We start from the raw sequence: 144,179 nt of genomic DNA on the forward strand, positions 1-144,179 counted from the left end.
TCGATTATCATTAATTACTGTATCTACAAATCCTTCTGTTTAATCATCTTCCCGCGGTTCATTTGCTTAGATTTTTTTTACACATGATCTCAATAAGGTGGTGAATGAGCTCAGTGAGCATTTTCTCGTGCCCCGCAGATTTAACATGATCAAAGATGCAAAAATTATAAATCATAATTTATATTCTCCTTTTCTTCATTACAATTTACTCAGCCACCATATTTCTGACACTGGAAATACATACCCCCAGGTCCCTAGATGTTCCTAGATACCAAGAACATGCACATTTACCTTGCAGAAGTGGAGCAATCTTCCATTTACTTAGGCATGTACCTTTAGGCGAAATACAGCCTACAGCTTAACAGGCAGATTCGGCTCAAACAAGGGACTAAAAACGTTTCGCAATTAAGCCACATCAATGTGGAACGCTCTACCCAAAGCTGTAAAGGAATGTGAATCACTACCCACTTTCAAAACCACTCTCAAAGAACACCTACGGGAGACTGCAATTCGAAACTGGCCCCTGTAAATGTCCCAACCCAACCCCCTCCAATGTACAGTAAATGACGAAGTATGGTTTTGTCAATATTCCAATGTACAGTTTTGCTTGTACAGTTGTAGTGTCCCCACCCCCCCCCACCCAACCACCTCCAATGTTCAGCGCACCACTGACCAGTTCTTGGACTTCAGTGCACCACTGACCAGTTCTTGGACTTCAGTGCACCACTGACCAGTTCTTGGACTTCAGTGCACCACTGACCAGTTCTTGGACTTCCATTCACCACTGGCCAGTTCTTGGACTTCAGCTCACTAGCTAGATGTCTTCAAAGCACAAATGCAGAGTTATGCCACTTTGCTGACGCAACTAAAAACTAGAAATGATAGATGTTGATTTTTACAGGTGTGGGCACTTGCACATTTTCATGGCATTTGTTTTTAATCTAAATCTGCAAACCAAAATCAATCTGAGAACTAACCTCACTGCGCTCAACAGAACAGAACACAGCAAAACAAAAACCATAGATCACTGATACCACCACCGCGCCCATATCCATCCCACCTGGCACTGGCAGTTCAGGATACTGCAAACCGTGAACATCAAGAGTAGGATGTACCGCCTCAGGTACAGCCCCACCATCCCTGGAACATGGCAGTACGACAGTCACAAAAACGTCTGGAACACCATCTAAAATGGCGTCACCCAAAATAACATTGTCCTGATCAAAAACAAAATGGCTGCCACTCAACAGACCAGGTCGCGAAGGCGGCTCCTGCTCCACAGGACACAGGTAACTAGGTTGACCATCACACCTAGTGCATGGCAGAGAATCAGTGTGGACATGTGGATCAATGTCAGAATCATCAACTGACATACTGAGACCATCCCCGCCCACAAGTGAAACATTAGGGACAATAGAGCTACTGTGGGAAGGCTGGCAGCCTAAGTCAGGCTTAGTAGCCTCTCCAACTAGAACGGTGTCACATGAAACAACAGCACCTCTCATAGCATCCTTCCCACACTCATCCTCCAATTCGTTCGTGGCCTCAGCCACCGTACAGGCTGGGAAGACCTTGAGACACTGCGCTGCCATATTATCCCCAGCCACATGCTTCTCCGGCACGCATGTCAACTCTGGTTTCACCACCGGGCCTACATGCACAGTGACACAGGAGTGATCAGGCTCCTGGTACATAACAGGAGCATTATATCCCCACGGCCGGTCCGCCAGTTTTCGCGCGCGCACGCCGCCTTGACGCCGCTAAACTGGCCATCGCTAAAGGGGAGTTTGACACAATGGAGCAGCTCGGCATTGTGCGGCGCTCCGACAGCCCGTGGGCCTCGCCTTTGCATATGGTTCCGAAAGCTGATGAGAAGTGGCGCCCGTGTGGAGATTTCCGGCGCCTCAATAGTGCCACGGATCATGACCGCTACCCTGTTCCGCACACCCAGGACTTTTCTGTTCACCTGGCCGGGACCACCATTTTCTCCAAGGTGGATTTGGTGCGGGGCTACCACCAGGTGCCAGTCCATCCCAGAGACGTGCCCAAGACCGCCGTTATTACCCCGTTTGGACTTTTCGAGTTTTTAAGGATGCCTTTCGGACTCAAGGGGGCAGCGCAGACCTTCCAGCGGTTAATGGACTCTGTGCTGCGAGGGTTGTCATTTTTGTTTGTGTATTTAGACGACATCCTGGTGGCCAGCACATCTGCTGAAGAGCATTGTTTGCACCTCCGACAGCTGTTTCAGCGGCTGAATGAACATGGGCTGATTGTGAACCCAGCCAAGTGTCAGTTCGGCCGGCCAGACATAGACTTCCTGGGCCATCACATCTCTTCACAGGGAGCTGTGCCTCTGCCCACCAAGGTGGAGGCGATCACTGCCTTCCCACGTCCTCGCACCATCAAGCCCCTACAGGAGTTCCTCGGTATGATACATTTTTATAACCGATTCATACCAGGAGCGGCTCTCTTGATGCACCCCCTGTATGAGGCACTAAGGGGCAAGAAGGACAATCAGGAGGTGGACTGGTCCCCTGAGAGGGTCCAGGCATTTGATAGTGCTAAGGCTGCTCTTGCTAACGCTACTATGCTGGCACACCCATACCCGGCCGCTCCAATAGCCCTCACGACCGATGCCTCGGACTATGCTGTGGGGGCGGTGTGTGATCAGTGGGTGGCTGGCGCCTGGCAGCCTCTGGCCTTTTTCAGCAGGACACTGCGGGACAACGAGAGGAAATACAGCACGTTTGACAGGGAGCTGCTGGCCCTTTTCCTCGCCACGCGTCATTTTAGGTTCCTGTTGGAGGGCCGGGAGTTCACCGCCTTCGTGGACCACAAGCCTCTGACCTTTGCCATGGCTAAGACCACGGAACCATGGTCGGCACGGCAGCAGCGCCAACTGTCCGCCATTTCGGAATTCACCACGGACCTGCAACATGTGGCGGGCAAGGACAACCTGGTGGCTGACTGCCTCTCCAGAGTGCGGGTCAACACTGTGCACCTGGGTGTGGACTACGCAGCCATGGCAGTTGACCAGTGCACGGACATGGACATCCAGGCATTCAGGACGGCCACGACAGGTCTGAGACTGGAGGATGTGGTGTTCCAGGACAGTAAGGCCACGCTCCTCTGCGATGTCTCCACAGGCCGACCTCGCCCGATGGTCCCCGCGGGCTGGCGCTGCCGCATTTACGATGCTATACATGCTTTGTCGCACCCGGGGGTGAAGGCATCAGTTAAGCTGGTGGGGGCTAGGTTCGTTTGGCCGGGCCTCAGGAAGGACGTCAAGGGGTGGGCTGCCTCTTGTGTAGCGTGCCAGCGCGCCAAGGTGCATCGGCACACTAAGGCCCCGCTGGGGCCATTTCTCATCCCGGAGAGACGTTTTGATCACGTTAACGTGGACCTGGTGGGCCCGCTGCCCCCCTCCCAGGGGTTCACTCACCTACTGACCATGGTGGACAGGACCACCAGGTGGCCGGAGGCTGTGCTCCTGTCATCCACTACATCGGCCGACGTTGCTCGGGCGTTCATCTCCACCTGGGTGGCCCGTTTCGGTACCCCTGCGGATCTAACTTCGGACAGAGGGCCCCAGTTCACGTCAGAGTTGTGGAGCGCCGTGGCGGAGAGTTTGGGGGTGAAACTCCACCGCACCATGGCATACAACCCGCAGGCAAATGGTCTCTGTGAGCGTTTCCACAGCACTATGAAGGCTGCTCTCCGGGCGGCTCTTACGGACAGTAATTGGGTCGACCGTTTGCCGTGGGTCATGCTAGGCCTGCGCTCGGCCCCAAAGGAGGATCTGCAGTCATCTTCGGCTGAGCTCGTGTTGGGTCAGCCGCTGAGAGTCCCTGGGGAGTTCCTCCCAGGTGCCACAGCCCCCTGGTCAGCTGCAACTCATCGCTTGGCCATCCGAGACGCCGCCAGCACTTTCGCTCCCGTGCCCGCACATCACTGTTTTCCCCTGTCCTACATCCCCAAGGACTTGATGTCAGCCCCGTATGTGTTCATCCGCCGTGATGCCCACCGATCTCCACTCCAGGCTCCGTACGATGGGCCCTTCCGGGTCCTGGAAGCGGGACCCAAGAGCTTTATGGTGGACAGAGGGGGGCTTCAGGAGCGGATATCGGTGGACCGTTTGAAGCCTGCACACGTGGCCCCGGACGGGCCGGTGGAGCTGGCTCAGCCCCGACGGCGCGGCTGTCCACCCAACCCCACTCCTGCCGCAAGTTTGCGGCCCGTGTCTGCCTCTACCCCGGCAGCAGCCCCGGACTCTCCCCCAGTCCAGCCTCACCACCGGCGCGGACGGCCGCCGGCTCGTGCCCTTCCCCCTTCCCCCCTGACTGTTAAGCGCAGTCGTTATGGTCGGGTAGTCAGGCCTCCTACGAGGGGCTGAGTACTTTGGTTTTTTTTTTGTATGGGTTGGGGTTGCAGGGTATGTCTACTCTGGGTGTTCGGGGGGGGGGCCTGTGTGGTGTCACATTAAGGGAGTCTCTCACGCCAGAGTTGAAGCGTCACAGGGGAGGAGATATAGGGGAGTGGTATGTGTGTGTACGGAGTTGATTCTGTGAATGAATAAAGTAGGAAGTCACTGAAGGACCTGTCACGCGCATTATTGTATCGCCTCTTCCTTCAACTTCCCACAGCGTCATCTTCTGAGTCCAGAAACGCAGTCATCTTAATGTGCTGCTTATGCAGTTATTAGCTGTTCAAGAAACGCAGTCATCTTAATATGCTGCTTATGCACCACATCAAAACATGTAAAATATTTAAACAACCATTAAGCAGTGTTGGGCGCGTCACTCAGGAAGTATAGGAGTTGTGGAAAGCAGGATGAGAGAGCGTAGATTTCAGTGTGTATTGTCATCTTCTGAGTCCAGAAACGCAGTCATCTTAATGTGCTGCTTATGCAGTTATCAGCTGTTCAAGAAACGCAGTCATCTTAATATGCTGCTTATGCACCACATCAAAACATGTAAAATATTTAAACAACCATTAAGCAGTGTTGAGCGCGTCACTCAGGAAGTATAGGAGTTGTGGAAAGCAGGATGAGAGAGCGTAGATTTCAGTGTGTATCATTTAATCATTTATCATTTAACATTTGAAAGGCATACATTGTTGTCATACAGAAGTACAGAATACTTTTATACAAAATGCTTCTTACTGTTACTGTTAGAGACTGTGCTAGACAAGATAAGTATGAAATAAAATAGTATAGCATGTAAAATAGAAGTAAAAATAGAGGTCACAGTGTTCAGTATATACATATGTACAATGTTCGATGCAGAATAGAAGTAACTGAGTTACCATACAATATACAATATACTATGCAATGTACTAATATACACACTGAAATCTATGCTCTCTCATCCTGCTTTCCACAACTCCTATACTTCCTGAGTGACGCGCCCAACACTGCTTAATGGTTGTTTAAATATTTTACATGTTTTGATGTGGTGCATAAGCAGCATATTAAGATGACTGCGTTTCTTGAACAGCTGATAACTGCATAAGCAGCACATTAAGATGACTGCGTTTCTGGACTCAGAAGATGACGCGACAATATTATTAAACAAGAGAGCTCTGTCATTGAAGTGGGAAAAGTGATTCTTGACTCAAGATGACTGCACAAGAGCACGCGATGTGAAAAGCGACAATATTCGCGATGTGGAAAGCGACAATATTATTAAACAGCAGCGAGCAAAGCGTGTCTCATCAGGAAGCGAGTGTCAAATTGAAAGCGGCAGTCAAGTCCATGCCGCGCACGCGTCAACACACAGGGCAGCGGCAGCAGCAGCGGTGGATAGGGGGGCGGGTCACGTGGGGGTCGCGGCCAATCAGAGGAACCCGGAAACTGAATTCCGTTGCGGAAAGTATACACGCTGTAGGGATGGCTTGGACAACTGACCCCGCCCGCCCGTTCATGTGCAATGCCCAATAACGTCGGAGACAGGATCGCTGTGGATAACTGGAAATGGCGCTCGAGGGCCCATTTCATGTATGCACGAGGAGACATAATAATGATAATCTAGCGTTGATTTCAGGAAGATTCGATAATCAGGTGAAAAATGACAACGTGATAAGCAATGTTCCCTCTAATTTTTTTTTGTGGTCTGAGCAAACACTCAAACCTCCTGAGCAGACATCAGCAACTACTGAGCAACATACATCACCTGCTGATTAACCGGTTTGTTGATAAGCGGCGGTGTAACTGAGGGGTTACAAAACCCGGACTGTATTAAAGATTGTTTAGATTAAACCACTACTAAATATTATTACTTGCCAGACAGTACAGTTAGTTAAATATGGCAGACACTCAATAGACGGCACGGGGACAAAGAGATCACGTTTACAGTATTTTAATAGCAATATCAATATACAACTGAATTAGTACGTTGCTCTTTTAATAGTGAATGATAGTAGAATGTCAGAGTATCAAAGTCAGGGGGAATGAATAATTCCTAGGTTAAGAATACTCGACCGGAGCTCTGCATGGAGTGAGAAGGCGATACAGGGCAAGCGAGGGGTATAGCTGGAGACAATGATTTCCCCCACGGAGTGGTAAGCTCCAGAGGAATTGAAGAATAGTCGGATACTCCTGCGGTCACTGAAGAAAAAGGGGTTCTCGTACGGATCCAGTCCTTGTAATCCAAGTGCCCGATGGCAGGGTAATAGCTCGTAATCCAAAGCCCGACGGCAGTGATGATAGCTAGCTAGCTTCGTTGGTCATAGAAGCTAGCCCGATGAAGGTCTTCAGGTGTAGTTAGATCCAAACGCCAATGGTCTTAACTATGCTCTTCTCCACGTTACTTCGCTTACACAAGTCACTATAATACACCAACAATGGTTCTACAATATTAGGGTCGTATCTAAGTAGCTACTAGCTATCCGTAACGATACACCGCGGGTAGGCTTCCACTGCTCACATGTCCACTCGTTCTGCTGTTAGGTTACTTCACACTTCACCTCGTGTTCTGATACTCGTTACGTTAAGTTCACACACAGCTGCACATTAGATTAGGTTCACACTACGGCTGCTGCGCCTTCTACAATATATATACTCAGAGTGATTTCTAGAGCGCAACCGAATTACTTGTCCGGAATCAATGCGCCGGCTAAGGGCATGTCTGAACTTGCCCGGACACGTCTTTGAACTTGTCTGGGGGGCGCGACTGCTGGCGCCGCCAATGTCAAGGGCGGTGTCCAATGAGGCGAGCGAATAATACTATGATTCAAACGGAAGCTTAAAAGTATATAGCTTATATATATAAATCAAGTAATAAGTCAACTTCTCCATACTGTGTTATGGGGAGTTGGAAACAATCTACATCTACATATCACTCTGCTCACACGGCCGGCCGGCCACGTAGCTCGGGGTAGTGACTGGTCTATTATCATTACGACGGTATTCACTTTCAGGTTGTCCCTGTCTTTTACCCACTTCTGACGGGCTTGAAGGGATGGTAGATAGTGTAGGAGGAAGCGGGTCCAAAACTGGTCGGCCAGTACTTGGCTGTGTCTCCACATTCTCCGGCCGTTCATCTCGTCTTGTCTGTACACCGCCTGAGGAAGGGCAGGGTCCAGCCGCCCCATCAAGATGTAGTTTGGGGTGACGGGGTCGATGTCCGCTACGTCGCTTGAAACGTAACCGAGGGGCTTAGAGTTCAAGACGCCCTCGATCTCTGTGAGGACCGTCATCAGGACTTCCTCAACCACGGTCTGGGCCCCAAGTACGGTGTACATAGCAGTCTTTATGGAACGGACCTCTCTCTCCCACGTTCCCCCGAAATGGGGGGCGTTCGGGGGGTTGAACTGGAATGTGATCTGAGCAGGAGCGAGGCGGATCTTGAGTTCTTCACCCATAGCCAGGAAGCTCTCTCTCAGTTCTGTGTCTCCTCCTCTGAAGTTTGTCCCTTGGTCGGACAACAGCACTGATGGGGTTCCTCTCCGGGCTTGGAATCTCCAGAAGGACATGAGGAATGAGTCCGTACTCATGGTCTGGAGGATTTCAATGTGAACAGCTCGGGTGGTCATGCACTTGTACACGATGCCCCACCTCTTCTCTGTCCCTCTTCCTTTCTTGATGTTGAATGGGCCGAAGCAGTCCACTCCCGTGGAGTGGAAGGCCCGCTCGCCGAGTCGGAGGCGGCAGGGAGGCAGGTCGGCCATCATCGGAATACTAGGCTGTGCCCTCCACTTGCGACAGGTTGGGCAAGTCCGTTGGAATCGACGTACAGCTTCTCTCCCTTGGAGTATCCAGAAGCGCCGTCGGATCTCAGCAAAGACTCTCTCGGCCCCCGCGTGGTGCACCACCTCGTCGTACTTCTGGATGATCAGCTCGGTTATCTTGTGTCGGCTGTTGAGGACGATGGGATGCTTAGCATCTTCGGTCACGTCCGGGGCCCGTCTCAATCGACCACCCACCCTGATGAGGTGCTGGGCGTCGAGCTCTGGGGCCAAGGTGAGGAGTCGACTGTCTGAGGGGACTGGCTTTTTCCCTGTCAGGCAATCTAGTTCTTCTGGGAATGAGTCTCTTTGGGCTCTCTTTAGCAGAATAAGTTCGGCTTCTTTGTAGTTTGATGCGTCGAGGTCTGTGGTGGGGGGAGTCTCCGGGTGGTGCCATAAGAATGTCCTTTTCTGAGCACTCTCAAGAGTTAAACAGTCGTCTAGGTTCGGGTCCGTTGGAGCCGGGGCTTGCGTCAGCCCGCAGAACATAGACTTCTTGATCTCTGACTCATCTTGGTTCGCCTCCCGTGGTGTGGGGGTAGGCCACTTCTCCTCCGGGAGCTTGAGGAACTCAGGACCGTCACTGTAAGGGTTAGGACGTGTGAGGTCGTTTAATGACATCCCCCGTGTGATGACATCCGCTGGGTTCTGCTTGGTGTCAACGTATCTCCAACATGCTGCTCCTACCAGGTCTTGGATCTCGGTGACTCGGACTCCGACGAAAACCTTGTACCGACAGGAGTCGGACTGGATCCAGGTGAGCACGGTCATAGAGTCTGACCATAGGGTGGTCTCACGCACCGGTATGGTGAGTTCACTTTGTATCATCGTTGTGAGTTGCGCGCCTACCAGAGCTGCGCAGAGCTCTAGTCGCGGGATCGACTGCTGCTTGCGGGGAGCTATTCTCGAGCGGGCCAGGACGAAGGCTACATGGACTTCTCCTCCCTCTTCTCGGGCTCTCAGGTAAGCCACCGATCCGTACGCCACTTCAGAGGCGTCGCTGAAGACGTGCATGTCTATCTGACACGTCTCCAGCCACACTGTAGGGGGGAGGTAACTCCGTTGGATGGTCACATCTCGGAGTGAGTCGAGTTCTTCCTCCCATTCTCTCCAGGTGGAAGCCAGGTGGAAGCCAGGGTGGAAGCCAGGTGGAAGCCAGGGTATGGGGTCGTCCCAGCCCTGCTCCTTGTCCCACAGTTCTCTCACCAGCATCTTCGCCTGAGTGGTGTAAGGTAGGATACATCCCATTGGGTCGTACTGGCTGGCGAGTGTTCAGTACACACTCCGCCGAGTGGTCGGTAGAGTCTTGGACCTTCCCTGATCCGTGGTCAGGGGTGTGTGTTTGTAATGAAGCAAGTCCGTTTTGAAACGCCAGACGAGGCCCAATGTCATTTCTTGCGCTTCACCTGGGGTGGTCGCCATCCAGGTCTCGCTGCTCGTGGCCTTGGTCTCTGGGGGGAGGCTTCGGAGGACTTGAGGGTCACTGCTGGCCCATTGCCTGAGGTCGAATCCACCTTTGGCCAGTGAGGCTCGTAGCTTCAGTAGGATGCTCTCGGCTTCTTCTGGCATAGGTACGCTCTGTAGGCAGTTGTCCACGTAGAAACTCCTTTCCACGCTGTGTCTGACCTCCTCGTCGGCTCCGGGGTCTTCGGCCACGTGCTTCTGTAACGCGAACGTGGCGCAGCACGGGCTGCAGGTGGTGCCGAATGGGAGTACCTCCCATTGGTATATCGAGGGTTGTTCGTCGTCGAGCCTCTCTCTCCACAGGAAACTCAGCAGAGGCTTGTCTTCCTCGATCAGTCGTACTTGTAGGAACATTCCCTTGATGTCGCCGCTGATGGCCACTTTGTCCTGCCGAAAACGTAGCAGTACGCCGAGGAGGGAGGGGCCGAGTGTCGGGCCGGGCAGGAGCAGGTTATTCAGAGTCTGTAGTCCAATCTGATAACTGCAATTGAACACGATGCGGTTCTTTCCGTTGTGGGTGACTTTGTGGTGGGGCACGTACCAGGACTCAGTCGTCTTGTCTGCCTCGTGGTCATCGATTTTCTTTATATGGCCAGCCGTGATCAGCTTTTCGATCTCGGCGTGATATATCGTTGCTTGGGGGGGGTCTTTGGCGAGACGCCGCTCAGTGTTCTGTAGATAGCGTTGTGTCACTTCCTTTTACGCGTGCAGAGTGGGCATCCCTTCCCGCCTCAAGAGTGGGGTCGCGTATCTTAGCACTCCGTCGACCTCGACCCTCGTAGTCTTCTGCTCGAGTAGAACTATGGCATACTTGTCCTCCTTTGACCTAACCATTTTGCGTTCGTTCTTGAATGGCAGTGAGTCTAGTGTCCATAGTCTCTCAACGTGCTGCAAGAGGGTAGTGTCTTGGTCGCTCACCTTGGTGTAAAGGCAGCATGTGGACATTGGTCGGTTGGAAGGCCCGGAGAGAGGGCCCTGGAGCGTCCAGCCCAGTCGGGTCTTAACCGCGGCTGGGCAGCCTCTGGGTCCGATGTGGACCGCGTCCGTTGGGACGACAAGGTCTGCGTGGTCGGAGCCTATGAGCAGGGTCGGTGTAGCGCCGTCGATGAGCGGTATGGGCAGTCGGCGTAGGTGTGCGTACTTCTCCCTCAGCTGTGGGATGGGGTAGTCATAGCGTGACAGACCTATGTCGTGGCTTGTGAACGCCTTGTTGATGCTGTACCGCTTCTCGGGCTGATCGATCGCTGCTATGGTGAACGAGACGTTTTCACCCTTTATTGTCTTTAAGTCTCGACGAATGGTACGGATTGTCATGGTCTCCTCTGGACCCCGCAGGCCCAACTGGGTCGCGGCGGAAGCGAGGAGGAGAGTCTTCTCCGACCCGTCGTCGAGGACAGCGTAGGTGTCGAGTACCTTGTCCCCGTAACTGAGGAGTACTCGTACCACCTTGAGGAGCACCCGGGAGCTCCCGCTCTTCGCAGGGTCTATGTAGAGTACTTCTGCTCTCGAGCTGCTTTGTGGGGCGGGTCTCCGTTTGTTGCTCTCATGCAGGGCTTCGAGGTGGGCGCCGTCACACTTGCCGCACTTTTTCTTAAGGCGGCACTCAGCTGCCATGTGGCTGCGTGCGCAGCGGAAGCAGCGGCGGTTTGCTTTAATCCACTGACTCACGTCTTCGGCGGTCAGTTTCTTAAATGCGTCGCACTGTGACAGCCAGTGTTCGTTGTCGCAATATTGGCATGCGATCTTCCATTTTCCCTTAGCGGGGGGGGGGGGTTATGACTCTTTTGTCGTGGCACCGACTCGGCCTGGTGCATCACGGTGATGGGCCTGCTTTGGTCTTTAAACCTTCTCGGTCCCTCTTTAATGTTCGAGCCACCTCACGCGAAGGTGTCGATCCTTAGGCTGCTGACCTCCCTGGCTAGGAAGTCAGCAAGGTCCAGGAGTGATTGTTCTGGGCCATTGGGGTCACGGTGATTCCTTTGCCGCCGAAAACATTCTTGGCGGGATGGGGGGAGCTTCTCTAATATACGCTCCACGTTGGAGTTGGCGTACAACTCATACATCCCCTTCTCTCGTTGTGACCCGAGCATCCCTACCAGGGATTGTACTTTGATGGATAGGTCGTCCAGGGCTCGATTGTCTTTAGCTGGGGGGAGACGTTCAATCTCACGTATCTCCTGAATGACATAGTCCCATGTACGTCCGTAACGTGCGTCGAGGGCCACCAGGGCATCAGAATAGGGAGTCTGTGAATTAGAGTATGCCAGCGCTATGTTGTGCGCTCTGGTTACCTTGAGGTGCTTAAGGAGGATGGCATATTTGTAGGACTCGTCCTGTACTCCGGACATAATTGTCTCTAGGCACATGCGCAGTTCGGTATACTGCGCTCTGTCTTCTCACGTGAAGTCCGGGAATGTGGGTGTCCCAATGTAGGATGCCATGGATGGCTGTGACACTGATGCGCGTAGGGGGAGAGGCCTCCTTGGCGAGTCTCCCCGTACGTGGGGTCGTGGGTTCGTGCTGGGTGGGAACCAGAGGCCGGGCCCCCAGGTACTGCTCCTCGGTGCTGTCTGTTGCTCAAACTCCCCCCTGGGACGGGTTGGGGGTTCGTAACGCAGCGTGTCGGGGCTGAGATCGGGGCTGCACTGTTCCTCCTGGTCTGAGATGGGTTTGTGCGTGTGGGCTTTCTGTCCTCCCTCGTCCTCCGCTAGGCTTTGTAGTCGCTTGGTTAGTTTCTCTGCAACGTAGGCAGGTTCTTCCCGTAGGCTGGGTCCCGTGTAGCTTGGTCGGGGAGGGGAAGGTGCCCTCGACCCTTGTCGTGATGATCTCCGGGAGCTCCGGGTGGAGGAGTGGGGAGTCACCCTCTGGAGCGCTTGCTCCATCATTTGTGCTTGTAGATGGTCTCGTTCCGCCTCGCGCTGTGCATTGGCTGCGTCACGCTGTGCATTGGCGCGGTCTCGCTCCATGGTTTCTTGAGCCAGGAGGCGCCTCTCTTCCAGTCTGAGATGTTCGCGCTCACTCTCTCGTTGCGCCTGGAGACGTCTCTCTTCCACTCTGGAGTGTTCACGTTCACTTTCTTGTTGCGCCTGGAGGCGGTCACGCTCACCCTGGAGGCGGTCTCTTTCGGTTGAAGCTGTCAGCGTGGCGATCAGGACTTGCGCTAGCCTCTGGTCGGCCTCGCTTGGGGATGACGCTGATGATGGTGATCTGGAGTTGGCAGGGCTTGGCGGTGACCTGGTCTCTTTACGCGCTCCGAGGTCCATCTCGGGGGCGCTGTACTTTATCTTCTCCCGCGCTCCGAGGTCCATCTCGGGGGCGCGGTGCTCTTTGGGCATAGTCAAGTCATGTCCCGATTGTCCCCCCCCGTGAGCTAAGTCAGTTTCACTTAAACCAGCTTGGGTCTCTACCGGTGGGGCTGACAGGTCGATAAGGTTGGGCATACTTAAGCTACTAATTTTATCCTTGCTTAACGTCTTTTTAGATAAGCTAGGAGGTAGATCTACAGCGTAGTTCTCCAAGTGTGGAGGGGGCTGACGCTGGCGCCTAAGGCGCTCTAGTGGGGGAGAGCCGATTGGAGAGTGTCCGCCGCTGGCCATATTATTATTAATATGATTATTATTACTGATACCCTCCGGCTCGAAGGACCAATTGTAACTGAGGGGTTACAAAACCCGGACTGTATTAAAGATTGTTTAGATTAAACCACTACTAAATATTATTACTTGCCAGACAGTACAGTTAGTTAAATATGGCAGACACTCAATAGATGGCACGGGGACAAAGAGATCACGTTTACAGTATTTTAATAGCAATATCAATATACAACTGAATTAGTACGTTGCTCTTTTAATAGTTAATGATAGTAGAATGTCAGAGTATCAAAGTCAGGGGGAATGAATAATTCCTAGGTTAAGAATACTTGACCGGAGCTCTGCATGGAGTGAGAAGGCGATACAGGGCAAGCGAGGGGTATAGCTGGAGACAATGATTTCCCCCACGGAGTGGTAAGCTCCAGAGGAATTGAAGAATAGTCGGATACTCCTGCGGTCACTGAAGAAAAAGGGGTTCTCGTACGGATCCAGTCCTTGTAATCCAAGTGCCCGATGGCAGGGTAATAGCTCGTAATCCAAAGCCCGACGGCAGTGATGATAGCTAGCTAGCTTCGTTGGTCATAGAAGCTAGCCCGATGAAGGTCTTCAGGTGTAGTTAGATCCAAACGCCAATGGTCTTAACTATGCTCTTCTCCACGTTACTTCGCTTACACAAGTCACTATAATACACCAACAATGGTTCTACAATATTAGGGTCGTATCTAAGTAGCTACTAGCTATTCGTAACGATACACCGCGGGTAGGCTTCCACTGCTCACATGTCCACTCGTTCTGCTGTTAGGTTACTTCACACTTCACCTCGTGTTCTGATACTCGTTACGTTAAGTTCACACACAGCTGCACATTAGATTAGGTTCACACTACGGCTGCTGCGCCTTCTACAATATATATACTCAGAGTGATTTCTAGAGCGCAACCGAATTACTTGTCCGGAATCAATGCGCCGGCTAAGGGCATGTCTGAACTTGCCCGGACACGTCTTTGAACTTGTCTGGGGGGCGCGACTGCTGGCGCCGCCAATGTCAAGGGCGGTGTCCAATGAGGCGAGCGAATAATACTATGATTCAAACGGAAGCTTAAAGGTATATAGCTTATATATATAAATAATATACAAGTTATACAAAATAATAAACTAGGATTCTCAGTGTTAATCTGGCCCTTCAGAACAGGCGGTTTGTAAAAAATATGAGAATCTTAATTTCCCTTAATGTCTAACATAAAAATATATACATTTTGCTGATACACAGAGAAATAATACAAAAAGGCATATTATATTCCTTAATCAAATATTTATTTGACCATTGATTGACGATACAGAGCAAAGTCCTTACTTTGGCGGCGGTGGTGTGAGTCGTGTCACTAACTTTTGTCTTTTTAGGAGGCTGACTCGTCATTATTTTATTAAGTGAATTATAATGCGACTTCAAAGGTGACCATATTGTGATTTTTTTTTTAAAGAGGACACTCTGCCTTCAGCCTCAAGATACTTAATGATACTCAAAGTTTACTCAAAGATGCCTTATCATTATAATATATTTAAAGTATGCCTCCTCTGTATGGATATAAAATTATTGTTTATATTATTTTATATAACAAAATAATATCTCTCTATAACCAAAGTTACTCAACATGCTGTATTATGCCTAAAGTAATCTATCTGACAAATCTCAAGAAAATAACTAAATCAACCTATGACAAAATAATATATATTTTCAAGTCTTACTGGACAAAATAAATAACTAGAAAAATATGAAGTAATGTTCTAAATAATACCTCTTCTGTATTAGAAAATCCAGCTTTAAAAAATATATCTTTGTATCTCTTTACAATGTAATGTAAATTATAAAACAGTAACCTCACAAAGATACTAATTTAAAAGTGTACTATGCAGTTTCAGATTTGTTGCAATTAGTGTACTAAACTAATGTATTACACACATAATCCTTAGAATGATTGTATCATAAGCATCTTATCAAACCAAAAGATCATTTTGAGGCATCAAAATAGTTTTCAATTATTTTCTTTCTCTCTCTGTATAGCTGCATTCTTCAATCAATTCGGTCAACTTTGCCATGAAACTCTCGCCTCGCACTGCTTTGTTTGTAATGTTTTTCTGTGTCCATGTGAGCTTTGAGATCACCGGGTCGATAAATTGGGAATCTTCTCTGCAGTTCATCTGTAATGTACATTTTTCGCGTTTGCATTGTGAGGAGCCAGCAATGCTGGTCGGATCTGAACACTTCCTCATCTGTTGTGTGTGTCTGTGTGAGCGCGCAGTAGCGACGCCCACAAAGCACTGAAAGCGGGGCTTCTCTTGGTAACGTCACACGCAACAGGTTACCGTAGTATTCGGTGCAACGCGCCTGTCAATTTAACTACATGCATATTTTACACAAACGTTTCTGTGCGCGACAGATTTCAGATGTGCGCGGGAGCGGTTTGCCATGTGCGCGTGCGCGGGCGCACCTTAGGGGGAACATTGGTGATAAGTGGATTCCACTAAAACGCTATTTTCGCGTATTTTTCCTGGAATTACTCAGAAGCACCCAAACTATATTCATATTCAAAAGGGTATAGAACGGAAATGTACTGATGAAAAATGTATCCGTTTTTTGCACTTTGACTGGAAGCAACTCACTCACAATCGACTGTGTTATTAGACCTATAGCTATAATATAAAATATAGGTTTAGCTCTACAAACAAGGTGAGCGTTTGCATGGGGTTAATGGGCGGCAAGGCCAGATGCACTTCCCGGAAGGGGCGTGGCACTCAATGTGTTAAGGTCCTGAATAGTTGAGTCCTGGTCAAAAAGCAGTAAATTATAATATTGAGTACATAGGAGTGAGTTGGTGTGGTGCTGGATTTGGGTCTCTGGTCACATGGTGTGAAAGTGCACACTTACCTAAGCAATTGTCCTAACAATAGAAGTGTATCCCAGAATTGGAGATGTTTTAAACCGTTATTTAAACTCGAAAGGCAACTGAGATTTCCCTATTACAGTCACTTCGAGTGTACATACAGAAATTTGCAGAAAAAAGCACATAAAATCACACAGCATATAGAATCATAACAATCAGAGAACAAGATGAGGCAAAAAGCAAGGATAATAAATCAATTAAAACACAAGTACAACTTTATTGACAAAGGTTGGAGATCAAGGTAATCTCCTTAATGATAATGAACGTGTGCCAGGTGAGCCAATATAATGCTGTGAGCAAGAGTAATAGAGTAATGAGCAGTGATTTAGGTTAGTCACTACAGCTGATTGCATTGTCACTGACCGCTGACCTGGTAATGTGTGTATTTGGGCGTTGACCACAAGAGGGAGTTCCCCAACAATGAGCAATATAGACCTTTATTTTTAAAGTATTTTCTTCTACAATACATGGTCGCAGTCTTATGATTATGAAAGTGCCCGATACCGACCTGTCAAAAATAGACTGCGAACCAAAATCAATCTGAGAACTAATCTCACTGCGCTCAACAGAACAGAACACAGAAAAACAAAAACCATAGATCACTGATACCACCACCGCGCCCATATCCATCCCACCTGGCACTGGCAGTTCAGGATACTGCAAACCGTGAACATCCAGAGTAGGACGTACCGCCTCAGGTACAGCCCCACCGTCCCTGGAACATGGCAGTACGTCAGTCCCAAAAACGTCTGGAACACCATCTAAAATGGCGTCACCCAAAATAACATTGTCCTGATCAAAATCAAAATGGCTGCCACTCAACAGACCAGGTTGCGAAGGCGGCTCCTGCTCCACAGGACACAGGTAACTAGGTTGACCATCACACCTAGTGCATGGCAGAGAATCAGTGTGGACATGTGGATCAATGTCAGAATCATCAACTGACATACTGGGACCATCCCTGCCCACAAGTGAAACATTAGGGACAATAGAGCTACTGTGGGAAGGCTGGCAGCCTAAGTCAGGCTTAGTAGCCTCTCCAACTAGAACGGTGTCACATGAATCAACCGCACCTCTCATAGCATCCTTCCCACACTCATCCTCCAATTCGTTCATGGCCTCAGCCATCGTACAGGCTGGGAAGACCTTGAGACACTGCGCTGCCATATCATCTCCTGCCACATGCTTCTCCGGCACGCATGTCAACTCTGGTTTCACCACCGGGCCTAACACAAAGGCACAATCAAGAGAATCATTATGCAGAGGTACATCCACAGCGTGCTTTCCAAAATTCTCAACAGGTACACTTTTCAATTCAACAAAGAATGTGTCACTAAGTGTAATGTCCCAAGTCGAAGTATCAACAACATCACTTTTGTCCTTTGACATTTCCTGTGTCACAGCACACACAGGGAACACTCCTGGATGTTTCTGTGCCAGCTCATTAGGGACCTCAGAAACCACAGGAATGGGAGTTACAACTGGAGTAGCCAACACTTTGTCACCAGCCAAATCATTCCCTAGAATGAAGGACACCCCCCTTATGGGAATGTGAGAACATACCCCCACAACAACATTGCCTGACACTAAGGGAGAATTGAGCGTGACCTCATGCAAAGGTGCATCCACAAATCCACCCCCAAAGCCCCGAACAACGACACCGGAATGCAAAGAAGAGTTTTCTGAAAACGGCAAAACCCCCTCCAGAATGAGGGACTGAAAAGCACCGGTATCTCTCCAAATTGTTATAGCCTGTTTGGACTCTAGTGCATTAGTCAGGGAAACAAATCCATCCATCATAAACCTTGAGGAACCCTCGAGCTCTTTGTCCACACATTTGATACTTCCCCCATCACCATCTAACGTTGGCATAGGCGTTCTGCATATGGTTTCTACCAGAGCCACGGTTCTGAAATTGTTCTGCTCAAGCACCGGGCACCCAGCAACGATATGACCAGGTTCTTTACAGTAGAAACAGATAACCCCTTCTGGGAATGCACCAGCAGAACCACCCCGCCTAGGAGGTGAAGTTAACTGACCAGCAGACACAGGTTTAGGGAAACGGCCCCCCTGAACAGGACGCCTATCCCTGGACTCAACACGGTAGTCCTCCAAAAACACGGACTTGTGTGTCAACACAAACTCATCAGCGAAGACAGCAGCGTCGCCTATCTTCGATACCTTACGCTTGTTTAGATGAGTGGAAACGGTATCAGGAACACATCTTTTAAATTCCTCTAGGAGAATCAACTGTTCTCTTGACTCTGCTTTCTGAGAAGTGCACCACCTGTCAAACAGGTTCTCCTTCTCTCTTCCAAATTCAACATAAGACTGTCCTTCCGACCTACGATAACCTCTAAAATGCTGACGGTAGGCCTCGGGGACCAACTCATAAGCCCTCAATATGGAAGCTTTAATAAGCTCATAATCAGTGCTTTGTTCAAGGGACAGAGCAGTATAGGCTTCTTGTGCCCTACCAACTAAAACACATTGCAGCAGCAGTGTCCAGGCGGTATCAGGCCACTTCAATGTGGTTGCCACCCGTTCAAAAAGGGGAAAATATCTTTCCACGTCTTTCTCAAAAAACGGAGGCACCATCCTAATATTCCTGCCTACATCAAAACCGGAACGTGACTCTGAATGCAGAGCACCCGCCTGTAAGGCAGCATGCTTAAACTCAAGCTCCTTCTGCGCACGCTCGTGCTCCAGCAACATTTGTCTCTCCTTAAGCACACGCTCCTCTCTTCTCTCTCTCTCCTTAAGCTCACGCTCCTCTCTCCTCTCCTGACGCTCGTGCTCTAGCTGCCTTTCCTTAAACTCCAACTCCCTAATCCTCCACTCACCCTCTGCACCAGGTAATAGCGGAGACGCGTCAGACAAAGGAAGCTCCTCCACCCTCTCCTCAAGCACCTGCTCTCTAATGAGTAACATCCTTAAAGCACTCAAGGCAGTCGGCTTCAAACGTTTCTCACTTGCAGTAAGCTCTACCCTGTAGTGCACAGCAAGTTCTAGAAGTTGTTCCTTGGAAAACTTCCCCAACATATCATGAGACGGGTGATCAACAAAGTCCTTGATGGAAGCCATCGTTACTGTACCAGTCACCACAAGCTACTCACTTTACTTTACAGTCACGAAGAACCACTAACGAACCGCGAAGAACCACTAAAGAACCACTGAAAAACCACTAAAGAACCACTGAAGAACCACGAAGAACCACTGAAGAACCATGAAGAACCACTGAAGAATGCTAATGCCAATAATAACAACCATAAAGGGACGCGGTGGAAATGTGTGCTCTACCGAGCGCACCTTTCTAATTTGCAAAAAAAAATAAAATAAAAAACAACCACCCTGAAATAAATAGACGTGTCATACACGCAGGGTGTTAGGTGCTAACAGGTATGCTAACCAAACACTCAAACCAAACAAAACAAATACAACAAACAATTTCAAACAGGTGGCCCTTCTAACCTGACTGATGACTACTTATGCTTCTACATCTAAACTGCAGTCACAACCGGCCCACCACATGTCTACCCTAAGAAACACTAAATCAGGCCCTACCACACTACCTGTGTTTTCTGGCCCCCTAATCTACCTACCCTTAAACTAATGCCCTGTAGACCTAACCATCTTCAACCACACCTGCTACCAGTCAAAGATCATACTTGACCATCCACCCGTCCAGTACATGATACGGTACCAGACAAGTAGATGGTGCTAATCCCTTCCCTGACTGCCCCAGGAGTATGTGGTGCACAGGAAGCTAACCAACAACCAGAAAATACTGTCCCTATCTACATGTGGTGCCCACTAAACTATATATATTTAACAGCATAAGTAGTCACATCAAATTACAAACAAATAAGGCATACTCACCTGTTTGATGAAACGGCTCAAGCCCCCACATTACACAATATGTAACGAACACCACCCAAACCATAACACCATGACACCCCGTGTAACACAAAAAAAAACCACCAAACAAATTTCTAGGGGTAAATATCCCGGACGAGCGCCCAACTGTTACGACCCTGGCTCAAAGGCACGCAACCTATGTGCAAACCAACACCAAAACCTGTGCTTAAACTCAAAAATGCTACTCTACAAGGAATTACTGGTATAACTAAAGTACAAGGATTGGAAGAATGTGACAACTCTCCCCCTAACCACAGACAGCCCTGCATGTGTGTCTGAAGGCCTGGTTTTAACCATGCCAGCAGGTAACCAATCAGCACCAATTAGCTAATTGGCAGCCCTCACCTGCATGCCCCGTGACACAGGAGTGATCAGGCCTGCATGCACAGTGACACAGGAGTGATCAGCTCCTGGTACATAACAGTTACACACCAAAGACGAGACGTGGTCTCCGCGATTATACATGCGCATAGGATGTAGTGAGATGTCGGCCTCCATTGATTATTTAAGGGGCGAGACATGGCAAATACAAACAGCTGCCAGGTGGAAAACTCGATCTGAGTTGGGCTTGTTGGTTTTTCTTGATAAAAAAAAAAAAAAAAAAAAATTGCCAATGCACTGTCAACTACCCGACTGCGACCCCATTTTGGGTCACAACCCATAGTTTGAGAACAGCTGGTGTAGACAGTGAAGGGGAAGGGGGAGAGGACTGTCCCCTGTGGGGCCTCAGTGTTGCTGACCAGACTGTCTGACTTACAGTCTTGTAGGCAGACAGTCGCTAACCTAATTGCTGTAGCAAACCTAATTGCTGAGTGATACAAAACATTAAGGCAATCAAGGACACTCTTGCTTGCATGCATGTAAATAACATCGCCATAGTCAAAAAATAGGAGAATGGACATTTGGACTAGGGAGCGTTTAGCAGAGTGAGTAGATGATTCCTGTACAAGAAGCCAAGTCTTGCTTTTATTTTTGATGTAGATGTAACGCATGCTGATAAAAAGAAAGATTATCTAACCAGACCTAGGTATTTATAACAGTGATAATGATGACCATCATGAATTTATTTAGTAACCCACGTCAGTCATCAGATGTCAGTACAGTGCTTTCCCCTTTCTCCTCGTAATCTATGTGACTCTTTTGAATGTATGTTTTCATTGCAATGAAAAAAGGACTGTCTTCGCTTTCTGCCCCCTAAACAATGTCCCACACTAGGGGCCACTGTGATCAAGATATAAAGCAATAGATGCAACGTGTCTTAATGTCACGACTGAGCGAGTGGAACCCAATATGCAAACACAGATGCAGACAGAACTAGGTATAACCCAAAAGACGGGTACTTTATTATAAGAATGTTCAGGTTGTTCAAGCAGCGGACGGTCATAAACCACTGGGATAGTCGTCCTGTCCAAGGGGTATGAGAAGGAGCGTCGCACAAGCAATGCGTCATACACGTGAACTAGATCCTCAAACGGTCGGGGGCGTGGGCACGGAGAATGGTCAGGCAGGCGGAGGTCATGCACAGGATCCAGGAGTAGAGACAGAACAGCATCCCCACGTCCATCAAATCTGCCCTGTCCATCGAGTCTTTTAAATCTAAACTCAAAACTATTTTTTTTGCTACGCCACCCACTGTGAAGCACTTTGGTTGACAAGTGTCATGTTTAAATGTGCAAATACATTTGATTGATTGATTGATTGATTGACAGAACGGGGAGCCAGATGAGGAATTGATGGAAAAGGAGAGACAAAACGGGTTAGGCACGAGATAAGGATACAGAATACTAATAACAGAGTCACCTGGGGAGCAACAATAATATGTTCATGACGACAAGGTCCTTCTTTAGCCTTTAATCGGCGTGGTTTCTTTCACATTGTATATGCACCATGAGACCTTCTCTCTGTGAGAGGCGACGGAGGAAGATGGGAAAGAGATCGAGGGGGAGGAACCAATCCCTTTATACCCTCTTACCTGACGTCAGCTACAATAGCTACGTCTCCTTGCGCCTATAGCGCCCTCTTTTGGAAACAGTTAAGCAGTTACATACTATCATAATTTATTAACACATAAACTCAACATGGGTAATACTAAGCTACGACCAGGCAGCATGATGACAAACAGGCAGGAATAGGGTGTGACACTTAATCAATTGACATTCTGGAATATGGGACCATAATGGCAGCCATCTTACCTGGGTCCAGTTCTAAACTTGATGTAATTGGAACCAATTGTAATTGGTATGTTGTCTTTATAATCCTTGTATTCTTCTTCCAGTACAGCAATACTGTTTTTTTATTCAACGTAATGAGTGTAAAACAACTTTGCCTGTCTAGAATGAACCAAAAGAAAACAACATCTGGTAGAATTCTGATTATAATAGCTCCAAGAAAACAAATCATGCATTCAATTATGAAGATAATCTCATATAACCTATAATCACCATAACCTTTATAATTGTGCAATTATATTGTACACAATGATTTAATTTGTGCAAGTGTGCCTGAACATAATATGTTAGACCTGTATTTGATATTCCAAATGACTAATATACTATATTAAGCAATATCTTTTTATGTAGAAATCCTAAATACATTCAGTATTATGGCCTATATCCTCTTATCCATCGGGCAAGTATCGGGTTAGTTTTGCATAAAACGCTTGTTGATTGCATATCCAAAGTCATTTAACCTTTTAAGCTTAAATCATCATAAATCGATAACTACAGACCGTATTAATCAATGTTGTGTTTCTTTTTCAAATGTAGCCAAGAGTAAATACCCAAACCCTATCAAAACAGCAGTCAAAGTGTATATTTTCAGCACTATGTTTGTTTATCGGAAAAAAGCGAGTACTCACGCGAGGAAATGACTAAATCCATATTTAACACTGCCATTCGAAAGGGGAGATTTGGCCCTATCCATAGATGTATGACGTGGCCATAATAATGTAATTTATAGGCCTGATATTATATATTCAAATGCATTACATTTCAAATAGCATGTGTCTGGATGGCAAAATTCAGTATACCTACAAAATCTACAAAAAATCATCTCCCCTTTATTCATTTGCTTATATCCTTTGTACACTTAATCCCAATAAGGTGCTAAATGATCTCAGTGAACGAAATCCCTCCAAGCTCAATGTTAGCATGGTAGCCTACGTGTTATTCACCGTCAAAGATGAAAAGAAAAATGATAATTTATATTCTCTTTTGCACAATATTTCCGACACTGGGAATACATTCCCTGTGGTCCATAGATGTTCCTATAGATACCAAGAACATGCAAATTGACCTTGTAGAAGTGGAGCAATCTTCCATTTACTTGGGCATGTACTTCTGCAGATTTTCTGAAAATATGGCTGCAGTTTAAGAGGTTAAGATCTATTATTGAACCACTTATAACTAGGGCTGTCAGTTTATCGCGTTAATTAGATTAATTAATTACACAGCAAATTATCGCGTTATGAAAATTAACTCAAAATGAATTACATTTTTTTTTTTTTTTTTTTATAATTTTTTTTTATACTTTTTTTTTGTATCTCATTCATTTCATAAGAGTGTAGAATACACATTTACAGACTTTTTTTTAATATGGTCCATTTGCATGTTCTTGGTATCTGATTCTAGGGACATCTATGAATCTCAAGGAATGTATTCCCAGTGTCAGAAATACTGTGGGCTAGATCCACAAAGAATGGATTGCACGGTGCAAGTTGCACCCTTACTTACAATTCATTATGAATTGAAAATGGGGGACCCTGATGTAAACAAGACGAAAGTCTTTCTCTGGCCTGCATCCCCTTAACAATTGTGTGTATTAAGCCGTACTGTATTGTACCCATTCTGCAATCTGTTAATAACATTTTCATTCAATCAATCAATCTGCACGGTGATTGATTGAATGAAAAATTTATTTTGAGTCAATTGTAATGAACCAAATGAGAATATCAATAATTTTTTTTGTATCTTTGACTGTGAATAACACCATGCTCAAATTGACCAGACCTGAAAAATCTAAGCAAATTAATAGATGGAAGATGATTAAACAGAAGGTTTTGTAGATACAGTACTGAATGCTGCCATCTGGACACATGTAATTTGAAATATGATTATAGAATATAGAATATCAGGCATAAAATGGTTATGCGATTAAAATGCGATTAATTAGATTAATTAATTACAAATCCTGTAATTAATTAGATACATCTTTTTAATCGCCTGACAGCACTACTTATAACACATGCATGAGTCTAGTCTCTTTTGAAGGGAAACATTCTGAATTTTCTTCCACAACAGGAAAAATCACTCTGAGTGCTAATGTAATAGAGTTACAGAGGTTTGAACACACTGAAATAAAAGTTGTGTTTACTTATGTCTGAATTAGTTTGGAAACAGATGCCTGCAAAAGAGTTAAGCTGAGAGGTATGAGCTGGAAAACACAATGGGTCCATAGCCTGAAGTCTTATCTAGTACAGGTCCAAAGTCGATAACAATCCCATGGAAAATTTGTGTTTTACACATGTTTGTATCTGTAATAATTATATGCTTATCCAAAATGGCTGTCCAATACATTTCAACATGCGAGCAAGTAATTCTCCTTTCTTCATCTTCTTCTCTCCCTTTATTGTAGTAATCATCCCTCATGTAAGATACCGTCAGCTCCAAAATGGCTACAAAAACGGTCAATATAATTTTCACCGTCAGAGGTGACTGGTCCGTTCAGGGCCAGGCGAAACCGGACGTGGTCACTTGTCCGAAACTGATGGCGGATATTTTAGCTTTCCAACAATGTGTTGGTTGATCAGCAATAACACAGCCTGAAGCCGACAGACGCGATGTGCGCGGATGGGCCATCCGATGCTTAACAGGATGTTGGCAGCCAGTTACAATCGGAAACACATGAGAAACACACCTACTGTATATTAATATATTTATTCCCTTTGAGCTCTAAGTTAGCTTAGTTAACATTAAAATGTTTGCTGGTTATAACTTATTTATTTAGCTAACAGGTCAATGCTGTTGAGAGCGGTAACATTTGACTCAGCTGGTCCATTAACGTAGCTAACAGTGAGGTTGCATATTTCATTTTGTAGTTTTAGTTGACCCATATGTAATAATTTTAAATAAATAAAATAATCTCTCATCTTCTGTATACTGATGTATGGAAAGTGATACCAATTGTCTGTCTGCACAGAACGACCAAATCAAATTCCTTGTACTTGGCAACAAAGACCTTTCTGATTCTGATTCTGATTCTGGCGTCTTTGATCCTTTTAGTACAGCAATTATCTATGACACATGAGACATTATAAACTGGAGTAGTGCTAGGACCCAGGGAGTGCCTGGACATGGAGCAGCCCAGCTGTCCAACCTCAAGCAGTAAATATAGCCTGCAGAGTCAGTAGAAGGCCAGAGCGCACCGGCCAAAGCACCCCTCATCTCGAAAGCGTGAAAGAGAAACAACTTTTTTTCTTTTCTTTTTTCTTTCTAAAATAGAAATGGAATGCGTTTGATTGAGAGAGCAGCAATAGCCCCGGCAGACTTAGAGCTAAGTTTGTGGTTGTGTGTGGATGTTATTGTGTCCTTGATGTTTAGAATAGTGAGAGTGTGTGTGTATAGGGAGTGGATCTGAAGAAGTGGGTATTCCTTGTGTGTGTTTACTAGAACGTTTTTTTTGTTACGTGTGAAAATCCATTCTGCTTGTGGGAATGGATGTGAATGTCACTGCCCGTCCATATGTTTTATGCTGAGCATTCAGTGTGAGTTGGGGAAAGAAGATCATTCTATTTGTTGATGATTGGGTGTCTGTCTGTCTATCTATATGAGCGTATAGCACTATGTTATTTAGCTGGTGAGGGTCTGTCATCATTAGGAAAATAGCATCTCAGGCACAACAACTGACGAGATGCTTCAACTGTGCAAGGTCACCAAGGTCCTGTTCATCAGTAATGCGCGCTCCGCCTGCAATGACGACCTCATCCAGCAGGAGGCGGTGACATTGTGCATCAACGTGTCTAAGCAGCAGCCTTTTCCTGACTCCAAAGTCTGTACACTGCGGATTCCTGTCTATGACGACCCCAACGAGGACCTGTATTGCTACTTTGACCGCTGTGCTGACGCCATCCAGGACGAAGCCAACCGCGGAGGCCACAGTGTGGTTTACTGCAAGAACGGCCGCAGTCGCTCTGCCACAGTGTGTGTCGCTTACCTCATGAAGTACCGACAACTCTCTCTGACGGAGGCCATTCAGGTGGGTAGTCGCTGTCTGGTGGTGACCTTGGTGATGCAAACTCAGGATATTATGTGATGATGTTTGAGCTCCGCACTTCACGGCTTCTTGCCTACGTTTGCGTTCATGTATCAGTGGTTCTTCTGTGTCCATATGTCAAGTCAACACAATGTGCTGTAACTCTACTCCATTACAGAGAGTGAAGACGGCACGTCACGTGATAGACCCCAACCCAGGCTTCAGGGCCCAACTTGAAAGATACGAGCAAGACCTCAAAAAGAGACGCAGGGAAGCTGCGACCTAGAAGACGGTTCAAGACGTCCACAATGCTCCTCACCCTAAGCCTTCAGACAAATGCAAATAGTTTTAGTCTGAGGACTAATTGCATCATCATTTCAGATATTTAATCTCAAACAGATCGCCTTTGTTATTTTCTGCTTCAAAGGACCAGTCATGTCTGATGGAAGTGTCTAAACCTCCAATCCTTTGAGAGACCGTCATACAGAATAATCGACTTAAAGAAGCTATGTGTTTAAAATTTGTATAGCTTGGTATAGTTATCTTTTAGAAAATCACAGTGGAGTTCAGTAGCCTCCCCCTCTATGGGATCATCCCTATGTTCCCCGGGTCCTATGTTCCCCGGGTCCTATGTTCCCCGCTTGATTGATTAATAGATTGAACATTTTATAGATTTTTATTATTTTATTAATTATTAATGTCCGCCTTGTTTCGAACTGGTTAAGCTTAGGCCCTCTTTCGAAGTTGGTTAAGGTTAGAGTTTGGAATCAGGGCTGGTGGTCTAAAATGTTCAATCAATCAATCAATCAAGCGGGGAACATAGGACCAGGGGAACATCTATGTAGTGATGTTTTGCTGTAAGATTTGGCAGGAATTCTGCTGGATCGCTTTATGTCTTTCAAAAGGCATAATTACAACATCATATTAGCATGACTCATCAGCTAAATCAAATTGGTTTTATCCAATTATTCTCCGCCATCTTGCTTTTTCATTTGGCTCGCATGTAAACGAGCCACGATGAGCAAGAGGTCCTTTGTATGACAGAAAGCAACGGGTGGTCTCATTTTTTTAACATTTTGAAAGATAATTATACCAAGCTATCAACATAAATTTGACAATGATATATTGATGTTGACAAGCTCTACATGTAAAAGCTTTACATTGTGTTTTTATTCATGGCATGTGAACTCTCCATGGATTTACTTTATGTAGCCTACCTTCAGAATACTGCAGTGCCGCCTTTTACCTCTAGATGGAAGCATTTCCAATGAATGGAAAGTCATGTAGTCGGAACACAAAATGAGCCATTAGCTAAAGCAGGCCTTTTGATGGGCGTCAACTTGCAGTGCAGCTTCCCTGGAAACGTTTTTAACCTCAACCTAAACATAAGGAAATTGCTAAACTGATCCAGCACCCAGGGCAGCTTTAACCCTACCCAGGGTGAGATTAGCATTTTCTATTTAATCTCTGTAGTCGCTGAGAGATATTCTTCTCATATAGATCATATAGTATAACACTGCAGAGACCTATAAGCCATCAACATGTACTACTCATGAATATATAGACCAGGTACAATAGTGACCTGGGCTCAGGTAAATGCTCAACAAATGCTGCTATGAGTAGATTAAGCATCACATACACACATCCTATTCAGCTATTCTACAGGTATAACCACTGCAGATGAATAGACTTGTTTCTTGGTTATGCTATACTTTAGTCCAAGTTGATAGTTCGGTGGGCAATAAATAGTCTTAAAGGAACATACCAACATTATGGGAAAGTAATTTCCTATGTGCGTTCAGTAGAAAGCTCTCCGGCTGCAAGCTAGCCTAGCTTGGTACAAATGAATGGAAGCGGATACAGACCACTAGCCTATAGCTGTTGGCCAAAAACACCTCTACCAGAGTTTTATGCTAGGCTAGTGGTCTGTATCCGCTTCCATTAATGTGTGCTAAGCTAGGCTAGTTTATAACCGGAAAGCTTTCTGTTGATCCCACAGACAGGAAATCTTCTTGTCTGACTCTGGAGAAGAGGGTACGCGTATTTCCCATAATGTTAGTTTGTTCCTTTTCTTAAATTGATTTTGATTTGACTTCTTTGATAGTAATTTTCCTTCATACCTTTTTGCCAGTATGGCCATGACATAGGTATTCAATTCAATTCAAAGTTGTCTTAAAAAGGTTTTAGAAATTCTTAAATTTGACTTGTTGAAACCTGCAGGAACCCTGTTGGTTGCACAACCATATCCATAATATGTGTATTTGTAGCATTCAGGGATATACTCTAGGCATAATACTGTGAACGTTTTAGACTGTTGATAGTTCAGTGTAAGTTGTTGTCTAGCAACAACATACATAACTTACTGCTTGTGTAGTGCAGTGATTTAAAGCTCATCTAACAGGCCAAAGCCATGTAGTAACCATGATACTCTAGAATAATTGTTCATGTGAATGTTGTTGGTACAACGCATCTGTGGGGCGACAGTGGCTCAGAAGTTAGAGCAGGAGGTAGAGCAGTCATCTGGCAATCCGGAGGTTCCCGGTTCGATTCCCGCTCCTCCCGGGCAGCGTGTCGATGTGTCCTTGAGCAAGACACTTAACCCATAATTGCTCCCGATGAGCAGGTTGGCACCTTGCATGGTTGCCTCCGCCATTGGTGTGTGAATGTGTGTGTGAATGGGTAAAAATGTGAGTAACAAAATTGTAAAGAGCTTTGGATAAAACGCTATATAAAAAAGCAGCCATTTACCATTTACCATCTGTGAAACTCAGGCATCACTTAGTGCTTATGTAGTGCAGTGATTTACAGCTGTACTGTACTGTACCCATTCTGCAATCTGTTAATAAAGTTATCAATCAATCAATCAATCAATCAATCAATCAATCAATCAATCAATCAATCAAAGTGCATCTTAACTGTGTCTCCCAACAGGCTGTAGCCATTATTTAACCATCATACAGTAAGATAATAGTTCAGTTGTTGTTAGTATAATATATCTGTGTAATGTAACTCAGGCGTTCATCAAGTTCATCTTAGCTATGGCTCCAAAAGGCTGAAGCATTGAAAAACCTCTTATCAGATCATTAGTAGTAGAGGAAGTGAGCCTTGCCTCCCGGGCAGCGTGTCGAAGTGTCCTTGAGCAAGACACTTAACCCCTAATTTCTCCCGATGTGCAGGTTGGCACCTTGCATGGTTGCCTCTGCCATCACCATCAGTGTTTGAATGTGTGAGTGAATGGGTAAAATGTGAGGAGCAATTCTACAATTGTAAAGCGCTTTGGATAAAAGCGCTATATAAATGCAGTCATTTACCATTTACCTTGCTTCCAGGTCTCTGAGCATAAAACGTCAGGAATAAGCTGATAGTATGACTATCTAGGCTGTAGTAGGCCTTTCACTGTGATAGATGCTATAGGAAAGGCCTTTAGCATATACATTTTTATAATAAGGTCTGAATACACTGCACAATCCTTTTAAGACTTTGTCAGTATTACTGTTAACCCTTATGTGGTATTTACTAAAAGTGAAATCATACAATACCCCCCCCCCCCCCCCCCCCTGAGACTCATTGCTTGGCTCATTTTACGTGAAGAACATAATAAAGAACACGTTTTCACCCCGTGCACCCCCTCCTGTGTTTGTGTTCCTGTGTGTCGCCCATCTTGCATGTGTGTTAATCTGCATGACAATTAAAGACTTCTTATTATATTTTTCAAGATAAACATGATTTATTCCATTCATGTGGATTATAATGGATTCTTTTTTTTTACAGACATCACATTTTATCACAAAAAATGTATAGCACTTTTATTGATACATGTGATCTAGCAGAGGTACATGGCAAATGTTAACTATATATTGCTCTTGTAATTAATTAAAATTATTTTTACATTAATTGTTATAGTTTTATTGTTTTAAAATCCCATTACTGTTTCACCAGACCCGTGAACATTGGGTGAGTAACAAAAAAAGCGAACACCACACAAAGGTTAAAGGAACACGCCAACATTTTGGGAAATTAGCTTACCGTCTTCTCCAGAGAGAGACAAGAAGATAGATACCAGTTTCCTCTCTGCGTTCAGTAGAAAGCTATCTGGCTGCATGTTAGCCTAGCTTAGCACAATGAATGGAAGCAGACAGTGCCGGTTAGCCTAGGCATTGTCCAACTAACACCTCTCCCGAAGGCTAACCGGCACTGTCCGCTTCCATTCAACGTGCTAAGCTAGGCTAACGTGCAGCCAGATAGCTTTCTACTGAACGCACAGAGAGGAAACTGGTATCTATCTTCTTGTCTCTCTCTGGAGAAGACGGTAAGCTAATTTCCCAAAATGTTGGCGTGTTCCTGTAAGTATTACTGTTACAATTTATTACAATTTCCTGTCTTGAAAACAAATGAAATTCTGTGAAGTGTTGTGTCCACTGCTGTAAGTAATATCAGTAATAATCAGCTGTTCCTGGATCAGCTGCTCCTGAGTTGCGTTCCTTTTTGTCTGTGAGGATTAAAGAATAAAAACACTCACTCTTGGGGTTCTTGAAAAGAAACCCAGTGTAACTTGAGAGAGAGTCGGTTTATTTTACAAAGTGTTTTACATCTCTGTTGTGTTTAGGGCTGTCAACGTGGGATTTATGAGACACAAAGTAAGGTAGGACCTGGGGCAGTTTAGGGAGTTTGGGGACTTAGGCGATGGACCCTGTCCCATTCTTCGCGTACTCTGCTGATCCAGTCGTTGTAATTGGATACCTTGGTGTAGATCCCCAGCTTGTCTTCGTGACCACAGCCCTCGCCCCAGGAAACCAGGCCGATGAGGAACCAGGTGTCGTGGTACAAGGTGACCATCGGGCCCCCACTGTCTCCCTTGCACGCATCCATCCTTTCGCCCAGCACGCCGGCGCACAGCACGTTGTTCGATATCTTGTTTGTCATCTGGCGGGAGCAGATCGTGTGGTTGACCAAGGGCACCTTGATGACGTTGAGCGCCGAGCTGTAATGGCTGCTGTTCAGGTCGTCCACGCCCCAGCCTGTGACCACTGTGGGAGTGCCGTTAAGGTGGAGCACGCGTTCGGCCATTTCACGGCCGGGCAGACACACCGGGAGGATGTAGTCGGAGAAGGGGGCGGGAGAGGCCAATCGCAGCAGGGCAATGTCGTTATCCACTGTTCTGCTGTCGTAGTCGGGGTGCTTAAAGGCCCTGGCCACCGGCAGGGTCACTTCCGTGCCCTCTGTCTTAAAGCGCTCATAATCACCTGCCAAGTGTTGATATATTAGTCTCAGAAACACGTAGTCTAATACAACTTCTAGCAAACTTGTAAAATGTAAGATATTCACACAATTGTATTATTTACCCAGTCGAACTCTGAAGCGCACATTATGGTCCAGGCAATGGGCTGCAGTCAGTACCCAGCTTTCATCTATCAGGACGCCTCCACAGTGGAATTTACCCCTTGCGTTGAGTAACAGTGCCTGTTGACACAAACGCACACAAACTATTTGGAAGAGAGCTCTTTCAAAAGTTAGGTTCAAAGGATAGTTTTCTTTAGTGTATGAACGCAGGATTTGAAGATGTACTCTGTACGATTTTTTGATGGTTCGGAATCAGAACTGAATCATTAATGACAATGACAACTGTGTAGACTATCGTTAAATGATGTGCTCATTCCACGTGGTTGAATCTACACAATCTGAGAACCCCAGAAGCTCTTGTACTTTGACATGCATGCGTGTGATTACATTGCAGGCGATTTTGCGGCTGCCGGCTAAAGCGATCTCTTTCAATAATGGACCAATTACAAAAGTTGTTGTCCCTAATATTCATTTAGACCCCAAATTATGGGAAAATAGGGTTCATGTTTAAAAATAATTTAATGCAAGGGTCTGAGTATGAGATTTCAGTCCTTATTCCAAACCATGAAAAATCTTACTGAGGCATTCTAGTATATCATCCCCAATATACCCCTTGTGATATTTGCACATCTGTTTTCAGTTTATTTGCAGGTTTGTGTTTTCATTGTTATAATGTGTCCATTTCAAAAACCATTGACCATGTTCTGGGATAGTTCAGATTTTTGGAACCCTAGACTCATTCAAGGGTACTACGACTATGCTTGCACCTCATGGTACCAAAGCACCTCAAAGGCGCTAAAAACAAGATTAAAAACAAGATTACAAACATCACAAAACAAACTGGTCAGACTTCTACTTGACCTTACCCCTAGAACCCACCTCATCTCTGCCCACTTTGACAACCTAGGATGGCTTAGAGTAAACGACAGAGTACAGCAACTTGTAATGGGCCTGGTCTACAAGATCCACTATACGAATAAGGTAACCATGTACATGTCAAAATACATCCCAAAGGTCAGTGAATACCACGACCACAACACCAGACGAAGCTCAACAAATCATGTTAAACCCAGATTTGGCTCAAACAAGGGACTAAACACGTTTCGCAATTATGCCACATCAATGTGGAACGCCCTACCCAAGCTGTAAAGGAATGTGAATCACTACCCACTTTCAAAACCTATGGGAGGCTGCAATTCAAAACTGGCCACCGTAAATGTCCAAACCCCCCCACCCCCACCCCTCCTAATAGACAGTCTCCTCCCCACCGCATGTATATATTCTCTCCCCACCTATGCATATTTCTCTCCCACCCACCCACCCCCTCCTAATGTACAGTCCCCTCCCCATCATATGTATACTGTCAGGATCTATGGGTAACAGTACTGTATATTTGCATATCGTATATGTCACAAATGTAACAGTACTAAATACCTGTATGTCATGTATGTCCCTATGCCATAAATGTCATGATGTCATGTATGTTGTGTATGTCATAAATGTCACTATGAATTGAAAATGGGGGACCCTGATGTAAACAAGACAAACGTCTTTCTCTGGTCTGCATCCCCTTAACAATTGTGTGTATTGAGCCGTACTGTATTGTACCCATTCTGCAATCTGTTAAATAAAGTTTTCATTCATTCATTCATTCAGCCCTATTTCTTACTTACCAGTGACAATGTTCATTGGTAGAATCGTTCTCAGCATAATCCATGCTGTTCCTACTAGCTCTGGCTAGTTAGCCACAAACCAATGCAAAGTCATTGTGGTCGAGTTCCTGTCTGTGCAAGCTAAAAGTATTATTAAAATAAAAGTATTGCTTCCCCCCCCCAAACAATTATTGCTGACTTAATAAAAAAAGAAAAAAGTGAACAGTTAACAACTAATGTTGTTGTTTACATGTTGCAGGCATGTATCCTGCAACATGTATTCCGCCCCATCTCCAACCTCCCCTTTCTGTCAAAAAGTTTAGAACGACTGCGGCTGGGTGGCGCAGCGGACATTGCGCTCGTCACCAATGCAAGAGACACCGGTCTCGAATCCGGCTGTCAGCATTGCCTCCGGCTCGGGCCGGCCGTCATACTGACTCAATTGGCAGCGGGAGGGAAGTCGATGGGTGGTAATCTGATCGCTGTGAACAGCGACTCCTACAGGTCGGTCAGGGCGCCTGCACAGCAAAGACAGGAAATGGCGAGGGCAGTGTGAGCCTCCCACACGTTACACCTCGCCAATGAGAGTTTGCGCTGGCAGGTGGAAAGAAGTGGCTGGCTGCCTCCACATGTATTGGAGGGGACATGTGATGGGCTTCTACCCTCCCTACGACCGGCCAGTGGGGGGCACATGCGAGCAACGATCAGGACAGGGGAGGGAGAATTGGCACGAGAGGAAAATTGGGATGGGAGAAAAAATCACAGAAAAAAAGGAGGAGAAAAAGTAGATACAAAAAAAAAAGTTTAGAACGAGCTGTTGCCATCCAGTTAAATCCCACCTTGAATCCAATCACCTCTACGAACCCTTCCAATGTGGCTTTCGCACAAAACACAGCACAGAAATCGCTCTCCACATGTGGGCCCTTTTTAGGACGATTTGCCCACCGGCACTTACGACCCCTAGTGGCTCGGGTGTGCATATTTTGTAATACAATATATATATCGAATTGAAGGCTTATTTGTTGCCTGTCGATAGCGACAAATACAAAATACCACTCCTGACTCTTGGGGCTCTAGTTCTGTCAATCATTTGTCAATCTCGAAAATGATTGTGGAGGGTTGTAGCCAATGAGTGTGGCTTTCCAATGATACCCCACGTGGGGATGTATGAATCTAAAAAACCAAAAAAAAACTAACGAGCGAAAACAGGAAGAGAAAAACAGCTGAATAAATTGAAGTCTATGAGAAAACTGAGCTTTTCTTTTGTACACAGTTTCCAAAAATCACTCCTAATCACTCATTTCTTAATGGATCTTTATGAAATTTGGACATGTACTACATAAGGCTTCAGGCTATGGGTCCGTATGGATTTGTAAGCCATACCACCTTCTGGGGAAATACTACCTCTGGACGACTAACTACTACAGAAAAACTTGAGTAACAAGTTTTTCTACAACTCAAGTTCAGACCATGTTACTCTATTTCATTAGCACTAAAAGTGAATTTTCTTTCTGGAATCAGAAACTTCAGAATGTCATCTTTCAAAAGAGACCAGGCTCATGCATGTGCTATAAGTATTTTAGTTTGCAAAATGGTTGTTTTGGTCCTCAAAAATGAAAACTAAAAAGGCCACTTTTGGGGGCACAGGTTAAGAGGTTAAAGGTCACCAATGACATTCTGCTATCTGCTGAGTCTGGTTCCGTCTCCATCCTCATCCTCCTTGACCTCAGCGCCGCCTTCGACACCATTACCCACTCCACCCTCATATCTTGCCCTCCAGTCCACCATTGGCATCACTGGCACTGCCCTCTCCTGGATCAAATCATATCTCTCTGACAGACACCAATTAATCTACACCAACAACTCCAAATCCCCCATTGCCCCAGTCCCCCACGGTGTCCCCCAGGGTTCAGTACTTGGTCCCCTACTGTTTATCCTCTACAATCTACATTCTACCATTCTACAGATCCTCCGCAAACATGGCCTCCGATTCCACTGTTACACTGATGACACACAGCTCTACCTTTCCACCAAGACCATCACTGCCGCCCGCCACCCACTCCACCCTCATCACCTGCCTTTCTGACATAAACATATGGATGCAAAAAAACGTTCTGAAACTCAACTGTGACAAATCTGAACTAATCATGGACTACTGCAACAGCATTCTGTATGGCACATCCACCAAAATCCTCAATAAACTACAATTTGTCCCAAAACTCTACTGCTCGCATGCTGACCTCCCCCCGCCGCTCCCCATCATGTACAGGATTCAGTTCAAAATTCTATTCATCACCTTCAAAGCCCTCAACAACCTGGCCCCTTCCTACCTCTCTGACCTCCTTCTCCACCACACGCCTACCCGCTGCCTCAGGTCAGCAGATACTAACCTCCTCCAACCCATCAGGACTAAGCTCCAGACCTGGGGCGACAGGGCCTTCGCTGCAGCTTCCCCCACCCTCTGGAACACCCTTCCCAACAATATCCGTCATGCAGACACCCTCTCATCATTTAAAGGGGAACTATCTTATAAATGGCCTTTTTCAGTGTTTAGCATTGTTTCCTAGCTATGTGGACTTATATTAATATGATCTATGTCTCTAATTATCATATTGGCGCATTCTTCCAATTCTCCTCTCACAATATTCACCCTCACTGAACTGAGTCATCTGAAAATGTGATGATTTGTGATGTCAGAAAGACACTGCTGCATGATAATGTTCAGGCGAGTCAGTAACTTACCATTATGGTTGGAGCCCAGCCTCAAAACGGCTTAGGATCTTGAGGTAGAAAAATGCTGTTTTTGAGGACTTGATTAGAAATACAAAACAATGAATTAAAAAAAATAAAAAATTACAGAGGTGTTCCATAAACTCACAGGAATTGTGTAAAAGTGCCCAAATAGTGAAAGAAATAGTAAAATAGTTCCCCTTTAAAAAGCCCTCAAGACCCACCTTTTTACCCTTGCTTTCAACCCTTGAACTCCTTCCTCTCTCACATTTTTAATATAATTTTTTATTTATTTTTTCTACTAAAATTGTATTGTATTGTTTGTTTTGTAAAGTGTCTGTGAGCATTAAGAAAAGTGCTATATAAATCTGATGTATTATTATTATTATCATCCTCTCCCTACATCCCATTCCCCCATGTGGAATGCACCTGATTGGATACATTTATCTGAACCAGAGTCAGTGGAAGTGTTGTTACCTGCCATGGGCTTTCCCCCTTCTTTCCCACCTCTCCTCCGATCATCCAGGGCAGTAGACCTTGTATTGGCTTGCTGTATGAAGACCTTATCAGTAGCTGGCCACAGGAGGACTTACCTAATAAGAAATGTTGAGAAATTTAAAAGGGAATTCTTCCTAAATTAACCTTTAGGCAGAGGTGGAAATATTACTGAAATATGGAAGTACTGTCACTTGAGTAAAATGTTATTTGAGTAAGAGCACTTGTTCAGAAACATTTCCAAATAAAAGTAAAACCGTAGCACTCCAAAAAAGAATTAACTATGTAGTTACTTATTAACGAAAATCAATAAAGATGCAAAAAAATTAAAGAATCTCACATTTTCAAAACTTCTTATGAACACCTGCTATCAGAAGATCTCGTTGAGTCACTTTATCTGAATCAACCCTGCATACCGACGGCCAATCAGGTGGCGCTGTGAAGCCAGCACGACATATAAGCCAATGAAAACGATGGGGAGCGGCATTTGGAGCTAAACTCGCTTGGGAATAGTTTGGATGCCATCAGCGATGCTAAGCAGTAAGTTAACTACCTACTAGCTAGCCCTCCCATTGCTGCTCTGAAACAGACATAAATAAAGCAAAAATGACTTATAAAGTCACTGTGTGTGTTGAGGTTTCGTCTCATCATGTAATTGATCTCATTACAAGTCAATACTCTGTTTCTCTTAGCCACTAAGCATTATGTTAGCTAGCCACACACCTCGCACATATAGCTCCACACACAGTCCTTTTATCACCATGCAAATGGCACAAGGCTCAATGGGTGGAGGGGAGATCTTGGCTGCTGGGCTGATGAAATTGTCTTTTTACTTGAATGACTTGAAAGTCAAAGTGGCCTTATAACCAAGACCAACACACCACCATGGTGAGTCAAATTTACTTAAGAAAAAAAGATTTCGCCAAGAAACTTCAACATGTGTGGTTCAATCAGACAGACTCCTGTGCAGGCTAGATGGTAGGTTAGCCAAAAGAGGCTAGGTTAGGTTTCATTCAAGTCCAATCAACAGTCATCTCCCGCCTCGACTACTGCAACGCACTGCTAGCTGGCCTCCCGGCCACTGCCACCAAGCCTCTTCAACTCATTCAAAACGCAGCGGCCCGCCTGATCTCAAACCTACCGAAGTCAGCCCATGTCACCCCACTTCTTAGGGACCTGCACTGGCTCCCCATTGCTGCACGTATCCGCTTCAAGGCCCTCGACCTAGCATACCGTGCGGCAAAGGGAACCGCTCCCGCCTACCTCCGGTCAATGGTCTCTAACTACACACCCTCAAGACCCCTACGCTCTGCATCTTCTGGCCGCCTCAGATCTACTCCTATCCAAGCTCCCGGAGGGTCATCAAAGAGAAGCCGCCTATTCTCAGTCCTTGCCCCACAATGGTGGAATGAACTACCCATCCCAGTTAGGACAGCCGAATCCCGTCCAATCTTTCGCCGTCGACTAAAGACTCACTTCTTCAACCATTATCTGAAATGATAAAAAAAAATAAAAAAATAAAAAATCTAACCCCGACTAACCTTACTGTCATGCACTTGTCCTAATAAACTAACCTACACTGTAACACGCAACACTTTGATGAACATTGTTACTCAGCTGATAGAGTTATACCCTTCTTGCTGTCTTGTCGCACAGAACTTGTAAGTCGCTTTGGATAAAAGCGTCAGCTAAATGACTAAATGTAAATGTAAATGTAAGATAATACTGTTAAATGTTGTGAAATGCTGGTAATTGTTTACAGTGCAGATCTTGCGACTGACTGCAGTGGATAAATCCTTAGGATGAAGTAAATGGTTTTTCAGTGAATATCTTGGTTACAACAAGGCTTGCTAAGCAGTTTTATGTTTCTAGGTAAAATATTTATAAGTTTAGAAATGGCCAGTATCTTTAGTCTAGCCAAAGCAGGTACCACTTTGTCTTTTCTGTGAGGCGACAACAGTGTTGGCAGATTTGACTGAGACCAAATAGCCCAATCAGAGCCCTGAGCCCACCCAATCATCACAAAAATAGCCCAAATTCTTTTTACTGCCATTTATTAAAGGGTTTCGCAATTTATTAAGAGGGTTTCTCTGTCTGTCCTGTGTATGTATGTAATAATTATCAGGTTGTTTTTGGTCTAAAGGTTGGCAAATAGGTTGATATTTTGTTACACACACAGTTATATTATCGTATAGTGTAACGGGGAAGCCCGTGGGTATGTCCACAGTCACGGAAACAGGTGTGTTGACGAGTGACTGTGGCAGTGCGGGCTGGTAAATTAAACTCACTTCCCCATAACAGGGTTAATAGACACATAGGTACGGTAGTTAGGAGTGAATTCACTTCTTAGTGCAGCGGCCTGTGTCGTCGCCCGCGGACGCAGGAGCCCCCTGTTCGACTCCCCCTCGGGACATTAACATTTAACATCAACACAACGCAGACCCAGTATGACCCGTCACAGTGGTGCCTAACGACCCGGATGTCCTGAGGGGCGTGAGTTTAGGGAGGTGAGTGTAACGGGGAAGCCCGTGGGTATGTCCACAGTCACGGAAACAGGTGTGTTGACGAGTGACTGTGGCAGTGCGGGCTGGTAAATTAAACTCACTTCCCCATAACAGGGTTAATAGACGCATAGGTACGGTACTTAGGAGTGAATTCACTTCTTAGTGCAGCGGCCTGTGTCGTCGCCCGCGGACGCGGGAGCCCCCTGTTCGACTCCCCCTCGGGACATTAACATTTAACATCAACACAACGCAGACCAATATGATCCGTCACAATAGCTTATGCTCTGCACTCTAGTGGAACCACATCCCTTTATCAATCTAATACTGAATAATTTTCTCCACATGTACACACCCATCCGCCTGGCCACACCCACATCCGCTCCTCTACATAAGCGGGGTCGTGGCCATACTAACAGCTCCTTCCCTATTTTCACCACCGAAAAGTGACTGTTTACACCACTTTAGTTTGATGCCGAAAGAGTTATTGGAAAGGAGTTACGTTATTGGAGAAAAGGAGCTGCGTTGACATTATATCTTTGTTTTCTCTCTCACAATTTTTCGAGGAAATACAGCGATAATGTCTTCGCCACCGGAGTGTCTAGAAGATGATGATCATTCTGACCTCCACCGGCGCTTCGCATTAGGGGCTCGCGTCGCTGAGCAATCCCCGCCGGCATTGCCTCCGGCTCTGCAGCTGGACACTTTGCTTGGGAGGCGATCGGCCGTGGGAGGGCTGACGGCCTCTCTGGGCGGGTGATGTTTTTTGCGACGCGGGCGCCAGGTGTGTCGGTTGTGGGGGGAACAACTACACAGCTTACGAAGGTCGGCTCCAGGCTAGAATCCTTTTCGCTGCCCCTTAGCGGCGTGGAGGGGGTTCTAGTTTGATGCCCCACGATAACATTAGCTCCTCCTCAGTGAAGTCGTAGCTTTGTTTTCCTGGGACCGTGATTCAGAATCTGCGGTTCAATTCCCCGGGTCTCTGGACAAACGGATACCCACTGTCGCCATGCTGGCCCCGCTTTTCAAGATGAAAAACACCCGGTGCGAGGGAGGTGAGCTTGGTGTTCGTTATGAGAATATCTCCATGCTCAGGTCGGCTATAGCCCGCGTTCAACGAGGGGCTTGGTGCCGACACCGCTGTGTCTGGTAAACACCGTTCTGAAGAGGGACGTGTGTTGCCTTTTTTCCCTTTTTTCTTCAGATAAGAAGAGGAAAAGACAGCTGGCCTGTATTGCTTTTCTCACGTTGTACAGTTTTCAGTAGTAGCCGCTTAGCTTGCTTTCTGCGTGAGCTAGTGGCTAGCCATAGCCGGTTTGAGCTAACTGTTAGCCAGTTAGCTGTTTAGCTACGACGTTAGCTGCCGGCTGCGCTCGGCTGGGAACGTTAGCTTGATGCTATCAGTTAGCCTAGAGTTAGCTGTTTAGCTTGGGCTACAACCATTGGCGTAGCCGTGAGAATAGCAGGCCCTGGCACACTGACTACGACGTCATCTTTGGCAGAAGATGTTGTCGGGCCTGCGGCATGACCGACTGCAGGAGGGGGGCATCACGCCAGAGCTGAGCTTTGCTTCTTCTGGCCTAGCCAGCGAGAGGCCTTCGTCAACGTGGTGGACCAACCTGTGTTGCGGCCTTTCATCCTGCGTTCCTTGGTGCAGGTAAGGTGTCCATTGGACATTACCCCACTCTTCCTTCCTTCCCCTCCCGAATGTTTTTGTTAATAATGATGTCTTTGTCTACAAAACATATGTTACTTCACTACATTTGGAGATACGACATGTGCTGTGTGAGAATTGTCTTGGTTGCTTTGTATAGCTTGGGTTAGCGTTGGCCAAGGCTTGTGCCTTTCTCTCTACCTAGGAACAGCGTTGTTTTTTACGTGAGTAAAAATGAACTGGGTTTTTTGTTGTATGATGAGAAGTTGTGTGTCTTCATGTAACGTTTAGACAACGTGGCTGAGCCCACAACTGGCTGGGGTACCCTACAATGCTGTGCATAGTGGCATATGATCGAGGGCTGAGTCCCTCTCTTAGCTTGTTATTCTTTACTTGAGGATAATGATGAAAATAACAAGTGGCAAGTTTTTTTCACACATAAGCAGAGCTGTGGGAAACCTGTTTCAAACAAGGTCTTCGGCTGTGCTGGCGTGCATCATGTAAAGCTTTTACTCTACACATTTGGCGTCGTATCAGGGGTAAGGTGGTGAGGGGTGGGTGAAATGATTCGAGGCTATTAACGCTAACGCTAGTAGAAATGGATGAAAACTTTATTTAACAGATTGCAGAATGGGTAGTATACAATACGGCTCAATACAAACAATTGTTAAGGGGATGCAGACTGTTGTAGTTTGGACTGGGTTTCTTATAACAATAACTTGACAACACGTGAGCTTTCAGTTTAGCCGCAGCTTCAGGTTTACTCAGCGTCAGGTCAGGAATGCGACAACAGACATCAGTTGATCACAACACTCTTCAACACAGACGATACGTTTCGAACAAAAGTTTGTTACAATCATTTTCATATAACGCTACTTGGGACAGCTCTGCTGTAAACACTGGAAATAACCTCGGTTTCTATGCCCACACGCAACCACTGCAACCGGGATGTGCGCAAAACTTCACCCTGGACTCCAGTTTTCAAAGACCACGGTTGCAGTGTAGCAAAACCCCGGTTGTGTGTGGGCGAACAGTGCAACTGCGCACATACAATCACGGTTACATTAAACCCAGCGTTCGTGTAGACAGCCCCTTAGCAAGGCCTGTGACCAGCACTTAATCGAGGACTTATGTCTTCTCTCATCATAAAAAACGGCGTTCCTCTTACAGTAGTGAGAGTGAACTTTTTGCCCTTTTTTATTGTGATGGAGGGTTGTGTGTATCGTATTCACGTTTAGATCCACAACTGGGTTAGGTGTTGGTCTACAGAAGTTACATGTGTAGCTCTTGTACCAGGGCCCTTGGCCCCTCTCTTGGTCTGTGTTTTTCTTACTTTAGGGTAAAAGTGTAAAAAGTCAGGTGGCAAGTTTGCACATGAGCCTGAAGCAATGTATGAAACCGGTTTTTGCACAGACGAGGTTATCGTCTGTGGCTGGCGTGCAGAATGTGAAGCTGTTACCCTAACAGGTATAATGCGCTTTCATGTAGCACGCTATGACTGGTGTCATGGCTCTGCTTTGTCGTTGCATCGTATCAGGGGTGAGGGGTCATGAGGGGTGGGCTGATAAAATCATCCCCCCCCTTTACTGATTGGCCGGGAGGTGGGACCTCCTGCCTGTCAGTTTTCGGCTGAGGGGCAGCGCGTCACAGGGAGTCAAGTCAAGAGTCAAGTCAAGAGTTTTATTTGTCACGGCATACAAGTATACAATGAAATGCGGGGGGTCTTGCCCGCAACGATGTGCATAATACAATAGTAATATATAATAAGAATCCAATAGAACAACATTGTGCAATAAAACAAGTTAACAAAGTAGGGCATATGTACATGAGTTATTTACAGAGCATGGTAGGACATGCTAGGTCCTGTGGTAGTGCAATACACTGTTAGCTATGGATGAGGCACTGGGTCTTTATGTACACTGTTATACAATGCTATATTATACAATCTCAAGTTATACTATACTATTCTGTCTTTGTCAAAGTTGGATGATGCGTTGCATTCAAAATCTGCTCTGCTCTCTATTACAGTGTGTATTGGGCCGTTGGTCACTTGGCCCAATTATTATTGCATGTATCTTTTTCAATTGTACTCACGTGGAGGTCTCTCTGGGGGAACTTCTGTCTTCCCCTCTTATGTGAGGAGCAGAATTGACGGGGTTGCCCTCAGTCACGTCATATAAGGCCCGTGTCTGTGTCTTATTGACCGGCTTCCTGCTGCTCGTCCCAGACAGCATGGAGGGAACGTCGTCTGGTGTTTTCTTATTAGAATTCACCATTGATGTGTTTCAGGTTCTTGACGTGCATATAGCGCTGGCCCTGGGTGCTTCCAATGTGGAACCACGTTTTGGGCCGGCGCGCCTTGGTTGCCCAATTCATAGAAACAGCGTTTTTTTATGCAGGTGACTAGGAAGGAGATTTTTTATCTCTACCGAGCGCCAGTGTAAGACTCGATGACTCACGTGCATCCCCGGGGGGAGATGACGGAGTAGATCATTACATTGGCGGAGGGGTCTCACGCCCATGGGGTGGGCCGCCAGGAGCAGCGCATTCACGTTCTGTCCATCTTGGTGGCGCCCTCTGTGATGTTTTAGAAATTTAGATCGACACGCGTACCTACCCCCCTCTTAGGACTAGGACGCAGGACTGGTTCTGGTCACGCCGGATCAAGTCAGTTAACCCGTTGTCCGCCGGGGCGCAGATCTGCTGTGCTGGTACCCCGAAGGACTTTGTGCTTTTCCAGGTGGAAAATGCTGGGTCGGTCCGGGCTTCGCTGGGATTGATGTCGTGGATATGTGTGTCATGTGTATGCCACTACGGCTTGCCCATAACAGTGACGTGCTTGGTCCATACTGTGTTGTACTTTGCACTGTGTTAGGGGGCCTGGTCCTTCTCCATTGTTTCACTCCTCCCTCCCCCTGCTGGGCAGGGATGGGAGGGGGCTGTCGAGGTGGTTGCTGTCAACCCCTTTAGGCATCCCTGTGTAGGTCCCGGTCCGCCAGGCCCAGGTCTGGACTCGTTCCCGTCGACCTGTTGGCCTGGGTTAACCCTTTGAAAACTGAAACACTTTGTTTCTAGGTTTTTCTTGGTGGGTTAAGGGAACAACCGCCTCCTGTTAAACTAAACATAGGGAGGTGGTTGGTTCTCCGGTGTGTTGGTAGCAGAGTCGACTCTCGGGTTGAGGCCGGGCTTGACCCCGTCTGCCCGAGAGTGTGCCCCCGCATTTTTCATGACGTCTGCCAATTGTGTCTGCCTCTCCTTTGAACCTCGACCCCGCTGGAGGGGTCGGGTTTGTTGAGGTCATGACATGGTGCACAGCATACCGAACACCCCTTCTGCCGGGTACTGTTCTTACAGTAGACCCTTTAGGCGCCTGTCTAGTCCGCAGTGCTCCAGGCACAGGTTGAATTCTGGCCTGTTACCTGGATTGAGGGATCAACCCCCTTGGGCTTACGGCCATGCCAACCTGGACACTCCCGATCTCGTCAGATCTCGGAAACTAAGCAGGTTCGGCCCTGGTAGTTCTTGGATGGGGGACCCCCTGGGAATACCAGATGCAGTAAGCTAGAGTGCTTCAGGGCGGCGTGCCAAAGGGGGGAAGGGCCTACTCTTGATTTGGGCCCTGTCCGATACGCTGGCGATGTGGGGGGTGGTGTCATCAGTGACCGTCTGGTGGGGTCCCGATGCTACGGCATCGTTGACCTCACCGGGCCCCCTTTTTTGGGGGGTCCTGGCCCTCAGGCTGTTCCTGGGGCTGGGTCCTCCTCCGCGCTCCACTGCTACGGCCTTGCCACAGGGTTGGGTTTTTGACCTTTGACCCTGTGATGTTGGGGGCTGTAACGTTTTTTTTCCCCTGTTCGTTCCATAGTGGCATGTGGGATGCGCGCCTGAGTTGTTGCGGGTCCTTCTGTGAAGGTAAGTCCCACAATCTGCTCACCCTGTGCGTTGAGGTGCTAAACCCTCTTCACACAGTCGGATCCGATTCCCTCCCGTCCCCCTCTAGGGGGGTCCGGGGGCTTGGGTCCTCCCCGGTTCTGATGGTTGTGGGGGGCCTCAGCGGGTACATTTGTCGAGCTTCCGCTCTGCTCAGCTCCTGTGTTCCACTAGAGTGCAGAGCGTAAGCTATACGATAATATAACATACGGTTATCTTATAACCATAGTTATATGAGTATAGCGAGCGCTCTGCACTGACTCACTGAGGACCCCATGGTCTTCGCCTTCGGTGGTGAAAGACTTGGAAAGGAGCTGTTAGTATGGCCACGACCCCACTTATGTAGAGGAGCGGAAGGGGGTGTGGCCAGGTGGATGGGTGTGTACATGTGGAGAAAATTATTCAGTATTAGATTGATAAAGGGATGTGGTTCCACTAGAGTGCAGAGCGCTCGCTATACTAATATAACTATGGTTATAGGATAACCGTATGTTATGTCCAATACCACTACAATCCATTAGGTGGGAGGTTAACGTCACACAGACTCAACCATTAGTCCAGTGGAAATGCGAAAGAATTGTGCACTTTACGATAAAAGCATGACACTTTTCTATCCATTGCTACAGTAGATGTGATTGACTTTTACATTGATTTCGTCGCAGAAGTTATGCTCTGGATCGCTGTGTCTTGTCTCTGCGGGGGTCTTCAGGTCACTCAGTTGGGCTCTAAGCTGCTGTCATATAAAATGGGTTTTATTTAATCTCTTCTGTAAATGTTCTTGTAAAGGAATGTGAAGTTAGCTTCTTGTGTGCGTTCTGGCAATCAGAGCACGAAGGGCCCCTGAGGGTGAGGATCGACCAGCTGGTCAAACTCAGGCCTACAATCAAGATCACCTTTCAAGACCCCGGCCAGTTCATATAGAGTTAAGATGAGTTTAGACAGGGAGCAGAGGACGCCCTTTGGGCAAGTTCCTAGGTGAGCAGAGCAGAAGACAGAGAGTGGAATTTGTGGAGCAGACTATAGCCAAAAGAGCTTGAAGACTCTGAGATATAATAGCATAAATATAAATAAATATTGATAGAGAGAAGTCAGGTAACAGTTAATACTGCTTTAATAGAAGGTAAAGAGTTATACATGATTACAAAAGACCACAATATCACCAGTTTATGTGACAACGCCTAGTCTTGAAAAGTAGGTAGAGGTCAGAGGTCATAGGCTGACCGAGCAAAGAACAGGCGCGGTAGCCACAGCCAGCCTTCAAAAAGAGAGGGGGTTGCATTTTCAAGATCTTGTGACATCACCAGACAGAGCAGGGCTGTGATAGGATAGAAGTAACCAGGAAATTGAGAAAAGACGTAAGCCAATCATTGGGATTAGGAAAAGCAGGAGGGGTTTCAGTTTAAGAGGATAAAAGGATGGACTCTGTAGGAGGAAGTTCTCTATCTTCTCCACCGGGGCAATCCAGAAAACTCTGAACCATGAACTGATGAAATCTGCATGCTGTATTTTGTGAGTATGAAATTGTTAGAAGGCAGAACAGCAGCTATGAGGACTGTACCATTCTGTGAATAACCTTTAAATATGAATATAATTTTGTATAAAACCTTTAAATTAAGAAGTACTTTGAACTCATTAATGTCACACCCTTTAACAGTCCATTTGGACCTCCACCACCTATAGTCAGATTAATATACAACACTGCACATTACAGTATTTGCAGCAGGCTTGTGTTGTCTCCTGGAACAGACGCAATCCATTGTTTTAACTCGAGGTTGCTTTCCCACTCCCGCCTGTATTTTTTACATTTCCCCCATCTGCTAGCAAGACTAGCCAGATGCTCGCTCCAGCTCCGACACAAAATTTGCGAGTGGCGCGTTAGTGTATGTCATAATTTCGTGTCAGAGTCTATCTGGTCCCTCCCTCCCTGCACCTTCTCCCTTGTTTGTTATTGTAGAGAATACCTGTCAATCACATTCATTCAAACTGGAGATGAGGGGTTGATTCATTGTGTTATTCAGTGTGTAGGAGTTAGGGTTGTGAATAAATTAAATGTAACTTTTCATCTGGGGAGCCAGGAAACCGCCCAAATGGCACAAAATGTAGCCCAAATTATCACAAGCCGCCCAAAGCCATTTTTACCCGCCCAATCAAATTGGGTGTGAAACTGCCCAATCTGGCAACACTGCGCGACAAGGCTCTGGAGGGGGAGCATATTAAAAATATGTTGCCATATTATTGGTTGAAATTGGTTTGTGCAAACCTATTTAAGCATGCGTCATATTTTGGAATGGAATGGAATATGAATGGAAGCGGACAGTGACGGGTACCCTTCGGGAGAGGTGTTAGTTGGACAGTGCCTAGGCAACCCGTCGTCACTGCCCGCTTCCATTCATTGTGCTAAGCTAGGCTAACGTGCAGCCAGATAGCTTTCTACTGAACGCACAGAGAGGAAACTGGTATCTATCTTCTTGTCTCTCTCTGGAGAAGATGATAAGCAAATTTCACAAAATGTTGGCGTGTTCTTTTAAGATTCTACTCAAATGAAAGTAAAAGTAGAGGCTTTTCAAAATACTCAAAAAGTACTTTAAAGGCCAACTTGCAGGTTGTATTTTTGTTCAATAAACAATGTGACTAGGCCAACGCTGACTTTCATGAAGAGGGGGAAAAAGATTATCGAAATTGACCCAGTTTTAGCGTTTTTATCAAACATTTTGTCAACCAAACCACAAGCTCCACGCACATGCATATTTTAATCCATGGTTCAATAATGTGCGTGTGTCATCTTAACACTTTGATCGCCATGGTTAAATTCATAATTTACCATCCCTCGCCAGCTCTATTTGTCTATGGAGAAGTTCCCCTTCTTTGCAGGGCTATAACTTTTTAAATTGTATTGCTAAATTGACATTATTATGGCCCATTCAATGTCCTATATCTATTGTTCAGAGTGTAGCAACGTTATACTTTTTCATTCACATATTCATACTAAAATACGGTCTAAAGTATAAGTATGTTTTTATCGTTTTCTGCAGCTTTCTCCAGAACTTGATTTATAGCCCCAAATGCATTATATTGATGATCAAATACAGTTTGGTAGGAATCTGTGCGAGATAAAAAATTTCAACTGGATGTGCTTCTAGGAGTTACTACTTATCATCTGATGTTGACCGGATGGGCGGGGGGTCGTTTATAATTCCGTGGGCGACGTTATATCATTCATCTAGTGTGGGTGATATGATCATCAGAGCAGTTTATATGGAACACGTTAAAAAAAAACGCTGAATCTTACCGTAGCTTCCTCGGGCTGTTGGGCGATGAGCGTGGAGCAGAGATATTCCTATTATGGGATGTATAAATACCCGATCCATTTCCAGGTTGTATAATAGTATATACGTCCAAATCATGTTGTTTATCGAGTTATTTGCACCGATCGGTGTTCACTGTGTCAAGATGGAGTCCCTCTAACGATAGCGAGTGCCCGGACGAAATATGGGTGAGCACTACTTCATCCACAGATCACTTCCTGTTGGGCGATCTGCCGATCGGCCACCAGATGGCGCTCTTGAACCGTTAGAGAGTTGAGTGGAGCTCAGCAGTATATCTCAGGTCCCCGGGGGAGAAATATGATTTCGATCACAGATTTTTGAAATATTGATATCAAAGACGTGTTACGGCGTCTTCGGCAGAATGAGCATGGCGGGGAATGACGAGTTTCGGCGTCTCCGGCGATTAAAGTGTTAATGATGACGTCACGTCAGGTGCAGGGCAGCGAGGGGCTCTGAGAGTCACAGGCAGGTAGTGGCCGGAAGCAGAGAGCCTTGCTACTACTAGCCAAGGAGTGATGAATGAAAATGTATCTGTTTCACCTAACACTATTGCTCCGTGATCATAGCCATTCATCTCTAAAGCTAGCCACTATTTGTAAACGCCACAACCACGTTACCATATTTGTAATAATGTAAATCATTGTGTCGTTGTACATATTGTGTATACAACGTTAGTAGCTAACGTAGCTTAGCTTAGCTTGGTAGCCGCCATTCTCGAAACTCCTAACAATGCCCGATTTAAAATGGTTCTCTCCTCTTTGTATACCTTTGTCCTCACAAGTATTCTGCCATGGAACTTATGGACACGACAATAGTAGTAGTAGTTATAAGGTGTTTGATCATTTTGTCGTTGTACATATTGTGTATACAACGTTAGTAGCTAACGTAGCTTAGCTTAGCTTGGTAGCCGCCGAGTGCAGCTAAAGGGGCTATCGTATCAACATGCCGCGACGTGTAGCTTGCTAGCTTGCATGATGCGTGTGCAGTGCTTTGCCCCACAGGTCTGAGAAGAGGACCTGCACATTTTACTCATTCCCAAAACTCTTTTTACAAGCCCCGATCTAAAATGGTTCACGACAGTAGCCATATTGCTAAGAGCCATATAGCCAGTAGTACTATGACCCGGACGGGCATAAGGTAGGGTGACCATATTTTGATTTCCAAAAAAGAGGACATGCTGGCCCCAGCCTCGAGATACTTAATGATACTTTGCACAATCGAAGCGGGGCATGGCCACCTTCATTTCACTATGTCTTGTGTACTGTACTGTATGTGATGAATAAACCTCTTGAATCTTGAATCTCTACTCAAAGTTTACTCAAAGATGCCTTTATTGTTTTAACATATGCTTGGAAACATGCACCCAGAAAAGCGGCAATTTTTTTGTTATATTTGAACTTGAGGACTGCATACTTTTTTTGCAAAGCTTATCTTTATACATTATGCTTATAATTATAGCACATGCATAAGCCTGGTCTCTTTTGAAAGATAACATTATTTTTTTTTGTATTTAATTTTTTTATTCTTTTTTAAACAAACATATAAACAAACATGACAACACACGATAAGATATACAAGCATTAATTGTCAGGGCACATCCAATGGGATCACCTTTTGGTTAGTTGTTTTATATAAGATATACCCATAATACCTGTTATCTAAAAAAAAAACCCTACATACATATGCTCAGCTCGAACCCCCCCCTCCCGGACCCCACCTTGAGAAGTACCTCCACTATCCCTCGCACCTAACCAGACACTACCATTATAAGCTAGCTTTTATTCTCTCCACCACTTCTAACCACATTGACATTTTGGATTCATTGAGACCCAGAATTCTTGCTGTAGATATTTCATGGTAAATTACATCGAGATATGTAAGAAACCAAACTTTACGGCACATTTTTTCCGGTTGAAACCAGCGTGATGCGATCAGCTTTTTGGCTACTGTGATACCCGATAAAACCAATCTCTTTAGCTGTGGATTCACTGCAAACTCAAAAACATCATTCAACAGCAATACCGAGGGGTGTACAGGTATATTCCAAGATACGAGTTTTGATATTTGTTGGGTCACATCTTTCCAGAATGCCTTAACTGGTGAGCAGTCCCAATACATGTGCATAAATGTCCCTTCGTCCCCATTTGTACATTGGGTGCATTTGGAATCTTGTTTGAGCCCCATTCGGCACAGTCTTATAGGAGTCAAGTATGTCCTGTGAATATAGTTAAGATTGATTTGTTGATGATCCGGGTTCCTTGATGTAAGTCGGACATTTGCCCAGGCTCCTTGCCAATCAAAGTCGTTTTCCAGGTCTGGTATATCCCTCCTCCAGACAGAGTCAAGTTGGAGGGTTTCATACGAGGACGTTAGTAATTGATGATAAAATTCTGAAACAAAACCTCTCGATGTCTCTCTTGAGTAGAAGAATTTGTGGTATCTGTGGTGTTCAATTGGTCTGTCTAATGGAACACCGTGAGACTTCAAACATAGCTCTAACTGTTTGTGAAAAAGCCATGTGGAATGCTTAAAAATGTGTTTGTTAAAAATATCCCCTAATGAGTGTATGCCTTGCTCTTCCCATATAGGGAATCTTATAGGTCGTTTTCCAATTAAGAGAGCATTGTTATTGAATAAGGGAGTATGATTGTGCCATTCTTGTGGGTTAGGATTTTTTTTTTGTGATTCACGCCATATCCGGATCGCATGAGTAATTATGGGGCCAAATTTTCGTTCACAGTGCTTGATTGGTAGTTTAGTGTATGCTATGTCCTTCAGTCTATGTGGGGCTACTATGTTTTCTTCTATTTTCCTCCAAGATGCTAATGCTTGGGAGTCAAACCATGTTGTCAATGGACTTAATGAGTATGCCTTAAAATATAGGAAAAAATCTGGAAATGCCATGCCACCATCTGCTTTATTTCTCTGTGCGGTGGATCTTTTTATACGTGGTGGTTTGTTATTCCAAATAAATTTGTATGTGGAGGAGTGTAATCTTTTCCAGTAACCCTCTGGAGGGGGTAACGGTAGCATTGAACAGAAGAAGTTGATTTTAGGTAGTACATCCATCTTAACTATTGATATCCGTGCTTGTACTGTGTTCTTAAGTTTTGCCCATCTATCGAGGTCGTCTTTGATTTTGTTTTGGATTTTTGTGTAGTTGTGCTTCACCGTTTGTCTTATGGTAGGGAATATTTCCACTCCCAAGCATCTGAAATGTTTTACCATCGGTATCTGTCCTGGGAGGGTTGTATCTTTTTTTGCAGGGGTGTTAAGTGGAAGGAAAGCCGACTTCGGCCAATTTATCTTAAATCCCGATAAATCACCAAAGTCCTCAATCAACTTGAGCAGATGAGGCAATGTGGTGTTGGGGTTTTTCATGAACAATATTACATCGTCCGCATATAAACAATTTTTTTGTTGTGTGCCCTTGATTACGATAGGTTCTATGGATTGGGATTGTCTTATATATTGTGCTAACGGCTCTAATGATAGATTGAACAGACCGGGACTAAGAGGACAACCCTGTCTGGCAGAGCGTGATACCGGAAATATTTCAGAGATGATTGTGCCTGTTATAATCATGGCCAAAAAGATAACATTCTGAAGTTACTAATGCAAAAAAGGAAAATCACTTTTAGTGCTAATGAAATAGAGCATATAGGTCTGAACTTGAGTTGAATGTGAACTTGTGTACTCACATTTTTCTGCAGTGGTTGCAATATCCCAAATTTAACCACATAACATGCGCCCAGAAAAGTGGATTTTTTTTTTACTTGAACTTGAGGACTGCATACTTTTTTTGCAAAGCTTATCTTTATATTTTATGCTTATAGCACATGCATATAAGCCTGGTCTCTTTTGAAAGATAACATTCTGAAGTTTCGTACACAATAAAGAAAAATCACTTTTAGTGCTAATGAGTAACATATGGGCTGAACATGAGTTGAACTTGTGTACTCACGTTTTTGTGTAGTATAGTTGCAATATTCCAAAATAATATATATATTTTTTGTTGTATAAGCTGGAAAATACCGCAAATCCATAGCCTGAAGGGACATGGGCCTGAAGGGACATTAACGTGTGTTGTCGGGCCTTACAAATACATTTGATTTTGATTTGATTATCAATAAGGTAGGATATCTGGAACACACATGCCATGAAACTCTGGGACCTGGCTGAATTTAAGACTGCACAAATCATGTTTAAAGCACGAAACAATTCACTCCCGGGTAACATCCAAAAATTCTGTTATAGAGAGGGGGGGTTACAATTTAGAGGAGAGTCTAACTTCAAGAAACAGGCTGTTCATTCAACAATGTATGTATATTTCAGTTTCTGGAGTGAATATGAGTTGCATAAGATAATAGAGTGTGAAGGTATACTGAATACTGTCTATCTGTATGCAGTGGTGCGTTATTGAAATCATCTGGGGTGACACGCACCACGTGCACGCGCGCTCCCGCGAATGCGCATTTAATGTCCCCTCGCTTGGGCACAGACTAAAGACAGTGCCTAATTGCCTCTACGAATGGAATGTAACACGTCTTCACAACAAGTTAGGTGTGAATGTGTCTGAGAACGTATTTAACACACCTGACGACCGGCGCTATTGATATGCAAATAGCGAGTGAGCTTGCACACCGTGCTACCCCGTCCCATGAACAACGCATGCCTGTCTGTATGTCATGTATGTCATAATGTTATGATGAATTGAAAATGGGGGACCCTGATGTAAACAAGACGAAAGTCTTTCTCTGGTCTGCATCCCCTTAACAATTGTGTGTATTGAGCCGTACTGTATTGTACCCATTCTGCAATCTGTTAATAAAGTTTTCAATCAATCAATCAATCAATCAATCAATCAATCAATCAATCAATCAATCAATCAATCAATCAATCAATCAATCAATCAAGGGGGTAGGAATACATACGTTTACACTTCATTCTATACTCCTGCTTGTTTGTTTTTTAATCTGTTTATTACTTGTTTTTTTTATTATTATTCATTTTCAATTTATGTTCGAAATAAATAAACGCATTCATTCAAGATATTGTGTGAGCAAAAGTAGTATAGTTAATTTACTCCCTCGAGTCTGGCCCCGTGCGGATCTCGCAGCTGTGCCCGCACAGTGAAATACTCCAATTCAGCCATTGGCAATTCAGCCATTGGGTGGGTGGCGCTGCTGAGCGGCCCTCACAGCGCGGCCGTCAGAGCGCGGCCCTGAGAGCGCCGCTGGCTCTGCGGCTCTGCAGCTGCATGCTTCTCCGGGGTGATAATCTGGCAAGCCATGTAAAAAGTTGCACGCCTGACATATCGGCATGTAACTCGAGAACCGAGGCACGGATTTTGACGATTCAGATGGCATTCGAACGACAACGAATAGCGCTTTAATTCGGTAATTAATATGTTCAGCGAAAAATGCAGTCCCGAGCCTTTAGATGCTCGCAAAGGGCCGTGAAACTGAAACTGAAACTGAAAAACAATGAAACCCCGGACATTTCCATGAATTTATAAACCCCCCCCCGGACGCCCCGGACAGGGCGTGAAAAGAGGACATGTCCGGGCAAAAGAGGACGTTTGGTCAGCCTAGCATAAGGCATAAGTTGCCTGAAGTGACGTCACGGCCGTGCTAGCGTCTGATACAGTGCATGGCGTAACTCTCTCTCCAGGTGTGCGGGGGAAAGATTTGTGGGCGTGGCGAGTGACGTCGCTGGGGGGGGTTAGGGGCGCCCCCCCCCCTCTACCTAGATTTTTTTTAAATACCAGGGGTGCAATACCGCATTTTTTTTAATCTTTTTTGTATCACAAACAGTACTGTATTTGCAAATCTGGTATGTCATAAATGTATAGATGTAGCAGTACTGTCTATCTGTATGTCATGTATGTCCTGATTAATTGAAAATGGGGGACCCTGATACAGTACAGCTCAATACATACAATTGTTAAGGGGATGCAGACCAGAGAAAGACTTTCGTCTTGTTTACATCAGGGTCCCCCATTTTCAATTCATGACTGAGCTGTACTATACTGTACCCATTCTGCAATATGTTAATAAAGTGTTCAATCAATCAATCACTTGGCCCCAGAACCTGGATAAACACTTAGATTCCCAAAAGTAGTGATAGACTGTAGCCTGTAGGTACCCAGGTCTGTTTGACATTTCGAACATATTTAAAGGAGATATTGAACGGCCCATTTTGTTAGTTCTTTTTTCAATACGTTGCTGCAAACTATTATTTGTAAAAAATATTGAACCACACAGACAGCAATCAGAATACTGGCATTTCCATAACGCTTTGCCACCGCGCATTCAGTCCACACTGCAGCTTTCATCTCTACAGTATATTTTCAAAAACATGAGGAACAACTTTGCTTGAATTGTCTTTATTATGAAAACTAAAACAGGACGTTTGCATATTCTCAATGTTGCTGTCGACGTCGTCGCGTCGATGTGGGGACTTGCTTCTTCAAACCGGGTGGACAAAGTTTACAGACAAACGTTAGATTGTTTCCGTCTGAGTCAGTACTGACTTTAACGTTAAACTATTTTAAATCCCCAAGCACCGACGTCAAGAGGTAGAGTTCTCTGAGCGAGTGCTGCTCCCGACCTGCTGCTGCGCAGCTCTCAGCTTCTGCTCGCAGATTCAGCTGTTGTTGTGATGAGTCTGATGACGTAGCAGGGGTTGACAGGCGCGTTGCCAGATCGGTTGGTTTTCCACATAATTTTAAAGCCTGTTTACGGTGTATTTTAACTGGGTTTTCGGCTGAAATACATATGAAATCTGGCACATCTTTGAACGCCGTTATAACAGAGTGCTGAGAATGAACGCACTTTTGAACTCCGTTACACAGCGCTGAGAATGAACGCGTTCTCAATTACGTTCATTTAGCGGATAATCAGTACGTTCAGTTCACGTTCGCCCAAAATACGAACGCGTTCATGAACGATCGTTCATTGAACGCGTTCAGGTACATCACTGTTCATGGGACGGGGGTGCACTAAGTGCAAGCCCAGATAAGTACTCGCTATTTGCATATCAATAGCGCCGGTCGTATTTAACACACCTGACGACCGGCGCTATTGATATGCAAATAGCGAGTGCAATCCCAGTTGATTTCAGGAACGCACCACTGCACACACACACACACACACTGCTGGTGTCGTCACTGCTGCTGGTTTAGCTCTAGGCAAGGGCAAGAATGCGACCCCCATCTACTCCTCTTTGCATAATAATAGGACAGGTAGTCAGAAGGGGGGGGGACATAACTGCATTCTGAAAAAATGCGGGGACACATTCCAATGTCCCCCGCGGGAGTTACGCCCCTGGTCTGATAAGCTTTTTGACTTGCTCCGTGCATGTTATTCGTGCGTGGACCCATTTAACCCTTTCTGAGTGGCATTTCCGGCGTCAAATGGAAAAAAATAAATAATTAAATTAGATACCAATGATGTAAACTACCCATAATTGCAGAGTAGGGTTTAACCTGCAAGTTGACCTTTAACCTAAAACAAATCTACTCAAAGTAATAAGCTACTTTCCACCATTGCTTTCAGGTTCTAACTCTGCAATAGTAGAATCTATATGCATTTTAAACATCTATTCTAAAAGCAAACAAAACATGTAGATGCTAATTCTAGGTTTAGGTACTACTTGGACTGTCATCACGTTGAATAGTCCCTCTTTTGAGAGCTCAAAACTCATTTCTGCACATAAGCTCACACACAAAACACAAAAACCCTAAATAGTTTTGCACACATTTTCATTTAGTTTGACAGTTTAGTTGGCATCACTGGTGGCTATATTCAAACTAATTTACTCTCAATAAATCAAACAAAATGGACGTGTGCAAAACTGTTTAGAGTTTTTGGATATCTGTGAGATTAGGTACAAATAGGTGCTGGAGTGCCCCTTTAAGACAAAACAGAATGATTTGGCAAATATTTAGGGAAATGGTTATTTTTGTGAAATGACTACTTACTGTAACTACGTAACTACGTGGGGGGGGGGTCATTAACACATCCTGCGCCAATACCGTTGTACGACGTGTTTCAAGTTCATGCGAATTCTGCCAATCCACGGCGTACAACGTTATTGAGATCATATTTCATATTTTAGCCATGTTATTCATATTTCCCTCACGGAGCCTGGTCTGATTCAGTGGGACTCGGCACAACTCTGCAACGCTTCAATACTGCCCCCTGGTGGATGATCGGTGAGTTGCCAAACCGGAAATGGCCGGTTGGATCTTGGTGCGTCTCCGAAATGCGTCCGGCCACTCGCATATCGTTGTGGGACTCTAGCCACACACCGTGGATATGGATCGCTGCCATAACTCAATAATCGACATGATTTGGGCGTGTATTATTATTATACAAACCGGAAATGGATCGACTCGATCCCCATCAAATAACTGGGATCTTTTTGCTCCAGTCTCATCGCCCAACGTTTAGGATCATGTACAGTTGAAATTTTTTATATAGCGTGGATTGGCAACAAACGGCATTTGATAATCTATATATGCGTTTATGCCAGATATCTCACGTTCTAGGAATTACTGCAGAAAACGATAAAAACATATTTATATTCTAGACGGTATTTTCGTATGAATGTATGCATGAAAAAGAAAAACGTTCCTACATCCTTAACGATAGATAATCGATGTTTAATGGGCCATAGTAATGTCAATTTAGCAATACAATTTAAAAAGTTATAGCCCTACAAAGAAGGTGAACATCTCCATAGACTTACAGTACTGGCAGAGAATGGTATAAGATGCTGAAAGTGCGTGGCAGGGAATGTGTTAAAGGCCTACACAGCTATATTTTGGGGGACATTTGAAATCATTGAATTTACTTACCCACCGGTGCACACTTTTTGGGATCATCCTGCAGACGATATCCGTTCACGCAACTACACGTTCGTTTCAGACCATGTTCAACCTCTGCACACTCATGGTCACAGTTCCCATTGTCAACAGAGCAATTAGAAGCTGTGGTGACTGGACACAACAAACAGTACAGTATACACCATTAACAAGTATTGCCTAGGAATATCGCATCTCTCAGAGCCTAGTTGTCACAGGTGTCGAGCTATAGCAGGGACGTTCACTTCCTCTCCCGGGCTGAAACCGGTACCTCGACCCGTTTTGAACTGTGAGTCCTGCGCTTGCCAGCAAGAGAGGCAATATACCGATCGAGCCAATTCAAAAGTCTGCACTAAGGGCTAAGGGCAGTTATGAGGAGTGAGTTTAGCAGACATCTCCAACTCTATTAAACCCATACCCCTAAACTCTATACATCGCAACAGAAACCTCAGCTAGAGAGAGCTCACCCAGCTCGATCTGTGTCGAGCGGCACGAGCGTCACAGGTGTAATTCATGCTAGTTTAACAGAGTTGGAGAGGTCTGATAAACTCACTCATCATAAATACTACCCTTTAGCTAAATCCCTTTTGTGTCATGTGTTTGATTCGCTCGCTTGGTTGCCTTTCGCGTTGGCAAGCACAGGAAACGTCGAGGTACAGGTTTCAGTCTGGGAGAGAAAGCAATAGTGCTTGCTAGCTTGAATGACGTCTGTAACACTGGCGAGGACTTTCACTTCCTCTAGGCCTATAATTCAACACGGTTTCGAACCACAGCACTATACTCATCCAGCCAGATCAAAAGCATACCCTTGATTTGAAGGAAGGGCAGTAGACTAGTGAGTTTAACCATTTCACTACCACACACTACCTAATGGTTAACCATTTCACTGCGACAATACAGAAGGTTAACCGTCTGTAGTGTGGTAGTGGAAGGTTAACCTTCTGTTGTGTGGTAGTGAAAGGGTTATCAGACTCCTCCAGCAACTCCGTTACATAAAGTGTTTACCATATAGACAGGTTTCTTGTGTATAAACACACCGTGTTTGAGCCAATCAGCATTACCCCGAAGAATCACATGACTGAATTGTTTCCTACCTGCATTGAGTTGCTGCACTCAAGTACAACGGCGCTCTGTGGAGAAACCATGGCACTCCCTTGACTAGAAGTTGTTTCAAACAAAAACGGCCGAGTGTTATTTTGCCAAATCAACCTGGCTGCGAGTGTGAGTCTTTCACCTTTTATCTAGCTTTGGATTGGTTGTTTAGATCGCTAGCATGACTAACAAATACAAATATATTGTAGTCTTTCCAGGATTATGTTCCTTTTTTCCTGCTTGATGCGAGCACACAGTCTGACGTGGACGAGAAACCCGTCTATAGCAACAGTCGTCAAAAAAACGATGATAATAATCTAAATGGTAAATTGCATCCCGAAGTTTTTCCAACTGATGCTAAAAATAAAATCACACATGCACACATGCACACACGCACACACACACACACACACACACACGCACACACATGCACACCACTCACACTGGTCACAGTATTTCCCCTCATAGCCTGGAGTGCAGCGACAGGCATAGTCCTGATACAGGTCCACACACGTCCCATTGGCACAGAAGTTTGAATTACACTGGTTCCCATCTAAGATATACCATAGAAAGATGTGTGTGAAATACTTTTTTACTTTTATTTTCTTTCATCAGATGAATGATGTATGGTAGCCTGTTTTTGGCTCACATAAACTGTGATTGACAGATCTATGCTAAGGTTTCACATCATGATCCACAATTTATGAAATACAAGTAAGATGGCTGTTTCCTCTCATACCTGTGTATACCGTCCAGAATTCCAACTGTAAGTGAAAAATCAACAGTTAGTGAGTCGGTAATATATATATAAAATCATACAAAGGGAGGAAATATATATATATATTTAGATGCAAACATATTGGTACAGTGATGTAATAGTTATTTTTCTCAAATAGCTATTTTTCCTTTGTGTATAATATGAGGCTTTTTCAATGACCAATATATTTGTATGAATAGTGTAAAATGACTGTATATTAGAACAGTCAAGTCAGCATAGGTATTGGGACAAATGTTAGTAATAGAAGGGAACTCATTTTGTGCAAACATTTTAAGCTTTTCAATTTCCATGCGGCGGAATTGTTACAATAGCAGATAATCCATTTTCCCAATGATAAATCCCTATATGGGTGGACTTTGCGGGCGGTCCAAAGCGACGTCAGACTCTACACCTCCCTATACGAGGTGACTTTTCAGTGACTTTTAACTCTCCAATTTCTCCAATGGCTTAATTGGGAAAGTCACATAAAATAAAAACAGACATTAAAGATACATCAATGGAAACATCAAATGGTCACCCCCTGGCGGCGCGTGGTGTTAGAACCACTGTACACACAAGCAGCTTACGGTGGCCTCCCTGGTCTGGAAGATCTCTCTGGCCTCTTCAAACTCACACTTCTCCTCCACACATTCACGCTCCATGTTTCCAGGTTTGAGTTCCTCGAGGAAGGAGTTGGCTCTTTTGGACCGCAGCAGCATGTGAGCCTCCGGGGCACTGGAGAAGACTGAGCACACACAACCAGAGACATGGACTAGATCAGGGGTGGCCAACCAGTCAGAGACTAAGAGCCACAAAAATGACTGTGGTACCACAAAGAGCCACACCATATACCAGCGTTTCTCAACCTTTTTTTCAGTCACGGCACCCTTCATGTGTTTATAGGTCTCACCCTCTGGCCTCTGAAGTTGCTAATGTCTTTTTTATTTGGGCCTCACAGGGTTAAAAGTACCCTGTGAGACCCACGGTTGCAAAATTACAAAATCACTTTTAGCCATTTAAAAAAATAATGTTTATTTAAAAAATGTTAAAGGGGAACTATTTTACTATTTCTTTCACTATTTGGGCACTTTTACACAATTCCTGTGAGTCTATGGAACACCTAGGTTTTTTTCAAAAAAAATGCATTGTTTTGTATTTCTAATCAAGTACTAAAAACCGCATTTTTCTACCTCAAGATCTTAAGCCGTTTTGAGGCTGGGCGCCAACCACTGTGTGGCCTGGTGCCAACTGCCACATCAACTGCCACATTATTATGCAGCTGAGAAATCTCTGACATCACAGATATGCACATTTTCAGATGACTCAGTTCAGTGAGGGTGAATATTGTGAGAGGAGAATTGGAAGAATGCGCCAATATGAGAATTAGAGACATATATCCTATTAATATAAGTCCACATAGCTAAGAAACAATGGTAAACACTGAAAAAGGCCATTTATAAGATAGTTCCCCTTTAAGCACATGTATAGTCAATTGGTCCTGTTGTTCAGCGTCACAATGCTATTTTATAGTAAATGTGTTTATATGTCCCACCCTCTGGCCTCTGAAGTTGCTAATTTCTTTTTAATTTGGGCCTCACAGGGTTAACCTCTTAAGCCCGAGATATACAGTAAAAGTGTATATTTTCAGCATTACGTTTGTTTACCAATTATTTTAACTGTTATTAGTGAAATATAAGATTATAGAAATCTCAGGGCATTGAGTCAGAAACCGGCGCATATTGACAGGAGGAAGTGGCACAGCCAAAAGTGAGTGTAGTCTTTTGAAGGAAGAGACTCAGGGCTTTCAAATTTCGAAAAACTACCCTACCCAGCTCACACCAGCCCCTGTCAATCATCTGACTTCTGGATTTACTTTTTAATTTCTCTTATTTTTTCGAATTATCTCCCACAAACCTGAACGTTATTGCCATAAAACAGAACGCAGTTAGTTTCTCTACCTTTCTGTGAACGTCTTGCAAAAAACGGTGTTGCAATATGATGAAAATGGTGGAGAAATTTACATTATAAAAAAGATGGCAGAATTCAGTACTGTATCTACAAAACCTTCTGTTTAATCATCTTCCCTTTATTCATTTGCTTAGATTTTTCAGGTCTGGTCAATTTTAGCATGGTGTTATTCACAGTCAAAGATACATTTTTTTTTAAATAGAATTGATATTCTCCTTTGGTTCATTACAATTTACTCAAGCCTAGTAACAGACACACTATTTCTGACACTGATCCATATATGTCCCTAGATTCAGATACCAAGAACATGCAAATGGACCATTTAAAAAAAAATTGTAAATGTTTATTCTACGTCCTTATGGAATGAGTGACATAAAAAAAAAAAAAAGTAAAAAAAAAAAAAAACGTAATTGTTTTTTTTTTATATAATTTAAAAAAAAAAAATTTTATGGATGGAAGAGCCGCACATTGACGGGCAAAGAGCCGCATGCGGCTCGCGAGCCGCGGGTTGGCCACCCCTGGACTAGATGATACAACCAGAGATAACATGGACTAGATGACACAACCAGAGACATGGACTAGATGATACAACCAGATACATGGACTAGATGATACAACCAGAGATAACATGGACTAGAAATCAGGGGTTCTCAACCTTTCTGCTGCCAAGGCACCCCTGTGTTCAATAAAATATTCCAGGGCACCCCTACATACGATAAAGACTTTTCCGGTCCTGTCTTTTTTGCTACAATGATGACAAAAGTGCTTGCTTTCAAAATAATGTTTATTTAAGAAACCGGGAAACACATTTGTGTGTATATGCAGGCTATATAATGCATTATTAACAGGTGTTTCAGGTCTAAATGGCTTAGTACTGTTGACATTACACTGCTTGTAGTAGTAAATCAAATAGCATATTTCTTTAAATAAAATTACAGAAAATTATCACTAAAGTGCTAAAAACTGAAAATCATGTTTTTTTTTTAAATACAGAAAAGGATCACTAAAGTGCTATCGGTTGCAGCTGCACTGTTCTCCATAAAAATAGCATATTTGGATAAGTTTGACCATTTCTCAAAAACAGAAAATCATGTATTTTTTTTAAATACAGAAAAGGATCACCAAGTTACCATTTCTCAAAAAATATAAATAAATACAGAAAATAAGCACTCGTTCACTCAGTGGACATTTCTAGCTCAATGCGAGGTCTGCTGCTGCTGGCTAATAATACGGTCAATACGTGGGGAGATCTTTGACAAGGCAACACGCATGTCATCCTCAAGGCTCAACTTGGCCCTATATTTTGTTTTCAGAGTTGTCATGGATGAAAAGCCAGCTTCACACAGATATGTGGTGCTGAATGGTATCAACACCTTAATGGCTGCATCATGAGATACTTGGTACTCAGCACCACACTCTGAAACTAGCTCTCCAGGTGGTATCAGATGAGATTTCAATGAGTTCTTCCAAGAGTTTGGATGGAGATGTGTCAGGAAGCTTTGTCTCAATGTTGTCTACCATCAAACAAGAGGATGGCGACCAAGGGAAGGAGCAAATGGCCCTCATTCAATGGAAAGGCAGAGGACTATGAGCTCTGGGAAGAGCGCATGTTATGCTGCATGCACGGTGTGGGACTGAAGACGACGATCTTGACGGCCCTCACGGGAGACCTGACGGCGGAAGCACAAGCCCTGGACGACAAGCGTAATGCAGACGCATACTGTGAGTTAGCACCACTGCTCGACGACACAAGCTTGGGGCTGATATTCCGCGACACTAAAGACAAAGGCAGAGAAAGCCTGGGAGTGTTTGTTGAGAGAACATTATATCGGAGAGGGTGCTGAAGGCCCGAGCGACGCAGAGGGAGAAGACCAGGCCCACGACGGAGCTGGCGTGTTGGCGATGCGGAGAAAAAGGCCATCGGAAAGGCGACTGCACAAAGACTGTCTGGTGTAGCTTCTGCAAATCCACGGGGCACACAGACAGAGCGTGCATGAAGAAATACGACCAGAGCGCGTGATACGTGCATGGACAAGATGACGGCTATGGACAAGACGGCGGCTATGGACAAGATGGCGGCTGTGGACAAGATGGCGCCAGCGGACAAGATGGTGGGTACAGTCAACGTGAGACGAATCGAGACGACGCCCGGAGAGTAGCGGGACAAGAAGACTTCATCTTCGGGGCGCAGACAGCGTACGTCACCAGGCCAACGCAGCTGCAGCAGGCCCAAAGGAAGGGACTGATCGTGGACACAGGTGCGTCGTCCCACGTCATCAACGACAGGAGTCGGTTCAAGAACTTTGACAACACTTTCCACCCGGAGAGACACAGCATGGAGCTGGCAGACAGGAAGCGCACCTACAGGTTGGCGCAAGAGAAAGGAGACGCACAGGTATGCCTCACAGACAGTGAGGGGCGCCGGTGTACAGTGACGTTAAAGAACACTCTCTACGTACCATCGTTCCCACAAGGACTATTCTCTGTAATAGCTGCAACTGCGAACGGTGCCAAAGTATTCTTCGATAAAGGTAAAAATGTTCTTGTAGAGCCTGACGGTACACGATTTAACATAAAGGTGTACCAGAAAATGTATTATCTGCAAACAGAGTGTAATGACAACGACAAGTGTAATGATAATGTAGCACCCTGAATATTCAACTATTATTCAGAAGTGCTGACTTGCCTTTTATCTCCCCTTTGTGCACAAAGACATGTTAACCAGTTTCCATTGATATTCTCCTGAACAATGACGCAAGTTTCTCCTTCTCTCACCGGCTGGAATATGGATTATAGACACTAAACTGAATCATATTCAATTCACCCAGTTCTTCCTGTGGGGCTAGTTGGCGGTGCCAGCACGGGGCGGCGGTGGCAGGCGGAGCGCACGAGAGAGGCATGGAGGAGAAGCAAGTCAACTGAAACGGAAGTGGAGAGAACCAGCCTCTTCGACGTTGGACGTGAACCTGAATGGTCGTGTCGTTGGAAGAGCCCCGTAGTGGAACACGCGGGTGAACGTATTGAACTTGAGTATATTACGGGTTATAGTAGAAATATAAGCGTAGTAGCGTGTTGAATATCCCCACGGAATAACCCTAGTGATACAGCGAGTTATCCTAGAAGAAAGCGGTATATCCAAGTGGCTTATGTTAACGTTATCCCCTCCAGCGAGGTGCCCGGCAAGCGTTGCCTGAAGAGAACTGGTGGTTAGAGGCACCGTGCGTTGTTGCATGTTTCGGCTAGCAGGAGGGCTGTCTAGGACCCACAGAGTAGCTTCAGTTAAGGTAGCCACCAGATTATAAAGCGCGTCAACCCAGCACCGGCCGTCAGCAGCCTGTCAGCGCCGGCAGTCAACATCTTCTCAGCACCGGCAGTCGGCAGCCTAGCACAGGAGTTTGTCCCATCCAGCAGAGGTCGCCATCACCCAGCACGCGCCTCCAGCCCGCTACTGCCCCCCTGCCTAACACAGCTTGCTAGCTCCTGGGACGAGAGCGTTCGACGCCATCTTACCACCCGGACTAGTGGTGGTGCGGCGAGGCCGCCATCTTGGTTGAGTACACTGGCACTTCGGTGACCAAGATCCTATCGCACAGTACACAGTGTGTCACGGCCTACGGGCGAAGCTAATGGTTGCTAACTACAGTTCATAGGGGTACCCCATAAACATTACATGCCGGCATTAGTATAGGACTTTTGTTTGGTAAAGTGGGCCCACCTTTTTCATTTTCTTTGAGTGTGATAACGTGTATGTTCTTTAATATTACTTTCCCATCTACTTAACCATTTCCCTCTTGGAGGTAACCGAAATGTTACTATATAAGTAAAGCCTTAGAGAGGTATTATCACTACTATATAAGTAAAGCCTTAGAGAGGTATTATCACTGGTACTAACCCAGACGTGGGTGACGAGTCAAGCACATTGAAGTTTATTATATTTGGGTCGGCAATACCTGGTTCTATACGTGTGGGTGTATTATATAAGTGTTGCAAAATATTGAATTACGACTGAAGTAAACATAGAACCACCCATTGCTATTAACTATTTGTAGCTGAACAGTACAAATAACAGTAAAGAATGTAGATGGGAGTCTTGTGTGTGTGTCAATTCCTGAGCCTAATATTAACCCTTTTGGTGCAGGTAACGTTAACACATTTAACCCCTTCCTACCCAACTTCCCCCTTTCAGCTATTAAGGTTTCTAATGTCACAGAGGGAGGGTACTGCTTGCGGGAGGAACTAAGTTACTTATTTACAATTCAGTCACTAGGTGTGGGAGGGTTAACGGAGGTATTGGGGGAAGTGAGAGCTAGTTGGGGAGTACTGCTGACCGCCCCGGAAAGGCGAGGAAGACCAGAGTACCAGACCAGGTTGGTAAATCCCGGGCCCCATCCACTCCCACTGCCGGCCTCCAGTTTGACGCTCCAGGCCCAAAGACGAAGGTGCAGTCAGACGGAGCTCTACTGTGTCTCGCTACCCAGTGACTGTGCACACCCGTTCCCACAAAGCAGGGATAATCCACCCTGCTACAATAATAATGATATGTGTAACGTGACTGTCAGTCACGATATTCAGACATGGCATGAGATTATGGGTCATTGTAATTACGAGGATTTACTGAAACTGCAAGCAGTGACAGAAGGCATGCACATTGAAGGTGAAAAGCGTAGACCTGACAAAGAATGTGTAGTGTGCAAAAAGGGGAAGTTTACTCAATCGAGAAACAGAAATCCCACAGAAAAAGTAAAGGTACCACTTGCGCTAGTTAACACGGATCTAGCCGGTCCAGTAAGCAACAAGTCCATAGGAGGCTTTAGATATGTACAGTATTTTACAGATGTGTGCACAGGGGCAGTGTTTGTTTACTTTCTCAAAGCAAAGAGTGACACACTCCAGGCCACGGAGAAATTCCTGGCAGACGTAGCCCCTTATGGTAACATAAGATGCTTGAGGTCCGACAACGGAACCGAGTTCACAAACAGAGAGTTCCATTCACTGTTGAGAAGGAACAAGATAAGACACGAGACGTCATGTCCATATTCCCCACACCAGAACGGAGTGGCAGAGAGGGAATGGCGCACTCTTTTCGAAATGGCTAGGTGTAAGCTAGTAGACAGTAACTTACCTAAGAGTCTATGGCATTATGCGGTGCAAGAAGCCGCTTACACCAGAAACAGGTGCTTTAATAAGCACACGGGCACCACCCCGTATACAGCACTGACAGGAAAGAAGTGTAATCTAGCTAGAATGCACCAATTTGGATCAGTGTGTTGTTATGCTTACCTGCAGGACAGAGGAAAGCTTGAGTCCAGATGTGAAAAAGGACTCTTTGTAGGGCACGACAAAGGAAGCCCCGCTTTCCTAGTTTATCATCCCGGTAAAGGGAGAGTGCAGAGACACAGGCTAGTCAAGTTTGTCACAAAGATGTGAGAGCGAGACACAGACAGAGGAGCCAGAGCTGGACTCCAGAGTAAGGTGTGAAGAAACAGAGACACCTCAGCCCAGTGTACTTAGCACGGTCGTGCTAAGTACCAACTGTCCGTCTGCAACACTACTATCACCGACATCTAAGAAGGGAGATCCCCCCTTGAACGGCCCTTCTAAGGTTTCTCTCCTCCACATTGCCTGTGGAGCTTTTTTCCCTATTGTTAGGTTTTAGTGAGTTTTTCCTTACCTTCGCGTGGGGTATGTCTGGGAGTGCTTGCATTCTTTCATTTATTTGCATTCATCTAAAAAATGTTTGGACCCTATGGTGTTCTTGTTCTGTTCTTGACTTATTGTTATGTTGTCTTCTTGACTTGTTTAAAGAAGACCTGTACGGCCCATGGGGACATTAACGTGTGTTGTCGGGCCCTATAAATAAATTTGATTTGATTTGATTTGATTCGTGCAGACAGACAGTCAGCAACCCCCAGAGGGCGATGATGAGGAGCACTCGAGGGTGACGTCACGTGCCCCAAGCAGTGGGAGGTATCCCTCAAGGGAACACAAACCCCCAAAGTATCTGACAGACTATGGCCGGAGAGAAAGTGACGAGGATGACAGTACACTTACCACCATTGATTACTGCTACAGAGTAGTCAATGGGGTACCTCAGACCTTTAAAGAGGCCATAGTGTCCCCTGAATCAAGTAAATGGGAGAGAGCAATGGATGAGGAGATGAGGTCCCTAGAGGACAACCACACCTTTACTCTAACCAAGTTACCAGAGGGCAGACAGACAGTGGGAGGGAAATGGGTGTATTCAATCAAGGAGGCTATTGAAGGCCACGCCAAGTACAAAGCGGGATTTGTAGCTATAGGTTACAGTCAGAGGGAGGGGATAGACTACGGTGAAACATTCTCCCCCACAGCCAAACTGACAGATGTAAAAATGTACAGAGAAGCTGTGGGTAGCCTCATCTATTCGACAACATGTACTCGCCCCGACCTATGTTTTGTAGTGAGCAAATTGTCACAGCATTTTGCTGACCCCACAGAGGAGCGCTGGATTACAGCAAAACATGTTTTTCGTTATCTCAAAGGTACAGCAGATAAACAGCTGTGTTTCAGAAAGAGCAGCGAGGGCTTAGGGCTTAAAGCCTACAGTGATGCAGACTGGGCAGCTGACACCACAGATAGAGGAAGTACCACAGGATATTGCGTGAGTTTGAACACCAACAGCTCACTGGTTTTGTGGAAAACAAAGAAGCAGCCCACAGTGGCACTATCAACTTGTGAAGCCGAATATATGGCTCTAGCTATGACAATACAGAAATGTATTTATCTAGAACAACTGCTCGAAGGGATGGATACCTATGTATATATGAAGACTGTTGTTTACGAGGACAACCAGGGAACCATTGCGATTGCTAGAAACCCTGTGTGTGCCGGCATAGATGTAAACATGTAGATATAAAATATCATTTCATCAGATCTGTCATCAGAGAAGAAAGAATGACACTGATTTATTGTCCAACGGACGACATGGTAGCAGACGCTATGAAGAAACCTGCTTCCAAACTGAAATTGAAGAGATTTGCAGAGGTCATGTTTGGTGTGTAAATATTGACTGCCATATTCTTTTTGATGTTCTGAACTGTATTATTTTCTTTGTAAATTGTTTTTGAAGAAGTTATACAGTGTGCTATACAACCCTAAGTGGGAGTGTTAAAGTTAGAGGTTATATGTAGGATTGCAAGTAACTGTCTAACTGTACACAACTGTTTCCACTGACTGTACATAACTGTTTCCACTAGAGCGTGCTATAGGCGGAGCCGCTAATGCTACCACCAGGTGGAGAGTATTTAAGGAGATGTCTCCTCCCCCTCTATCTTTTTCCCACCTGCCTCTCACGGAGAGGAGAACTCATGTATTGCTGCCTTCCCATGTAAATAATAAACCACGCCGATTAAAGGCTGAAGGTAGAAACCATGCCTCTTGACCACATTATTGTCGCCCCATAGCCAGACTCTGTCAACAATACTAACTGTTTGTTGGTTTCCTTAACACTTTCAGTGCCCACCACGTGATAACACATGTTATCAGCCCGACGCCTGAATGCCCACCACGACAATTAGCGTGTTATTCTTTTTTAACAATCTGAATTCATATTTCATCAACCGAGTCTCCCGTTGGTAAACCAGCCCCATCAGGAGCTCAGATGTGAAAAAACCGCCCCCTATCATCTCCCAGATGGTAATGCACCCTTTTGGAATGGACTCAATGAAAATGGATGAGAAAAGAAAAATCCGGAATCCACATTTTACTTCTCAGGCATGTAACCCGAGTCGATCGGATTCATTGTGGAACATCAGAACAGCGTGGAATATGTGTTTACAGTATGTAGCGTTGGATCAATAAAAGCAATCGATTTTTGGAATGGCGATCAGGAATTGGAATGATCTTTTTGGAGAACATCTGATCTGAGGTAAGGAATCTATTTTACAAGTCTTGGGATAATCAGAGTTGTATTCGCTGAGATCTCAGCGTTCGCCCTATGTGTGTGTGTGTGTGTGTGTGCGATGGCTTTGAGGAAATCAGAGAATCGATTTTTCAGATCGCCTATATAGCGTGCATACGTACACATATACTATCGATAATCTAGCGTTTATTTGAAAACGATTCATAAATAGGCCGAAAAATTTCAACGTTCTAGAATATTCCAGTAAAGGGCGATTATCATGGAATATTTATATTTTCCTTGAAAACGAGGGCTTTTCAAAATGCTATAAAACGAAAATGAACCGATAAAAAAACAATCCGCTTTGACAGTGTTGACTGGAAAACGAGTCATTGATAAGCGACGGGCAGATTAGACACATAGCCATAATTTAAAACATAGATTAGGCGCTATTAACGCTAACATTGAAGTGGATGGTGGGCATTCAAGCACTAAATCGTGCACCCCTGCTGGCACTGAAAGTGTTAAACATATACGTGAATGAACAAAACTAAGTAAAAAAGATTTAAAAAAAATGTATTCAAATATATATATATTTTTTGCGTAATACACGATCACTCGAGTATAGCATGGGATCAATCTATCTGGATTCTTCTTAAAAATGCCCATCCCAGGGGCGCTCCAGTAGCACACCACATAGCGTGCTGAGTCGCGAAGCGGTCGCCCCGGGTTCGATTCCCCGACCCGGTGGCCATATGCCGCATGTCTTCCCCTCTTCTCCTCCCGTTTCACCCTCTCTCCTCTATCGGTCCTGCGTGGCCGCTGTCGGTCCTGCGTGGCCAAAAGGTCCTGCATTGACCAAAAAAGCTGAAAATGCTATAAATAAAATCCAAAAATAAAAATAAAAAAAATTCTCATCCCTAGACTAGATGATACAACCAGAGATCACACTAGATGATACAATCAGAGACATGGACTAGATGATTGAATCAGAGATACCGTGGACTTAGATGATAGAATCAGAGATACCATGGATTAGAATCACTAGATGATAGCATCAGATATACCATGGACTTAGATGATAGAACCAAAGATATCATGGATGGACTATGATAGAACCAGATATACCATGGACTAGAATGATGATAGAACCAGAAATACCATGGACTAGATGATATAACTAACCAGAGACATGGACTAGAGGACACAACCAGAGACATGGACTAGATGATAGAACCAGATATAACATGGACTAGATGATAGAGTCAGAAATGACATGGATAGATGATAGAATAGATGGTACATGTACTGCAATTATATAGTGCTTTAATGCAAAGTGCTTTGCAACTTATCACATGTGTTTGAATATAGACATTAGGTAGACAAAGAAAGAGTCTCTGAGGACATTTTTAAATATAGATATTAGACAAATTGCTAAACATTTTGCTTTTAATTTGTATTTTAGACTTTGACCCTTTGAAGCTTTTAAAACAGTCTATAGATTTCAGTGTGTAACAGCAGTCTATTTAAGCCAGTCACTGAAGTTTGGCCAGAGGGAAAGTGGGACACAACAGAGGGGTCAAGGACACACACAAACGTTACACTGTAAATGACACAGGTTACAACCTTTACATTTCTGTTACCTGACATGCTGAGCGCCGGCGTCAACCACAGAGCTAGAACAACAGATGTACAGAGGAAGTGTCTGTCCATGACACCAATAGACCCTGTAAAGATGAAGGTATCAGCCATTTGTCTTCTCATGGTTATGTTTACCTAATATTTGTTTATAGTACCATATTTGTAGTGATTCAACTCATAATAGCAATTAACGGTAACACTGATCACTAATAATAATGATCAGTTATACGTTATAAGCTATTAGTTGAGGATGAACTAATTATCCACAAGTCATTTATAGACATTTGTATATCATAATACATATCTTTTTATATTGTTACTTATTATGTTGTAAGACATTTATAAACAATTAGAAATAATAATTTGTAAATGATTTATAAATGATTTGTCCAGCATTAACTAATGTTAGTTAATGTGTAGTAACATTTGTAAATGTTTTTAAGAATGTACAGATTATTTGATGAACATTCAACACTTATTAGAATATACATATTTATATAAAGTATTTGTTGTTGATTAGTTCATCATTAACTAATACCTTATACATGTATAACTGAATTAATATAAAGCGTTACCTAATAATAATGAATACAAAAAAGTAATCATAAGTAATCTCTTACCAACTACTAAAGCAGGTGACATATTTCAATTCCTCCTTTTGAGGGAGCACTTGAAATAAGATAGAAACACAGTATCAGAGTCAACATTTAACATGTTCATCGAGTCCCAATGAACACTGGCCCCCAAATCATCCTGATTTTTGATCCCATAAGCTGATCTGGGTTCATTGAGAGCGACCACCCTCACACCACACGCAACACAGTACAACTCATGATTTAGAAGATGGATTTGTTTTCTACTTACATCTTGAGAAAGAAGGCCAGGATAGCAGTGTACCGATGCGCTGTTTAAACGGAGTTAATGACTAACTATACATGTTTACTGTGAGTCCACAGTCTGTCCCCCTCTACTCTCTGTCAGAGGTGGAAAGTAACTAATTACATGTGTGTGTGTGTGTGTGTGTGTGTGTGTGTGTGTGTGTGTGTGTGTGTGTGTGTGTGTGTGTGTGTGTGTGTGTGTGTGTCTCTTTAAAGAGTACTAGAGTACATCTTTTGTTTTACTTCTGCTTTTATTTGAGTAAGAAATGTTCTATTATATATATTATAATTAAGGCTGTCAATGTTAACGCGATATTAACACGTTAACTCCCGATTCTATTAATGCCACTAATTTTTTTTAACTCAAGATTAACCAATTTTTTTTTTTTTTTTTTTTTTTAGACTTCACTCAGGTGTATTATTGATGCTCTCATTGATACTATGTTTGTTTCTGAAGTGTGTGTGTGTGTGTGTTGTGTGTGTGTGTGTGTGTGTGTGTGTGTGAGATATAGAGAGAGAGGGGGGTGAGAGAGATGAGGAAGGGGCAAGAGAGAAAGAGAGCTGGGAGAGTGTGTGTGTGAGGGAGAGAGGGGGGTGTGTGATTAATCAGCCCTTGTGTGTGTGAATGTAACAAGTTCCTAACGTTTTTTTCCCCCTATTATTTCATGCACACTTTATTCATTGTTTTAAATTATTATTTTCTTTTAAGTTATTTTGTGCATCACTCTGTTTTGAATTTGATGCAAATTTGCAATGCATGAGGGTCATCCTTTTGTGTTAAATGGCTGCATAAAGCAAGCATTTGTTGACTCGCATGTTGATAAGAGTATTAAAACTTGGAACTTGAAAAAGATCTGTTTAAGGTAAAAAAAATAAAAATGCGATTAATTTGCGATTAATCGCGAGTTAACTATGGACAATCATGCGATTAATCGAGTTAAATATTTTAATCGTTTGACAGCACTAATTATAATATATATTATAAATGTTTATATTGGTAATTTACAGTATAAGACGGTATGAGGGACTATCTAAGGCTTGGATTTACTGTGGCTGATCAAAATATTTGCAAAGACCATATCAGAAAGAGTACTTGGTTAATTTAGGGGACGATATTGGAGCATGCACAACATCTTTATGATTTCCATTCGGAAGTAACAAAATCATGTAAAGTACTTTTTTTGGAGTGCTACACTTACCGGTACTTTTATTTGAGTAATTGTGACAAGTACTCTTACTCCTCCTTATGTAAAGTTGTACTGAAGTAACAGTATTCCTACTTGAGTAATATATATATCAGTACTTGTATGCCAGCGTGCATTCCCACAAATACGCCTGCCCTTCGAACCTCCAGGACTTCCCACACATCAGCACGGCCAGTCAATACACATGATTGAGGTCATACGTTGACTAGAAAAGAACTAACACTAAGAATGACAGACACGGAAGGAACAGACTGACTATGGACAATAAATACACAAGGGGCAATCGGGGAAATAGACAACAGCTGGGTGGGGTGAGACACAGACGTCACGTGGGGGCAACACAAGGGACATCTTCTGGACCTGGGGAGAAACACAAGGAGACACCATGGGCTGCAGATGAAAGAGACAGAAGCAGAGAAACAGAGGGGGAAAAAAGAACTGGAACAGGAGCTGGAAGTCACAACCGTGACCAGTGATGTAGTACTCGAGTCCAGGACTCTGACTGATTTTCAGGACTTGTGACTCGACTTGGACTTGAGCACTGATGACTCTGACTTGGACTTGGACTCAAGCATTGACCGCATTCTGACTCAGAGGGTGCAGACGAGGACTCTGACTTGTTAATTGATAAATACCGTTTTTTCTTTTTTTTGTAATAGGCCTGTGAGGGACCAAACAGCTTAGACACGAGGAGTCGTAGGTAGAGTGCTCAAAAGGAAGTTTATTTCCCCCAAAATATAAATACAGGGAACAAAAAAACACAAAAGTGCAACAATAAGAAATAACCATTATCAAAAATTATACAAAGCTGTTCTTGGGCCCAGCAGAACTCGGGTCAACTTAAACAGAACAAACTCAAAATACATAACACAATATTAACTGAACCAAACAAAACTGACCTCCAGACTGACAAGACAAGAGGGAGGTATTTATACCGGTTGACCAAACCAATACAGACACATGGGGAAAGACAAATCATGTGTCCAAACCCAACCCCCTCCAATGTACAGTTGACATTTATTTACATGGAAAAACACACAAACACACACACACAGCACAACAAATGCTCTTCAGTTTCACCATAGCATTTGATAGTGTTCTCGGCTAACAGAACATACATCAACAGGAAAATAGGAAATACTCAAAACCTGAAACAGCCTTCGATCATTTCAAACATACATGCACATATAATGTTATTATTTACATCTTATCAAGGAAGTTGATAAGTCTCTCTGTTGAGGTCAGAGGTTCTGTGTAGGATTGCTAGTAACTGTCTAACTGCATATATAACCAGTGGTGCAGTGGCAAATTGACAGTAGGTCAAACGCTCCACGCGCATGCGTGCGCGCATGCACATTTTTTTTTGGCTGCTCTCGTCATGCAGCTGGATACTATTGCCTCACAGCGCGGCCGTCAGCGCGCGGCCCAGAGAGCGCCGCTGGCTCTGCGGCTCTGCAGCTGCATGCTTCTCCGGGAGTCCGGTTGGATAATGCCATGTAAAAAGCGATTGCGCGTACTTCAGCCTCAGTGACCGAGGTATAACGCCATTATACCGAGTTATACCAGCACTGCACCACTGTATATAACTGTTTCCACCAGTAACTGTCTAACTGCATATATAACTGTTTCCACTAGAGGGCGCTCTAGGCGGAGCCACTCAGGTACACCACCATGTGGCGAGTATAAATACAGATGTCTCCTCCCATTCTTTCACTTTCCCCCAGTCTCTCAGTGAGAGAAGACCTGTAGTGTAACTGCTCTGCCATGTGAATAATAAACCACGCCGATTAAGGGCTCAAGATAGAAACCATGCCTCTTGACCACATTATTGTCGCCCTATAGCCGAATTCTGTTAACAGGTTATGGGCCCAGATAATGCCGGGGCGAAATAATAAGGGTACTGTAGCAAGCTTAGCTAAAGTATAGGCTAGGTTAGCGCCGGGAGCACCGCGTGGCTAGACGCTAGGCCAACAAGAGCTAAAGCTACGCCTACCACCAACGAAGAGGATGGAAAACAAGAGAAGGGGCAAATGGCCATCATTCAATGGAAAAGCAGAGGACTATGAGCTCTGGGAAGAGCGCATTCTATGCTGCATCCCAGTTAGGACAGCCGAATCCCGTCCAATATTTCGCCGTCGACTAAAGACTCACTTCTTCAACCATTATCTGAAATGATTAAAAAAAAAAAAAAAAAAAAAAACTAACCCTGACTAACCTTACTGTCATGCACTTGTCCTAATAAACTAACCTACACTGTAACACGCAACACTTGATGAACATTGTTACTCAGCTGATAGAGTTGTACCCTTCTTGCTGTCTTGTCGTACAGAACTTGTAAGTCGCTTTGGATAAAAGCGTCAGCTAAATGACTAAATGTAAATGTAAATGCACGGTGCAGGGCTGAAGGAGACGATCCTGGCAGCCCCCATGGGAGAACTGACGGCGGAAGAGCAAGCCCTGGATGACCAGCGTAACGCAAACGCGTACTGTAAGTTAGCGCCACTGCTCGACGACACCAGCTTGGGGCTGATATTCCGCGACGCTAAAGACCGAGGCCGAGAAAGCCTGGAGGTGTTGAGAGAGCATTACATCGGGTGAGGAAGACCCTGAGTCGTGGCCCTCTACATCAGCGGTTCTCAACAGGGGTTCCTCGGCACACAGGGGTGCCGCGGAGAGCTGCCAGGGGTGCCGCGAGATGCCTGGCAATGTTCTTTAAAAATATAGAATGACAACAGTCTTATTTTGAAAATCCTATAGCGGGTCTCATTTCTGCCCACGCGCAGCTCCAGCTATAATAACTAGGCTCCGAAAGCTAGCAACATTCAGGTCATTATGATACTCTTATTTTGAAAATCCGTGGTGTCGTGACTCATATCCGCTCTACAGCACACAGCCAATAAGGATGCATCTCAGGCAGGCTGAGCAGTGAGCAGTAGCGTCTCTCAGCTCAGCAGTAGTAGCGTCTGGATCTGGAATGCGGACATTGAAACACAGCAAGGATAGTGTTTTTGCGACCCAAAACAAATCCCTGCTGTTTTATTCCGCACCGGGTCAAATGCATATAACATGCTTTGCAATCCTTGCCATTCCTTTATGACCACGTCGTGTTTAAGACCGGAATTAATGTCCCGTTAGCATAAGCTAACAACAAGCTAAAGCCCTGTTCAGAGCGACAGAGAACAGCAGGGTGGGGACTTAGTTGGAAGGAGGACTGGGAAGGAGGGGGGGGGGGGGGGGGGGGCATGTGTGTGCGTTTGAAAAGATATGATGAAGTCAGACTACTATATTATATTGATAGTAAATGTACTGAGGGTGGACAGACAGATGATGTTGATATTTAAACATAAAAAATACAATACATAATAAATGTATCCATGATCATCATGCAACATAAAACAATTGCAGGAACGGTTTGGGAGAGGAAGGTGTTTTAGGTTGCGTGTTCCAAAAAATTTACTTAAAGTTTAAAGCTCAATATATCAAAACGTGGCACTTTATAGTGAACAGGCACTTTATAGTGAATCCAAATTCTTTTTGGATTACAGAAAATTATCCCTAAAGTGCTATCTGTTGCAGCTGCACTGTTTTCCATGAAAATACCATATTTGGATAAGTTTGACCATTTCTAAAAATCTGAAAATCATTATTTAATAAAACACAGAAAAGGATCACCAAGTTACTCTGGATAAAAAAAAACTTTACAGACAACATTGAGACAAAGCTTCCTGACACATCTCCATCCAAACTCTTGGAAGAACTCGTTGAAATCTCATCTGATACCACCTGGAGAGCTAGTTTCAGAGTGTGGTGCTGAGTACCAAGTATCTCATGATGCTGCAGTTAAGGTGTTGATACCATTCAGCCCCACATATCTGTGTGAAGCTGGCTTTTCATCCATGACAGCTCTGAAAACAAAATATAGGGCCAAGTTGAGCCTTGATGATGACATGCGTGTTGCCTTGTCAAAGATCTCCCCACGTATTGACCGTATTATTAGCCAGCAGCAGCGGACCTCGCATTGAGCTAGAAATGTCCACTGAGTGAACGAGTGCTTATTTTCTGTATTTATTTATATTTTTTGAGAAATGGTAACTTGGTGATCCTTTTCTGTATTTAAAAAAAATACATGATTTTCAGTTTTTGAGAAATTGTCAAACTTATCCAAATATGCTATTTTTATGGAGAACAGTGCAGCTGCAACAGATAGCACTTTAGTGATCCTTTTCTGTATTTAAAAAAAAAATACATGATTTTCAGTTTTTTCTTAAATAAACATTATTTTGAAAGCAAGCACTTTTGTCATCAGATTCAGACAACTTTATTGATCCCGCGTGGGGCAATTCATATTTGCAGATTCACCAACAAGCAACAAAGACAAACAAACAACAAAACATCTCAACGACAGCACGGCAAATAAAGAGTCATTGTATCATCATTGTAGCAAAAAAGACAGGACCGGAAAAGTCTTTATCGTATGTAGGGGTGCCGTGGAATATTTTATTGAACACAGGGGTGCCTTGGCAGCAGAAAGGTTGAGAACCCCTGCTCTACATAGCACTAACGGCCCTGAGGAAGGGGCCCACCGAGACTGTGACCGAATACGTCAACAGAGCGGAGCAGATCACGACGCCATTGAGGAGTGCCGGAGAAGCACCAAGCGATGGGCTAATGATGGCGATGATGATGAGAGGACTACCGGAGCTGTACAAACCGTTCACACTCCTGGTAACACACGGTTCAACGGACATGACGTTGGGACAGTTCAAGGCTAAGTTAAGGAACTTCGAGGCCTCAGAAGATACCAACCCAGCCGCCGCGGAGGCGGGAGAGAGGGTGCTAAAGGCCAGAGCAACGCCAAGGGAGAGGACCAGGACCACAACGGAACTGGCGTGTTGGCGATGCGGAGAGAAAGGCCATTGGAGAAGAATGCATGAAGAAACACGACCAGAGCGCGCGATACGCGCATGGGCAAGATGACGGCCATGGACGAGACGGCGGTCAAGGACGAGACAGAGGCCACGGACAAAATGGCTGCTATGGACAAAATGGCGGCTACGGACAAGATGGCGGCTACGGACAAGAAGACGGCTGTGGACAGGATGACGACAGCGGACACGACGGCGGCGACGGTCGACGTGAGACGGATCGAGACGACGCCCGGAGAATAACGGGACAGGAAGACTGCGCTTTCGGGGCGCAGACGGCGTGCACCGCCGGACCGGCCCAGCTGCAGCGAGCCCAGAGAAGGGGACTGATCGTGGACACAGGTGTGTCGTCCCATATCATCAACGACAGGAGTCGGTTCAAGAACTTTGACGACACTTTCCACCCGGAGAGGTACAGCATGGAGCTGGCAGACGGGAGACGCACCTACGGATTGGCGCAAGAGAGAGGAGGAGCACAGGTATGCCTCACGGACAGTAAGGGGCGCCGGCGTACGGTGACATTAAAGAACACTCTCTACGTACCATCATTCCCACAAGGACTATTCTCTGTAATAGCTGCTACTGCAAGCGGTGCCAAGGTATTGTTCGATAAAGGTAAACATTTTCTTGTAGAACCTGACGGTACAAGGTTTGACATAAAGATGTACCAAAGAGTATATTATCTGCAAACGGAGTGTAATGACAACGACAAGTGTAATGATAATAATGATATGTGTAGCGTGACGGCCAGCCATGATATTCAGAAATGGCACGAGCTTATGTGTCATTGTAATTACGAGGATTTACTGAAACTGCAAGTAGTGTCAGAAGGCATGCACATTGTAGGAGAAAAGCATAGACCTGACAAACATTTTGCAGAGTGCAAAACGGGGAAGTTTACTCAACCGAGATACAGAAATCCCACAGACAGAGTAAGGGTACCACTTGCATTAGTTCACACGGACCTAGCCGGCCCAGTAAGCAACGAGTCCATAGGAGGTTTTGGATATGTACTGTCTTTTACAGATGTGTGCACAGGGGCAGTGTTTGTTTACTTTCTCAAAGCAAAGAGTGACACGCCCCAGGCCACGGAGAGATTCCTGGCAGACGTAGCACCTTATGGTAACGTAGGATGCTTGAGGTCCGACAGCGAAACCGAGTTCACAAACAGAGAGTTCCAATCACTGTTGAGAAGGTATAAGATAAGACACGAGACGTCACGTCCATATCCCCCACACCAGAACGGGGTGGCAGAGAGGGAATGGCATAACCTTTTTGAAATGGCTAGGAGTAAGCTAGCAGATAGTACCTAAGAGCCTATGGCATTATGCGGTGCAAGAAGCCGCTTACACCAGAAACAGGTGCTTTAATAAGCACTCGGGCACCACCCCGTATACAGCACTGACAGGAAAGAAGTGTAATCTAGCCAGAATGCACCGATTTGGATCAGTGTGTTATGCGTACCTGCAGGACAGGGGAAAGCCCAAGTCCAGAGGAGTAAAAGGATTTTTTGTAGGACACGACAAGGGAAGCCCCGCTTTCCTAGTTTATCATCCCGGTAACGGGAGAGTGCAAAAACACATGCTAGTCGAGTTTGTCACGAAGGCAACAGGTGAGAGCGAGACACTGACAGAGGAGCCAGAGCTGGACTCCAGAGTATGGTGTGTAGAAACAGAGACACATCAACCCAGTGTACTTAGTACGGTCATGCAGGCAGACAGTCAGGGACCCCCAGAGGGCAATGACGAGGAGCACCCGAGGGTGACATCAAGTACCCCAAGCTGTGGGAGGTATCCCTCAAGGGAACACAAACCCCCAAAGTATCTGACAGACTATGCCCGGAAAGGGAGTGCCGAGGAGGACAGTACACCTACCCCTGTTTATTACTAGTACAGGATAGTCAGTGGGGTAACCCCGACTGTTAAAGAGGTCACATTGTCCCCCGAAGAGGGCAGACAGACAGTGGGAGGGAAATGGGTGTATTCAACCGAGTTACCAGAGGGCAGACAGACAGTGGGAGGAAAATGGGTGTATTCAAGCCAGGAGGGTATTGAAGGCCACGACAAATACAAAGTGTGGTTCGTAGCAAATTCCTTAATGCTGAAGGAGGGTACTCCATGTTTAAATACTGAAGGAGGGTGGCTACACTGCTTAAAGGCAAGAGGTGGATGATTAATCCCAGGTTTAAGTACAGAGGTGGATGATTGTTTAATTCCATGTTTAAGTACAGAGGTGGATGGCTTACCATGTTTAAATACAAAAATGGATCCCATGTTTAAATACAAAGGTGGATGACTTACCATGTTCTCAATGATGTAACTATGTGGGAAAGACCCTGAAACGTTTAGACATGTAAGAATGTAGATCAAGGGAAACACCATGTTATCAAAGACTAGAGCATCAGGAGGATGCTCAGAAACTGAAAATGTATAGAGATGCTGTGGGTGGCCTCATCTATTTGGCAATGTGTACCCGCCCTGACCAATGGTTTGTAGAGTGGATTGTCACTGCATTTGGCTGACCCCATAGAGGAGCATTTGGATTACAGCCAAACATGTTTTTCTTTGTTATCTTAAAGGTACAGGATATTGTGTGAGTTTGAATACAGACAGCTCACTGGTTTCGTGGGAAAACAAAGAAGCAGCCCACAATGGTACTATCAACTAGTGAAGCCGAATATACGGCTCTAGCTCCGACCATACATGAGTGTGTTTATCCAGAACAACTGTTAGGAGTGATGGAGATAAAATTACGAGTATATTGTTTAAGAAGTAATAGGTAATTGGAATGTACTCTCTATACCAGACAAGGTGGTTTTTGAAGATGAGGGGCATTTTGTCAACATCAGTTAAAAATGATGGACACTGTTCTTTATGAGGGCAACCAGGGAACCATTGTGATTGCTAGGAACCCAGTGTGTCAACATAGATGTAAACCTGTCAATACAGTAACATTATCACGTCTCATGGCTTCTCATATCATTGTTATGCCGATGATACTCAACTCTTCCTCTCCTTCCCTCCCTCAGATATCCACGTCTCTGAGCGGATCTCGGCCTGTCTGTCCGACATCTCCGCCTGGATGACGACCAACCACCTCAAACTGAACCTAAGCAAAACAGAATTGCTCCACCTGCCGGCCAAATCCTCCCCCCTGACCGACCTCTCCATCACAGTCGAGAATGCAGCTGTGACCGCGTCCCCGACCGCCAAGAACCTTGGTGTCGTCCTCGACGACCAGTTGAACTTCTCTGCTCACATCGCAGCGACAACCAGAACCTGCAGATTCCTCCTGAGCAACGTCAGAAGGATCCGCCCCTTCCTGACAAAAGAAGCTACCCAACTCCTCGTCCAATCAACAGTCATCTCCCGCCTCGACTACTGCAACGCACTGCTCGCTGGCCTCCCGGCCACCGCCACCAAGCCTCTTCAACTCATTCAAAACGCAGCGGCCCGCCTGATCTCAAACCTACCGAAGTCGGCCCATGTCACCCCACTTCTTAGGGACCTGCACTGGCTCCCCATCGCTGCACGTATCCGCTTCAAGGCCCTCGACCTAGCATACCGTGCGGCAAAGGGAACCGCTCCCGCCTACCTCCGGTCAATGGTCTCTAACTACACACCCTCAAGACCCCTACGCTCTGCATCTTCTGGCCGCCTCAGACCTACTCCTATCCAAGCTCCCGGAAGGTCATCAAAGAGAAGCCGCCTATTCTCAATCCTTGCCCCACAATGGTGGAATGAACTACCCATCCCAGTTAGGACAGCCGAATCCCGTCCAATCTTTCGCCGTCGACTAAAGACTCACTTCTTCAACCATTATCTGAAATAATATAAAAAAAAAATAAAAAAAATCTAACCCTGACTAACCTTACTGTCATGCACTTGTCCTAATAAACTAACCTACACTGTAACACGCAACACTTTGATGAACATTGTTACTCAGCTGATAGAGTTGTACCCTTCTTGCTGTCTTGTCGTACAGAACTTGTAAGTCGCTTTGGATAAAAGCGTCAGCTAAATGACTAAATGTATAATGTAAATGTAAATATAGAAAATATCATCTCATCAGATCTGTCATCAGCAGTGTTGGGACTAACGCGTTACAAAGTAACGCATTACAGTAACGAAGTTACTTTTTGCGATAAATAGTACTCTAACGCATTACTTTTCAAATTCAGTAACGCTACTTACATTACTGAATGGTTCGTCACTGCGTTATTTGCGTTATATACGGCGTAGATTGATAGCGAGCGGTAGTGATTATTATTATTATTATTATTATTATCATCATATCCTGTCTGCCTGGCTGCGAGGAAACGCTATGCTGGGGGCGTGTTTTGTTTACTATTCCTGAGATTCCTGACTGATAATGGCAGCGCCCAGGCAGCTACTTGCGTATTTCTCTTTTGTCGAGCGAAAAGAAAATAACGTTTTAGTTATGTCATTTGTGTTTTGGCTCAAAGATACTGGAGTATAACGTTAACTACGAGGACTCATCCAAATCCACTCGCCACCCGCGTAGAATGATACGAGGCGACACACAGCAAATGGCACGGAAAACTTTTTTCAACTACTTGGAGAGAGAATATACAGTACAACATGGAAATGAGATAAAGAAAATGTTTAAGGGGCTGCAGGACTAACTTTACATCTCGACAGACACTGGTGAGCAGGGCAGTACAGTGCGATATATATGTTGCACGTGCGACACTGACGTCAGTGTCGCATATATGTGCGATGAAAGGATTGACTTCAATAGCACTGGTGCGATGGCCCGCTATCCACTTGGTACTTGTAGTCTTGTGCGATTAAATACAATGTCCCTTCTGCGTAAAACTCCATATATCAAACACCAAATCCCATAATCCCTAGCGAACAATATCCCCGCGAGTTGCGAGCAGTGACTCATATCCGCTCGGCTCAGCTCACAACACAGCAGGTGACTGCAGGACTCGTCTCAGCAGCGTTTGGAACGCGGACATTGAAACAGAGCTAGTAGATAGTGTTGTCGCGACCCAAAACAAATCCCTGCTGTTTTATTCGGCAACGGGTCAAATGCATATAACATGCTTTGCAATCCTCGCGTCATAAAGTCCGAAATGAACGTTACCCAGACCGTGCTTCTGCCTTCTGCTCTCAGCCGAGCGGGGCTGCACAGCAGTGCGGCTATTTTGCGATCCGAAATAAGTCTGTGGTGTTTTTTTTTTCTCAACGGGTCAAATGCATCTAACACGCTTTGCATCATCGCCATTCCTTTATGCCCACATCGCCCGAAATGAACGTTACATTAGCATAAGCTAATCCTGATCAGAGGCCGAGCCATAGAGACAGTGTGGACTGGGGAAAGGGTGTGTGTGTGTCGAGAGGAGTGGAAGTTTGAAGACAGACTAGATGATGCGGGGGTGGCGAGTTGAAACAGTGTGAATGAATGAAAACTTTATTTAACAGATTGCAGAATGGGTACAATACAGTACGGCTCAATACACACAATTGTGAAGGGGATGCAGACCATAGAAAGACTTTCGTCTTGTTTACATCAGGGTCCCCCATTGTGCGTGTGTGTGTGTCCCAACCGACCCCACTTCTATGTTTCAATAAATTATTTGCATTTAAAACTATTAACGCTGACTCATTCCTTCAGTCCACTCAAAATTATGCTAATATTCCTTGTTGTTTATGATATTAATTGAAAATAGCATATGAGAGTATTATAGTAATAATAACACATGGCGATATACTAAAAAGCTATTTATAATTTTTGGCTGGTAAAAAATCTGCCTTTTTTAAATCTACCAGCCAAATGGCTGGTAAGTCAAAAGGTTAAGTTTGTTCCCTGACTGCAACTAAATAACACAAATACAATAGGCACATTTGTGACTGTTACAAATATAACACGTTTTATACTTGTGCTACAAGATTTTGGCCTGTGCTACAAAACTATCAACCTCTGTAGCACCAGTGCTATGTGCAAAAAAAGTTAACGTACAGCCCTGCTGGTGAGTGCAGTGATGTGAATGTAAATGAATGGAAACTCAAGTTGATCAATGCATTTCTGACTACAAATCTGCCAGGGAATCTCATCAATACTAATCAAACAATATAAATATAGTCCTTTCATGCACAATTGATATCCTAACTATTCTAACGTTGCAATGCACGATTGATATCTTAAACAACGTTGCAAGACTGTTAATGAAACGCTCCGGCGACAGATATCAAGGCTGTTCCTAACCTAGAACCTAGAACGTGCATGCGCTCAACCTAGAACGTGCATGCGCTCAACCTAGAACGTGCATGCGCTCAACCTAAACGTGCATGCGCGCAACCTCCCTGAGCAATTAGGCACGGTGCATTTCTTATTACGTCGGGACATTTGTGTTTGTGTCAGATTTGTGTTTATCTAGACCACATTGCTTAGCAGAGTTCAGTGATGTGAATGGAAACTGTCAAGTTGATCAACAGATTTTGAGTATCTGTATCTGGCTGCATGGGAGCAATTTTTTTCTTCTTCAAGTAACTAAATAGTTACTTTTCACAGTAACGCATTACTTTTGGGTGTAAGTAACTAGTAACGTAACGGAGTTACTTTTTAAATGAGTAACTAGTAAAGTAACTGAGTTACTATTTTTCAGTAACTAGCACAACACTGGTCATCAGGGAAGAAAGGATGACACTGGTTTACTGTCCAACGGACGACAGGGTAGCAGACACTATGAGGAAACCTGTTCCAAATTAAAATGGAAGGGATTTGCAAGGGTCATGTTTAACGTGAAAATATTGACTGTCACCCCCTGTTAATGTTTTGGATTATATAATTTCCTTTGTAAAATGTTTTTCAAAGAAGTTATCCAGTATGCTAATACAAACCTAAGTGGGAGTGTTGAGGTCAGAGGTTCTGTGTAGGATTGTTAGTAACTGTCTAACTGCATATATAACTGTTCCACCAGTAACTGTCTAACTGCATATATAACTGTTTCCACTAGAGTGCGCTCTAGGCGGAGCCACTCAGCTACACTACCATGTGGCGAGTATAAATACAGATGTCTCCTCCCATTCTTTCTCTTTCCCCCAGTCTCTAAGTGAGAGAAGACCTGTAGTGTAACTGCTCTGCCATGTGAATAATAAACCACGCCGATTAAGGGTTCAAGATAGAAACCATGCCTCTTGACCACATTATTGTCGCCCTATAGCCGAATTCTGTTAACACTCTCAGTGGCCATCCACACCCGTATCGAAGTATTTTAGAAGGCAGGTTGCCCGTTCCATGTTCATGTCCAGGACAGGTCTTCCTCCAGCCACGAATCCCTAGAGAAGCAGGCTGGTTTACGCTCCTTCCAGTAATTCGACTTTTGGTAGATAAGCAACCCAGTGTCCGGTCCCTGTCCCAGCAGACATGCTATACAGGGAAGACATTAGGGATTACTTCTAACCAGAGTGTTCAGGTTAGCTGCTGGACACTCCCAAAGCAGATGACGTATAGAGCCTAGGCCACCACATTGCAGAGGTGTGGACTCGAGTCACATGACTTGGACTCGAGTCAGACTCGAGTCACGAATTTGATGACTTTAGACTTGACTTGACCAAATCAAAAAAGACTTGCAACTCGACTTTGACTTTAACACCAATGACTCGTGACTTCACTTGGACTTGAGCGTTTTGACTTGAGAAGACTTGATATCTTCTCCCATGCCCAACGATTACAAATGATGTTATTAAATGTGCCGTGAATTTATTAATTTCCAGCGAATAGACATTTCATTCGCGCAGTCCTGGCTCCACATTGTGGTCGTGTTTTGTTTACACCAGTCTAGACTGTCATGGCGGCGCCCAGTAAGAGTTTTTACACATGGATATCCTCACTATTTCTCTTTTGTTGAGCACAAAGAAAATAACGTTTTAGTTACATGTAAATTGTGTCTTGGCTCAAATATCCTATCTACTGCCCACTTTGTTTGAAACAATCCGACAGCATCCAATCAATTTGCGCGAGAGAAGAAGTTACGTGATGTAACCCAGGTTTCAGATTCATAACTATTTAGTCATAGGGATATGAATAGTTAGTGCCATTGAATGGGAACATAAATAGTTAATATTATAGGGTACCAAATCCTTTGAATTACAGCACTGCCCTTTAGTTTGCTTCATGACATGAGATAGATGTCACGACAGCCACGCCTTGCCTTGCGGCAGGTGAGTCTAGCACTACGCAGACGAGACACACACATCCACGGAGATGACGCAGCTGAATGTTGCTGGATAACGAGACGAAATAGCATGATAAAACCAGTTATCAAACAGTTATAAAAGATTCCCCAGTTGCAAAACCGAAGAAGCGTTGCAGTTAAAGTAGCCTGCGGTTTTGGTGAGTTTCATCAATATTGTGCTGTTCATTTGTCGAATGTGCATAACAGTTAGCTCTATGCTACAAGCTAATTAACGTAGCTTCATTCTGAGTCATGCTAGCCAAGCTCCAAGCCCAATTTGGTTAAATGAAAACTAGAAAGAAACAATTTCAGAAGTACTTATAATTGTATTGATATGCTGTACGATAAGAACAAGGTCTATATACATTTTGAAAGTTTTTGAGAGTTTAATATGAACGTGGGGAACGTTCCACATGCTAGCGCACTTTAGCCTAAATTAGCATGGGACATATGATATTCCCACGTGCCATGACAAGGTAGCCTATGTTAGCTTGGCATAGCTAAAAGTAGCCTGATTGATTATTCATTCTGAAAGCAATGAAAGGATGATGAAGCGATAAAAGATGGTAAATAGCTTTTATTTTCTGAATGCCTGCTTGACGCAAGCCAGGTTTTTCCAGCACCCCGTTCCACCCTGGGAGCAGTTCCAGACCACCCATCACCACGTGTGCCCATGCGGGACGAGGCGGTGTGCCGGACCGATACAAGATGGCGAGCCAACCCACTGAACCTCTGATATAGCTCAAGACTAATGTGAATAGCCTGATGTGAATACCCCTGTTGCTCAACTCCTGTTACACCAACAGTCCGGTAGGATTGAACTGATTGAACTTGAAATGAATCATAAGAACTTCCACGGATTGAACAGACCTATATCCTTTTCTGATACACAAACTGATTGAACGAGAATACAGGACTTCCAAGGGCTTCGACCCCGTTCACCTTTTATTATTTTGATATTGTATTTTGTATTTGATTTGATTTAATTTGATATATGGGTACTGATATTCTCCTATAAGAAGGGAGAATTAAAGGGTAAATACACCCAGTAAGATACTTGAACCATTGATATTTCTCCTATAAGAAGGGAGAATTAAAGGGTAAATGCGCCCAGTAAGATACCTGAACTACTGATGTTCTCCTGTAAAGAGGACGAGTTAAAGGGTCAATGTACCCAATAAGATACTTGAATCCCATTGATGACATATTGATTATAGTTGAATCACTGATGGTTCTCCTGTAAAGAAAGATGGTTTAAAGGGTAAATTCTCCTAATAAGGTATTTGCATTCCTATAACCTGGAATATTTCTATTGGTACTTTGTTTGTGTTACACCTTCAAAGGAAGAGTTTAAAGGAGCATTTCACCTAATAAGGTATTTGCATTCCCTGCACACTTAAATGTTTAAATTAATGTTTAAACATTTACCTATTGAAATGATAAACTGATATAGTGTTTACTAATGATAAACTTATATAGAGTTTACTGATGATAAAAGGATACATCCAATATCCAACCTTGAACCTAGCTTTTAGCTAGAGATAACCTGAGAGACGTCTGAACCAAACCTAATGTGTTGATCCAATCAACCTAGGACTTGATATCGAACTAACCCTCCCGAAAGAAGGAGTGGTTAATGAAAGAACCTAAAAAAGGATACTTCACACTACCTCATTGTATGTATTGTAACTGTCTAGCTAGCGCGCTTGAGAATAAAATACCGGTCACTGTTATAACTTTGTCTCTGGTCTGCTATTCCCTTAATTGTGTATATTACTTCTCTCCTCATTCGAACCTAGAACTGTGCCCGTGGCAAACAGCTGTTACTGAATGAATGAATGAATGAAAACTTTATTTAACAGATTGCAGAATGGGTACAATACAGTACGGCTCAATACACACAATTGTTAAGGGGATGCAGACCTGAGAAAGACGTTTGTCTTGTTTCCATCAGGGTCCCCCATTTTCAATTCATATAGACATTTATGACATACACACAACATACATGACATTTATGGCATAGGGACATTAGTACTGATACATTTGTGACATAAACGGTATTCAAATATACAGTACTGTTACCCCTAGATCCTGACAGAGTATATACATATGATGGGGAGGGGACTGTACATTAGGAGGGGGTGGGTGGGTGGGAGAGAGATATACATACGGCGGGGAGGGAATATATACATGCGGTGGGGAGGAGACTGTCTATTAGGAGGTGGTGGGGGTTTTGGGCATTTACGGTGGCCAGTTTCGAATTGCAGCCTCCCGTAGGTGCTCTTTAAGAGCGGTTTTGAATGTGGGTAGGAATTCACATTCCTTTACAGCTTTGGGTAGGGCGTTCCACATTGATGTGGCATAATTGCGAAATGTATTTAGTCCCTTGTTTGAGCCGAATCTGGGTTTAACATGATTTGTTGAGCTTCCTCTGGTGTAGTGGTTGTGGTATTCACTGACCTTTGGGAAGTATTTTGACATGTACATGGGTACCTTAGTCGTATAGTGTATCTTGTAGACCAGGCCCATTGCAAGTTGCTGTACTCTGTCATCTACTCTAAGCCATCCTAGGTTGTCAAAGTGGGCAGGGGTGAGGTGGGTTCTGGGGGTAAGGTCAAGTAGTAGTCTGACCAGTTTGTTTTGTGATGTTTGTAATTTTGTTTTAAGCGCCTTTGAGGTGCTTTGGTACCATGAGGTGCACGCATAGTCGTAGTACCCTTGAATGAGTGCTCCTGCCAGAGTCTTCAGGGTATTCTTGTTTACCAGAGAGGAGATCCGGTACAAGGATCTAGTTCGTTGGTTGACTTTTTTTATTACATTGGATGCCATTTTGTCACAGGAAAGATTTGCCTCTAGGATGGAACCCAGGTAGATAATTTCATCATTCCTTGTGACAATATTGTCACCCACTGCAACTGAGAAGCCGTCGGTCTTGCTGAGTTTGTTATTTGAACCGAAGAGAATGGACTCTGTTTTGCCCATGTGTAATGATAGTTTGTTATCAGCGAGCCATATGCAGATTTTGCCTAGTTCCGAGCTGAGGGTTTTAGTGACACAAGTGCTACATAAATTTGGCGAGCCAGCCAGGAGGAGTATATCACAATTAAAAGGACAAGTCTTTAAGTCAGAAACTTAAATAGCCTGTAGCGATGGACGTAGTTCAAACTAGCAGCGTGAAAATCCCTAATTCAGTCATAGTCAGCGGTATAACCGATATTACCACTGACGATGAACTGAATGATTTTTTGATGAAACACGGCTCCATTCGGAGAAAGCTCCCCGTAGACCCTTCCGACTTAGAGCCAGAACCACGTGTTATTATAGAATACGACAGTGGCGAAGCCGCGCAAGCACTTTACCATTAACGACTAGACACGGCCAACACTTGTTACCTCATTAGAGACTTAGCCAGCGTTTATGTACCTGTAGTCAGCAACACGGCTACACAGACTTATCTCTCAGACCTAAAAGAGATAGCGAAACAGAGTGGTGAAAACCTTGCGGAAGTCCTCAGGAGAGAACTCTCCACCATCGGCGACGTCCTCACCCTGAACGATCCTGAACCCCAAACTGACAAAGAAACAGGGGGGGAATTATTCGAAATGGCAGACAAACATGTTCCGGAGACTGCAACACAAGCTAGCCCCTCACCCAGAACAATCCCAGAGCAGCAAGTCCGACTAGAGCACAGCCGGTCTCCTTCACCAGCGCACTCTCAAGAGAATGCACAACCTGCTCTGAAACTCTCCGATGTCAACCCACCTGAGGTGCAAAAGATGATTGTGGAGCACATAGTGCGAAGCGAAGATTCAGCCATGCACAGCCAAGCATCACTGAGACTCAGACTCTTCTCTGGGCGAAGACCTTGGCCCGACAGAGAAGTAGACTACGAAACATGGCGTTCCAATGTGGGGCTTCTTCTCAAAGACACAAAATTGTCTGATCTACACAAGTCCCGGAAACTCCTAGATAGCCTCATGGCACCCGCCATTGACATCATAAGACACCTGACACCTGAATGTCCTCCAGGAATGTACCTGGAGATCCTCGACTCCGCCTTCGGAACCGTCGAAGATGGAGATGACCTTTTTGCAAAGTACCTCCATACAATGCAAAACAATGGAGAGAAACCTTCAGCTTACCTTCCACAACTACAGGTGATGCTGAATACCACTTACAGAAGAGGAGGAGTAGCTGCAACCGACCTTGATCAGCAACTTCTAAGACAATTCATCAGAGGCTGCACCATGATAACCGAGCTGCAGCTAGAACAGAGAAAGAGAAACCCACCTACCTTTGCAGAGTTCCTCCTGTTACTCCGCACAGCAGACAAGCGCTCTTCCAAAGAATGCTGCATGAGACAGTACCTCAACGTTTCAAAACCAAGGGTATCGAGTAACTACCAGGGCATCTGGAACCAATGCGAAAAGGAATGCACTTCACAGCCGATTCCGGACACCAGCTCCGAAGTCCAAAATGTAAAGGCTCTAGTTGCAGACCTACAGACACAGCTCACAAGAATGATACCGAACAACAAGAAAAGACAAGCGAGGCCAGCTCCCAAGCAAGAAGCCACGGCATCAGTTAAACAGAAGCCGACGACTGACAGAGTCCCAAAAGTCAGAGACTCCAAACCCAAAGAACTACACAAGCAATAGACCAAGACCCTGGTATTGCTTCAGATGTGGAGAAGATGGACACATAAGACCCCACTGCGAGAGTGAACCAAACCCCTCTCTGGTGGTCTCGAAAAAGAAATTACTAGAGGAGAAACAGCATGCATGGGACGCTGAAAATGGAGCCTCCAAGCCTGATTTAAACTAAAGACAGTTTCTGCTTAGGGACAGGCTGGAACTGAGTCACGAGAGAGATGTCCCAGACGGAAGTGGCGAGCCTCCAATATGTGCTCGGCCTCCCATACCAAAGAAGTAGCCCTACCAAAAGGACCGGTTGGAGCTAAATGCACTGCACAAGTAACCATAGAAGGTAAAGAGTGCAGCTGCTTACTCGATACAGGCTCCCAAGTGACAACGATCCCGAATTCCTTCTATCAAGAGAACATGTCTCATCTACCCATCCACTCCTTATACGACCTGCTTGAAGTGGAAGGAGCCAACGGTCAGGAAATTCCCTACCTCGGCTACGTCGAAACTACAATCAAGTTTCCCAAGAGCATGTTCGGAGTAGACATCGAAGCGCCCACCCTAGCGCTGATTGTGCCTGATATATGCGCTCCTCTCTGTCATCAGCGCTGATGAGCCCTTGGAGCCAGACATAAACAGTCTGCGGATTCTGGCATGGGCGAAGTTAAACTACATAGCAAAGACCCTCAAACTATCGCTCGAGGTCAGACCAAAGTCCTTGAGGGATTAGTAAGTTGCAGAGCAACCAACGCAGGAATATGGGTAATGATAGAGTCCCCAAGGTCAACGGCCTTGCCAGGTGGAATACTGGTATCAGATGGCTTAGCAGAGCTACCACAAAAACTGCCACATTGTATACCAGTCATCCTCAAGAACGAGTCCGACCACGATATCACCCTGTCCCCGAAGGTTGTGATAGCCGAGATACATGCAGTCATGAGTGTCCAGTCCCTCAAGACACTTGATGCAGAACTATCGACAGACCCTAACCAAAAATCAAAGCTCAAGTTTGACTTTGGAGACTCTCCAGTACCCCAAGAGTGGAAAGAGAGGATAACTGAACCACTGAACTCCATGCAAGAAGTTTTCGCACACCACAATCTCGACTTCGGATGCACTGACAAGATAAAGCATCACATAAATCTCAATGACAAGACGCCATTCAAACATCGGGCGAGACCTATACACCCTCAAGATATAGAAGTTGTGCGCAACCACATTCAGCAGCTCCTCGATACTGAAGTCATCCGAGAATATGAATCACCCTTCTCATCGCCAATTGTAGTCGTCAGGAAGAAGAACGGCGATGTCAGGCTATGCATGACTACAGGAAACTGAACCTCCAAACAGTAAAGGACTCATACGCCCTGCCCAACCTGGAGGATTCCTTTTCAGCACTGACTGGATCCAAATGGTTCTCAGTGCTAGATCTCAAATCTGGTTTTTACCAGATCGAAATGGAAGAAAAGGACAAGCACAAGACAGCATTTGTCTGCCTGCTGGGATTCTTTGAGTTCAATAGGATGCCTCAAGGAATAACAAATGCCCCAAGCACATTCCAGAGGCTTATGGAGCGGTGCGTGGGAGAACTGAACTTGAAGCAAGCCCTCGTCTTCCTGGACGATCTGATCGTTTTCTCTTCAACGCTAGAGGAACACGAGGAGAGACTCATGCGAGTCCTGAGCCATCTGAAAGAGTATGGGCTAAAACTATCACTCGAAAAGTGCAAATTCTTCCAGACCTCCGTAAGGTATCTAGGCCACATAGTGTCTGAGAAAGGAGTCGAAAAGGACCCAGAAAAGACAACCGCACTCAAAACCTGGCCAAAGCCAACCAAACTGAAAGAACTGAGAGCATTTCTAGGATTCTGCTGTTACTACCGTAGATTCGTCAAAGACTATTCAAAGATAGTGAAACCCCTCAACGCACTTACTGCCGGATACCCTCCAATGAAGAAGCACGGAAAAGCTACAGTGAACACTGAGAAGTATTACGACCCTAAAGATCCCTTCAATGACAGATGGACCCCCGCTTGCCAGACAGCTTTCGACACTATCATAGAAAGGCTGACAACTGCCCCTGTTCTCGGTTTCACCGACCCCAAACAGTCCTACATATTGCACACAGATGCAAGCACACTAGGTCTCGGCGCTGCCCTCTACCAGGAGCACCAAGGACAGAAGCGTGTCATCGCTTATGCAAGCCGCGGATTGTCAAGATGTGAAACCAGGTATCCTGCCCATAAATTGGAGTTCCTTGCCTTAAAATGGTCAGTAACTGAGAAGTTCCAGGATTACCTCTACGGAAGACCATTTCTCGCTGTCACTGATAGCAACCCACTGTCCTTACACTGCTAAGCTTGATGCTGCAAGCTACAGATGGTTATCCGATCTACTGTATCAACCTTCGATTTCCAGCTGCAATACAGAGCTGGAAAACAGAATCAAGATGCTGATGGGCTGTCCAGACGACCACACAGCAGACCAGCTGATGACCCAATATCGAGAAAAGAGATGGAAAGAATACAACAGTTTGCAAAAAGACACCTCCCTGAACCAGAGCACGCAAACATGAGTGAAGACATCATTAGAGCCATCTGCGAAAGACACTTAGTTTGCGAAGTGATCGACAACGTCTCTAAAGAGACACCATCCAGAATTGCATCGGTGGTATCACTTGCCCTCCACCCAAGTGCAATCCCAAACAGCTTCCAAGGAGAAGATCAGCTGGGCGATCTTCTCGGCCCGTCGTTCCTCTGATAACTCCAGCCGAAATGAGAGAAAAGCAAAGAGCCGACACCTGTATCCGTCAAGTACTACAGCTTGTGGAGTCAGGGGAGAAACCTCCACCGACACTCAGAAAGGAAATCCCCGAACTTTCTTCTACTAAGAGAGTGGAACCGGTTAGAAGTATTGGACGGAGTCCTGTACCGGAAGAGACAAGAAGGCGCACAGACCCATCATCAACTTGTGCTGCCTGAAGACCTGAGACCTATGGTTAACTCTTTCGAGTCGAAGGGGCTTTTTGGCGGAGAACAAAAGGATTTAGAATGTCTCAGAAATGCTCAGGAAGTTGCGCTTTTCAGAAATCTGTAAAAATAGAAAAATGACAATTTTGAGTGTTTTGAGATGTAATATATGTCTCCTTACTTGCTAAACGTAATACGACTTGTAAATACGTTTAATTCTTGCTAGATGGTAAGATTGTAATTATCTCCGTTTGCGAGGAGAACTACAGCGCGTCACAAAACGCACATACATGCACGCGCGCACACACAAAAGAGCGGCGTGTGCGCTGTGAATAGGTGTTACACCCCGCAGTGGTGAGAGGTATCAGAGACTCGCTACCCCCCATCCAAATTCTAAACAACAGATTGGCTTTTCATAATATGTATGAATTATCTCTTGCAATAATATCCATGGGACTCGACTTTTTGCAGTCGTTGTGTTTGTGTGTGTCACGAACACACACGCCAACTTTCTCCTGCGTGAGGAGTCTGAGGACATTCACGGATATTCGCGGACATTCTCTCAGATAAAGAAAAAAAAGCTTACATACTTTTCTGCTTTTTGGGTCATTTCATAATAGCAGCGTGGACCAGCTCTGTAACCAGCTCTGTAACAACGCATCTCGAGCTGCTTCTATGTGCAACATTGTACTTTTTTTTGGAATACTTGAAACCCTTTTACTACAGTATCAGCCACTGGCTGCTGTGTGACGAGTTTGTAGTTTTGGTCACCCGCCCTGCTGTCTAAACACGGACTGCTAGTTGACAGCTTACGCAGGAAGGAAAGATGATGTCTCTCTCTCTCTCTCTCTCTCTCTCTCTCTCTCTCTCTCTCTGCACATCATAGTAGCAGTTTCTCATTCTTCCGAACAAATTGCAAATGCTTTTGGACATGCATCAATTGCTTTCATACAATTATCTGCTGTTTTATAACATTATCATTTGCTTATGTCATGTCAGTCAAAATTAACTATACTTATGACTTATGAGTCATTCCCTATCAAACTGGAGGAGGACCTAAAGGCTTACTTGGCTGATATAACAGGCAAGTGTATATCGGCCTATGATGGGTATTCGAATCACCGTCACTGTACTGCACAGTCCAGGAAGTCCCGGTGGGAGAGTGGAGAGCCATCCTGGGAGGATGGTGATTTTGTGCAGAAGACAGCGACAGCAGGCGAGTGCAGGACCACCAGGGGGGGGTAGCCTACTTAACGTCATGCAGTCTACACATGTGTTCCCTCTTTCTTACGCAGCTGGGGAGTGTCGTTGGAGGGAGCAAGAAGTGGATTGGCTGGCTGGCGTGGCGGGGCGGTGCCCGGAAGTACTAGCGCTGTTGAAAGGAGGATCAATGGTGGACAGTAGCAGAAAGAAACGGGAGTCGAGAGGACGACACCAGAGGACGCGAAGCTGCAGGAGTACGAGGACACGCAACTCTTTTTGTCTTGTGCTTTTCTCCAGTGGAACATTTTCCTGTTGCCGACTGCGGTGTCCCCCCCGCTGTTGAACGGGTAGAGCCTCAGACAGGAGAGACATTGTCGCAGCACTGCACGCCGTGAGTAAATGGATACAAGATATCAGAATACGCGCCTGACAAGCGAACTGTTTCCCGAGCGGTCAATGAAGAAATAGAAGGACAGTGACTGCATTGGAATTATGAATAATATTAACAGCGTGGAGCTGAAGATTATCAGAACGGCATGCAGTAAGCCAGTAAAACTGTAGAAGATTTGAGCCCAGTATTTTGGACGCTCCACCCTCTGTGAACTACCTCTCTCTCTTTGTTTTATCATATGGAGAATATATAAATTGTGCATAGTGATGAACCCGTGAACGGGGGGACTTTGCCTTCCATTGCAGGCGGGATGACATTATTATACGCCCTTGCTTGGAGTATACTAAAACACCCCAGTACGGACAGAACGGTTTTAGCCAGAAGGCGTGAGGGGCTACGGGAGCGGAAGGGGGAGGCGTCCTTCCGGCCCTCACCTTCGGGCCCCGGTCATAACTAAACCTTTTTTCGTATTGTTTGTAACTCAGCGCTTCCACTGCCCCAAACCTAGGTTAGGATATGAGAGGAGTATTCTAGGCCTGGTCACAACCCCTAGCGGTGAGCAGCACCCACTATTCTATCCCAGCCCCCTTAGTTGCTGTGTGACACTTAGTGTGTATTTACATAACCTGTGTTCTCTATAATCATTTGCCGTGACTCCCCGAGAGATGGTGTGATATATATACCTATTTTAGGCTATAATAATAATTTAGGACCTGCTCCGAGGTCATCAATTGGCACACATGCGATGCATGCATGCAATTCGTATCTGCGATTAACCCATCCCGTCGTCCTTCCCCCCCAACTAAGGGCAGCCGGGAGCAGACAGGCGTCAACGTGAGCCGCGCCAGGGGACCAATCCAAGTGCTCCTGTCCGTCTTCGTCAAGGACGCCACAGCGTTAGCGATCTTGTTGTTGTGCATGTTTTTCCATTGGGTTTATCTTATCGGGGGGGAAACCCTTGCGAGCACGGGGAGAACATGCAAACTCCACACAGAAAGGCCTGGGAGATACCCCACCTGGGTAACTGGCATCATGGAAACCTGGTCCCCAAGCGGGAATCGAACCCTGGACCTTCTTGCTGTGAGGCGACAGTGTTAACCACTACACCACCGTGCTGCTATTTGCAGTGAACTGTGTTTTGAGGTGTAGTGTGATTCTAGACTAGTGTGTGATAGTCATAGACCCGTGTGCAGGGTGAGCACTTTTATTCACATGTGTAGTGCCTCAGGGGCGGGGATAGGTAGCGTGGGTGGGAGTAACAGCCTGGGGGTGGGCTGTCAGGGCTTCCTCCTTTTTAACTACCCTAGGCCTAGGAGGCGTGGGTCTTTTAAATAGGTTAACTAGTAATTATTTATGTAAAGTATAACCATTGTGTTAGATATCTATGTTTCCTACAATAAAAGCTTTCTGAGGGGCCTTTCTCACTTACCTATTGGGATCGAATCACTGCTCCCGGGAACGGGGGGGGGGGAGTGTTCTCACTCAGACGGACACACCCACTTTTGGGATCGAACCGCGCTGATTCGTTTTACCCCCCGCTGAACCTGGGACAGTTGGATTAGGTGGTTTCGGAATCGGGCCAGTGGGAGCGGGGGGCGTGACACACACAACGTCGTTACTGTCATGCTTGCTTGAATTTTGGGCAGATAAAACCACACTGGACAATACCCACAAAAACGATATTTATGGGCAATTTGAGAGTTCAGACCTCAACCAAAAACAAGCATGTGGAACCTCACAGCTCAGTGGATGAAAACATGAAGCCACGTTACAAAGCACAGCACTTCTGGCTCGCATTAGGCCTGGCAATTTTTGTTTGCCATGCTATTTCTATACATTAGTTTCTTGTTTGAATGCATTTATTTCTATTAGACCAGTGGTGCCCAACCAGTCGGCCGTGGTCGACCAGTAGATCAATGACATGTAATATAATTGCCACGAGCGATGGGATAATGTTAGCTGCTGAACAGGCTAAGCTAACTAGCGTTAGCCGTTAGCTTAGCATTAGCCATTGCTGTATACTATACTTTCTTGTTCGAATGCATTTATTTCTATTAGACCAGTGGTGCCCAACCAGTCGGCCGTGGTCGACCAGTAGATCAATGACATTCAATATAATCGATGCATGCAGCAATGTTACTAGTAAAAGGCTAAGCTAACTAGCGTTAGCCGTTAGCTTAGCGTTATCGTTAAGCCTGCAAAACGCTCAAAAGCGGACTCTACAACACCATCCATTCGTGATAAAATGGGGTGGGTTATATTGACAAGGCTTGACAACAGAGGTTCAAATATAACTTCATATTTATTGGTTATTTGTTCATTTTATATCAGCATCCACTCTCTGCCGTCGTGTTAAGACACTTCCTGTTTACATTTTCGAACGTGACATCATCGCCTACGGCAAGCGTAAACGCTCAAAAGGCAAACCGCAAACAGAACTCGGAGCGAACCAAGACTGCAGTGTGTACACAAACTAGAGGGGGGAGAGGGAGGGGGGAAGTTCGCATTAGATCTCGGAACGGGCTAGAACGGAATGGAATGGAAACGAATATAATGAGTGAGAAAGGCCCCTTACTGTTTCTCAAAGCATTCTCCCGTGTCTGTTTGTGGTCTTGGGGAAATTTGTTGTGGTAGGTCGGCTGAGCCCTTTGGGAAGTGTATCCGTGCATTTGCACACCTTAACCTTAGACCTGGATACTTCCCGTGGGGGTCTGGCGACAATTCAGCACTAAACAATCTGCACTGCACTACTGCCATAGTGTCATACATGAAGCTTGCAGTGGGACAAGAAGATGTCACTTTTTACATTTTACATTTAGACAGCTTTACTGCAGCACAGATTTACTGTATTGTAGTGTACAGTAGTGTTACAGTAAATATTTGCCATATTTACAGTATGGTACTGTACTGCATTATTTTACAAGTGGAAAGCACTGTTATTGTACACTACAGTAATATGGGTTACTGTAAAGCAGTATATCTCGTTTGCTGTACATTACTGTAATTTTACTCTGCACCACATTGCAAGACAACCTCGCAGAGGTGGAAGAGGGCCCCTTTTTACTCCGCAACAAGAGGAAGCCATTTCCACAATGCCATAAGGTTAAGAGAGATACAAAGCACTGTTATAGAGGATGACAATATCTTTGGGAATATTGAATCCGTTTCAATCGCTACAATTGACAGAGTGCTCAGTGGAAATTAAATGTGCATGTGAAGTATTCTTCATTAATATCTATCATCTCTGTGATCGTAGTGGTATTTACCCTTTTCTCTGCATTTGTTGCATTTCAATTGCTCGGTTTCAGGAAGGAAGTGCAGCCGAGATGTTTTGAATAAAACAAAGCTGTGTTTATTCCATTTAAATAAACACAAACTAAATGAATCAAATAAGTATTGGATCTTCTTTCTATATCTAATCATCGTCTTCAGTTTGGCTGTTGGTCCATTGTCTGATCGGCTGATGCCGCTCAGACTCGTTCTCCGGTGTTTGTGGTCTCAGGTTGTCCCGACAACACGAGGCCTTCGCTCTGTTTGTGCTGGTTGCCAAGGCAACTCTGGTCTCGGATCCTCTGAGCTGGGAGCGCTTGGTTCGTCTCTCTGGATCCCCTGCTGCGATGATGTTCTCCTCTCGTGCATCTGTATATAAAGACAATTCTCCTCCCCTTTTTCCTACGTCATCCTGGTGCCGATAGCTAGGGGCGTCACTGTTTTCTATTGGCTTAACATGATCTCAGCCAGTCTATATCCTTAAAGGCACAGGTCCTATTTACATACTGACTATTAAAAGCATTTAATTTCCTTATGTGGAGGTTTTACAGCTCTCTCTCCTTGAACAGAGAATAGCTCTCTGTCCTTCAACAGAAATAGAATACGTGGCTTCTTGATTTACTTTGCCATGCTTTGGGGTGGTTTTCTTATCTTTATTATTTAAGGGAGTTATTCTTTATTGTGACTAGTTCCTAACAGTCTTTTCTTGAGTTTTGTCCCAATATAACTTATTTAATTGAACCTTATTTGATTGTTCATCATACTGATTGTATTCCTATGCTAAAGTAATCTTTAACCTTGTTTTTAGCTTAATTGAACACTAAGTATCTTGTTTAGTTTTCTAATCTTTGGTTCATAATGTTTTATAGTATAACTAAGCTTTTAACGAATTAATCTGTATCTTTATAGTTTTATACCAAGTTGCTTAGCCTTATAGTTAATAATGTCTTGTTCTCTGGTTAACTTGTTAAATAGTCTGGTTAACTGCAATTCGTTTATCCTTTTCACCTACACTCTTAAAAAAATGTATTTTTACGGGACTTTCAATGTATTATTTTACAGATTACTTTTGTTTTTCTACTTTAAGTGTAAATCCCATAAAAATACAGGAAATTCCATAAAAATACAGTAAATAACCGTTAATACAAATATTAACCATTAAATAAAGGTTGTAATCTGTAGATTGATTTAATAAGAAATTATCTTTTTTTTACAGGATTATTCCATTGCTTAATTGTCTTGAATGTTAAATTACATGTAAAACACCTAGAATATACATCATTTTACTGTATGTGAAAATAAGGCAACTTTCTGTTTTTTTGCTGTTAAACTTTAAATGTAATGTTAAATAATGTTAAAAAAGAGAATAATATAATTAAAAAACAGTAAAAACCTTCAGTTATTCTACAGGTAATTCTTTTTAAATACATGTATTTGCTTAATTGTGTTGAATGTTAAATTACATTGGATTGTATGTAAAAACACATAAGATACTCATCATTTTACTGAATGTGAAAATAAGGCAACTTTCAGTATTTAAAAAAAATACGATCAAACTCCTTCAATAAAGTGACAGAACTTAAAGTTCAGCAGTGAAACACTGTTATTTCACAGGTTTTTCCTACATTTATGATGAAACACCTTCAATTAAGTGACATAACTAAAAGTTCAGCAGTGAAATACTGTCATTTGACAGTATTTTCCTAAATTATTACGATCAAACTCCTTCAATTAAGTGACAGAACTTAAAGTTCAGCAGTGAAACACTGTTATTTCACAGGTTTTTCCTACATTTACGATGAAACACCTTCAATTAAGTGACATAACTTAAGTTCAGCAGTGAAACACTGTTATTTTACAGGTTTCCCCATAATTATTACAATCAAACTCCTTCAATTAAGTGACAGAACTTCGTTCAGCAGTGAAACGCTGTTATTTGGCAGGTTTTTCCTACATTTATGATGAAACACCTTCAATTAAGTGACATAACTAAAAGTTCAGCAGTGAAATACTGTCATTTGACAGTATTTTCCTAAATTATTACGATCAAACTCCTTCAATTAAGTGACAGAACTTAAAGTTCAGCAGTGAAACACTGTTATTTCACAGGTTTTTCCTACATTTACGATGAAACACCTTCAATTAAGTGACATAACTTAAGTTCAGCAGTGAAACACTGTTATTTTACAGGTTTCACCATAATTATTACAATCAAACTCCTTCAATTAAGTGACAGAACTTCGTTCAGCAGTGAAACGCTGTTATTTGGCAGGTTTTTCCTACATTTATGATGAAACACCTTCAATTAAGTGACAGAACTTAAAGTTCAGCAGTGAAATACTGTCATTTGACAGTATTTTCCTAAATTATTACGATCAAACTCCTTCAATTAAGTGACAGAACTTAAAGTTCAGCAGTGAAACACTGTTATTTCACAGGTTTTTCCTACATTTACGATGAAACACCTTCAATTAAGTGACATAACTTAAGTTCAGCAGTGAAACACTGTTATTTTACAGGTTTCCCCATAATTATTACAATCAAACTCCTTCAATTAAGTGACAGAACTTCGTTCAGCAGTGAAACGCTGTTATTTGGCAGGTTTTTCCTACATTTATGATGAAACACCTTCAATTAAGTGACAGAACTTAAAGTTCAGCAGTGAAATACTGTCATTTGACAGTATTTTCCTAAATTATTACGATCAAACTCCTTCAATTAAGTGACAGAACTTAAAGTTCAGCAGTGAAACACTGTTATTTCACAGGTTTTTCCTACATTTACGATGAAACACCTTCAATTAAGTGACATAACTTAAGTTCAGCAGTGAAACACTGTTATTTTACAGGTTTCCCCATAATTATTACAATCAAACTCATTCAATTAAGTGACAGAACTTCGTTCAGCAGTGAAACGCTGTTATTTGGCAGGTTTTTCCTACATTTATGATGAAACACCTTCAATTAAGTGACAGAACTTAAAGTTCAGCAGTGAAATACTGTCATTTGACAGTATTTTCCTAAATTATTACGATCAAACTCCTTCAATTAAGTGACAGAACTTAAAGTTCAGCAGTGAAACACTGTTATTTCACAGGTTTTTCCTACATTTACGATGAAACACCTTCAATTAAGTGACATAACTTAAGTTCAGCAGTGAAACACTGTTATTTTACAGGTTTCCCCATAATTATTACAATCAAACTCCTTCAATTAAGTGACAGAACTTCGTTCAGCAGTGAAACGCTGTTATTTGGCAGGTTTTTCCTACATTTATGATGAAACACCTTCAATTAAGTGACAGAACTTAAAGTTCAGCAGTGAAATACTGTCATTTGACAGTATTTTCCTAAATTATTACGATTAAACTCCTTCAATTAAGTGACAGAACTTAAAGTTCAGCAGTGAAACACTGTTATTTCACAGGTTTTTCCTACATTTACGATGAAACACCTTCAATTAAGTGACATAACTTAAGTTCAGCAGTGAAACACTGTTATTTTACAGGTTTCCCCATAATTATTACAATCAAACTCATTCAATTAAGTGACAGAACTTTGTTCAGCAGTGAAACGCTGTTATTTGGCAGGTTTTTCCTACATTTATGATGAAACACCTTCAATTAAGTGACAGAACTTAAAGTTCAGCAGTGAAATACTGTCATTTGACAGTATTTTCCTAAATTATTACGATCAAACTCCTTCAATTAAGTGACAGAACTTAAAGTTCAGCAGTGAAACACTGTTATTTCACAGGTTTTTCCTACATTTACGATGAAACACCTTCAAATAAGTGACATAACTTAAGTTCAGCAGTGAAACACTGTTATTTTACAGGTTTCCCCATAATTATTACAATCAAACTCATTCAATTAAGTGACAGAACTTCGTTCAGCAGTGAAACACTGTTATTCTACAGGTTTTTCCAAAATGATTACAATCAAACTCCTTCAATTAAGTGACAGAACTTAAAGTTCAGCAGTGAAACACTGTTATTTCACAGGTTTTTCCTACATTTACGATGAAACACCTTCAATTAAGTGACATAACGATAGGTTATGTAGATAACCTAGTTATATTAGTATAGGCTAAGCGTCCCGCTCTGAGCCTTACGAGATACTCATATCTCCTGTGATACCTAATGTATCTCCCACGAACAAAAACACATGCACCCCACCTGTATGGGGCCCCGCCCCTTATGGTGGCCACCGCCCATATAACCATGACCCTGGTCATGAAACACCCTTCCTCGCCAAAACCCGTCCCAGGAAAAGATCCCTCAAGAGGGAACTCAGGGCGCGCAGAGCGGGACGCTTAGCCTATACTAATATAACTAGGTTATCTACATAACCTATCGTTATATATCGTATAGCATCGCGTCCCGCTCTGAGCCTTACGAGATAATGGGGAAGAGCGGGCGCGAGACCCGACAGATGTACCCCCTGAGGACCCGTAAGCCCACATCAAGGGGTGCGGGGAGCCCTGTCACCCCATCCTTCCTAACGAAGGGGGGGCGCAGTCAACTCCACCTGAATGCGAACAAGAGGGAGCCAGAACCCCTTGAACACACCGTACAGGCGGAACCACGTGTGACTCAACACACTGCGGCCCATACCCATACACTCCTGCTACCCGACCAAAGGACGGGAAGCAGGAAAGGCCACAGACCCCAGAACCGCCTGGGAGACAGAACCCCCGGTCATGTCCATGAGGAAAAACCTTACAAAGGAGCCCGGGGAGGACCATGAAGCTGCAGCACAGATGGCCTCCACCGAGGCCCCACCCAGGAGAGCGGCAGAGGCAGCCACCCCACGAGTGGAGTGCGCCCTGACGCCCCCAGGGGGATCCTGCCCAGCCAGCGTGTAGCAGAGGGTAACACCCTCGCACAACCAATGGGACAGGCGCTGCTCCGACAGTGCCTTACCAGCACGAGCCCCACCGTAACAGACAAAAAGCTGGTCGGTAACCCTGAAATCCTGAGTACGGCTGAGGTAAATCCCCAAGCACGGACTGGACATGACAGGTGAAGGCCCGCATCTAACTCACCAGTGTGAGGAGGAGGACGAAACGCCTGAACCACAATATCCCGGGAGCGGAAGGAACTCCGGATATTCTCAGGCACGAAAGCAGGATTAGGTCGCAGAGTGACACCGCAATCGGTCCGAAAAGACAGGCACTCTGGATGTACCGAGAGAGCACAGAGCTCACCTACGCGTTTAGCGGAAGTGACAGCCAGAAGGAACGCGGTCCTGAAGGACAGCTGTCCCAACGGCGCCCGCTCGAGCGGCTCAAACGGGGCCAAGGACAACCGACCGAGGACCAATTGAAGATCCCAAGTCGGAGCCAAGGAGCGTTGCACCGGCTTAACGCGTCGAGCGCCAAGCAGGAAACGCTTCACAAGAGGGTGGCTGAACAAGACATCCCCTCAAACCCCTCATGATAGGAGGATATAGCTGCTGCATATACCCTCACCGTCGAAGCCGACAGTCTATCAAGGAGAGACTGGAGGTAACTAAGGACAGCAACCAGGGGGCAGGAGACCGAGTCCTGGCCCCCCGCCTTACACCACACTTGGAACATACGTCATCTGCCCGCGTAAGCGCGACAGTGGAGGGAGCATGCGCATTCCAGATGGTAACACCATCAGGATCAAGAACCTGCGCCCCTCAACGTACCCGTCCCAACAACTGACCTAACAGATGTATGGGGAAGAATCCCTGGCGGCACGGCATCGGTCCCAGACCCGCCTGGCCATGTCCAGACGCAATCCTCACCCGTCAGGATGAGGGCCGCCCCGCGACAGTACACCTGCACCCACATTCTCCCTGCCGGGGATGTGGGGAGCCCTTAGGCCGCGCAGATGGAGGACGCCCATAGCCAGCCGCCCGCCGCCTGGTGCAGACAGGGGGAGCGTACTCCTCCCTGTCTGTCGATACACGACACTGACGTCGTATCGTCCGTCCTGATCAACACCATTTGTGGACCAGAATGACCGCTTTCAACACCAACACATTGAACGTAGCGCAGACCGGGCAGCATGGTTTGCCAGCTGCCCCCTACTGCGTTGGCCCGACGCATCACCAGCGAGGGAGGCGTCGGTGAAAACGCGACGTGAGACAGCGCCGTAACCGTCCTAGGACGGAACCTCCCGAGCGTGTTGACAACACGCTCCGAGATGGATGCCCATAGCCCTCCAACCGTTGACTGGGAAGAGGAATACTCTACATCCAGTCTACAGCAACCCCAGGCTGGTAGAGACCTGCCTGGTACGAGACCTGACGATCCACCTTGACCGCGAAGGACCAGAACGTCATCAGGGCAGAACACTCCGTAACCCCGGATGACGCAGAGGCCCCAGTGCGGCCTCCACGCACTTGGTGAAGATGCGGGGAGCCAGAGAAAACCGAACGGCAGCCTCTGGTACTCATACGCTAACCCTGCAAAGGAAGCGTAGGTAAGCCCTAGGATGGAAGATCGGGGATGCGCATACGCATCCTACAGGTCTATGGAGGAGAACCAGACCCCCACCTGACAGTGTTCAACAGGTAGGAGACGATCCAAAAAATGCTGAACCTTCCCATGGGACAGGTCCAGCCTGGGTCTTACACCCCTCCCCCCCGACTTCTCGGGCAGAGAACACCGGGAGGAGAACGCCACGACGATGGCTTGCTTCGTCCACAGAGATTGGATCTCGTCGACCAGAGCTGTCCCTGCTGGAGACCCCGACAACAGGGTCTGTACCAAACCTGAAAACGGGTGGGGTTGTGTAAACACAAGTCCCCGCCTCACCATTCTCTCCATCTACCTCGACATATGGTACTGCCGTAGCCATATGTGACGACACTCCCAACGCACCCGCCGTCACGTGGCGCAGGTCCGCCAGGAACTGTAGATAGTTGGCCCAGTCCCCCCCGCTGTGCGAAGACAACCCTGGAATCGTGCGAGGAGCGCGTTCCGTGTCGGAACACCTGACCCTGACACCACCCACGAGGCAATCGCACCCAAGGGGGAACCCCGACAGAAAAGGGCCTGTCTGATACGGGGGGCTTCCGATCAAAAAAGCCCCCCCACTGAACACCCCTCCAGAACATGCTGAAGGAGTTGTTCTGCAGCCGGACATGCAAGGTGTAAGGCCCCCATGGGTTCCTACACACCGTAGCCCTGCAGTGATATCACTACCACCCCAAACCATGTGAGCTGCGACCACTTGCCAATATTCCAGGAGTGGGAGCACCAACATGATACCTGGCCTGGCGAAGGCGAGGCCGGGGAAGCCCGCACTGTGTGCCTCAAAAGGTTTCGAGCCCCCCTGCTGACAACACTTAAGTTGACAGACGTAACACCAGGCTCAACCAACACAGTTCAAGGTGTGGGAGCCGCTTGACAGCACAACATTCTCACGGACAGACCCAGGCTCAGCCATCAACTGGGTGTCAGCCCCTGTCTCCATGAGAAGCGAAGAATGGGGCCGCATACGCTTCAATGAAGGTTCGCGGCCCGCAGCCAAAGGAGAACGCTCAGAGCCCCGCTTCTGGGGATACCAGAGAGAGGATTGAACGGGGAGCGGGCTGCTCGCGGCAAAATGACGACGGAGTGGTTTACCAACACCGAAATCACCCAAAATGGCCGATCCCTCGGCCGCCAAGACTGTCGGCCTCGCGATACCCTGTCGATTCTCCAACCAGGGCACCACTGGCGGGGGAAACATGGCCGCCTGTCGAGGGCCCCGTCATCGCCGCTGACGAGGCCGTGCTCTCTCTTCTTCTGGCTGCGCGGTGTGAGGCGGTGTAGGGCCTAGGACAATACCGCCCGCGCTCCAGCAGAAGACCAAAATCCCCTGCGGAGAGGGGAACCCTGAGCGGTTATAGCTTGCGGCTGGGTCAAAGCTAATAACGTCAACAACCTTGCGCGATGTGTCGACGTCGGCCGGCCCTCAAGGCCCCTCCACCAGACACCACTTCTTTAATAGAAAAAACACCAATTCGAACACAGTTCTAATCGTTGCCAATTCCATACCGTGGCGGTACAAGCCTTAACAGCCCACCAGCCACTCGCCAGGCCGACCCATGGTGTCGGCCGGGCGGGGCATTGTTTCAATATATCAAAAACAAAGGACTGACGTTAACATGGAGCACCAGTGGTGATTGCAAACAGCACCCTCCACTGTGGTGTGGACCATGAAAAGGTTAAATGAATAAAAGAGCTAAACCACAAAAACTGTAGAATGAGCAAACCCATACACACAAAGTTTAAGGGGAGACGGACCAGACCCGTCTTCATTCAAAATATTCACAACAGAACACCAGCCCTAGTTTAGCCCATTTACCAAAAAAGGTAAACAAAGCCCCCCCCCCGCACTACTCCCCCAGTATACCGATTGACCGTCAGTATGAATGGTTTGAGAGGAGAGAAAGCTGTAGCAAGACAGACCTTCTCATAGCAGAGTGACAAAATGAAACAATAGCCCCCTACACAGGGCCGCCCCAGGAGATGGGGGGCCTCGCGTCTAAAAACGCACAGGGCCTCACATTTCTCCCAAGCGGCCCTGCCCTTATACTACTGCAGCCTAACGCCAGGCAATGTGGAACCCAAGACAACAATTGCCTGTGCACAGACACGCAACATGTTTACCATGTCGGCTGGACCCATAGCCCCACTACCCGACGCCAACCCAGATGGGAACACCGTTCAACAAACCCCGCCGGAACACAAGGTAATACCTGGCTAGAACCTAGCCACGACCTACCCCGTTGTCAACCCATTTACCCGAAAAAGGTAAATAGAACTCAAAACCCCACAACAGCTACCGACTGACCTTCATTGATGAACCGGGCAAGAGGCGGGAGAGTGACAACATCTCACGGCGGAGACATTAAAACAGCATAGCAATTAGCAGTAGTGATAGCATGCGGCAGTAGCGATAGCATGTTAGCATAGCTTTAGATGTTTTAGCAGCACGCCCAAGACAGCTTGGAAACCGTTCCCTGCAGAGAACGTTCACCAAACCATCTTGCCCCTGGCGCCAACACACAACAAGGTTGTGTTAACAACACAAACCAGCATTACTAACACTAATACCCATGCCTGAAGACACAGGGCCTACCTGAGTACAAGCTGGCCCGACAGCCAGCCTTGTACAGCTGAACCTCGATGTGCAGTCATCAAACGAGGAACATCACAGGCCCGTCGTGTCGCCGAAAACATGCGTCGAAGATGCCAGGGGCCAGCAACCTCCGGTAAGCTTCCAACATTATTAATCTCCCTTAATCTTTTCATTCCGCTAGCTCGTATGGTGCACGCATCCAACACGCTGGGACGAAAATAGAGGAAGGGTGTTTCATGACCAGGGTCATGGTTATATGGGCGGTGGCCACCATAAGGGGCGGGGCCCCATACAGGTGGGGTGCATGTGTTTTTGTTCGTGGGAGATACATTAGGTATCACAGGAGATATGAGTATCTCGTAAGGCTCAGAGCGGGACGCGATGCTATACGATATATAACTTAAGTTCAGCAGTGAAACACTGTTATTTTACAGGTTTCCCCATAATTATTACAATCAAACTCATTCAATTAAGTGACAGAACTTTGTTCAGCAGTGAAACACTGTTATTCTACAGGTTTTTCCAAAATGATTACAATCAAACTCCTTCAATTAAGTGACAGAACACAAAGTTCAGCAGTGAATTTTTTTTACAGATATTTGCTATATATTCTCTGTATTTTTACAGCCCAACTGCTGTATACAAATTCAAAATTACATTCAAATTACCTATTATTTGAAATCCCTTTAAAAGTATCTGGACAAGACATTTTTCTTTTTTAAATGTCAATGCACATTAGGGAAAATGAATGATGTTCAAATAAAAGCCCAAGTTCTAATCTATCGGTTTTCATTTCATGTTTCAATCTGCTCCAGAGGCTGATATAAAAGGTTTTATTAACTGACAATTCTGAAAATCTTTCCAAAAAACCCTAATTGCATAGGTTTTAATAGGAGTTTTTAGCAGGCGTTTTATGTCTAAATGGGTTAAGTATTCATTTTGCATGGTCTCAGCTGCACTCCAGTTCAACAACCCACAAGCAAGCACTCTTCTCAGTATATTTGGAGTACATACAGTTGATATATACAGTTGATATACCTTGTAAAAGTCAGTACAGTTAATGTGTCAAAAGTAGAAATAAGCATTTAAAAGCTCTATTCTCCAATGTGGATGATAATCTGCCAATGGTGAAAAGGAAACGACTATATCTAGCATAATATTGTATAGTGCTGAGAGATGAGTCGGCGGTGGTGTCTCGAAGGAGAGCGGTATTTATTAGCACAACATTTTATATGGAAATCACAACATTTATATGGAATGTCACTGTAAACCAGTGTTCATTTTGGCAGCTATTTTCATTTTAGTTTTAGTCTTAGTAATGTGTCAAGTGCTCCTTTTTCGTTTATCATATTTAGTCATTTTCATTTATTTTTTTCGTTTAGTCAGTTTTAGTCAACTAAAATGTCTGAGCATTTTAGTAAACGGATGACATTTTTGTCTATTTTTAGTCAATGGAAAAAAACTTGGCAGAAGTCAGAAATAGTCAACATGGAACATATTCTGATTTAAATTGCGTATTTATTTTTTAACCTAGGGGAATCTGAGTCGGCGGCACAAGTAATAAACAGGAAGGGTGCAGCACTCACTGTCGATCTGTGAATGGAGAAATAACTTAATAAGACAGTCACATTATGTCTGGCCTTGCTCACCTGGCAGCGATTTATTTGAAAATATTAAATAACAGTAACAGCAGCCAGTGTAACAGTGTCAACAACACTAACAGGATACTGTGTTTTGTAAACAAACAAACACAGTAGTAGTTGAACTTGAGTAGATAATAGTACAGTACAATAGTGTATAGTACACACAGTAGCAATCTGATTGCAATCTGCTTGCATAAACATAAAATGATAAATCACATTTTGAGGTTGTTGTGTAAAGTGCCACATGGTGATGGAAGGTCTGGTTAGGGGTTAGATTTAGAGGTGGTCTAGGTTTGGTTAGGGGTTAGAGTTAGAGATGGTCTAGAGGTCTGGTTATGGCCTCTATTAACCAGACCTAGACCACCTCTGACTCTAACCCCTAACCAGACCAAGACCACCTCTCTGACTCTAACCCCTAACCAGACCTAGACCACCTAGGCTCTTACTCTAACCCCCAAGTTAAGTTTGGTGATGGTCATTGGTCAGTGCTGGGCTGCTGCTGGCAGCGGTTTATTCTATAACAACATGATACTGTAAACTAAACACAGTAGTACACACTGATTGTAATCTGCTTGCATAAAACATACATTCTGAGGTCAGTGTACTGTTAAAGTGCCACATGGAAGAGGTCTGGTTAGTGGTTAGAGTTAGAGGTGGTCTAGGTCTGGTTAGGGGTTAGAGTTAGAGGTGGTCTAGGTCTGGTTATGGCCTCTATTAACCAGACCTAGACCACCTCTGACTCTAACCCCTAACCAGACCTAGACCACCTAGGCTCTGACTCTAACACCTAAGTTAAGTTTGGTGATGGTCATTGGTCAGTGCTGGGCTGCTGCTGGCAGCGGTTTATTCTATAACAACATGATACTGTAAACTAAATACAGTAGTACTAGTAGTACACACTGATTGCAATCTGCTTGCATAAAAATATACATTCTGAGGTCAGTGTACTGTTAAAGTGCCACATGGAAGAGGTCTGGTTAGTGGTTAGAGTTAGAGGTGGTCTAGGTCTGGTTAGGGGTTAGAGTTAGAGGTGGTCTAGGTCTGGTTATGGCCTCTATTAACCAGACCTAGACCACCTCTGACTCTAACCCCTAACCAGACCTAGACCACCTCTAACTCTAACCCCTAAGTTACGGTTGGTGATGGTCAGTGCTGTATTCTATAACAGTGTAAACGTCCGTGCGGAACCAAAGTGCTCAACCATAATATACTATAATGTGTATATGTACTGTATATCACTTTATATACATGCCAACACTAATTTATTAATCATATTGTAAATAAGCTGTGTATACCAACTATGGGGTGCTCTTTGCCATGTGTGTATGGATATATATATATATATATATATATATATATATATATATATATATATATATATATATATATATATATATATATATACATACACACACATACATATCCATGGCAAAGAGCACCCCAGTTGGTGTACAGCTTATTATTTATAATATGATACAGTATTTATGGGATAAATATATATGCGTGTGTGTATATGTGTATGTATACAGTATATACAGAACAATGCTATAAACATGTATGAATATGTATCATGTATGAATATGTGCAGGTATATATGTGTATAAAAAATGGGAGTCTTCAGGCGTAGGCCCGGCAAGCTATATAGTGCTTCTCCCTAGCCCTTTTCGGACAATGCTGCAACAGCAGCTGGTAAAACTTGCGATTTATGACCATTGTCATGTGTCCAATATAAAAATTAACTGAACTGAAAACAAGAATGTTATTCATCCTCTTTCTTCCAGTGCTGCTGTATCTTGTTTCGCTTCATTTTAGTCCTGATGGCTCTGGATTCTCTGTAATACACACAAACAAAAATACTATTTCAATCAACCTCATGGAGAAATAAAGAAGAAATTGCATCAGATTGATGTCCAAATCTTCAGAATTTGGACATGAGACCATTCTGATCTTGTGAGCTCACGTTTCACTGCCCACATCATTCTGGCAAATCTCCATAGAGAGAAGTTTGTAATCTACGAGAAGAGGTGGTTTAGGTGACAACAGTGAGAAGCAACTGTTCATTTCAAAACACCAATGGCGGAGGTTAGCGTAGATGCTGCTATTAACATTAGTTATATCTGAAATGAAATGAGTTTCTTAATTGGAAGAGCAAAGAACAGCACTGAAGGTTTTTTTTCCTGTGGAAACTGTATTCGCTTTACTCCCGACCTTGTGGTGGAAAGAATTAGATTTACCTGAATAGAGGTTGATCCGATCACCTGCCAAATAGTTTTGAAAAAAGGGACATGAAATAAATCACAAGTAATCAAATGAATTAACAGCAAACTCACCAGTCATTCCAGCCAGTCATGCTCTGATATCTTCGATATGAGTGACAGGACCTTGGGATTGACTGCGAGACACTTCTTATTGCCTTGTTTGTGGACTTTTGAGCCCTTGTCCGGATTTATCTTGAACATGCATCTGTAGAGGAGTGGTACGTAAATGGATTGACATCGTTATTGTCGTATATTCCTATATGAATATCTATTCATTACAGCACAGTGAGGTTGTTAACTAGAGGAAGGGAAAGATCACAGTGTGATAGAAAACATCAAATGGTGTACATTTACACAATTCCGTTCATTCTCACATTGGTGGGCCTTGGCTGCATACCGTGATACTGCTATAGCCTATGTGTGTGCTGCTCTCAATGAATGTTTGAAAGAATGGGCTCTGTCACTCATGCCCTGCCTTCTGCACTGCATTGATTCACTCTCAAACTGCTACAAGGACTTTATGATTAAAAGTTCATTATGCTGCGGTTAGGTGGCCGAGCGGAGATTGTGTTCGTCACCAACCCCGGAGCTGTGAGCTGGATTCGCCTGTTCGAATCCAGCTCACAGCTCCGGGGTTGTCACCAGCTTGGCTGGCCGTCTGCACTAATACAATTGGCTGTATTAGAGGGTGGGAGAAGCTGGCGGGGTGGGTCCGGGTCGTTGTAAACAGCGACTCCTACAGTTCGGTCGGGGCGCCTGCTAAGCGCGGATAGGACTTGAGGGGGATAGTGTGATCCTCCCACACGCTACGCCCTCTCGATGAGAATCCGCGCTGCCAGGTGAAAAGAAGCAGTGATTGGCTGGACGTGTGTTGGAGGAAGCCCCCACCCCTGTGGGGGGTAAGTGCGCAGCGACCAGGAAGGGACTGGGAATTGGCATACGACTAACATTGGGATGGGAGAAAATCGGAGGAAAATGGAGGGGGAAAAAGATCAAAAAAAAAAAAAAAGAAATCATTATGCTGGTAAATGAATAAAAAGATGAAAAAAATATACAATTACCTTTGAAGAAACTCCATTGTTGCACCCAGCTCTACAGGATAGTCGATGTTGAGGGCATAATAGATCATGAACATGGCATTGACTGCTTCAGTGAACGTTGAGACTCCATCATTGACCACCACCTGGTCCACTGCTACCATGAAGACAGATGCAGTCAGTGGGCTTTGTCCTGTGAAGGTATGACAGACACACGCGCACACACACACACACACAGAAAAATAGACAAAACTGAGCTGACAAGTTTTAACATTAGCCAAAATGCGGGCGGCTAGGTGGCGCAGTGGGCAAGGCGTTCGCCACCAATGCAGGAGATGCTGGGTTCGAGCCCAGCTCTCGGCGTTGCTACCAGCTTGGCTGGTTGTTCATACTAATACAATTGGCAGTATTAGGGGGTGGGAAGCTGGTGGGTGGGGATTGGACGTTGTGGACAGCGACTCCTACAGGTCGGTTGGTGCGCCTGCGCAGTAGAATCAGGAAGCAACGAGGGCGGCGTGTCTCTCCCACGCAGACCCTCGCCGCTGAGAGATCACGCTGTGCAGGTGAAAAGATGCGACGGCTGCCTCCTTGAGTACCGGAGGGGACACGTGATGCAAGGCTTCGTCCACATTGCAGCCGGCTTGTGGGAGGCATGGCCTAACAGCGTTCGAGACAGGGGAGGGTAGGGGGAAGGGTAGGGTAATTGGACAATACGAAATTGGGGACGGGAGAAAAATAGAAAAATGGGGAGAAAAAGTAGATAAAAAAAAACATTTATTTTTCGATAATTCACCGCTGTCATGGGCAACGCGCAATAATGACCGCTGTCAGGGGCAACAGAGCGCTATTGACCAATCACAATCAAGCATTTTGATCGCAGTCACGAAAGCTAAGCATTACCATTATGCACAACTGCACTACATCAGTGCAATCAAGTCCACACACCTGCCGGGTGCCGGCGATGACAGAGGAGCCACAGAACAACTGAGTCTGCATTTGATCTCATCTTGTCGATGGTGTAAAATGAATTAGGTATATTGTTAGTAAGTTAGCCATGTAATAAGCGGGATAATGTATAGCTATACTCTGTCAATGTCGCAAAATAATTGACCTTCACTGGGTTTAGAACACCTCGGCTGTGCCTCGGTGTTCCAGAACGCAGTGTCTGTCAATTATTTTGCGACAATGACAGAGTATAGCTATACATTATCCTTTACTTAACTTACCACACAGCAATATGCATGGGGTTGTGGGAAGATCCTGAGAGTTCACATCTGCTGCAAGATCGGTATCGTCAACATTTATGAGCATCTTGTTTTGGTCTTCTTTGAAGTGAGCTAAAAGCAGTAACACAGTCCCAACGGAGTCATCACAACCCGCAGCCTGGATTTGAGGTTGGAGTTTTCCTGCAACACTATCTCTTTCTGGGCGCAGACACTTGAAAAATCCCAGGACTCTTTTGTATTTTACATTCATGGCCTCTTGGAATTCTTCATTTATCTGGACCCCAGTCAGTTCATTGAAATGAGCCTTCAAGCCAGTTGTGTTGAAAAGATAGGGCCATTCTTTTTTCAAAGTCTGTGTGTCTTTCTCATCTAGGACATCTCTTCTCTGGGAGGCAAACGTGTTAGTCATCAATGCTTCTATTTTCTTCTCATCTTTCTCATTTTCCTCAAACATTTTATGTAGGTCCTCTTTCATCTTCCTCTGTGATTCGTCATTTGCAGCACGCAGTTGAGGTTCTGGGTTCACACATCCATAAGACATTTTCCTTCGTGTCTTTCCCTTGTCAACACTGCTGGGAGTCATCGTTGGTGGACCTATCCTTTTGTGGTTGTCCACTCTGCATTGTAGTTGTTTTGCTAGAGCATCGTAGCCACTACCTATGACTTGATCCTCAATCACATCCTTGAATGACTTAGGATAATCTTGTACCATCTTGCGGGCAATTTCATTCAAATGTTTCTTTTGAGGATGTTTGCAGACAACCAGGATTTCTGCGGAAATCAACCTGACTATTTCTCTTCTATCCCTCGCCGTTGGCCGCTCTTTATTCTCCAATATTTTTTGTATATTCAACGGCATGATGTTCCACTGTATCTTGAAACTGAAGTGCCAGTTATTGTCCAGTGCTGCTGTTCCCTTCTCACGGCTGATGGAGCACTCATTGGTGGAGGACAATGAGGACATCGGCAGACCTGGAATACAGTAAGCCATAATTAGCACAGATATGAGAGATTGGTTGTTTTGCCTCTGAGACAATATCATTTATATTTTAAATGAAACAATGAACTATGAGGTAAAAGTTCAGAATGTCTGCTTTCAATTCATGTGTTGTTTTTTAACATACATTGAACCATTTTAGAATAGTGCCATTCTGTATGACAGGTGTTTATTTTTTTTTAAACACATTTACATAGTCAGTAAGAACAGTTTTGGGCCGACCATTTACCAATTGAATTCAACATCCCCAACAGTATACATGGTAAATGTACGCACGTTTATTTGTGATGGGGCATAGTCTTGGCGTGAACGGAGGTGACAAGGAGCTTGTAGGCGAGCAGGAGTCAAACAGCGCATCCGCATTTCTGTCTGGAGTGTTGTTGGGAAAGTCTGTAGAGGGGTCCAAAATGGTAGTGAATGATAACGTTATTTTCAAAACAGGCACAGAGGAGTATTATCATATTGTTTGGACTACCACCTCTGCAAGTACACTACTCAGTGCGACCATGGTTGGATGTTAACAGTGAAGACGGCAACAAATTGAGCCCACAATATGAAACTCAAATTTGAAGCTTAAATCAGTGTATTTAAGGGGGGTAGGCTCACAGATTTCTATGTACTTTTTATTATAATCTCTGCATTTGTCATAATGTCTCGATGGTAATCAATAGATTATGATGATAGGTGCATTCTGGTTCGGCTTCTGACGCACAACTAGGCCGTCCAATTAAACCTGCTGGTTTGAGTTTTGATTGGGTGGAGGTAAATCTTCCCCTGACCCCTTATCCATTATGGATTTTGATTTGACATCATAATTTATTGATTACCATCGAGACATGATAAATGCAGAGGTTATAACAAAAAAAAAAGTACACAGTACATTTCACAGAGTAAATTCTACTCAAACTGAGTACATTTGACTCAAACTGAGTAAGATTTTACCCAAACCAGTTTGAGTAAAATGTACTCAGTTTGAGTACAATTTACTCAGTTTGAGTAAAATTTACTCTGTGAAATGTACTGTGTATATCTGGGAGCCTACCCCCCCCCCTTAATAGGAGAACCCATTAGAACCCTAATACTTGAACTCATTCCATGTGTACCTCATTAAGGCAACAGCTAATTATGTAATGAGCACAGTGCAATCTCCTTTCTGGTCGTAACAGACCTCTCAAGTATTGTCATTTGGAAGGAAAGTGTGCACAATGGTTTTACTTACTGCCGCTAGAAGAAAAAATGCCTGAACTGGCAGGAAAGGCTGTAGACGGGCTACTGGAATCTTCTTCCGATTCTCTGCGGTTGTAACCTAAAGATAGATACTTTATTAATCCCATTTTGTTAAACAAAAGTCAGTTTGACATACACTCTACTATATAAAAATGAAGACATGCTCAAATAGAGTGACAGTCAATGTTTCACTTACGCTTGGCATGAGCAATGAACTTTCTGGATTCCACCGGCTTCAGTACACCTTCAAGTTCATGCGGTTGCAAAAACTGTAGATCGTCCACACTAGTCACTCCGAGGCCGTCAAGTAAATCCAGTAGTAAAGGTTGTAGTCCAGAGCCTGGAAGCACTGCATTTATGTAACTGCCCAGGTCACCCATGACTACAAAGAAAGATAAACATAGCTTGAGCCCAGATTTAGCTAAAAGCTAGCAGGTGAAAAGATGCGACAGGCTGCCTCCACATGTATCAGAGGGGACATGTGATGCAAGGCTTCGATCCTCCCTACAACCGACCAGTGGGGGGCATATGCGAGCAACAATCAGGACAGGGGAGGGAGAATTGGCACAAGAGGTAAATTGGGATGCAGTAATGACAGTAATGAAAGCTGTTTAGGATGGTAGTTCAATGCTAAATAAATACGGCTGTTTTTATTGGCTCACCTGGGGTGGCATTGGCTGAGGGGCACAGCTGTTTGATGCCAGCTCCTCCTTGCAGTGTGTGGAAGTGTGTGAAGACACTGAACGCCCAACTGCTGACACCTATCCTGCCACTTTGCCTGAGTCTGTCCTCAGTGTGTGTGTGTGTGTGTGTGTGTGTGTGTGTGTGTGTGTGTGTGTGTGTGTGTGTGTGTGTGTGTGTATGAGAATGATTTGGATGCCTATACTACATGTTATATATGCCTCGTGCAGCAATTTAGAATTTAGAATGTATGTACCCAATCAATTATGAATCGAATCATTACTCCCAAGAATCAAGATCAAATATAACTGAGATTCCCATCCCCTCCCCAACTAATCAGCCACCCCATATATCGTCAGTAGCTAATTCAGTAAGCTACTGATCCAGAACACTGTGTTTAAGGGACAGGACTGTCATTCCACATAGACTATATGCAGCTAGTGGATAAAAGTCCAAACACTGTTCAGCATTGATGCAAACCATTTGTCTAGCTGCTTCTCCAAGGTTATAGAGGCCATACTCTGCCAGATAGGATGACGAGTGTGGTATCACCAGGAAGTACACACACTTGTTTTCCTTCATCAGAATGAGCTCAATTTGTCCAAATTCCACTGACTCTTCATTCTTAATGCATAGAAAATAGCCTTTCCTATACAGGGTACCCTTCCACTGCACTTCTGTGGACACCAACTCAGGATGTGGGAGCGAGCTTGCTTTAACCGCATCACGCACTTGGTCACTGTACAAGTCAGTGTGGTAAGGAAACATGTTTTTTACTTGCAAAGTTGCAGGAAAGAAAGAGCTGGAGTTCAGATATGACTGAAGCAGCTGATGATTGTTTGCAAGTGTCTTACACACATTTTTGAAGTTCTGTGTCCTCCTTATGCATCTTTTGAAGTATGAGTGTTTGCTCTCAAACCTCATCGTCCACAACCGTATGAGTGGACCAAGTTTCATGATCAAAGAGGGATAGTGGACAAGGTAGTGATGTTTTGGTTTGAGTTTCTCTGTGGGAAATAGTTGTTTCCTTGTTTCAAGATAATCTTGAATCTGAACATTGAGGAAACAGATTTGAGGTACAGATATCTTGGGCGCACACACCAACTCACAAAGCTCTTTCAGCAAGATCAGTAACTGCCACACTGGATCCTTAGTATCCGACATCTTATCCCCAATAATCACTGGTAGAAGTCTCAAAAGACACCAATTCTCAGCCGCCTGACCACCAATCTTCATACCACTTATACTTACTTCACAAGGAGCAGAACCAGCATCAGAACCCACATATTTGAACTGTGCGATACGTCGGTTCAGCTGTGTGTATGTGAACCATTTCTTCACCTTTACAAAATACCTCAAGTAAAGGGTAAGGTCATAGGCTACTACGCCTTCAAACAAGTCATGGCCTATGCATGGTGGGAGCCCTGGCTGGCATACATGGAAATACTTAAGAGAATTGAAAACAGAGTCAAACTTGAGTCCCTTTACATGTGTTGCCTCAGAGTCCTGTAGTTGTCGCAGTGCTTCCTTGTAGGTCTCAACTGTTCTTACCGGAAACCGGTCTGTCGGGTTGTCCATTTTATTTGTAGGCACTAAGCAATACCTGCAGCAGTGACTAGCAGTACTGAAATTCTCAGTAAAGCCACCGATCGAGTGAGAGCCTAAATTGTCCCCCAGAATACATACGACTGTTGCCCGCACCACCTGGCCAGATGAAGTGACCAGTCCATGCCTCTCAAGTTCTCTAATATCTGACAGCATCCGTGCAAACAACTTTTCATGTGCAAAGTACTTAAAGTACCTCTCAGGACACAGAAGCAAAAGCTGCAAGTTGTCAACACTAGAACGATAGATTGCCTCGAAGTTGGCAAGTGTAAAGTAAACTCCTACAATTTTGTGCTTCTTCTTTGATGATCCAAGAGGGTTCACTACCTCAAATGCATCCTGGTACAAGATAAGCTTTAAGCTTATACCTGGCTCCATGAATAAGTCATTGGACTTGAAAACGGATCCATCGCAAATATCAGTGAACACATTAGTAGAAGCAGCATTATTTTGTGGCTTCACACACTGTTGCCACACAACTGGGTCTTTTAACATGGATCGTAAAGTATCCTGAAGTGGGATATATTGTGCATAGCACTCCCTTCTATTCTCATCTGTGCCAAGATAAATAGCCTGTGGGTGCACATATGAAAAGTTCTTTTGGAAGAACATCTTTCTTCTGTGCCCAGTGGAAAGGTGAGAGCTGCACAGCGAATGCAAATCTGCTTCTCCCAAAATACTCAAAACACTGTCAATATCAGTCTCAGACAAGTTTGTTTTAGCTCCCATTAACTTTTTGAATTCCTTCTTAGTGTACCGATGACACGTATCATTCAAACTGTCAATTTCTTCAACAATAATCTGTATTGTTGATGATGGAATGAGGCATTTAGCCTGCAGACGCATGTAAAAAAGGCATAGATCTTTTTGATACAGGGCTCTCATTTCAGTGTCATCTGGCATGTCGTCAGATGAACTTGCTACATGACTTTCATCTAAATCCCTTTGCACCTCAGCGGAATCCTGAGTAGACTGCGATTGTGTAGGGCCAGGGGTTACAAACAACTCTGTTTGATTCATATGCAACCGTGCGATATGGCTAGTGAATGATGATTTTACTTTATAGGTTTTGTCACAATTTGCAAATGGACATTTTACTGTCTCTTTTTTCAATATATGCAATTTCAGATGTGCAATGACATCCCTGAGATTAGTATATTGCTCCTGACAACTTGCGGCCTCGCATTTGAATGAACGTCCTATATAATTTCTTTGTGAAGCAGAGATGGTCCTGTGGTCACGGTACATATGTGTTTTCAAAGCAGTATACTTCAGAAACTGATGTTTGCAGTCAGCCACACCACAAGGGAATTGCTTGTTTGCTTCATGTCTATGAAGTAACTGATGGTCAACATAACGTTTAAGTGATTTGAATGACAGGCCACAGGACTTACATTTACATGTATGACCAGGCATTTTTCAGAAGTTAAGTATTCCCTCAAATCTCATGTTACATCTAACAATTCCAGGAAGTTCTGTGTGTGTGCATGTGTATATAACCTGTCCTAAATCTGCAGATAGGCTAAATGTTGCAACTGATGAAGCGGAACTGCAATCCAAACTGTTGAGACAAAATAAGTGGAAGTGAAGTACAAATAAACTTCAAAAAAGGTTATTTCTAGTGCCGTCAGGCAATTAAAAAAATTAATCTAATTAATCGCATTTTAACCGCATAACCATTTTAGGCCTGATATTTTATATTCTATAATCATATTTCAAATTGCATGCGTCCGGATGGCAGAATTCAGTACTGTATCTACAAAACCTTCTGTTGTATTTTTGTTCAATAAACAATGTGGACTAGGCCAACAGTGACTTTCATGAAGAATGGGGAAAAAAAGTATTGAAATTGACCCAGTTTTAGCGTTTTTATCAAACATTTTGTCTGCCCAACACAATCACCGCACGTGCATATTTTAATCAATGGTTCATATGTAATCGAAATTATCGTCACAACAGGTGCAGGGCACCAGGGGGCGCTGAGAGTCACACACAGCTAGTGGCATGGCACTGATATATGCTTGCTACTACTAGCCGAATGAAAATGTATCTGTTTCACCTAACACTATTGCTCCGTGATTATAGCCACCCATCTCTAAAGCCACAACCACGTTACCATATTTGTAATAATGTAAATCATTGTGTCGTTGTACACATATTGTGTTTATAACGTTAGTAGCTAACATAGCTTAGCTTGGTAGCTATTGTGCTAACAAAATATCCCGACATCCGGCTCGCTGGCCGGCATGAACGGCCGACCCAAAATGGTTCTCTCCTCTCTGTACACCCCGTCCCCACGGGTACCCTGCCGGGGGGCCATGGACGCGACAACGGCGACAATGGTGGCAGCCTGTAGGGCATAGATATCTATAATAGAATTATAGATGTCTATGCTGTAGGGTGCTCGAGCCCGTAAAGGCTAGTGGTTCACGATAGCTATGAGCTAACAACGGCCGCCGCTGTTGTCGCGTCCACAAGCTCCTCCGCAGGACACCCGCGAGGACGGGGGCACACAAAGAGGAGAGAACCATAGGCTAACGTCAGTGTAGTGGTCCTGACTGTAGGCAGCAGGGACGGCGGAGCTATATACTATATAGGCTAACTGTGATGCACCTAGTGGGCCACCATTGAACTAGTACTATGACCCGGACGGGCAAGGCATTTCCTGAAGTGACGTCACGGCCGTGCTAGCTTTTAGATTCGGCTCATTAATATGCACCTGGCTGTAGTGACGTCGGCGTTTGATAAGCTTTTTTGATTCGCACGTGCATGTTATTCGTGCGTGGACCTTTTTAACTCTTTCAGAGTGGCATTTCCGGTGTCAAATGGAAAAAAATAAATAATGAAATGATATACCAATGATGTAAACTACCCATAATTGATCAGTAGGGTTTAACCTGGAGGTTGGGCTTTAATCATCTTTAGGATAGAGGGGGGTATCATGCACCCCCCGGAAATATACTTCTAACCAGTGTTTCTAGATTTGAAAAAAATTATAGGCTTATGTTAACAAGTTGTCAGAGTGTCCCATGTATCATTTATATGCAAATTAAGGACATGATTATCAAAAAACCGCAAACAAATCTGTTTAATATATCTCAGCCAATATTGCAGATAACTGAACCAATTTGGACAAGTCAATCAGGGCAAGCTTATTTGACGCATATCTCGCCTAGAAAGGCTTTCGAAATAGTGAAATGCCATTTGATGGTAGAAATTCGTTTGTTTTCACTCATAAGATGGCGGCGGTCATAAGATGGCGGCGGTCTCGTAACAATAACCTGCAAACCATCCACGTGGTACATACATGTACATAGGCTATACTATAGGTGGCAGTGAGATCCTGCTGTAACAACCTCTGTGGAAATATTATCACATTTAAAAAAAGATAAAATCTCCTAAGTTTTAACCTTAACCTAAACAAACGTATTGCTGAAAATATACACTCTATGACTGCTGTCATATACTGCAGAGAACTCTTTCATGGCAAATAAGTAATCTGGTCTTTCCAAAGACATGCGGGACACGTGTGCACGAATACACCTTAAATGATTTTCGAATATAATGCAAAGTTTTGTTCATATTGATTCTACCAAGTGTATACTTTTTATTTCTGAATTTCCCATTCTTAATTCTTACATGTGTGCATGAACACATTCATTGCTTTAGCTGCTTTGCACGAACAAACATGTACGCTAGCATATTGTTACGGTAAAATACGTGGAAATGTACATTTTAAGACAAGACGACAGTCGCAGATTTCTATTATATAATGACTATTTGAAAACAATGACTTAATATAAATGTCTTACTGGGTCGGGTCTTGCTGCTGTTCCTGTATTTCAGGGCGGAAAAAGTTTTTTTTTTTGTGTGATGAGGATTTATATAAGAACCTCCCATGCGCAGAACAGCTTGCATAGGTATCTGTGTCTTTTGCCGGTAGCTAAATGACTATGTAATTATAATGTGATTGATTGATTGATTGATTGATTGATTGATTGATTGATTGATTGATTTAAAAGTTTATTAACAGATTGCAGAATGGGTACAGTGCAGTACAGCTCAATACATACAATTGTTAAGGGGATGCAGACCAGAGAAAGACTTCCCCCATTTTCAATTCATCATATGTACACGACTTACAGATAGACAGTACTGCTACATCTATACATTTATGACATACCAGATTTGCAAATACAGTACTGTTTGTGATACAAAAAGTGTCCAGAAAAAGAGTGTATATACATTTGACGTCGAAACTGTATACATTGGAGGAGGTTGGGTAGGTGGGGTGGGGTTGGGTGGGGTGGGGGGGGGGCTGTACATTGGAGGTGGGGGGGGGGGGTTGGGCAGGGGGGGGGGGGGGGGGGGACAACTGGGTTAGGAAATGTTTCAACTCATTCAGAACGCAGCGGCCCGCCTGATCTCAAACCTACCGAAGTCGGCCCATGTCACCCCACTTCTTAGGGACCTGCACTGGCTCCCCATTGCTGCACGAATCCGCTTCAAGGCCCTCGACCTAGCATACCGTGCGGCAAAGGGAACCGCTCCCGCCTACCTCCGGTCAATGGTTTCTAACTACACACCCTCAAGACCCCTACGCTCTGCATCTTCTGGCCGCCTCAGACCTACTCCTATCCAAGCTCCGGGAGGGTCATCAAAGAGAAGTCGCCTATTCTCAGTCCTTGCCCCACAATGGTGGAATGAACTATACCCACCCCAGTTAGGACAGCCGAAACACGTCCAATCTTTCGCCGTCGACTAAAGACGCACTTCTTCAACCATTATCTGAATTAAAAAAAAAAAATCTAACCCTAACTAACCGTACTGTCATGCACTTGTCCTAATAAACTAACCAGCACTCAACACTTTGATGAACATTGTTGCTCAGCTTGTGCCCTTCCTGATGGCTTGTCGTACAGAACATGTAAGTCGCTTTGGATAAAAGCGTCAGCTAAATGACTAAATGTAAATGTAAATGTAAATTTGTAGGGGCCATGTTTCGAATTGCAGTATCCCGTATAGGTGTTCTTTGAGGGTGTTTTTGAAAGTGGGTAGTGATTCACATTCCTTTACAGCTTTGGGTAGGGCGTTCCACATTGATGTGGCATAATTGCGAAACGTGTTTAGTTCATTGTTTGAGCCGAATCTGGGTTTAACATGATTTGTTGAGCTTCCTCTAGTGGTTGTGGTATTCACTGACCTTTGGGAAGTATTTTGACATGTACATGGGTACCTTAGTCGTATAGTGTATCTTGTAGACCAGGCCCATTGCAAGTTGCTGTACTCTGTCGTCTACTCTAAGCCATCCTAGGTTGTCAAAGTGGGCAGGGGTGAGGTGGGTTCTGGGGGTAAGGTCAAGTAGTAGTCTGACCAGTTTGTTTTGTGATGTTTGTAATTTAGATTTAAGCGCCTATGAGGTGCTTTGGTACCATGAGGTGCACGCATAGTCGTAGTATATTGAATGAGGGCTCCTGCCAGAGTCTTCAGGGTATTCTTGTTTCTTGAGAGGAGATCCGGTACAAGAATCTAGTTCGTTGGTTGACTTTTTTTATTACATTGGATGCCATTTTGTCACAGGAAAGATTTGCCTCTAGGATGGAACCCAGGTAGGTAATTTCGTCTTTCCTTGTGACAATATTGTCACCCATGCACTGCAACTGAGAAGCCGTCGGTCTTGCTGAGTTTGTTATTTGAACCGAAGAGAATGGACTCTGTTTTGCCCATGTGTAATGATAGTTTGTTATCAGCGAGCCATATGCAGATGTTGCCTATATAGTTCCGAGCTGAGGGTTTTTTCAACCTGCAATTTGTTCTTGTCAGAGACCAGCATGGCTGAGTCGTCCGCAAACAGGAACAAGTTGCAGTCACAGGCTGACGACATGTCATTTGCATAAATTAGGAAGAGTAGCGGTCCTAGTATGCTTCCTTGTGGAACACCACAGCTCACTGTGAGGGGGGGGGGATAGAGTATACCGTTTACCTCTACCATCTGTTCTCTCCCCTCCAGGTAGGATTGCATCCAGCTCACTGATAAGCTATCAAAATCAATTGCTTTTAGCTTGTCAATCAGAATGGAGTGATTGACAGTATCGAAGGCCTTTTGTAGGTCCAGCATGACCATGCCGCAGTATTTGCCCGCGTCCACCTCTTGTTTGATGTGGTCGTTCAAATAGAGGAGGCATGTGTCAGGGAGCAGCTAGATATATAGCTTAGCACAAGGGCTGGAAGCAGTAGGGAGCAGCTAGATATATAGCTTAGCACAAGGGCTGGAAGCAGTAGGGAGCAGCTAGCTATATAGCTTAGCACAAGGGCTGGAAGCAGTATAGGGACCAGCTAGCCTGCTTAGCACAAGGGCTGGAAGCAGTAGGGAGCAGCTAGCTATAGCTTAGCACAAGGGCTGGAAGCAGTATAGGGACCAGCTAGCATATAGCTTAGCATAAGGGCTGGAAGCAGTAGGGAGCAGCTAGCTATAGCTTAGCACAAGGGCTGGAAGCAGTATAGGGACCAGCTAGCTATAGCTTAGCACAAGGGCTGGAAGCAGTATAGGGACCAGCTAGCCTATAGCTTAGCACAAGGGCTGGAAGCAGTAGGGAGCAGCTAGCTATAGCTTAGCACAAGGGCTGGAAGCAGTATAGGGACCAGCTAGCCTATAGCTTAGCATAAGGGCTGGAAGCAGTAGGGAGCAGCTAGCTATAGCTTAGCACAAGGGCTGGAAGCAGTATAGGGACCAGCTAGCCTATAGCTTAGCACAAGGGCTGGAAGCAGTAGGGAGCAGCTAGCTATAGCTTAGCACAAGGGCTGGAAGCAGTATAGGGACCAGCTAGCTATAGCTTAGCACAAGGGCTGGAAGCAGTATAGGGACCAGCTAGCCTATAGCTTAGCACAAGGGCTGGAAGCAGTAGGGAGCAGCTAGCTATAGCTTAGCACAAGGGCTGGAAGCAGTATAGGGACCAGCTAGCTATAGCTTAGCACAAGGGCTGGAAGCAGTATAGGGACCAGCTAGCCTATAGCTTAGCACAAGGGCTGGAAGCAGTATATGGAGCAGCTAGCTATAGCTTAGCACAAGGGCTGGAAGCAGTATATGGACCAGCTAGCCTATAGCTTAGCACAAGGGCTGGAAGCAGTAGGGAGCAGCTAGCTATATAGCTTAGCACAAGGGCTGGAAGCAGTAGGGAGCAGCTAGCTATAGCTTAGCACAAGGGCTGGAAGCAAGCAACTATAGCCTATAGTTTAGCACAAGGACTGGAAGTAGGGAGCAGCTAGCGCTCTGTAAAAAAATTAACTCTGACGCACAGAGATGAAATTGATGAAATTGAATTGGGTGATGGTGTTGGAGGTCTGACTCCCCACCCTGACCGCCTGGGTCTTTCACTCAGAAAGTCCAGTACCCAGGCGCTCAGGGCGGAGCTCAGACCCAGCTCGATCAGCTTGTCCACCAGTCTGGTGATGGGGACTATGGTGTTGAACGCTGAGCTGTATGAACAACAGTCTCACATAGCCCCCCTTCTGACGGTCAAGGTGAGAGAGGGTGCTGTGCAGTACCTGGGAGACCGCGTCGTCAGTGGACCTGTTTGTCCTGTATGCAAATTGCATAGGGTCCATATCACTGGGGAGGGAGGCACAAATGTGGTCCTTGACCAGCCTCTCGAAACATTTCATGACCACAGAGGTGAGTGCCACCGGTCTGTAGTAATAACTGTGAATTGAACTTGCATTGCTGCACTATAGTCCATCCGTTGCAAGTCAACGCCCCCCCCCCCCCCTCCATCCATTAACTCAACTGGACTGTCACTGTAATATTTATGTACAGTTGTACAGTGTCCCCCACCCACCCCTCCTACCCAACCCCCCCACCCACCCAACCACCTCCAATGTACAGTCAGATTGGTTATTTTTGGTTGAGGTTGAAAAAGCTATGTTGATTCAATATTTAATTACAGATACTGTTTCAACATTTGAAAAACTGTCGTTGAATCAATTTAGTAGATTCCCCCTCCCCTCCTCCCCCTCCCCTTCGAGAGGGTATAGTCCTAAGCAACTCGCGAGACCTAGAAGATCTCACGGGACTTGAGGTATTCAAACACTTTGGCGCGATCAGGGGCGGACCTAGCACATTTGGCGCCCTAGGCGAGATTCACCACTTTTTTTTGAAATTTTTTTTTTCTTTCTTGTAATTTTTTTTTTTAATTTTTTTATGGCTTTTGCCTCTTCATAGTTCTCTAACGTTAGTCTTTCTTTCCTCAACGCTCAATTCTATAAACACTTGACCGATACCCATCAATGCACAGCGCTCTAGCATGTTCTGACTGTGAACACCTAAAGCTGAGGCTCAGACCGACCGACCGTTTTAGATTTTTGGCTCATTTTCCCTTATGTTAGAATTTTTTTTATGTAAAAATAATGGTTGCCGATATAGAGGGGGGCGCCAAAACTGCACAAAAAAAAAAAAAATTTTTTTTTTTTTTTTTTTTTTTTTTTTTTGGCGCCCCCCTCTGGGTGGCGCTCTAGGCGACCGCCTATATCGCCTGTAGGAAGGTCCGCCCCTGGGCGCGATGGATGGTGTCTTCACTGACTGGCTTGACAAATAGTCTGAGCCAAACTCCTTGGTAAGTCATTGACAATATTATGTATTATGCCATTCACATACCATAATCTTGCTGTCATCGTTTGACTACATGCTACTTTGTGAATTATTACCGTGGTGGCAACTAGTAGGCTAGAACGAAGCTTGTTAGCATTATTAGCTAACATGCTAGATGGTATACTTAACTGGTAAGTGAGTTCTTATGGGAATAGTATGATTCCGTTCAGATACCATCACCGGGCTGTTATCGTTTGACTAAATGTTATCTCTGTGCCGTGGCAAATAGTTTGGAGCTTGTTTGAGCAAATAGTGATGCATATTATTATAGCTACTAACGTTAGCTAGCTAGCATGCTAGCTAACGTTATTCTGCCATTTTGTTTCGTGATTAAAATGTACGCTTTTAATAGTTACATAAGCATTGTTGTAACTAGTGTTAACAAATACTTTATTATAGTTCAATTGTGTTAAACTTGGGACACAGCCATGGCTCTATTTTATTTCGTTTTGTATGTGAGGCATTTTAGCTTGCAGTTGTTGTGTTGCATTGTGGGTCTTCAGCACAAAGTAATCCCTTGCTGAGGGTAAGATGGTTTTCTGTCTGCTCAGACTCAGAATACTTAATTAACATGATCTGTGCTTCATAAAAAAACAGATATTATTTATCTGGTTTTGGTTATTTTGCACAGTAAATACTTATTCAGGCCTACCTGCAATTCAGAATTTAATCCAGCAGGGCGGCAGTGATGTTCATTCTGCCTTTTGTTATATATAAAAAATGGGGCTTTGAAACACTGACATATTTGAACTTCTAGCTCCTGCTACTCTAAACATATATATATATATATATAATATACACAGTCTTGATAAATTGCATACAAGGTTTTTTGAATATTTTGATCGTCTTCTTTTTAGAATTCGCTGGCAATCATCGCCGCTATCAAGGTGAGTTAACTAACACATTCTCAAATCATGTTTTGTTTTTACCACCAGACATGCGCTAGGTATATGGAGCTAGGTACACTTGCTACTGTAGGTTATATGGTGCTCATTGATAACTACTTTGATGGTGCTTATTTTTTCCTTATTTTGTTAATTATGTTGCTCTTTCTCTAGGAATGCCAATGTATAACTCCAGCCCCTATTACCACACTGCCATTGATTCAGCTCAGTAAGTATTATCTTTCAATTCAATATTGTCTGTCTCTCTCACCCCACTTCAAACTTCACACCTTTATCTGTGTTTTCATCTCTGTCTTTCTGTCTCTCTCACCTCGACCCCCTCCACTTCACACAACACCTACATTGCCAAAGCCTTTGTCATTTGATGACACAGCAGTGCTATGTCTGTCTCTCCCTCTATCTCCGTCTCCCTCTCTCACTGGCATAACATTTTTATTGTCGTATTCAATATTTCAGAGATTCTTCGCCAGAGGAACTTGAAGCCATTCCTGAATTACCACCAGAGACCAGCAGTTGCACGCAGGCAGAGACTGCCTGTAGCGTGAGTTGAATTTTATACACAAGTTCACTGGTGTTTATTCTTATATAAAACGTCTCTAAAGACGTATGTTTACCTTTGCATTGATTGGCGGATTTTTGACTGAAGACATTGGATCTTTCCTGCTCTCCCATCCAAGTCCCAGGTTGTAATGACGTAATCATGACACTTAGTTGATTTTGAGTAGACAATTACTCGTTGCATCTGGGCTCATAGTCATAGCCATATAGGAATGACAGCTACACCGTCGCGCCAATAGCGGCCGAGGGAGGGAGAGTTAAGCGATTTCTTTGTCATTCAGACAGATTCTCCTATCTGCACCTATCTGACACGTATAGCCACTGATGGTGGAGAAGTGCTGTCCAATTAGCCATTTTGGGGAAATTCAGGCATAAAATAATATTCTGTTGTGTGTCACTGTCAAACAATCCAATATTTCAGAGATTCTTCGCCAGTTGCGGGAAGTATGTCACCACCTGAAGACGCAGACCACCACCTGAAGCCCATGTAGAATTGTGAGTTGAATTTTATACATGATAGATCAGTGGTTCTCAAACTTTTTACACCAAGTACCACCTGAGAATGTAGCTGGCTCTCCAAGTACCACCATATGACCGGTGTTAAAATACAGTCTATTCAGCTATGCACAGTTCACGCAGGAGGCAAATGTATTCCTAATACCATTATTTATTGTTAACTTTTGTCAGACACAGCCACAATGTACAAAGGGATAGCACTAGAACTAGCAAACGCGTCCACACAACTCATACAATGCAAGGGCATTGAGAACATAATAACTAACATTCTCAGCGCATTTACTGTACATTGGAGGGGGTTGGGTTACAACACAGGAGCAGAGTATAAACAACAGTACAGTACTGTTTCTCATTCCTGTACTGTTGTTTATACTCTGCTCCTGTGTTGTAACCCAACCCCCTCCAATGTACAGTAAATGACCAAGTATGGTTTTGTCAATATTCCAATGTACAGTTTTGCTTGTACAGTTGTACAGTGTCCCCCACCCACCCACCCCTCCTACCCGACCCCCCCCCCCCAAGGCGAAAGTCTTTCTCTGGTCTGCATCCCCTTAACAATTGTGTGTATTGAGCTGTACTGTACTGTACCCATTCTGCAATCTGTTAATAAAATGTTCAATCAAGAATGGAGTGATTGACAGTGTCAAAGGCCTTTTGTAGGTCCAGCATGATCTGTTAATACAATTTTCAATCAATCAATCAATCAATCAATCAAGACCCGCGTCGCAGGCACTGCATTCCGTTCTCAGAATGGATTTGAGAGAGATCATCAGCAGGCTATATATGATATTCAGACTCTAGATCTATTTGCAGAGCCAGATGAGATGAGGCAACCTGTGCGATTGGCTCTTGACAACTAATTTTGCACGTACTGTATAGGCTACAGACAGTATGTGTGTATGCGCGCACTGCGGGAGGTGGCCAGAAGCGCGCAACTAGCCAACTACTATTATTACTACTATATTAATACAGTTTTATCCATGGCAAAGCGCTCCAGCGCTTGAATACGGCCGGGGGATCCGCTCTATACAATGCAGACCCACGGCTCTCGTATTATAATGAGCCCGCGTGGCGTGTTATTATTAGAGTTAATAATATTGTATATTGTTTCCACTGCCTTTTTATTCTATTTTTACTTCTCCACTGTACTATAACTATGTCTTCTACTACCTGTACCTCCCCTCCCCCCGGCCCTCCCCATGCTGCTGAATTTATATTATTTTATGAATACAACGTTTAATGTTCGCTAACGTAGAGAAACGTCAGACGTAATTCGAGATACGTCAGACGTACTTCGAGATACTTCCGTACTTTCCGCCAATCAGCGCATTGCCCTGTCACAGGAGTAATAGTCCTGTGGCAGGGCGGAAGTTCCAATCTGGACCGAGGCTCCGAGTCTGCAGCTGGACCCTATTGGATATCGCTGTACAGCGTTATTGAGATCAATATTGAATTTTTTCGCCATGGCATTCAAAATTCATATATACACCCATGGCCGCCTAGTTATAGTTGAAAGTGGGGGTGCAAGATTCTTTTTTATTCTTTTTTTTTTATTTTATTTTTTTTACATTTAATGAACACCTGTATGTGCAATTTCCTGCAATGTAGAGCCTTCAATCTTGACCAAAATAAAGCTGCTCTTTTCACTATAAAACTCAGTTTATATTGCAGTATGATAGCTATAATAATAATAACTTCACTGCGAGGGCTCTTTTAGCTAACGCTAGCTAGGCACGTATGATAGCCAATTACTATTATAATAATAATAATAATAACTTTCCCATCCTCCCAAAGCCCCTCCGGCCCCGTTCACATCCGCAGCGGCAGTACCAACAACAACAACAATTAATTGACGCTATCAATAGCCCCAGTGAGCGCGGCGGCTGGCTGAATGAATGAATGAAAACTTTATTTAACAGATTGCAGAATGGGTACAATACAGTACGGCTCAATACACACAATTGTTAAGGTGATGCAGACCAGAGAAAGACGTTTGTCTTGTTTACATCAGGGTCCATACTAGCCCCTTTCGTGACTGTGCTGCACCGAGTGAATCCACAGTCACTTGCTCCTCAATGGGAAACCAACCTAGATTTACCCTGAAGGACTGGTTCTGGCCGAACCGTTCGTTATACAAGTATCACAGAGACATTACAAATGTGCTCACAGTTGCACGAGGGTTTCGGACAGAGATACGGGATGGTGCGCAGGTGCTGTGATCACCCAACGGCGGAAATAATGCCGCTTTGAGCAGTTTATAAAAAAATATAAAAAATATTTATTAGCAACGCCGAGCTTTCAAACCATCCCGTATCTCTGTCCGAACATATACAGAAATAAATACAGTAAAAACATACATGACATCATGACATTTATGGCATAGGGACATACATGACATACAGGTATATACTGTAGTACTGTTACATTTGTGACATATACGATATGCAAATAATATACAGTACTGTTACCCAGAGATCCTAACAGAAAATATTATATATATATGATGGGGATGAGACTGTACATTAGGAGGAGGAGGGGGGGGGGGGGGTGGACATTTACGGTGGCCAGTTTCGAATTGCAGTCTCCCGTAGGTGCTCTTTAAGAGCGGTTTTGAATGTGGGCAGGGGTAAAGTGGGTTTTAGGAGTGAGGTTAAGCAGTAGTCTGACCAGTTTGTTTTGTGATGTTTGTAATCTTGTTCTTAGTGCCTTTGAGGTGCTTTGGTACCATGAGGTGCAGGCATAGTCGTAGTACCCTTGAATGAGTACTGAGAGTACCCATGATTTTTGCCATTTTGTTATCGTGAAATTGGTATTAAATTTAATTCTGATTGGCATTAAAAAGCCTTAAATCTGACTGGGCTAAACCCTGGTTATTTTCAGCCCAATTTATTCATTTCACTGCAAACCATCTGATCAATATATCACCCATACTACATAAAGCATTTACTGACGATCACGTAATTATAAACGCCGCCCCCCCCCCCTTTCCTCCGTGCATGATGACGCATAACGTATACGATCATATACAGTTGAATTTTTTAATATAGCGTGTCTAGGGAATAAACGGCAATCGATGCATTTAGGTCTATAACTCACGTTCTAGGAATTACTACAGGAAATGATAAAACATACTTATATTCTAGAAGGTATTTTTGTATTTTTGTATGAATGAAAAAGTATAACGTTCCTACATCCTGAACAATAGATAATCGATGTTGAATGCAGGCATTAAAGTGTTCCGTCTCAAGACGGATTTCCGTCAATTTGATTGGGGAGATCCGTCAATTTGATTCGCAGTCTAACGGAATTGACTACCTGGTATAATATGATTTGTAGATGCATACAGATTGAAACAAAATTGAGCCAATCAGAGGCGCCAAATATCATGAAAAGGGAATTTTTTCTACCGAGGCGGCACCAAGCAGTCATCACTCAGGGACTCGAGTGGTTGCAGCTGGAGGCTATTGGGCGAGTGACATTTGCGAGGTCTGTCCGCCACATGGCAGGGTAACAAAATAGTTGTGTCCCCTGCTGTGGTTGTGAGTATAGTATACGTTTATTAGCTTAACTCCGTAGCAACATCACACAGGTGTATCTGTAGACAGTCTCCTCCCCACCTTTTTTCCTACCACCCACCCCCTCCTAATGTACAGTCCCGGACTTTCCAGTGAATCATAGTGTCCTTTTTTTTCATTTTCCCAGATGCACCATGCACCAAGGATCCAGCTGATTACTGCCAATCTGGAGGATTGTTCCTTATCTGCTCTTCACTTGTGCCACTGATTCATTGACCTTTTGTGGTGTGGTATGTTTTGATTTTTACTTAGTAATACACTGTATAGTTGGGATTCTGAATTAAACAGTATAATGTTCACATATATTATGGAGCCCCCAGGGGTCGGGAGAATATTGTGGCAAACAATATAAAACTGAAATGGTAAAGCTAAAAAACTGTAGACCTGACCACAACCCCCTCGGTTCAACAGCACAATATGTTGCTTTCTCCGCTTTTAAAAGTTGAAATCATCTGATGACATTGAAGGGATAGTTCAGAATTGTGGACATAAAGTTTAATTTACTACTTGGCCATTATGTTATGTTCAATGGACTGCACTTATATAGCAATAGCGCTTTTATCCAAAGCGCGTATGGCCTCTCATTCACCTATTCACACACATTCACACACCAATGGTGGCAGCTGCCATGCATATTGATCCATAAATAGTGTTTAGATTGTACTTCTATAGGTTTTTAACTTTACATACTGTATTTAAACATTATATTTGAACAAACACTGCAAGCTAAAGTTTTAAATCATTTGAATCTGTTTTATACAGCACACTTGCTTCCAAAATAAAGCAGTTTTACAATCCTGATCGTTTGTTAACACTTGAAGCTTTTTGTTTCTAACAATCTGTACAATAAAAGTGTTTCTCTGCTGAACTTTGAGTTCTGTCACTTAATTGAAGGAGTTTGATTGTAATAATTATGGGAAAACCTGTAAAATAACAGTGTTTCACTGCTGAACTTTAAGTTCTGTCACTTTATTGAAGGAGTTTGATTGTAATATTTGAGGAAAAACCTGTGAAATAACAGTGTTTCACTGCTGAACTTTAAGTTCTGTCACTTAATTGAAGGAGTTTGATTGTAATAATTATGGGAAAACCTGTAAAATAACAGTGTTTCACTGCTGAACTTTAAGTTCTGTCACTTTATTGAAGGAGTTTGATTGTAATAATTGAGGAAAAACCTGTGAAATAACAGTGTTTCACTGCTGAACTTTAAGTTCTGTCACTTTATTGAAGGAGTTTGATCGTAATAATTTAGGAAAAACCTGTGAAATAACAGTGTTTCACTGCTGAACTTTAAGTTCTGTCACTTTATTGAAGGAGTTTGATCGTAATAATTTAGGAAAAACCTGTGAAATAACAGTCTTTCACTGCTGAACTTTGAGTTCTGTCACTTTATTGAAGGAGTTTGATCGTAATAATTTAGGAAAAATCTGTGAAATAACAGTCTTTCACTGCTGAACTTTGAGTTCTGTCACTTAATTGAAGGAGTTTGATTGTAATAATTATGGGAAAACCTGTAAAATAACAGTGTTTCACTGCTGAACTTTAAGTTCTGTCACTTTATTGAAGGAGTTTGATTGTAATAATTGAGGAAAAACCTGTGAAATAACAGTGTTTCACTGCTGAACTTTAAGTTCTGTCACTTTATTGAAGGAGTTTGATCGTAATAATTTAGGAAAAACCTGTGAAATAACAGTCTTTCACTGCTGAACTTTGAGTTCTGTCACTTAATTGAAGGAGTTTGATTGTAATAATTATGGGAAAACCTGTAAAATAACAGTGTTTCACTGCTGAACTTTAAGTTCTGTCACTTTATTGAAGGAGTTTGATCGTAATAATTGAGGAAAAACCTGTGAAATAACAGTGTTTCACTGCTGAACTTTGTGTTCTGTCACTTAATTGAAGGAGTTTGATTGTAATAATTATGGGAAAACATGTAAAATAACAGTGTTTCACTGCTGAACTTTGAGTTCTGTCACTTAATTGAAGGAGTTTGATTGTAATAATTATGGGAAAACATGTAAAATAACAGTGTTTCACTGCTGAACTTTGAGTTCTGTCACTTAATTGAAGGAGTTTGATTGTAATAATTCTGGGAAAACATGTAAAATAACAGTGTTTCACTGCTGAACTTTGAGTTCTGTCACTTAATTGAAGGAGTTTGATTGTAATAATTCTGGGAAAACATGTAAAATAACAGTGTTTCACTGCTGAACTTTAATTTCTGTCACTTTATTGAAGGAGTTTGATCATAATAATTTAGGAAAAACCTGTGAAATAACAGTGTTTCACTGCTGAACTTTAAGTTCTGTCACTTTATTGAAGGAGTTTGATCGTAATAATTTAGGAAAGACCTGTGAAATAACAGTGTTTCACTGCTGAACTTTGAGTTATGTCACTTAATTGAAGGAGTTTCATCGTAAATGTAGGGAAAACTTGTGAAATAACAGTGTTTCACTGCTGAACTTTAAGTTCTGTCACTTTATTGAAGGTGTTTGATCATAATAATGTAGGAAAAAACCTGTAAAATAACAGTGTTTCACTGCTGAACCTAACCTGTCAATTAACAGTGATTCTCTGTTCTCGGGTTCTCAAATAATAAACAGAATTATCTGTAAATTTATTGCTTTTCCACTTTATTTTAATTAGGGTATTGCAATGTAAATTTTACACTAAATCTCTGCCGCCAAGCTGCCAGACTTTTACCTTTTTTTTACCGATTTTTTTTTTACAGTGTACTCAGGCATTCTAACTTATTTGCTAATGTGATTCTATCAGTTGTAGCCTCATTTAACTCTTAATAGCTCAATATGTTTTCTTGTTCTAGTATAATCTAGGTTATTATTCTCTGGTCCTTACTGAACCCAGATCTGTTTTGTCACAGGCCCTGTTCTTCAGGATGGCTGATTGTTGCAGCTGTTCAAATACTATAATCCTTACTTTTGGCCATGTGTGTTGCAATGTTTAACCTAAGGCCATCCTTGGAAGTATCTGCTGACCTCCCTTATAGTTGCGTTCAGTGTTTCTCTATGGTTTATAACTAACCTATCTGGCAAAGCCATCTGTTCTACCTATTGCCTCAAGGTCTCAAACTGTCCAGTCTATCTGTTCTAAAGTTAATGTGTGACTGGTGTCCTTCTGCTTCCAGAATGTGCTGCTTGAGCCGGGGGAGGTCATTTCTACCACAGTGGCCTTAGGCATGGTCAACTGTTTCTGCTATCTTTAGGCTTTGTGCCAAATCAACAGACACCCACTTCACTTCCTGAGCCCCTATCGCCCCTGTTGATTACCACTTACAACAGCAAGATTCCCTGCACATGTACATTTCCTTTAGATTTTACATGTTTTATTTTGATAATACACAACACATGAAACAATTGTAGTACAATTGACAAATGAGTAGCCATTTGACTGGAACAAAGTGAAGGAGATCCGCCACCAGTATGCACAAGTAAAACATTTATGTGTTCTATGCATACTCTAATGTTCAGTGCTGTAAACTGGTTACTTTGTGTAGTGCCATGCAGTACACTTACATGACAGTTCATACTGTACAATATGTTGTCCAAAATGCATTATGTTACACAGGAAAAGTTTATAGTTTTTATCTCTCTCTCTCTTCTGGGATAAAGCGTGTACCAGGGAACCGCTGCACACATTATACGTTGATGAGGCGGGTTTCAATCTGGCAAAAGGTAGACGGCGTGGAAAAAATCACATTGGACAGAGAGCAACCATTGATGTCCCAGACCAACAAGGAGGATATATTACAATGTGTACAGTGTGTACAGTAATGTGTAACTGTAGATTTTGAATGGCTGTGCAAATAGTGTATAGTGCTGTCTTGAGCATTTTCAGGTAGTGTCACCAATATCAAATTTTTTTGCATTGGAAAACACTTACAGAGTGATCTGTCATAATGAAAACATGACAAAGCCATTTGACTATGTTGTTCATAAACAATGGTGTCAGGACTTTTCATTTTGATGACAGTGACACTTTCATTGACATGAATACTTGCTTTTGAAGAAGGAACTATCCATTTTGAGCAAGTGACACGCTTTTGCAGGTTATCAACTAGGTTTTGCAGTTTGTACTAATTTTTTTGAGAAATGCACTAACTGTTGTGCAAAAGTAAATGGTGATGTGAGAAATGCACCAAAGTGACTGAGAAAAACTGTAATTAATAATATAATTATTATAAATGTATGTGATGTGCACTGTTAATAATGCTTGTATATCTTATCGTGTGTTGTCATGTTTGTTTATATGTTTGTTTAAAAAATTATAAAAAAATGAAATACAAAAAAATTTAATTATTATAAATGTCTCTCTCTGTCTATATCTCTGTATCTCTCTCTCTTTCTTTCTCTCTCTCTCTCTCTCTCTCTCTCTCTCTCTCTCTCTCTCTCTCTCTCTCTCTCTCTCTCTCTCTCTTCTTTCTTTCTCTCTCTCTCTCTCTCTCTCTCTCTCTCTCTCTCTCTCTCTCTCTCTCTGTCTCTCTCTCTGTCTCTCTCTCTCTCTCTCTCTCTCTCTCTCTCTCTCTCTCTCTCTCTCTCTCTCTCTCTCTCTCTCTTACTATACTATTATATATCTATATAAATATCTAAACCTCTGTCTATCTAGTGTGTGTATACATGGCATCAAATCAAAGTGTGTGTTGCTGTAGGCCTGCAGGGGTGGTAGTGCAATACACGTAGTACGCTCAGCTGAGCGCACCACTCTCTGGAGTGCCTTCCTGTCCTGGGCTGTGCTGTTTCCATACCAGGCAGTGATGTTTCCAGTCAGAATGCTCTCTACAGCCCCGGAATAGAAGGGGTGGAGTATCTTCCCCGATACTCTGAACTTCCTTAGCTAGGCATGCCAGTACATCAACCTCCTCCCGATAGGCTTTCTCGTCATTGTTAGAGATCAGCCCCACCACCAGTAAATATTGCAGTGTCAAATTAACACTATTCCCGAGTGTATTTGTTCCCATTTGGCAAGATTTAATGTGTACTATAGCTACTGTCGATCAATCTCTACCTATAGGTTTTAGGCATGGTCATATAATATGCTATCTAGCTTGTGTGTCACTCTAGGGCTAGGCCTCCTGCTGGGTCCATTCATTGGAATAACAAAGGAACGACAGACTAGAAACTGGGCCTTTGTTCCAGGTGTGAATTGGTCTAGTAACATTGATCACATTGAATTCTGGGAGTGTAGTTTTTTCATCAGATAGCTGAATTCACTTGAATCCTTTCAAACTCCTGTTCTGGAATGTAGTTAGGATTTTACCAGAATGTTTGATAGGACAATGATTGAAAACTATCCGCAAAATTTGATGGCTTACTTTGAAGGTATGAATCTGTAATTTTATATTATGTAACAAAAAAAGGGGGACATTCTGAGGAGGAGGAGCTCTTGAGCTCAGACTCCTAAGGGTTTTAAAGAGCCTTCACGATGACATGTGCCACATGGACGTGGACCGAACCCTAGACCTCGTCTGAAAGCGATTCTATTGGCCCAAAATGTCAGCTGAAGTAGAAACAAAGATCAGGACCTGCAACCGATGTGTACGGCGTAAAGTTCCACAAGAGAAAGCTGCCTTGTTGGTGAACATCACAGCCACATGACCACTTGAGTTGCTGTGCATGGACTTTCTCAGCCTGGAACCAGACTCCAGTAACACAAAAGACATCTTGGTCATTACGGACCACTTTACGAAATACGCAATAGCGATCCCTACCACAAATAAAAAAGTGCGGACAGTCGCTAAATGCCTATAGGACCACTTCATTGTCCACTATGGTATCCCGGAGAAGCTCCACAGCGACCAAGGTGCGGATTTCCAGTCCCGCACAATTAAAGAGCTGTGTGAGCTAGCCGGCATCAAAAAATATGAACTACCCCGTACCATCCAAGGGGAAACCCAGTTGAATGCTTCAACAGGACCCTGCTTAATATGCTGGGCACCCTGGATAATCAGAAGAAAAGCCATTGGCAAGACTACGTCAAACCTCTAGTCAAGTCAAGTCAAGTCAATTTTATTTATATAGCACATTTCCAGGCAGTGGCAGCTGGCACCAAAGTGCTTCACAGGCAGGTTGATAAAAACAAAAGAATGTGATGCAAGATATAAGATTAAAAACATAGTAAAGCAATGAAAGTAATAAAAACAAAATAATATGATGCAGGATATAAGATTAAAAACATATTAAAGCAATGAAAGTAATAAAAACAGGTAGGGCATAGTAAAACAAATAGGATAGAAGGGCCAGGGGTCTAGTAGTGATTAAGTGGGGGGGAAGGCCAAGGAGAACAGGTAGGTTTTTAAAAGTGATTTAAAAGCCTGCACGGTCTGGGCGGTCCGTACGCTGAGGGGGAGGTTGTTCCACAATCTAGGCGCTGCAGTGGAGAAAGCTCTGTCTCCCCTAGTCTTGAGCCTAGTTCTAGGCACCACCAATAGCAGCTGGTCAGCTGATCTGAGGGATCGTGGGGGGTGTGGCGGTGCAAGAGCTCAGACAGATAGGGAGAAGCCGTGCCATTTAGTGATTTAAAAACATTTAGGGCTAATTTAAAATTGAACCTAAAGCGAACAGGCAGCCAGTGGAGCGAGGCCAAAACTGGGCTGATGTGTTCATGTTTTTTTGTTTTGGTGAGGAGGCGCGCGGCTGCGTTCTGCACCAGTTGTAGGCGGCGAAGCAGGGATTTGTCTATGCCCGTGTAAAGGGCATTGCAGTAGTCGAGGCAAGTGGTGACAAAGGCATGTATCACCGTCTCTAGTCTCTACTTTGGGAGAGGTATGCCTTTGTCTTCGCCAGGAGTCTAAGGTGGTAAAAGCAGTTTTTGACTACGGCGCTGACCTGTTTGTCAAATAAAAAATTGCTGTCGAAGATGACCCCGAGGTCCCTGACAGAGGTGGAGAGGTTTGGACCCAGGGGACCAAGTGCGTCAATGAGGGTGGCCGGGGGGGCACTATTAAAAACAATGACCTCATTTTTCCCTTCGTTTAGTGTCAGGGAGTTTTCAGACACCCAGCACTTGATTTCTGCCAGGAAGTCAAGTAGTGGTTTTATTGTTTTCCCTTGGGTGGGTTTTAAGGGGAGGTAGACCTGCACGTCATCGGCAAAGCATTGGAATGAGATGTTATGTTTTGCCAAGATCTGGCCTAGGGGGAGTATATATAGGAAGAAGAGAGTGGGACCCAATATCGATGGTCGCCTAGGGCAGAGGCGGCCTTCTGCTACCTCAAACGTCGATTTACCTCCGCCCCTGTACTGATCCACCACGATGCAGAGACTCCGTTCATAGTGGAGGTGGATGCCTCTGACATCGCGGTGGGGGGGGTGATCTCTCAGAGATGTTTAAAGGATGGTAAAGTGCATCCTTGCGTTTTTTTTTAATCTCCGGCTGTCTTCGGCCGAGCGTAACTACGACGTGGGTAATCGGGAGTTGTTGGCAATCAAGTTGGCACTGGAGGAATGGAGACATTGGTTGGAGGGTGCGGCACATCCTTTCATTGTTTGGACTGATCGTAAGAACTTGGCTTACATCCAAGGGGCTAAACGCCTTAACGCTCGCCAGGCCAGGTGGGCGTTATTCTTCACCCGATTTCGATTTTTCATCTCCTATCGGCCCGGTTCCAAGAACATCAAACCTGACGCATTGTCACGCCAGTTTGATCTTCCGGGTCGGGAGGAGAAGCCCCATCCTATTATTCCACAGGCCTTGATTTTGGCACCTGTGTCATGGGGCATAGATAGGGTGATAAGATCGGCTCTGACACGGGAGCCCGATCCGGGTGGGGGTCCTCCGGGGCGGATGTATGTGCCCAAGGCTGCACGTTCGCGCCTGCTGCAGTGGGCACATACCTCTTCACTCACCGCCCACCCTGGGGCCGCCAGAACTCTGGAGTTTATCCGTAGGAGGTTCTGGTGGTCGACAGAGGAGGCGGATACTCGCTCCTTTGTAGCGGCGTGCCCGGTGTGCGCGCGCAGTAAGACCTCTCGCCGTGTGCCGGCGGGTCTCCTCCGGCCGCTTCCTATTCCCAAACGCCCCTGGTCGCACATATCCCTGGATTTTATTTCTGGCCTTCCCCTGTCAGATGGTGTAGGCGCCGTAATGGAGGTCTCTTTATTATGATTCAGTATTCTATTTGTGTTGTATTATTAGTTGTACTGTCACTTTAGGTGGTGGGCGTGCTCACGGGGGTGTGGCGCTAATGGGAGTGTTTTATGGAATTTCATTCACCTTTTCACGTCTGACAGTTCTCGGTGTTTGACAGTTCACAGAGGTTGACAGTTCACTGAGAGAGGGGGTGAGAGTTAGGAGAGCATATTTTATTTTGACCGCAAAGCGCAAATCGCAAATCGCAAATCGTATTTTGTTTGTCTCATGAAGCGAAAGAATAAAAGCCTCAAAAGTATTTCCTGGATGTGGAACGGAATTATTTCACGGTGCGCGTCAATTGTTTAAACTCCTCCACTCAGCCCCTCGGCACTGCCTGTCTATGACAGTCTACTGCCGCAACATAGTCAAAAGAAACTAAGCAAGCAAACAAAAGCGTTGATAAAAGGAGGGGGCAAGGGGGGCAAGGGGGAGAGAGATCTAAGGGCAGAGACTTTGCTGATGAAGAAGTGTTGGAAGCCTTCACATAGAGCTAATGAAGGTACGACAGAGGGAGTGGCACAGGGGTTGATGAGGGAGTTTAGGACTTTGAACAAGGCCTGGGGTTTATTTGAATTTGTTGTGACTAGGTTAGAAATGTAAGTTGTTTTTGCAATTTTGACAGCCGTTTGGTACTGTAGATGGACAGAGCGCTGTGTAGGATTTGGAGGGAGACAGGCAACCTGTCCTTCCTCCACTTCCTCTTGGCCCGTCTCCATGCACATCTAAGAGTACGCGTGGATTCATTTAGCCAGGGTGTGGGGAGGGGTTTTATGCGTTTAGTTAGGTGCTACAGTATTTAAAATATCGGTGCATGACTCGTTGAACATGGAGAGATAGTCATCGATATTTGGGACACTGTTTGCATTTAAGACACATATTGGGGAACTGGAAAAGGCATCAGAAAAGTGGGCAGCAGTGTCAGAGGTAAACGTGCAGGATTTTTTTGTAGGTACATGAGGGGAAATAGCAGAGCAAGGGATTTTAGTGGAGAAAACAATAGGTGAGTGATCAGAAAAAGCAATTATATTGACAGATAGTCCAAATGACAGAACGAGATCAAGTGTGTGTCCTTTTTCGTGCGTTGGTGCTGTGACAGATTGGGTGAGGTTGAAAGAGTCAATGAGATTTAGGAAATCTCGCGACAGGGGATGTGATTAGCAACACACATGGATATTAAAATCGCCGCATAGGAGAATGTGATCGTATCTAACCATCAGTCCGGAGAGGAAGTCCATGAAGTCATTTAAAAAGTCCTTGTTGTATTTAGGCGGGCGGTATATGACGGCGCAGACAGACCAGGCTGCAGAAACAAATTAGTGGGGGGGCATAAAATGTTCTCGGGGGGGCACAATGGTTTTTCAACACAGGTTCCCTTTTATACGTTTCAGCTGGGACAACGGCGCTGTGGCTTGCTTGGCGTTGCCCACGGTGCTGAACTAAACAGCAGAGAGGCAATTGAAAAATCAAATTTCTCTATCTTAAGAACATTCACTTATACAAAAACAGACTGAACGGATATATATAACAGACCTGCTGGGGCAGCGGACTGAGAGCAGGGGACACAGACAGGCTGGATAAGATGGTCAGGAAGGCCAATAGCGTGGTTAGGGTGTAGCTGGACGCCCTAGCGAGGGTGGTGGAGAGGAGGAGCCTTGCTAAGCTCCAGGCCATCAGGGAAAACCCCTCCCACCCACTATACACAGACTTGGCTGACAGGAGGAGCATGTATTGTTATAGGCTCACACTACCTAAATGCAGCACTGAACGGCACAGGAAGTCCTTCATTCCGACAGCCATCAGACTATAGCATCACTGTGCCTCACTGCATCACTGAGCACAGAGTGGCAGTTACCATCTTCCTGGACTCTTACTTTTTAAACAGCACTGTGCAATATTACACCTACTGTAGACTTCAGTATATTTTTACTGTATTTATTTACTGTATCTTTTATTCTATTTTTATTCTATTTCATTTTATTCTATTCTTAGGCCATTTGTTTTGTTATTCTTATTCGTGACTTGTTCTGTCTAAATGTTTAATGTTGAGTGATTTGGAGTGTCAAATTTCCCTCAGGATAATACATTTCTATTCTATTCTATTCTATATCTTTGAAAAGTTATTCAACACTTCTGAATTCACTGACAAACTGAACTGAACTGACAAAAATAAAGTGCATAAAAAAGCAAACAAAATTCCTCCACAGGCTACTCACCATTATTAGTAGAGCGGCAAGCGGCGTTTGGGGACAGAGTGAAATCTTCTTAAAACACTGCCCCTCCACTCATTCCTGAACTTTTTTGTTAAGTCCTTCTCAAATGCCAACTGAATTAAATTGGCCTTGCGTCGATGAAGCATACTAAGGCGATGTTCTGTAAAGATGTTCTTGAGGGTAGAAAACGAATTCTCACAGAGTGTCGTGCTAGCTTCAGTAGTGTTGTTGTTGACATCAGTGCCCACTAGGGCTAAGCATTTGGATAGTCTACTTTAATTGACCAAAAAAAAAAAAAAAATCTCAGGGTGGGCACAGCTGACTCAGTGGGCGGGCCAGGCCCCCCAATGCCCGCCCATGGCGCCGGGTCTGCTGAGGAGGCCGTGCAAACTGCAATGGAATATGGGGCATCTCTCTCTCTTTACCTAATATTTAGATTCTATCCTGACATTTTTCAGTTGGAAGGGTGTTGGTTATGCGTAACGGTAAAAAAAAAAAGAAAAAAAAAAAACATTATTTATTTTTCAAAAAGGGCACTTTTTTGATGAGGCTCAAAAAGGCAGGTGCTCAAGCACCCCTTGGCCTCTATGTGTGCACGTGCCTGCCTGTATGTGTGTAATTGTTCCTCCTCTGAACTCTTGGGATTGACCGTCTGGGCCCGCCTGGATCAGCGCCTCTGTCCTCAGCTTGGCTGCACTGGTATGTTCTCTACACATTTAGACAAATTCGACCATGGCTAAATTGAATATCTTAATTTGGAACGCAGGAGGCCTTAACACCCCACACAAGCGTACCAGTGTCCTTTGGTTATTGAAGAGAAGAAGTATTGACATTGCTCTCCTTAGTGAGACGCATTTATTGGTAAGTGATGTATCAAGACTAGCAAATCGACAATATCATGTTATCTCCTCATCCTCAGCCGACAATAAGACAAAAGGAGTCGTTATAGTTACAAGACGTAACCTTGATATCAAAGTCCTGGCTGTGTGGTCGGACACGGAGGGAAGGATTACTATAGCAAAAGTTGAGTTTTCTCATAGGAAAATAGCAATAATCGCATTGTATGCCCCTAACACATTTGATTCAGCGTTCTATAAAACAATCACAAAAAATATGTTGGAACTTAATGGATACACTCTCATTGTGGGTGGCGATTTTAATGCGTGCTGGGATGCAGAGATGGATAGGTCCGGGTCCTCTGAAACACATGACCAAAAACAGTCCTCTAAGGCCCTCAGGATGTGGGCCCAGGACACTGGGCTCGCAGACCTCTGGCGCATATCCAATCCCACCCTCAAGGACTACTCTCACCTGTCAGCCAGACACAAAACCTTCTCTCGAATAGACTATGCATTCGCGTCCCCTAATATTTTTGATAATTTCGACATCTCATTGGTTCCCCTAGCTCTCTCAGACCACAAGGGGATTTCCCTTATAGCAACCTTTGGCAAGCTCTCCATAAGAGCTCCCAGATGGCGTTTTAACTCAACCTTATTAAAAAGCGATGATTTCTGTACCGAGTTCAGAAGTAAACTAGTTGAATTCTTGCAGATCAACGTCGGCACAGTCGAAGACCCTAGGGTCCTGTGGAACGCGTTAAAGGGATTTATCAGAGGTCATGTCACACTTTTCGCCTCCAATTTGCGTAAATCCCGGTCAAAAAAACTAGAAGGACTGGAAACGTTATACGCGGACCTATACGCATCTTTGCAAGCTAACTATAATGAGCGACTAAACCATCGGCGTATTTAGACCACTATCAGTAGGGCACGTGCCCTACTGATGATCATCTGTGCCCCACTGATTTTTTTTTTCTTTTTTTAACAAATGTTTTTTATTTTCCCTTTTTTAACATGATCAAATTATCATTTAACATGATCAAATAATTATTATAATATTTTTTACTTCGCTTTGAAATATTATAGTGAAATATTTTGCACT

At 44.3% G+C, this 144,179-nt stretch overlaps 2 protein-coding genes and 1 long non-coding RNA gene across 3 annotated transcripts; 2 read left to right on the top strand and 1 right to left on the bottom strand.

Annotated features, from left to right (window-relative positions):
* Positions 1 to 26,042: 26,042 nt before the first annotated feature.
* dusp28 (dual specificity phosphatase 28) lies at positions 26,043 to 26,670 on the top strand (the record flags this gene model as incomplete). Its single annotated transcript, XM_084327773.1, has 2 exons — positions 26,043 to 26,387; positions 26,563 to 26,670. The coding sequence occupies 2 exons, from the start codon at positions 26,043 to 26,045 to the stop codon at positions 26,668 to 26,670; spliced, it is 453 nt and encodes a 150-aa protein (XP_084183899.1).
* Positions 26,671 to 31,043: 4,373 nt separating this feature from the next.
* On the bottom strand, positions 31,044 to 117,241 carry proca (protein C (inactivator of coagulation factors Va and VIIIa), a; the record flags this gene model as incomplete). Its single annotated transcript, XM_084327774.1, has 8 exons — positions 31,044 to 31,627; positions 31,727 to 31,844; positions 36,584 to 36,699; positions 56,876 to 57,016; positions 58,416 to 58,526; positions 58,713 to 58,737; positions 59,318 to 59,475; positions 117,187 to 117,241. The coding sequence occupies 8 exons, from the start codon at positions 117,239 to 117,241 to the stop codon at positions 31,044 to 31,046; spliced, it is 1,308 nt and encodes a 435-aa protein (XP_084183900.1).
* An 8,991-nt stretch (positions 117,242 to 126,232) lies between these two features.
* LOC311239675 lies at positions 126,233 to 128,284 on the top strand. The gene is made up of 5 exons (XR_014620448.1): positions 126,233 to 126,291; positions 127,184 to 127,213; positions 127,385 to 127,439; positions 127,688 to 127,772; positions 128,211 to 128,284. It is a non-coding gene; the product is annotated as an uncharacterized lncRNA (long non-coding RNA).
* Positions 128,285 to 144,179: the final 15,895 nt, after the last annotated feature.

The sequence above is a fragment of the Notolepis coatsorum genome (assembly GCF_963971535.1).
Source record: "Notolepis coatsorum genome assembly, chromosome: 13".
NCBI classification, from domain to species: Eukaryota; Metazoa; Chordata; class Actinopteri; order Aulopiformes; family Paralepididae; genus Notolepis; species Notolepis coatsorum.